At 39.8% G+C, this 111,873-nt stretch overlaps 6 protein-coding genes across 10 annotated transcripts; 3 read left to right on the top strand and 3 right to left on the bottom strand.

Annotated features, from left to right (window-relative positions):
* Positions 1-16,235: 16,235 nt before the first annotated feature.
* Positions 16,236-28,650, bottom strand: gnpat (glyceronephosphate O-acyltransferase). 3 transcript variants are annotated; one of them, XM_056405110.1, is made up of 17 exons: positions 28,464-28,649; positions 26,450-26,641; positions 25,812-25,988; positions 25,582-25,711; positions 25,260-25,387; positions 24,920-24,995; positions 24,476-24,627; positions 24,146-24,276; positions 23,784-24,034; positions 22,930-23,028; positions 22,142-22,321; positions 21,673-21,752; positions 21,390-21,530; positions 19,988-20,087; positions 19,766-19,859; positions 18,950-19,011; positions 16,236-18,868 (listed from the first exon to the last, which is right to left on the bottom strand). In XM_056405110.1, the coding sequence occupies exons 1-17, from the start codon at positions 28,485-28,487 to the stop codon at positions 18,825-18,827; spliced, it is 2,061 nt and encodes a 686-aa protein (XP_056261085.1). In that variant the 5' UTR covers positions 28,488-28,649; the 3' UTR covers positions 16,236-18,824. The 3 variants fall into 3 exon arrangements, with proteins under 3 accessions (XP_056261085.1, XP_056261083.1, XP_056261084.1); XM_056405108.1 differs by having other exon boundaries at positions 16,236-19,011; positions 28,464-28,650; XM_056405109.1 differs by having other exon boundaries at positions 16,236-19,011; positions 22,142-22,318; positions 28,464-28,650.
* A 46-nt stretch (positions 28,651-28,696) lies between these two features.
* Positions 28,697-35,691, top strand: c19h1orf131 (chromosome 19 C1orf131 homolog). Its single transcript, XM_056405111.1, has 9 exons — positions 28,697-28,880; positions 29,969-30,148; positions 30,242-30,342; positions 30,947-31,006; positions 31,247-31,342; positions 31,440-31,526; positions 31,842-31,876; positions 32,169-32,298; positions 32,514-35,691. The coding sequence occupies exons 1-8, from the start codon at positions 28,802-28,804 to the stop codon at positions 32,296-32,298; spliced, it is 768 nt and encodes a 255-aa protein (XP_056261086.1). The 5' UTR covers positions 28,697-28,801; the 3' UTR covers positions 32,514-35,691.
* Positions 35,692-37,510: 1,819 nt separating this feature from the next.
* On the bottom strand, positions 37,511-84,552 carry LOC130187465 (tripartite motif-containing protein 67). Of its 2 annotated transcripts, XM_056405106.1 has the most exons (12): positions 81,815-84,552; positions 61,543-61,638; positions 58,822-58,944; positions 53,165-53,275; positions 50,586-50,739; positions 48,127-48,207; positions 46,556-46,719; positions 46,051-46,189; positions 43,905-44,029; positions 43,541-43,719; positions 40,104-40,266; positions 37,511-38,790 (listed from the first exon to the last, which is right to left on the bottom strand). In XM_056405106.1, the coding sequence occupies exons 1-12, from the start codon at positions 82,664-82,666 to the stop codon at positions 38,743-38,745; spliced, it is 2,235 nt and encodes a 744-aa protein (XP_056261081.1). In that variant the 5' UTR covers positions 82,667-84,552; the 3' UTR covers positions 37,511-38,742. The 2 variants fall into 2 exon arrangements, with proteins under 2 accessions (XP_056261081.1, XP_056261082.1); XM_056405107.1 differs by lacking the exon at positions 48,127-48,207 and having other exon boundaries at positions 81,815-84,549.
* A 3,601-nt stretch (positions 84,553-88,153) lies between these two features.
* On the bottom strand, positions 88,154-92,615 carry exoc8 (exocyst complex component 8). 2 transcript variants are annotated; one of them, XM_056363404.1, is made up of 5 exons: positions 91,336-92,615; positions 89,915-90,168; positions 89,532-89,780; positions 88,799-89,227; positions 88,154-88,710 (listed from the first exon to the last, which is right to left on the bottom strand). In XM_056363404.1, exons 1-4 carry the CDS (start codon positions 92,483-92,485, stop codon positions 88,820-88,822), a joined length of 2,061 nt encoding a protein of 686 aa, XP_056219379.1. In that variant the 5' UTR covers positions 92,486-92,615; the 3' UTR covers positions 88,154-88,710; positions 88,799-88,819. The 2 variants fall into 2 exon arrangements, with proteins under 2 accessions (XP_056219379.1, XP_056219378.1); XM_056363403.1 differs by having other exon boundaries at positions 88,154-89,227; positions 91,336-92,614.
* Positions 92,616-93,329: 714 nt separating this feature from the next.
* Positions 93,330-98,171, top strand: sprtn (SprT-like N-terminal domain). The gene is made up of 5 exons (XM_056404527.1): positions 93,330-93,839; positions 94,019-94,118; positions 94,619-94,747; positions 94,856-95,150; positions 95,824-98,171. Exons 1-5 carry the CDS (start codon positions 93,505-93,507, stop codon positions 96,897-96,899), a joined length of 1,935 nt encoding a protein of 644 aa, XP_056260502.1. The 5' UTR covers positions 93,330-93,504; the 3' UTR covers positions 96,900-98,171.
* A 5,109-nt stretch (positions 98,172-103,280) lies between these two features.
* On the top strand, positions 103,281-111,542 carry fam89a (family with sequence similarity 89 member A). The gene is made up of 2 exons (XM_056405776.1): positions 103,281-103,695; positions 105,543-111,542. The coding sequence occupies exons 1-2, from the start codon at positions 103,447-103,449 to the stop codon at positions 105,834-105,836; spliced, it is 543 nt and encodes a 180-aa protein (XP_056261751.1). The 5' UTR covers positions 103,281-103,446; the 3' UTR covers positions 105,837-111,542.
* Positions 111,543-111,873: the final 331 nt, after the last annotated feature.

The raw sequence follows: 111,873 nt of genomic DNA, 5'->3' as shown, positions 1-111,873 counted from the left end.
CAACAAACTGCTGATGTTGGTTTTGTCACAAAAAAAAAACACAATAACAACTCAACTTTTACTTTTACTCTGAAAATCACAGTCTATGCTCACAAAACTTTTCACATTATTCAGTTCATCTTCCTGGATATTGTTTCAGGTGCAACTTGTCAAGATACTGTAGAAAACGCCTGTGAATATTTTATCGAGGACAAACAGCAGTGTTTTTTTGTTTTTTTTTAATGTAAACATTCACTGGAGAGGTGTGTTTGTTTTTGGATGACAGAAACTTAAAAAAAAATATTAAACCTGATTGAAGGCATGCTGAATTCATTTACATATTATGTTTAATTGTTGAGTTTTATCCAGGCTGGGCTGTTCCTCTCTGGTCTGCTCCAGCAGCGTTTTGTGTGAAGATGAGTTTGCATCGACAGCGTTATCTTTCTGTGTGACAGACTTGACTGGAGAGGCCTTGAGAAATGATTTAATTTACCCCCGCAGGCATTAAATCACACCCAGCAAGAACATCTACTTCACAAACACACAAACACACATGTGCGCTTAGATACACACACACACACACACACACACACACACACACACACACACACACACAGAATCAAGCATACCCACAGGCTAACATCCCACACAGGCAAAAAACACCTGACACACACACACACACACACACACACACTGACGAGACAGTACATCAGGCCGTGTGCTTGTCCTCACTGCTGTATCGCTGATTTGGAAAATTCACACCACTCTTTCTTTCACTCCATCTCTCTCTCTCATCAGATCTCTAACAGCTGCAATCGCCTTAAAAAGCAGTGACAGTGCCGAGCTGGATGTGCGTCACGCGCACGTCTGAACGACTGTGCTGCAGCCTGTGATTTCAAAGACAGCACGCTCCCTAATTTTGTTATGCACCCAGCAGATTGCAAAAGTCCTTAAGTTTCCTTTCGCCCGACTGGGTTGACTTTAAAATCATCAACAGTGAGCTGGGAGGAAATTTGTTTCGCTGCCAGTGACTGTAATAATCTTATGTTTAGGTCATACTGGAGTTAGCACAACTGCCAGTTTCCAATTTAATGTCCTACTACAACTGGGAAATTTGAATTTTTCTCAGAGCTCTAATATATCTGTCTTTGAACTGAATAATACAGAAGTGCCTGGAAGAGTATATAAATATGGGTGCCTCACGTCTATCTTTCAAGGTAATTGACCCCAAGTGTATTGGATATAGTGCCGTCTTGTCGATGCATCAATCCTCAGACAACCAACTCTTCAACCATTCGACCCAGTGAAGCGAACACTCACAGGCCCTAAACATGGGAATCTTTCCCATCTGTCCCACATGACGTGATGCATGTATTATTTAGCAAAAGTGTTGGGCAAAGTGGAATATGAATAAAATGGATGTGGCGGTGAATTAATGCCTTCCTTTTTTGTGCATATTCCTTTTAAACAGCTGGTGCAGTTTTTTTCCACTGATTATTCATGCATTTTGCATATATTTCACATTTCCACAAAGGGTAATTTTTTAAATCTTCTAATTGACAGATTGCTGATGATTTTCTAATTGCTAATCTCCTATGGTGTATCCTGGAAAGTAGCCATGTAATATATTATATGGCACTAATTATAGGTAAAATGCAGACGGTGTTCAAGTGAAACACCTTGAAGGAAAGCAGATAATTCATTGTATTTGAAGAATTAAGTTGCCAATAATCCATACGTGATGAATAAATATTAATTTGGGTTTAAATGAAGATTAAAAGAAAGTCCTCAATAAACAGCTGCTAAACTCAACATAACTAATTGAATTCTGTTACAGAATACTGTATTGAATTGAATGTGATAATATTGTTCCTGTTCTTACCAAGTAACAAATTACAAAGCACTCTCCAGGAAATAATGGGTCTTATCCACTAAATACATATTTCTATTCATGCACATGTCATTTAGAAAAAGGTTCATAGTGATGTTTCAGGATATATGTCTGAGCCAACTTCTCTGCTGTGAAAGAATGTGTCTTCTTTCTTCATCTTTGACACCACAGGCCTGATTTTGTTGACTTATTTTTAGCAGTGTGATGTTTTGTGCTTTTTCCCCTCTCACTTTGCTCTGGCATTTAGAGCCAGAATGTGATTAGCTTAATTAATTAATGTGAAAAGCTTGAAAGACCATAACTTCGACTACGCTGGTTGATAATTCTGGGTTGTTTTGGAGACCGTGAACACGCTGCTGGGGGCTGCTCATGCAGCTGCACAGGGGGTTTTAAGGGGTTCATTCACAGCTGACCAGCTGGTTGGGTTACTTTGACCCAGCTGCTTGTTAATACATTTTCCCATTTGGCCATTGTCGAACTGTCTGGATACATTTTGTGTTCAGATATACTATTTAAATGTTAATGCAGGACTGTGTGATATGCTCAAATTGCACATTCATTCACACCCACCACTCAGGAGTCCCGCTGGTCATTTATTGACACGCAGCCTGTAAAACTTTAGTCTTTCTACTTCAGTAGCGGTGGATGTTTGTACCGCTTGATATGCTTGATAACTATGAAGGTGAAACGAAACCCATAAATGATAACCTTAAGTGTAAAACCAAATGGTAATATTATATAATAAATACAGTACACAACAATAATAAATGTTAAATAATATACCATTATTATCATTATTATTATTGTTATTATTATTGTTATTTAGGGTATTAGTATTAGGGTAATGAGACAGGAAATAACCCAGCATATGGGTAATATGTAACCCAGCAACTAGGTTGGGTGAGATGGTAAATCCCAGTACTTGGGTCAAGCCAACCTAGCACGTGTTTTGTCCCATTGCTTAGCGGCGGGGTTAAGGTTGAGGTATTCTTTTAACCCAGCAGTTTTTTAACGTGATAGATTTTTGATTCATCTTGTGGAAGTTGTCGCGTGTAATAACTGACTGGCCTGAGTTGAGCCCGCTTCCTTTGTGCCTTTGTACAATTTCACTCGTTTGTTAGTGTCTACACCGATCAGCCGCAACATTAAAACCGGTCAATGTTGTGGCCGACCTGTGCATATATCCAAATTTTCTTTACAGTATCTGATTTATATTTGATGCTCCATTACTCCATTACTACATTTAGGATTATTAAAGTTTACCTGCATTGTGACTATGTTTATTTCTCCTTCCAGCACATAAGCAGACACATTTTCCACCTCCTCACAGATAAAGCCGAGGAGAAAGTCCAGTGCAGGAGAATAAAGTGCCAGCTAAAAATGTCTTGTGACGGGCGTTGGCTGTCCAAATGACATCAGTCCAACATCCCGCCAACTTTAAGCCCACCGTCCACACACCTCATGACAGATAGATTAAGATTTTGACAGCCTTAAGCCTTCAAAGCTCACACCTCGACACATTCTTCTTTGAACTTTTACTTTGCCGGTCTTTCTCCCTCTCCGTCTCCCTCAACCGACGCTCGCTCTCTCACTCACAATGACAGACCCGTATGTGGCAACAGAGTGACTGTCAGACAGACACTACACATCTTTCTCTGAACTAACCTGGCCTGCCTGTCTGCCTTTTCACACACACACACACACACACACGTCATAAAATGATTCAATTGCAAGACATCATCGTAATGAAATGATAAAGTGGACTTTTTTTGATGCCATGTTGGACTAGAATATTCCTTCAACTGGCAACCCACATTGAAGACCATTAGGAGCCTCTTTAAGTGTGCGATGTTGTTTCGAAGGTTGTGATACTTGTTTTCTTGTGGATGTGTAGGCGTGGTGCATGATGTGTGAGCTCTGATCCATTATGTCTTCTTCAGCCTTTCACAGGGTTTTAGCCTAACATGCTCATGCTTTCATATCTCTATAATAATTTGTCGGTATTTACATTTTACTAAAAAATGTCCGTCATATTTAAGTGCACTGGGTTAAAATATCCTGATGTGTGAGGAGAGCTATCATCAAGCTCACAAGTTCAGGCCCAAAATGAACACCCATGTATTATCTACTGCTATTTTGGCAAGTTTGATACGTGCAGTGTTTACAATAGTGTGTACGGCCTCCAGGAAATAGCCATATCCACACAACCTAAAGTCCAACACTGACCTTCTCTCACATACTCGGCTTTTATATGTCAAAGCCATATAAATGGAAGCATTACAACTCTCAAGAGCCTTACAAACTCACTTGAGTACTGCGTGACAAAGTTTAGCTCAGCTTACAGCATGGTGGTGTGACTGACTGACATGTTTTTCCCTTTGAGCTTACTATGTATGTGCTGCTGAGACAGTTATAATGAGCACACAATATCTCAAACTATGAAATGTAATGAATTAGTTTATTATAAAATAATGTAAATAATGTGCAGAGTTAAATCAAAGTCAATCCCAGATGGTTTACAGTTTTTTTCAATTTTATAGAGATATTATTGAGGGCTACAAGTGGGAATAATTTATTTTCTATTGGCGGGTATTTTAACTGACTGGCAGCCATATATAAGCATTTTGCTTCAGCCTGAGCCTGAGTCACTACTTAATATGTGGACTTTGTTTTTTGTTGTTTTTTTCTGTCTATATTGTTTATATTAACAGTATTATGTGTGATGACTGAATAAAAACTACTACTACTGTTCAGTACTACAAACATACTACAAATATACTTGACTCGACTACCAGCTCTTATACATATACTAGTCGCCCATACACCAAAGAATGCTGAAGAGATGGCGTTGGTGCTAACCAGGTTCATTCAGGACAGTAGACTCAGCGCTTGCTAGCTTGTTAGCTTGTTAGCTTGTTAGCTTGTTAGCTTGTTAGCCTGTTAGCCTGTGGATATTACTCCTGATTCCTGCTGCCTGCGGACTGTGGAGACAGTCGCTGCTGCAGTTTGGTTAAATTACTCAACTTTCAGCCGCAGGTTATTTCTTATATCTGCCACTGTTATAGTACAACATCTATACAGGTAATACACATGTAGCATCAACACAATTATCACAGTAAGTTCAATAAAAACGTCTTGATCTCATAAGTTATCAGCTCTATGTGGCTTACAGCTCAATATTTCGGGAGGATAGAAGCATATTGTGTTTCTTCCACTCGACACCAGCATGTCATGTTCGTGTGTTCTGCACACTTGTGGCCTGAAAGGTGCTCAACACTCAATACTCGAAACACTTGAACTTGCACCTGGTATATACCAGAAGAAAATAACACTCAAACATCCCATCACTAAAATACACTTTTATTGCAGAGATGATTACACTCCCCTGTCTGCTCTTCACTTCAGAGTTTCATGGAATAACAGACAGCTCTGACACATATCTGGAGTTTGGCTTCACTCACACCTGACACACACACACACACACACACACCTCCCCTAGTGCTCTGTCACCTTTGCCTATCATCAGCTTGTCTTGACTCCAGACGCAGTCACTCCACAACGGCGCACAGAAACCTTCAGCAGGGAGACCACAGTCACTGACTGCCTACGACTGCTAACACTTGACGCACACACACACACACACACACACATAATAGGTCAAAAACTACTCCTACACATGTACACTCTATCTCCATGTGCATAGTTAGGCCTGTGCTGATATTTATTCAAGGTGGCACTTGTGATAACACACTAGCTGAACCAGATGCTAAGATATTTAGTCATATTTCTCTTTTTTTCTTTCTTTGTTTTTTTCACCTTTTTCATTTACCTCAGTTTCTACAGATGCATTTACATGAGGAGTTATTTATGTCCATTGTCCTGATAGAAAAGCAACGTTCTTGTTCGGTATAGACGGTTGTAGACAGTTGCGGGTGACTGGCAGGTGGAGCACTTCCGAGGCTTGGAGAGACATGAGACTCTCGTAGCAGAATCCTCGGAATAAAAGATGAGCAACTGCATTATTAAGCCTTTATAAATATTTGTACAAACTGAAGAAGAAAAGTTTATTCAACTCCTGTGGAGCATTTTGAGAAACCTCTGATCACAGAGCTTAAAAGCTGTTGTCGCAGCGTTAGAGGAATTCAGACTCTGAACACTGTGCTGTGTTTTGTTCCTGTCGCCCTAAATTTTCTACAGCTCTGATTCACACCTCTGGCTGCCTTCTTTCCCATACAATAGCAACAGCTGCTGAAGCTGATATAGTGATATTATTATCAAAAGAAATAATTCCAATACTAATTTAGAGTGTGAAAAATATATCCACACCTTATTGTTCTGGCAAGGGAAACGAGTGTCATAATGCTTCCACCATCATATGTTTTTTTGTGTATGTGTGTGTTTCTCTTTGTGTTCTCTGAGGGTTTCAGGAATGTTAGGAAGCCTCTCCTCCTCCTCCTCCTCCTCCTCTCCTCCTCCTCCCCTCTCCTCTGCAGTAGGGAGGGCAGGCAGCTTTGTGATAACCTTGCCCTGTCATTGCGTTCTTAGAACAAATCTGCTCTTATCAGGATCTTGTAGCAGGCAGCAAATGCAATTTCCCCAGCCACCCCGGCGGGCGCCTGCCTCAAATCCTCCACGGGCAATCTGCCTGTGTGATCTGACGTCTTTAAGAGGGACTTGAACTGAGGTGGCATTAGCCCATCTGACAACTAGCTCTGCCTCTGACAAAGTGTCAGCCTCGCCCAGTGCGCTCCCTCACTCTTTTCTCTTTCATTGTCACACTGATTGCTTTCTATCTCTTTCATCCCTTCTGAGTGTTAGCATCTCTGCTTTTCTCTCTTACTGTTTTTCTTTTTTTCTCAGGCCACAGATCACAGTAATGTATTAGCGACTTCTCTTGTCCATCATGCCTCCTTCCCTCCTCTCTCCACGCCGCGTCGCAGGCCACTTCTCTCTCCTCACTAAGTCCCCCTCTCTTTCCCATTACAGCACATCTGTTCAGACAGGCTGCTGCTGAGGTGAGGGCGAGTGTGTGTGTGTGTGTGTGTGTGTGTGTGTGTGTGTGTGTGTGTGTGTGCGTTCGTGCCTGCGCTTGTGTGTGTGTGTGTGTGTGTGTACGCTTGTGCGTTTGTGTGTGAGTCATGTTTCATGGTGTGAGCCTTATACATCAAATAAACTACCTGTACGCTTCATGCCAGGGCGGTGAAGCAAAAATAGGCTTAGTCATCATTTCTGTTCTGGATTGTACCAATTTATTTTATGATTATTTTCACAACATGTCTGCCTCATTGACCTGCTGCCCCGAGGAGAGAGAGAGAGAGAGAGAGAGAGAGACAGAAAAGAAATATGAAAACAGATGAACGTAAGAGATCCATCAACCATTAACCTTAAAGCTAAGGCTGACCTAAAATCCCACTGTAGGGCTGCAACAAAGACGAGAATCTCACCAACATTAACAAATTTTCACTAGCTTTTTATTTCTAAGTTTCTATTCTAAGTGTAACTTGTCCAAAATGAAATTCTGGCAAAGGATGAGAAGAGAATAAAGCGTGAAAGCCTAAAGTACAGAAAAAATACAAAAAAAAAAAGTGTTTTCTGTCATCACATTGCAACATTTTTAGCAAACAATTTCCCACCACATGATGTTGCAGATGTGGAAAACTGCCTAGAGCAAGAAAAATAATTAGAAAGACCCTTATTGTCTATTTTGTTCACAACTTTAATCAAGATTTTTCTTTACATTTTACATATTGGTTATATTTTCTTTATATTACATGGTAGTTTAAATGCTGTTTCAAAACCTTCTACACACCAGGATATTATTCGGGTGGAGAATTACTTAATCTTTTAATTGTATTTATGTATTATACTATTTAGAAATTAAAGACAGCTCCACAATGGACACAACTATTTTAAATATTTTAGATTTAGTATTTATATGCAAAACATGCAAAGCTCTGTTTTCTTTTTTTTTTTTTTCTTTTTTTCTCTCCATGCATATATAATAATAACCGTGATGGAAAAAACACCTGATTAAGTCCACAGGAACAAAAGCAAACTAATCATCTCTCAACTCTCTGATCCTGGCAATAGCATCACTGCAGGAGCCTGACAGCAGCCAGATGAAAGCTTGTGTGACTGAGAGTCACACAAACCTCAGAGAGATCATGTGGTGCTATTGATGAGATGCCGCTCCATCACTTTACTCCCTCGGTGGTAACATGGTGTACTCTGATATGGAACCAAGAAGGGAAACTGGAAAATAAAAGTTTAAATTATATATAAGTGTGGCCAGTTTCCCCAAAATACCCCAAAGTACATACAGTGTGTGTGTGTGTGTGTGTGTGTGTGTGTAACTGGCTGTGCTGTACATTGTTTGAAGTAGCAAATCATAGTTTACCATTCTTATGTCTGTGCTAGACCAATAACAGCAATTAGCCTAGCTTAGCATAAAGACTGGAAGCAGGGGGAAACAGCTAGCCTGGAGTTCAAAAATATAGCTACTAACACTTCTAAGCATCAGTATGATTGTATCTTCTATTTCAAATTTTGTTTGCAACTAAAACAACTCATCACTGAATTTGTTTGCAGGTTAAACAAGCAGGACACAAAATACCAGGTCAGCTTTTTCCCACTTTTTCTATTGTTCATGCTCAGGCTAGGCTAGGCTAGGCTAATCACCTGGCTCTGGCTCCAGAGCCATAACCATAACCATACCGACTCTAAATAACCATATTTCCCAACTATTCCTTTAAGTTTACAAGTAAATAAGAAAGTATCAGTTTCATCCTACCAGAGTGAAATGTTGTATTTTTTGGATTTTATATGAAAAAATACAACTCTATATGAAAAAAATAGCCATTACCTTCTATTCTGCTCACAGAACAGTATCAAACTGTGTGTCTGTCAGCCCTCGGCAGACATCAGAAGGCAATCTGTCAATTACTGGCTCAATCAAACAACATGGAGTAATTGGAGAGGTCATTACTGGTTTAAATTAACTACTAATCTTCTTATCTGCGTACAGCTTTAGAGGAGCATGTGCTTGTACATATTGTGTAGAGCTGATTGAAAAAAAAAAAAAACGTGTGGAGGTAATTGGTACAGATATGTGCTGATTGGCTGAAATGATTAAAAGTGTCTGGTTTCACATCCTACTCCAGCTGCAGTCATGACAGAATGTGAACCTCCTGTTGTGAAACAAGCTGGTAATGGGGAAAAGGATGAAATTATTGAAATTACTGTTGAAAATCCAGGCAACATATGTTGACAGGTGCATAGTGCGATCGTTCATGTTGGGTTTAACACAACAAAGGGTAAGATTTCATGAGAAATGTGCAAATTAAACCATCTTCTCAAGTCATCGTGCATTCTTCTTCTTGTGTGCTGTAAGGTGTAACTGGAAACAGCCAGCAGCCACTCCTGTCTGTATTGTAATTTACAGAGATCTGTCATTTAGTTTTATTTGTAAAGACATGTAACTCTTTTGTCAGATTATTTAAAAAAAAAAGCTTTTGTCAACTGTTGGTTCTAAGTAGATCTCAACTTTGAAGCCAACGTGGACAAGAAGTCCTTAAATCTGCAATATCTGACTATTATTGGCTGAGACCAGGATGCAACATTGACATACTTACCACCTTTTAAGTTGATATGGGGAACTTGTCGGCAAACAGTTACTTATTTACACATCCAGCTGTTATGAACCAACATTATCATTCATTTGGAGCCGTGTTTCTGTCTACTAGATGAAACATTCACCCTCTTTTAGCTCTGTGTTTGGTCTTTACCTACTCCTGAGGGAAACTTCCATCTTTCTAGCTGCTAAATGCTCCACTGTGTTCACCAGTCTGTGTGTTTGGTCCTGAGTAGGTGGTGTATAGTTGTTTTTTTATGCCTGAAAACAGCTGCCTGCTGCAGGTGAAAACACAACGCTATGAGCGCTGTGAGAGAGAACCAAAACAGGAAAGTTGTGGATCAGACAGCTGAACAATGGGCTGAAACTCACTACACCGCTCTGTGAAACCATGAGGAGCTGCAGATTCAGGTGACAATGCTCTGCAGGTTTATCTCTACAAACAACACCTTTCTAATTGTCACAGTGTTTTGATGTTTTAGTTTCATACAGTGTTACTATAACATTTCAATGTTATTTACAAGTTTTTTTTTGTTTGTTTTTTTTTTTAAAAGCTGCGTCCTTACAGAAATATTCTCTTTTATTTTATAGTATGTTTTATGAGTTTGAGTGTGAGTTGGTTTAGTCAATGAGGTTCTTATGGTACTAGATGCAAAGTTAAGGGATCACCAAACTGAATTTATTCTGAGATGGACAGTTGCCAAGATATTTAGTCTGGACCAACCGACAGACATTGCCATCTGTAAAGCCATTCCATTAACACAATTAAAACACATTTTACCTCTCTACACTAACATATACTTACATTTTATGAAACCGTTGTGCAAAATCAAATATCCCAAAGTTGACGAATACAAAAGAAACAGCCAATTTCACCTGTGATGAGTCACCTGGTGGAGCTTTAAAGTCAGTTTTTCCTCAATTTCCTGCCATTTGTTTCATTGCATTGCTGTAGTAATAAACCCACTAAACAGTTCAATACATTCACAAGCTGTTCCACGCTGTCCTCCTCACAGCCTCTCCTGATGGAGGCAAAGTCAACGATCAATTCAGTCATAATTATGAAAGTTATTTTGGCCCTGGAGAGCACTCACAGCGGGAGGAGAGAGAGGAAGTTTACCCATCCTGTCATTTTAATTAGATCCAGATTTACCACTCACAATCTTAAAGGGCCCCATAGAGGACTGCAGAAGTTCACTTGGCTTTGGGTTTCTGTTTCTGAGCCTCCGCCACAGTTTACTAACAGACAGGATGTTGGCTGGAAACCACAGCTCAACAAGAGGGTTTAAACTAACTTTACCACCTTATGTCTGTAAGCTTCCAGGTTCTGTTGTAGATTTAAGTGTAATATCAACATTACTACTTATGTGACATCAGGATGTGTTCATATTATATATGCACTAGGCAGGGGTCGCTTGTATGACTTTTAACCTGCTGTCTAACCTAACTGCCTATATTGTTCTGTCAGTGTCACAGTATCAGTTTCTTTGCATGAGAATTATTTTTCTCTTGTATGATTTTAAAGACTCAGAAGATTCAAAGGGCAAGGCACTGCAGAATATCATTTAGCCTATATCTTTACTCGTCATAAATTTATAGAATAAGAGGCTGTTTTAACATGAATAGAAAACATTGCAGGCCAATAAAACAAATCATGAAGTCAGATAGTGAGATTCCATTAAAGAAAAGCTTATTGTAGCTGTCAGCAGAACCTGATTTACTAAGATCAAGAGAAGCAATTTCCTCTCTCTATAAAATATTGTCCAGTTGATGTTCTTTTTCCCAAATGACTCAACTGGAAATAGTCACGATTTGTACTTTCATGGTTATTTTAACCGTTTAAATTGGTGAAAGAGCGGAGGGTTGAAGAAGGAGGTTAAATGGTATGAGTCAACAAACTTTTTCAACTTAAGTAGGCTGTGAACTGTATGTGAAGGTCCAGATTATAGGAATTAATATGTCTTTTTTTTTTTTTTCATTTTCACAGATATATGAAAATGCTGTGGAGACTTTGAATTCCAACTGTGGCCACTACACCAACAATCACAGCACCGCAGGGTTGTTTAAGGACTGAGCTCAGTCTAACATTTTAATAGTTAGAGGAAATGTTTGTATATGTAGCTGACTGGGGCCAGGAGACAGTTAGTGTAGTTTATCTTAAAGGCTGGAAGCACACAAACAGCACACACATGAGTACAAAACAGAAATGTATATATGATTATAAAATGTATAATATGAAGCTAAAGCCAGCTAGTGTATCTTAGCATAAGGACTGGAAGAAGAGGCGCACAGCTAGCCTGACTTTTTTGGCAGTGATTTCCAGGCCTTATTCTAAACTAAGCTACATACTGCAACACAGCCAAAGTTAGTGTCAACAGATGTTCCCAGTCCTGCCAACAACGAAAGCTATTGTTGCATTTACAGGAGGTAATAATATGCCCTCTGAGCAGCACTACTTTTTCAGGGCAACCTGGACGCTACAGTACTATCATATGGAGCTAGCTGGTTAGCATGCTAACTTCAGTAGAAGAAGCGAAGTAATAGAAATAGAAGCAACATTGGCGCTGGAGAAATATTTGATGCTGAACTCATTCCATCTCTTCTAGACCGTCTGTTAATGCTAATGTTGGCTATGTAGCAATAGCATATTTTATAAATAGCCCCCTGAAACAAACACATAGGATCTTGAAAGCAAATAGGTGTACAGTATTTCCCAAAATGTCAAACTATTACTTCAACGAAATGAAACCTGCACAACAGTAACAAAGATGTGGAATATAGGGACGTTTGGATGTCTTTTCCGATCACTGTATAAAAAGCTAGTGTAAACACACGGGATGTCCAATGAAGAGCAAATTATTTAAAGAATATACAGTATACAAACAGGTTGAATAAACAAAGCTGTCAGCTGTGTTTGTTGAACCTGTTCTATTTTCTGTGAAGGAAAATCTTGAGTTCCAAAATCTTGATTTGAATTACAAACTTTGATCTACAAAGGAAGTTACACAGACACACACTATTTCGCTCACTGCCTTACACACGTGCGCACACACACACACACACACACACACACATTCATGCCACTTCAATTAGATTCTATTGGATTTTATTAAATCTTCCTTGAGCTTTCACTTCACGGCAGCATCCATCAGAGGTTTATTATTTATCTTGCTGTCAGGAACTGGCAGCTTGTGGAATCCCATAGAGACTGAGAGGAATAGTTGTATACGTGTGTGTGTGTGTGAGTGAGTGAGTGTGTGTATGATTATGTATATGTATATACTGTAGAAGTACTCCGGTCTGCAGATGTATACATATTGTGTTTGTCAGCATTTGCACAGACTCTTTTGTGTTAAAATTATAGCAAATTCATTGCTCTGAATGGGAAATCATATTGTGGCTAATTGCAGACATTAGCTCAGAATATTAGATCCGTGCATGTCTGCATTATGCAAATATAGTTAAAAATGCAAATGTTTTCATTCAGCACTAATCACTGATCTTAGAAGAGTTTATCTTTGATGCATTATAGAAGAGAAAAAATAGGAATACATTAACAGTAATTGGTGAAAACTAATGTAATTATATCACTTCTCATTTGTGACCAGAGCTTATACAGTTGATCTTATACAGACAGGCGAATGTTGAATAGATTAAATATGCAAATAACCACGTTACACCACAGATGCTGTTGTCAGGTATATTTTAATACTGCTAATAATTCTGAAGTTTGTTTATGTTGGTCACACCATTTCCCTAGAATTACAATATAAAACATCATCCTGTTCCAATGCACAGAATGGGCCAAACACACAGCAGCGTACAGCATTGGTGTGAGTGTCTGTGTGTGTGTGGGAAAATGGAAATACATTTGTTTACTTTTTAGAAAAATGTAATTTAAAAGCAACTGTGATGGAACTACTCAGATGCCTAAATTAATGAAAAGGAAAAAGTAAATCTGAGTGGTTATGAGGGTAAATGGCTCTTTGGTAACTCAGAGAAGTGAAACATGACAAGGGGCCACGAGCCAAAAAGATTTGGAGCCACAGGTTTCATTTTTAATCCATGCATTGTATTTTATAAAATAACCTTTATAAAGTTTTCTTATGTCGAATATTAATCTGAAAACTAATGACACCTCTCAAATAGATGTAGTGAAGAAAAAGTAGAGGAGTAGAAATGTAAAGTATCATAAAATGGCACAATGTTACTTTCCTCTCTCCTCCCTTCATGCCACAGCATAACATCACTCTTAACTTCTACAGTGAGAACAATGTGCAGTGATGAGAACTGCTGCTCTCGCCCTACAAAAATATCCATTACATGAAAAAACAGTCATCTTGTGAAACATTTTGCATTTTGCTGCTCTGAGACCGAGGATTGTCCCAGTGGTCCTACCATTACTCAGCATTATATAACAAGTGGTTACACTGGGGGATTAAGGATATGGGGATTTCGGTGACCAGTGGGGGAAGTAGCAGGAAAAAAACAAAAGTTGAGTGGTTTGAGTCACTTTTCCTTTCAAATATGTTCCTTTGGGACTTTTAAAAGGCATTTTTAAGCTGTAGAGTGTAATTTGCCTCAAACTGGTGAAAATCACCGCCTTATGGATGATATTTGATTCTAGTCTCAAGGCTTGAAAAGTTTTTTGCCTATGAAGATGGGCTCTCAGAGCACCTTTTTCTTCTCTAAGTCTGTCAATAAAGAATGAAAGCAGTGGTTTGAGGCGAGAATACTGAGATGAGCAGAGATGTTTTTCATGATATGAATCCTGAAACTCTGTAGCTCAGCTTTTAACAGTTGTGTATGTAGTCTGATTGAGAAAATCTTTACATGTAGGGATCTCCTGGACTCTCCTCGGGGATCCCTTGCAGTCCCCTTGAATTTCACATCGAGCACCGCTGCCCCCCCCTCTCACTGTGTGTAAATGTCCTCGCCTCCAGCGCGGCACTGATAAACAGAACCTGCCTGAGCAAATGAGCTGAATCCATCAACCCACCATTACCTAAGGTTAACTGCTAAAACATTATACACCAGGGTCCCTTTTTCTTTCAATTAATTCCCTACATATAGACCTCAACGAAGCCCTCTGGGCACAACACCAGGCCAGTGTACACTCAGTTACACCCACACATCCACAGAGATGCCAACACACACACAAGGAAAAAGTAAAGAAATAACACAGACCAAACAAAACTAAACATACTGCACTTCTGCTCATAAAACACTGGCCGTCGGCCGCTTTCGTTTCCCAGCGGCTGCCACAGGTCAGACAGCAGTTTATATGGGTGTTGCCCTCCTGTATGTGTGTGTGTATGTGTGTGCATGTGTGTGCATGTGCCCCCCTTCAATACAGCTTGTCATAATATAGCAGATAAAGTGCTGATACGGCTGTGGCTGACACTATTATACACCACCACCAGGGAGATGGATATGGATGGAGAGAAAGAGAAAGCAGGAGGAGGGAACGGGTGGGTGGATTGGATGGATGGATGGATGGATGGATGGATGGACTGGAGTGTGTATATAAGCAATTTGCTATGGCAACTTTAGATGAACCTATAATTTGTCAGAGACTGAGTGAATGTGAGAGAAAGGGCAAAATGGATGGAAAGTGGCGGATTTGCTGGCAGCAGTCTCTTACTCAGCAGCAGAGCCACAAAACATGATGAAAAATGCTGCTGTGTGTGTGTGTGTGTGTGTGTGTGTGTGTACACATCAACAACTTGCTGTGAATCGAGGGCTCACAGAGAGGCAAGTCTGACACCTAGAGGATGACTGTATGTAGTGATTTCTCCCTGCACTGCCGGACACCAGGAGCTGAGATTTATGAGAAGGTTTGACGCAACATAACGTCGTCCGCATCCCATCATTATTTCAGTTTGGGATCACAGTTTGCAGGCACATGATTATGAGTGCGTCCTAACCTAACCCCACCAAGGAGTCCCAGGAATAATTTGAGGAAATTAAAAAGCAAAAATCATAATTCAGATACACAAAATGTCTTATTTATCCTGCCATTTTTCATGTGAATTATAAGATACTTTCAACTCTTAGGGCTTCTGAAAATTACAAGCTAAGGAGCCATGAGCCTCAAGAAAGAGGAAAAACCAGTGATATAGAGAAAACCACCATTGACTCACACCCCATATTGCAACACCCCATACTGAGCATGGTTCTGATAGTTTGCTGGTCAAAAGACTAAATTTGACTCAGATGTACGTGCTCTGTGGCGGCTGTGGTTCTGGAGGTAGAGCGGGTCGTCCACTAATTAGAAGGTCGGTGGTTCGATCCCCGGCTCCTCCGGTCCGTGTGCTGAGGTGTCCTTGGGCAAGACACTGAACCCCGCCTTGCCCCTGATGGCTGTTCCACCAGAGTGTGATTGTGATGTATGAATGTGTGAGTGAATGGGTGAATGTGGCATGTATTGTAAAGCACTGGTGAGTGGTCACCACTCAGAAAAAGAATGAAGCTCTATAGATGTCAAGTTTAAAGTTTAGAAATATCTGCTTTTCTCTGTTAATTTGTGTAAACACATTGGCATGATTAAATACGATCACTTCATGTTTTAATCAATTTAGATCAAAGGGTTTCCCTCAGTTGTCTGAGTCACAAGAGCTTTGACTATCAAACATAGATTGGATGTGAAGAGGATGATGGAGTGAATTTTTATCAATCTGATCATCTCTGTCGTCGCTCCAGTTTATCTACAAACAGACACAATCAGAGCCATGATTTGTATTTCAAAACACTTTAATAACATGCTCTTTTATTTCATCAGCCTGTACAGTCAGTACTAAAAGGCCTCACCCAACATGAACACACACACACACACACGAATACACAAAGGAGTCAAATATTTAGACATTATATAAAAGCTTTAAAAAAAACAAAAAAATAAACAATTTAACCAGAAATACAGTCACACTGTAGACTTGCACTTTGGTTGACGTGTTGACATGCAGATTGGAGTTGTACAAAGATTTCTGAAATGCAGAGCGGCTTTGATGTTGACTGTGTTTCAAGTTTCACAACATACAAGTCGAGTTACTATCAAATTTGGCCATCAAAGAAGACGGAGGTAGCGATCTGAAAAATATGTGGCAAGTTTATGATTTAGGAGTGAAAGTTGAGTTTGGCAAAACAGAAGAGAATTTAAACCTTAAGATAAACAACTTGGCGTAGCTACTCTGTTTGTTGTAGTTGTTAAAGGGAACATCATGTTTCTACAGGAACATTCGGGATCAGTCAAAAAAAAAGTGTTGGTGTGACATGGTCTTTCAGAAAGCTTTCAGTCAGGCTTGTGAAATCTCTACACGCTGCTTTCAGTGCAGGTTTACCATGGATGTGAAGGGTTAACAGTTACTCCATGTGAACGGTGCCTTCCCAGTAGAGCTCCGCATCAAATCTCAATACTTTGAGTACCAACCCAACGTGTCGAGTACTGACTTTTTTTCCCCTTCGTCTTTTAAATTCTAGATGGTATTTTAATTTGTCAGATTAGTTATAGTTCTTGCATGACTGCTTGTGTTGGGACGGCATTCAAAATGACGCATTTGAGAAAATTAGGCTTATTTCATTAAACAGAAATATGAGTTTTTGTAGAGCAACATGTTTATATTCCTGAAAGAGAAGAATCAAAGAAATTTAATTTGTTAGAATCATATTGGCACCGGCGTCAAAAATGTCCCCACTTGAAAGGTAGGAATTATGGTCCAGGAACCAAAATTGGACCTCTGTTGTTGTTGTTGTTGTTGAGATGCAGTGCCAGAGAAACTGTGGCTGTTTGGTTTGACCATGTTAATTCAACCAATTGGACGTTTTCTGCGTCCTGAGCAGCTCTGCTTGTATCAGTAAAACTCAATCTGCCGCTGACACAGAGTTGGGATTTCAAGGCGACACGATTGCACTGCTGGTTAGCTTCCAAACGAATAGCTTCAATAGAAGGGGGTTTTTTAAACTACTCTAGTTTCAATATGGAAAATTTGATTAAAAAAAGACTACACTCTTATGAACAATGTGTTGGCTAAGGAGGTAATCCTGAGTCTTCAAAAAAAGAATCACCGGTTGGCCCATTTACTTCTCAAACTCCTTGTGCATAAAGTCTTATTCTACTGCTCCAGTGACATTTTATTAGCATTTGTTCCTCTGGAGTTTCGGCTCCCGTTTTCCTTGATTTTGCCTCGTCTTCCTTCCCTTGTAACAAAATTAAATGAGGTGTGTATCTGTTCTATGAATATAAATAAAGGATGACTATTAAACATCTTTTAAATATATCCTGACTTTAAAAAAACCTCTGTAACTATGAAGCAACTTCAGTAACTATTCTACACATGAGAGAACATGTAAATTATCCCCAACAGTGAACAAAGATTCAACAAAAACTTGCACCTTTGGTGTAGCTGGTAGTATTTCACTATAACAAAATGTTCAATATTTCATCTGGAGTTTGGCAACTGTGCGACACCTCCGTTAGACTTGAAGCATCGTCTCCACTGTGTAAACAAACACAAATGTACTGCTTGTCTGTGTGGTTGGCAAAAAGGCTTTTGGGTTGTGGCAAGTTCAACTCAAATATATAAACTTTTAGTTCATACATTGCAAAGAAATTTTTTTTTTTCCACCAGAATCTAATTTTCTTTTCAATTCATTTTAGCAACTTGTCAAAAGAAAGAGGAAAAAATGAGGAAAAGGGAGAAAAACAGTGTGCAGAAAGACAGTTAAGATACAGGTCCACACCACATTGCATGAATAAATTCATTAAAGTGCTCAAAGTAAAGAGAGACAAGAAAAGGAGAGACAGCTAATAACAAACACAGACAAACTGAAATGTAGATGAAAGAGCAGACTGAGAATCACACAAAGAAAAGCTGTGCTGAGTGTTAGAGGATTCATATTGAATGCATTAATAGAAAATGGCCACTATCCTGAGTGGAGCTGGCACATTCAGAAGCTTTCACAAGACTGCAAAAGGTTAGTTGTTCAGAATGAGCCAAAAGCAATATACCCTCAAAGGCCTTACTCATCATCTGGTTTTATGTATGTATAGAAAAAGGTTTTTAATAGAAGAGTCTTAGGAAGAAAAAGGAGTTTTGAAAAGAGACTTGAGTTGAGAAACGAAAGAAAAATAAAATAAAAAGCCGGGTTGAGTGGTCTCCAGATGGCTTTTGTTCCACCTCTTATGGAAAGCAGTTGGACGTCCTTTATGACTCGCATCGTAGAGAGGAGGTGAGACGTCGTCGCATTACATCGGTGGAGGTAAAAAAAAAAAAAAAAAAAGATTCGACCCCTCCTCAGTCTCCTTTGGCTAATGAGGTCGGTGGATTAGAGGCGAGCGACGACGGCTTTCTGAGTTGGGAGTTTTCCTCCTGGACAAACAGACAAATCAAAGATGTTTTAAACACCAGGTGAGATCCACAGCAGCTGTTTTATTCCTGCTTCTTTCTTACCTAGAGTGTCTTCCAGTGAGTTCACCATCACCTTGTTGACCTTTAAAGTTCCCTGCGCCGCTCTGAAGGGAAGACATTGAAGCGCACCGTCACTTTCATCACTAGTCAAGTCGCCGTCCACAGCTTATGAAGGGACGATTGCTTTATTAGAAAGTAGGTTTAATAGAGCTTTCAGGGGATTATCCAGAGTTACAGGGGACAACATTTCTTGAGATAGATGTTGCTGTTTAAGTTTTTGTTTTTTTTATGTAATTTTTCATTTTCTTTGAGAAACACAGTAGAAATTCCATTTACCTCCATTGTGGTGGAGGCAGAAATCACAGGGATGGAGATCTCAACAACAGACCAAATAAAAATGAATTCATTCATTTATTTAATTTAATGTTATTATTCAATTAGTTGATTTGGGTGAAGTGTAGTGTTATTATGTTTAGTACTGCTTTTTGGGTGATTTTTTTAACCAGATTATTTGTTTCAAAACAGTTTTGCAATCAAAACTCCTTTTTTTTCATTTTACATAAAATAATCTTGACTTGATACAAACCTAACAAACATTTTTTTGGTTTAATAAAAAAAAATATCAAAACTTAAAGTCATCCAGCAAAGGTCCAGTTTTATCCATCATCATATACTGAATATAACCACTATGATCAAAGGGGATAGTTAATATCTCAACTTACCTGCTTCACATCCCGTATGTGTGGTATTAAATTATTCAGGGATTGCTGTATATCTGTTATTGCATTGCTGCTTCTTTTTTCTTGCTTCAGTTAATCAAACCAAGCAGGGACACAAGGACGATCCAAACCAACATACCCCTTGATTTTCCGTACAGCTCCAAGTCTTAGCAAAGCCGCCAGAGTGTTCTTCTGGAGGTCAGACGACAACACCTCCGTGTACCTTAGTCTACCTGGATAACACACACAAACAGGTAATAGTTATTACTTTTAATTGAGAGCTAAGGTGAAAACAGACAGAGGCAATAAAAAAAAAAAGATATGAATTTTGAGAGAGCGAGAAAGAGAGAGAGAGAGAAACCTGCAAGAAGATGTTTGATGATGAACTTCCGGACGGCAGGAATAAACTGTTTTTCTGTCAGCACCTCGGGGGCCTCTTCACACAGGAACCTACACACCACCTGGGACCACACACACACACACACACACACACATACACACACACACACACACACAGCTATCAAGGTTAGTGCTGTGTTGACAGTGCCCTCTAAAGGACATCAGCTGTTAAGCACACACACACACACACACATGATGATGATGATGATGATACACATTTGTCCTGTATACACAGTGTGTGCGCATGCACAAATTTCTTGTTGAATTCTAACAAAAATTTAATTTAATAACGATTATGAATAAAATCAAATTAAGCCTTCAGGAAAATGATACTTTGAAATAAACTTTTTTTGTATCATAAATGCATGAGGTATATCTTTTTGGACTGATTCACATGCTGTGCAAAAAAAACATGGTTTTACATAGACAAAAAAACACATCAATGCTCTGCTAGATTTACAGATCTACATTTAAAGGTATACTATGTGGGATTTTCTTTTCTTTCAATCATCACTAATGACCCACTAGAGTTGTGCGGTAGTGTATTTATCTGCAGAGACTGTATATTCTTCTTATTTTGCTGTGTACAGGACATCTCCAGGCTGCAGCCACTGGGCGTGACTGTGTAGCCACCAGCTGCTAACAGCACACAGGGTGTGAGGAACTGTATAAAACTATCGCTATCGCTGACTCTGTCTCTCTCTCTGTTGTCTGTCTGTGTCATGTTGTATAAAGAGCTGCAGGTCTGTGTGTGACTGTTCGACTGAGGGAGGGGCTGAGCTACACACACACACACACACACACACACACACACACACACACACACACACACACACACACACACACACACACACACACACACACACACACACACACACACACACACAACACACACACACACACACACACACACACACACACACACACACACACACACACACACACAGTGCAGAGAGGCCACAGCGGACAAGAAGAAGTGTGCGCTTCGGCTGCATTCACACAAAATCTGATAATGCGGCACCTTCCCGCAGGGTTGTGCAGAGGTGTGGGTGTGTTTATATGTGCTTTAGAACGTAACCGCCATGACAGAATTAGAAAGTAATGTTTTATTTCTCTTATTTACTGCTTGGTTACTTGATGCAAATTAGAAACAGCAAATGGCCAAGAACAAAACATGACTCAAGTAATGTTATAAGACTGAACAAAACGTTGCAAAAACAAACTGTCACTGCTTTCCAAGTCTAATAAGGTTCGGAGGCTTATTAATAATGTGGCCGAAATACAGTATTGGAGGTGCACATTTCTGTATACGAAGCATGTCATAGTCAACATTTTCAAAACTAAACTGTGTGCGTCTTGTTCACCTGGTATCCCTGTAAGAAGGGATCTAACATACTGGTGAGGAACACCAGAGTCCTGTGTCCTCTCTCCGTCACCAGAACCTCCTGCTGGGTGACCTGCAGAGCTCCGGTCTTCACCAGGAGGAAACAGGCCTCCTCAAAGTCCTACAAGACACACAACATGAAAAATAAAAACCACACTGCATGTCTGTATGGCCATATAATCATTTATTTACTACAAGGCCATTCAGTTCCCCACACTTAAACATCTATTTCCTGTACATGAGCGTATAAAAATGTTCCTCACCTGCACAGTAGCTCCAGGACAGAGGATGAACTCATTAGAGAACATGTTTCTGAGGAAGCTGAAGCTGTTGAACACCTCCTCTGGAAAACACACAAAGATTAACATGCAGTCGAAGTAGCCAGCATGCATTCTAAATGTCTAATATTTATCCAGCTGTGTCATAGTTGGCTTTCTAATGTAAATCTTGGAACACAAAGAGGGATTCTCAGGTAACACTGAATTCCTTCAAAGGGCTGAAAAGGAATTTAATTTCCTTTATTTCCTGAGCTTTCACTTTCTGTCACAAACATAGTTTAAAATATATTTATTCAAGCAGAGTGGTCCTTCAAATAAATAAATTCCAGAAAATTACACCATTAAAACAATTTAGTTTGTGGTTTTCCATCTTTACTTGCTTCACGTCAATCGTAATGATTCAGTGAGCAGAGAGCAGCAGAGGTAAACGTGTAAACAGCTGCGTCAGTCTCACGTTTCTGGTTGGAGGCAGCAGTGTGGATGGCCGAGGCCAGCAGTGCCGGTCGGAGGAAGACGTGCAGTGCCTGGTTCCTGTAGGAGGCACAGGAGAGTACGATGACTGCCCGGCTCAAGAGCTCCTCTTCTGGGGTGGTAAGAGTGCTGCGAGGCTCCCCTGGCCCCGCCTGTCCCCCTGCTTCAAGACCAAGATGTACAGTCAGAAGATGGCAAAACTGTTTTTCATGCATTTCCTGCAATTGCTGTTGTTGTTTAACCTCTGCCTTTAATTTCTGTCTGTATTTGATATTTACAAATACACAGCGACTGATTACTTTATCTGTCTAAAGCAGAGTGGATTTCTAGGCTGCAAAAATAGCCTAAGAAATTTGACAGAGTTTGCGTTTGTTCATAAAAAAAAGTAATTGACATAGAATTGAAGAACATTTAGCAAAATCATCAATCACACTGCCTCAGTCATGTTTTTACAGACTTCAAAAGATCAAGATGTATTTAAATGAAAAGCTCACACTCTTATCTGTGTCTCAGTTGTTGGGGAACACTTTCTTATCACACTTTTTTCATGCACACTGTTCTGATATGATCAGTCGATTATCACAGAAGAATGTAGCTGGTACTGTTTGTACTGGACTGTAAGTCGCTCTTTCAGCTAGATGCCTAAAATGTACCATGGAACTTAACTTTGAAGGACTGTGCTGATATTAAAAGGAATTAAAAAAAAAAAAAAAAAACAAGGACATGAAAAAAGAAAAAAAAGGCAAGAACATCAAACAAATAAATACAAACCTTGTTCCAATGCCAGCTGCACTCTTCCCTCAGACATCTTCACTAGACCTCGATGCAGGGAAAGACTGGAGGAGATGACGTCTGGTGGAGGCACGTGGTCTGAATAAGAAAGGAAAGACAGAATAGACAGAAGTGGATGAGAAAAAGAAGAAGAAGAAGAAGAAGAAGAGGACACAGATGTTACAACCACAGAGGAATGATAGTTGTACGTAAAATAAAAAAGGCACATGTGCTGCAGAACTCTTGCATTAGTGACATGGAGGATCAGACTTAATCAATATGGAAATCTGTGTTATCAAAAAGGGCATAATCTAAATCTCATCTACTCCACAGAGCGGACCTGTGGTTTAATGTTAAAGCTCTCAATCTTTTTGGTACTTGAGTTAAAAAATAGATGCAACTCTGACTTCATACCCACAGCATGTGAAAGAAACTGTCAACATCTGTCTTAAGTTTTCATTTCTAGACGCTACATGAATGTGGCTTAGTCTCTTGACTGTGCCTTTAAGAAAAAATAATTAAATCTATTTGCTACAAGTGTTTTGTATTTTTGTTTTCAGTAATTATGAATATTTTCATTCCAGCAAACTTCTGCATTTGTGTTTAAAAAAGGTTTTATCACATATTTTTGTCTGAAATATCAAATCTCAATTATCAGCCTTATAAATTCAGTATTAGTAAGACTCTAGTTTAGTTTATACCAACATGGTTTGATGCCACCAATAAGCTCAAACACCACAATAGATTTTCAACAGGGGCCTTTTGTTAGTCAGAACCCTTGAGTACACAGAGTCTCCAGTATCACTGTGAAGACACTGAATCTGAAGGGGGGGGGGTCTCGGATCATACTGTACCAGGCCAGTGCAGGAAGGCCCCATACTGTCTAGAAAGATCTCGCAGCCACACAGCTTGTTCAGTCAGCTCGTCCAGTGCCACCCCCGGTTTCTGCCCTGACGCCTGGTTCTGGTGGTGGTTCTGGAGCAGCAGAGAGGCCAGGAGCACCCACGGCTTCAGGACCATGTTCTCCTCCTGGGCCCGGACCAGCCTGTAGGCCGAGTCATTCACAAAGCTCTGGATATCCTCACTAGGCCTGTTGGGGACGTGTCTGGAAAGGGAAAGCTTATATAATCAGTAACTACAGTATATGCACAAAACAAAAAATGATATTTTGAGTTTTGTTTTAGTTTCCAGATAATTTCCTGCCGGTGTATCGTACCTTGGTATCAGGTTGAATTGGCAGCGGTTAATTCTGCCCTCTGCTAAACTTCTGACGGACACAGGTTGACCGAAGTAGACATGAATACTGCCGTAGTCTTCACTGAGGACCTTCCTGGCTTTAAACAGACCCTGCAAAGGAGAGAGAACAAGGGAAGCAGTCCGTCACTTACAAATACAAATAGATGTTTTTCAGGCTGCAAAATAACAACTTTTCATTTCAACAATTTTACAGCTTTTCCTGCGCATGACCATGAATGTGTGGTATGTTATTTTCACATTGATTTTCCATTTATACAATATAAACAAGCCCAATGTTAAAGTGACTCACTGAAGTGGACTCCTTGGGTTTGGGTACACCAAGCATTTCTCTGGCGTAGAGCGCCTCCTCCAAGATCCTCTCATAGCTGATACTGACCGGGACCAAGCTCATGTCGAACACTTCCCCTTTAAAGTATGGATCCATCACTATATTCAACAGACCTGCAGGAAGTCAAACACATGACAGTCACAAATAACTTGACTTGACTTAAAAATTTGCTGATTAGAAACGATGCTGGCATTAAATAACTGTTTTTTTTTCCATTTTTCAGTCAGTTTTATTTATTTATATATTTCAGGGTTTTACATTCGGTGCAGCATATGCTTCTCCATCCTTAGACTGTCTATGTAATACTGTATGATTTAATAAGAAACTGTACCGGCAAGAGAAACTATACCAAAACAAAAGGCAGTATCTGATCTGCAGATGAGAGATAACTGTTACTTTCCTCACCTAACTTTGGAGTCAAAGATTTGCATGTTCGGCTTCTGGTCCCTTCTAGGAAAAATTCAACAGGTGCAAATCCATTCTGGAGTTTAAAAAAAAAAAACAATCAAAAAATGTTAGTGTTTATTCGCTTCCAGGCTTTACGTCTAAAAAATAGAGAAATGATCATTTATGTCACAGACATTTTATGGACTGTGTTCCCTCTTTTTCACTGGAGGCTTTGCAATAACTGTAGAACATGGCTTTCAAACACTAATGTGGCCACTAGTCACTGCTCCTGAACCTAAGGACAAACATTTCACTCCCTAATAACAAAGACTGTGGAAAAACAACCCTGTAACCTCACTTTAAGCATGGTCTTGACATATTCCGAGAAGACGGCCCAGTACAGCTTGTCTCCTCCGAAGGACCGCCGAATGAAGAACGCACCAGACATCCGCAGCATCTCCCCCACAAACTTCATCCCCATGAAGTCTGCAGGGAGACAGTCACTTTTATTCCATTTTAATGAGGTGTTGCTAATATTCTGTCCTCCTTGTGAATGTAAATTGGGGTGGATAAAACATCAAAAAACCCCTTTCAGTACCACTGCAGTCCATATGCTTGTACATGTGTACTTAATAAATTGGTAAGTCAGCATATACACTCATGTTCTTTCCCATGCTTACCCATGCCGGCAGCAATGACAGGTAGAGCCAGGTCGTAGGTGTACAGGATGTATGACATCAGCAGGAAGTCCATGTAACTACGGTGACTGGGCAGCAGGACAACCGGGTGCTCCTGAATGGCCTGTTGGAGCTAACAACAACAACAATGCAAACACAGGTTATGTGTGTGTTTTTAACTTTCCACGGACACTTGGGGTGTTGTTTTGTGTTTCGGCTGTGTGCACACTCACCCTCTGGATGCCCTCTTCATTGACACAGATGCTCCTGAACAAGGTTTTAAAGACTTTGCTGAGTGTAAAGGCGAAGAAGCGAACAGTGCTGAGTTGCAGGCAATGAGCCATCTCCTCCAGGATGGCTGATGCCTCCTCCTGGATGTCATCGACAGCCCTGCCCATCTCTTTGGAAACCTGTACAAGTCAAAAATCAAATACAAAATGACTGGACAATAGTAATAAGAAAAGATGTTATAGAAAGTTTTAATATATTTAACATGGCCCTAATTTTTTTAACCCTGTTTATAATAAATAACTTTCTGACACTCGGTGAGTAAAAATTTTATATTTTACTATTAAAAATTAATAAACACTTTTCTGTTAATTAATTACAAAATATGTACACTTCTGCACCCACTTTAATGTGGTTTGATTAAACCCAATAATACTGAATAAAATTGTGATAAATAAATCATGTCAAAGTTCATACAGCAGCTTGCACAAAGCTACAATCATGAAAAGTTTGGTAAAGACTACAAACTGTATAATTATAGAACTTATCTTAACTACCCTGACAAGTTGTTGCGTCAGATGTCTCTGTTATAACATCAGTCAGGTATAACAACATTCTGCTGTCAGAAAACCTTCTACTCTACCTGATTGATGACGTAGTGCAGCTGATCAGACTGAAGCACCATGTTCTTCAGCGTGTCTGCTTTGCAGGGAGACACTCCTTTGTAAAGAACGGGAGTGTAACATCTGAGAGCGTATCTCAGGTCGCTGGAGTTCCTCCTCTCCTCCAAAATGTCCTCAAAGTCATCTCTTTTCTTCAGCATAGGGTCTCTATGCTAGATGAAAAAATAACATCAGACTGTGTTAGAAAGGTGTATTCTGCTACGATAGAATACTTGAATATAGTGTTTTTTGTTCCCAAAGTTCAGCATGCCAGGCAGTTACTTAAGCCATAATTAGAAGGGATATGTTTTAGTAGAAATTTTACCTGAAATAAATGTATTAATTAAGTATATTAAACCTTTTAGGTTGACCAAATATTGACAAGTGAGGTGTTACTGTTATATGGACAAATCACAGGTATGAACATTTTTGACCCTTTCTGTGATATCTGTGGATAAGGTCACAAAAAAAGTAATAAAACAGTGGCAATACTACTATGTCAAAAAACTCTGTTACAAGTAAAGGTCCTGATTTGCAAATGTAAGTAAAAGTAAAAGCACAATAATATTATCATGTGGTACATCTTCAATGTGGAGCTAGTTTTTGGAGCTTAAACAACAGAAAAACTAATGTGCAACTAAACTAAAATCCATTAGTTGTTAATGTCTAGTATTTATAAAAACTGCCAAACATTTAATGGTCCCAGCTTCTCCACTGTGTGGATTTTCCACTTTTTCCAGTTTCACATTGTAGTGAAACATTGGGTTTATGACTATTGGTGAAATACTTCATCTTAAAACATCACACCACTCTCGGAAATTGTCAGTTTTTCCACAATTTTATGATGTTTTACAGACCAAACAATTTATAGATTAATCAAAAAAAAAAAAAAAAATCAGTAGATGAATCTGTTAGCTGAAGCCCTTATAGTTTTAGCTGCTTCATATCATGTTGGGTGGTTTAATCTTAACAATTCATAGCTTATATGTTCACCATTTTGTAAACAGTGATTAAAGCTCACAAATAACTACAGTGGGGTAAAAACCACAATATTTCCCTTAAGTGAAGTGAGGTATAAGTACACCAAGTTTGGAGTTTATTATCTACACCTAGCTAAAAATAATGCAGTCTAATACAACAGTATTAGAAGTTTTGTAATAAATTCTCCTTCATGAAGGTTATAATGTTGGGTTTTTTTTTTAATGTTTTACAGCGGCATTGTTTCAACTGTATGATCGTCTTGGAGGATGTAGTTTGTGGTGCGATCACACAGTTGAATCAACACCTCTCTGAAGCAGTTTCAACACAAATTGAATATCATAACCTTCATGAAGGAGGATTTAACGCTGCACTGTTGTATTCCACTGCATTAGTTTTAGCTGAGTGTATCTAATGAACTGGCAACTGAGTGTATAAAGCACCATAAAATAGAACAATTTCAAGTCAAGCAGAGGCTGTGTTTATTTCTCATTAAAGGTGCTATACAAACAAATGCACTTAGTAAATTTCCAATACAGTGACGGAGAATACAAAACTAGCAGAGAGGGTGATAGGACCAGTATTGTGAAACACTGAAGGTTTACATCTTTCTAAAAGGCAAGTAGTTATTGAAACATTGTGATGAACCACAAACGCAATAACACTGCACACTTGCAGAACAAAACTCTAAGAGTGGGATACCAATAGAAGAGATATAAAAGAGGAGAACCGGAGATGTAAGAAAACATGTAGTCGAAGTTGCATGTTCGTCAACAGGCAAAACGGAGATTGCAAAACTAACATGTCTTGTAGAGGAAACACTGCCGCTAAGCAACCCGTTAAACTAATTAAAGCAACTGCAGGACAAAACAGTATGTTTCGAAGCTTTGTTGTATCAGAAGTGTGAATTTGACAGTCACCTGTTTGAATGAAATGTCAAATGTCAAATAGTGGGCACCGAGCTACAGCAGAGAGCTAAGTTAGCTTAGCCCTGTGGCACAAGCAAAACATACATACCAAGTAAACCGCTTTGGAAGCCATAGTTTATCACAGTTCATAAGCACATAGACGCCGCATCCAGTGAGAATATACGTGCACGAGTATGTGTACGGTCCTGCCTTGTTATAATACTTTTGGTAGATAACAGCGGCTGCAGAACTTCACATGGGCGTGTTGATAGGTATTTCCGTGTCATATCCGTGCTATGGTGGCCCGGAAGGACCAACCCCAACCGTGTGTTCCATGTGCTTTACGGTTTGTTGTCATTCGTTTGAGCCGCTGCTAGCGTTTGGTGCAGCTATTAGCGGCTAGTTTTGCTATTTTTTCTGTGAACCTGTTTGTACCATCAGCTTAAAATGAACTCAAAGACAAACGGAAAAAAGAACGAAGATTTTCAGTTTCTTGAACAAGTTTTAGATAAGTTTTATGACTTTGGTAAGTGTAACGTTAGTTAGCTATGTGGCTAGCTTTACTAGCTACCGTTCCCTCTTTGATTTGTTTTACCATGGGACTGCTGGCTAGATATTACTGTTAAAATAGGAATAATGTATTCTTTGTGTTACTTATCTTGTGATTAGCTTAATCAGTATAACTGAACTGTTAGCTATGCCTTATGTTTCCCCATTTAACGTTAATTGGCAGCCATGGTAACCATCACTTACAGCACATAGGTATTCAGTCAAAGTCAGTCGTTTTATTTTTATCAATTTAAACCGTAAAAGGTGATTATTAATGAACGCAATGTCCTACCAAATGTACCCAGTGTTTCGTAGAGTAACCGATTTGAGGTACACTATGAAAGTAAAATCCATGTAACAAGTAAACACACATAAAAGTCTGCAAAGGTTTGTGCAACCTTCGACAAATTAAAATGTTTTGTGGATTTGTTTTAAGGTAAAATGAAACAAGTACAACCCCTGCAGCAAAGAGATATTACAAGTATCCTTTCTTCACACATAATTTAGCTGATTATTTTTTATTTCATACAATAAGGACCTGAAAAAAACAGTTATCATGGAATGTACAACAGATGGAGCCTGGTAAAAAGTCAGTATTTGGTTACAGATATCACAGCTTGCAAACACTTTTTGTAGCAGCTAAGAGTGTTTCTGTTTATATTTGATTAATTTTCAGCCACTGTTCCTGCAGATCACTTAAAGTTTTGAGATATTTTAGGCTGTCTTGCACACACAGCATGTTAATAATGTACCCGCATATTTTCTGTGAGGTCAAGCAACAGGTAGGGACAGGTAGGCTTTTGTCTTCTTAGACTACATTGGTTTTTATCTTGGTGTACCTAATAAACTGGAAACTCACTATATTAAATTGCTTAGATTGTGTGTAATAAATTATGTATAAACACAAAGACAATTGTTGACATCTGACAGTCGAGGGTCGTGTCCTGCTCATCACTAAAGAAATGATGTTAAGGACACAGCCAAGTTAATCATGTTTACCAAAAGTTACAGGGACTGAAATCTTACTGATTTACTTCATGCTGGTTTTGTTGACTAATGTTGCAGGTAATGGACCAGCATCAAAAAAGAAGCTCAAGTCTCAGGAGAAAAAAAAACGAAAACAATGTGAGGAAGAAGAGGAAGAGTTCACTACAGTCAAGGATGTTTGCAGTGACACTGACGACTATAGATCAGCATGTACTAGTGCTGACCACCAGCAGCAACAACCACAGACTGAGCCAACAGGTAGGCGCCATGGCAACAAGCGTAACAACACATGGTATAAACTTTTTAAATTGAACCTTTTTTCATTGGTTTAATGTATCATGTCTTACTTAGGTCCAACCTTCCAGCAGATGAAGCAGGTGGAGGTAGTGACATTTCAAGACCCCAGAAAGAAACTGAAGACCAAGCAGACACCAGCCACAGACAAAATACCTGTAAGTCAGTGCTACTTCAGCTTACTCTGTATACTCCACAATAAAAGGACAGATGATGCTAACAAAGTTAAACGTAGACTGATGATATGATGGGTAAATTAATGTTTGTTCTGAAAACAGTTAAGGGACAGTAACAAAAAGATGGAATTTTGTACAAAATTAGCCTGAAACTTTAGAAGAAAACAAACTTGATTTGTCTGACTTGGTTAGCTGAAGCCTCATTAATTTTAGATAAACTTTTGACTACACCTTTGCATAGGTTTGCATATGGATTTTACCCCCTATCACATTGGAAGGCAGTATGACAGGAGGAATGATTAAGGATGCAAGCAAATCTTGTTTCTATGTTCATACGGGCACCTGACTATTGTTTTAGGACAGACTAAAGTAATAAGATAACACCACATTTGCAAAGTAGGATGATTTGTAATAGCCCAGGTCAATTTCCGGACACTGACATTTTGAAACCAAACCCCCTCCATGCTACTGTGTGACCCCTGGTCAGCCTCCTCTGTTTATGTTTTTCTCGTCACCACACAGTCATTTCACGTGCCCTCTCCTCCTGTCTTTGTTGCCTTTGTCTCTGTGCTGTCATCACTTCAAGGCTCTTCAGATAACGGAGGATAAGCAAAGTGACCAGTTGGAAGAACTCAATTTTGAAAAGGTGACAATTTTAATACAATTTACTCCGTTTTTTTTCCTATATTCAGTGCTTTTATATTGATGATTTACTGAGTAATTAGAAAATTAGTTCGACTGTAAATTTTCAGTCTTGTTGTGTGTACATTGATTCTTCTCATGGCTTCATTTGATTCCTGTGTCATTTAGTAGAAATACTTATTTTGTATGTGACCATTTAATCTGTGTGATAAAGTCTCATTGTATTTGTGTACGTTCATGTCAGGCTCGTCTGGAGGTCCATCGGTTTGGAATCACAGGCTATAAGAAGGAGCAGCAGCGGGTTTTTGAGCAGGACCGAGCGGTCATGCTCGGAGCCAGAGTAAGTACAACTCAGGACTGTCCTCAGCATCACACCATTAAGTTCTTCAAATAGCTGAGTGAGCAATTAATTGACTCAATTATTGTCTCTTAATCAGCCTCCTAAGAAGGACTATGTCAACTACAAGGTGCTACAGCAGCAGGTCAAAGAAAAGAAGCAGAAAGCAAAGGAGGAGGTTCAGCCGGTAAGACCTGCACCTTCAGTCAGTCTCGGGTGTAAACCATGGCTGGTGATTCTGGAGGATGCAGTTTGTGATGCTGTAGCATAGAGGTTATTCTGTTATTTAGTCGACCCTTGTTGATGTTAATGGGGTGGACAAAGTAATAGAAACACCAGTTTAAAGAAAAACTAACTGGCAGCTGAGTGTCTGTTGTTAGCTGGTCAGTTAAAAGGTTATGGGAACTTTAATTTCATAAAAGTTTCACAGTATTATCACAATGGTAATTTAAGAATATATGCTGTTAAATTCTGATTCTAACCATGTTTACCTGCCCTGTAGGAGCTGAAGAAAAAGAAGAAGCAGAATAATCAGAGGTGGGTGAACTGTCAAAAGCTGTTGGCATATATTTTCTGTCAAGTGTCCTTGAATCTTGATATCCTTATAATATAGTACATAATTATTTTTATCTAAGTAGGTCTTAAATACAGAAAACATCCCTCTTAACAACATGTCATCATAATCTGTGAATAGAAAACATAGCACTAGTATTTTTTTCTAACATCCTCCAAGATTATAAAATTGCCAGTTAACAGATGTTTATACAGACTCTTTTGTTGCATCTCCGTGGTTGAATCCTCATTTTTCCTGTGCTGTCATTTCCATCAGGGACAAGAAGAAGGTGTCCTCTGGTTCTGGTTCAGCCCCTACAGGTCAGGTGGGGCGCTTCAAGAACGGCATGCTGTTCCTGAGCTCCAAGGAGATCCAGAAAATCAAAGGCAAAAAGGGAGGCAAATAGGTTTGTTCTTGTACTTCTACTAAACATCCTAAGAGAAACTGAAAGATGAGGAAATCCAAAGTCTGAACACTCTCTGGTCTTCATTTAAAACTAGTTTTAAGGTTAGTTTTACAACTGGAACAAGTAAAGGATTATATAAGGTTAGACATCTAATAATGATGGTTAATGAGAGTGAATGTGGTCACTGATTTAAATGTGTGTGCTTATATTTGCAGGTGAATGATTAAATCCTCCATGGTGGGAAAATATCAGTACACCAGAGGAACAACGGGCAACTCACTGCAGGACTGTTTGGAGCCAAGCATACGGTGAAGAGGAAATGAGCGAGAGCTGATTACGATGTGACCTGTGAGGCTGATTCCTTGACAGCACGTGACCGGCCTGCAGTGAAATACGGGACAGTGTTACAGGCGATCGACTGCTGAGTCAGAAATCCAATTTATCGATCTCCAAAATGGAACCTGAACGTCCACTGCGGCAGCACAATAATGCATGAAACTGGAGAGTCTGTTGAATCATATTCCATCACAATTAATTTATTTTGTTTTATAAATGACCAAAAAAAAAAAAGAAGACATTTGCGTTTCTGTTTTTTTTTTTTTACACTGTAAAGGTTTTAAAATTAAGCAGTTACAATGCGTTTCTCATATACAAACCATGTAGTCGTACAAAACATTTACATTGGCGGGAAGAGAGGGGATCATAACAGGACGTATGGCCGGGGTAAATATTAAAAAACCAATGTACACACAAGTAAAGTCCTGGCAGAAGTTTCCATGAAGAAACACACATATAAACACTTTGAATGGACCATGAGGAAGCAGAATGGTCTCGCCAGTGCCCTATTTCTCCCTTATTAAAACCTTATGTACAGGACTTCTCGAAAGCCTCAGGAAGCTGTGCTCTAGATGTAAACATTTAAGTCTTTACAGAAACCAGTTCGTTACATTTTGTTAAAGGGAAATCATAAATGTCGATGGATAATGGCGATGATGAAAAACGTGTGATCTGGCAGTGTGCGGCTGGGTGAGGTCACAACTTCTCACACCGTTTCCATGAAGTAGCTTCTTGTGTTATTTATATGTTTCAAAAGAGAAGAGGGTGAGGAAATAGGAAGCTTATCTGCAGCACATCACACGTTTCAAGCTGTAAGCAAAACCAGTTTAATAGATTTTTTAGCCAGCAAGCCTTTGTTTTTTCAACCTGCAAGCCTTGGCAATCAACCACAGACAATGTGTATAATCAGTAGCCATTCAACTGTTATACTGAACAAATTGAGGAGGGCATTATACAAAAGAAAATAAAAATGTAACTAATTATATTTACATACTTTATAGAGTAGATGTTTTTTTTTCCTCTGCTGTTTTTTTTTTAAGTTAAATAGCTGACTAACTTAAACAGCAGTGACATGCTTTTTTCCCAGCACCATATGTTGAAGTTAAATTAGTAAACTATGTCACATTCATGGGTGGGTAAGTGTGGGGTAAAGGGACATGCCATATAATACATCTGGACAGGAGTGACTACAAGTGAATTATTTTAAATATGTGGTTTTTGTCTGTATCTGTCAAATAAAGCATTGTTTTCATATGAATTTTAGAAAGGAAAAGAAAAGGTGGAACCCCATTTTACCTGATAAATACTCTGACTTCCTAAACCTCTGCAACTCTGAATCTAAGTGCCTTAGTATAAGCTTTTATTCCCTCCGGTCCAGATTTCCTGTGTGCCATTTTGACATTGACACAGCCTGCAGACATGTAACCCCAACTCATACAGACTTGCAGAAGGAGAAAAAAATTATTCCCCTGATGCCATGATAGACGTCTCACTTCGCTCGTGGGCCTAAAATCTATTTCTGGTTACAGCAAAATCAACCTCGGGGCAGGTTTCTCCTCTGGTGTGGGAGGTGGGAGGACGGTCAGAGGGGAACGCTGCGTATAGTTGAGCTGAGGAGCCAGAAAGCCTCACATTGATGCAAATGTAGCCCTGAGGTGGGAGCTGGCAGTCTGGCACATGTCAGAAAAAAATCCCCTTTGGCAGAGAGTTAGATGTGGTTTCTGGGTCGGGAGAAACTCACTCACTTTTACACTAATGCTGCGTTCATGTCATATGAAAAGATCGTAAATATAAGTTTGCTGTTAGGAGACAGAAAAACTCTTTGTCTTCAGTGATTCAACGTCTTGACCTGCAGTCAAGCACGGAGGGTGTTATTGTAGGTGGCAGACCATATGAGTGCATGCCACTTGAAATTCAAATATAATGATAATATGATAATGATTTTTTTTTTGGCTGGAGACAAAGCTGTAGAAACAACACTGTCATATTATCACCTTTTAAGTTTATTTGGTAATAATATTGCGTATTTACACATCAAGCAGACAAGTAGAAACATTAATATTTATTTGGAGTTGTGTTTTTGTCCACCAGGTTAATATTCACTCCCATTTTAGCTGCTTTTTTTGGTCTCCACGAAATCCTGAGGGAAATACTTGGCTCCTTAGCTGCTAAATGCTCCACTTTCATTAGCTAACTGTTGTTAACTGTCTCTCTAGTGTTCGGTGTTGGAGAAGTTGCTTTCACTGGGGTTTTTAGAGCTTTTTTGCTGAAAATGGCTGCCTGCCATCCAAAACAGTAAAGTTGCCAGTCTGAAAACCAAAACAATGAGCTAAAGGATGCTAAAACGCTCGGTAGAGCAGAGACGAACTGCAGAGTCGGATGATAAGTCTGTGAATTCTGCAGCAACTTCTGTTACATTACACCAAGTCATTTGAAAAATGAAATTGATTATGGCCACATTTCCCACTTAATTTGAACTTACTGCAGACAGACTTAAATGATAATGAATATACCTACAGTTTGCTATTCTAGGATGTAAGTGTCATCGATTTCACATTCTAGGTAACAGCTATGATTCATAAATAAATATATAATCCCATCCCCCATCTCCCGAAAAGGCTCAATCCTTATTCTTCAGTACTTCATTCATCAAATAGAAGAAACCACAAATGGTAAGAAAAACAACAACAAATGTACAGATATTTCCTTAGTTTACTACTCTAGAACTCTACTCATAACTAAATTATTTTAAAATAGTTGTTGTATTGAAAATAGACCTCAATAATTCCAGTAATAAATACCTTTTGTAGCTTACTGTTGTTCTGTATCATTGTTAAGTCATATGGTATATTCAAAGTTTTTTGTGAACTGTGAATTTTACAGAATAAAGGTGTGATAAGTAAGATATAATTATAATAATCAGAATAATTTATCAACATAAAAACTTTTAAACATGTAAATGACTGCTATTTTATGTCCCTGATTAAATGTTTGAATATTATGAGATAGTTGACACAAAATGTTTGCTGACATTAAAAAACATTAAAAAAAAAAAAAGAAAGAAAGAAAATAAAGTCAGCCATTAAAGGTATGAAAACACAGTTGGCTATTATTCTCCAACAGGATTAGACGGGAAATGCATTAATCCTGTCGTTGCCACCATTGAACAGCAGAGGGCGAGCTGTCACAGCAGTTGGCTTTAACATCACTCATTGCAAAGACAGTAATACAGTACACTATTTACAATACAGCTTCAGATATTTTGTAAACTTGTTTGATGCTTAATCCATGCTTAATATCACACATCGTAATCATAACTCACGTATCACTATGTACAGTTTGTGGATTCCCATACACACATGACCCTTTTATCTCAGGTCTGTCTATACTTCTAATGACTCCTCTTTCTCACACACACACTTTCATATTATTATAGGGAATAGAAATATTTCAATATTGTAATAAAATCCATGATTAAATAAATTAAATTTAAAAAGAAACTTCTCCACTCTCAGCTGCATTAAGATAAAAGATAGAATATACAGGGGCTTACAGGTATGTCAAAGCAGTATTATATCCTTAGTCACAGTGGTCTGGTTGAATTTTGATGCTTTGCAGGCTGCCGTATCCAATCCCTGATGAGAAACGTAGCAGCAAATGTAGCTTTACCTGATGTGACTTCAAGGTCATTTTCAGTTCGACAGATTAAAAAGGTGGCTGAAGCTCTACCGAGAGACTGAAAGATGAGCACAGAATAAAATTACCATGAGAGGACCACACTTTTCCCATCTACCTCTGATGTATTATAGTAGTTATTGGCCTTATAAAACAAAACAAAAAATAAGTTGAGGCTCATTTCCATTTCATTTCAGCATTTTCTGACATTCATCCCTCAAGGTGAAAACAATTCTTTGTGAGACTGTGTGTACAGAGCCCGGGAGAGGCTTCATTTTGAATAATTCAACAGGACATGGTACAAACTGTTTGTACACAATTATATTAACACATGGTCCCAAATTTTATTAAGTGCTTCAGGCATATTTTAATCTCTAACCTCACTTAAACACCGGTGAATCCGTCATTATAAACCTCAAACATGATTAACATAAATAATCCAATTTGAGTTTCTATAAATAGTTCAACTTTGGGAAGTACACTTACTCACTTTTTTGCCAAGAGTTAGAAGAGAAGATTGATAATGCTTTCATGTGTGTAGGATAAATATGAAGCCACGGTTTGTTAGCTTAGCATAAAGACTGGAAACGAGTGGAAACTGCTAGCCTAGCTCTGTCACAGCAAAATCCATTAACCTCCATTAACACCTCAAAAGATCACTAATTAATAAGATATATCTTCTTTGTTTAATCTGTACAATAATAAAAACCAATTCCCTCTGTCTTTATGCTAAGCTAAGAAGCAGTCGTGTGTAACCTTACATGTAATAGACACATATGAGAATTGTATTGATCTTCTCATCTAACTTTCAGCATGAAAGCAAATAAGTGTATTTTCATAAATGTTGCTGAATTACTTTACCTTAAAGGAGCTATTTGTAAGTTTTGCTATTGCTGCATAGCCAGCGTTAGCATTAACAGCTGTTTACGTACCAGTCTTGCCAAGAGCTTCAGCCTTTGTTGCGTTTACAATACAAGAGGTTATAACATGGCCACAGAGCAGCGCTACTTCGTCAGGCAGACTAGATGCTACAGTGACTTGGTATCGGAAAATGACGAGATGATGCGGTCGGGCCAGGGCTAGCTGGTTAGCATGCTAACTTCAGTAGAAGTGATAGAAATAGAAGCAAGAGGGCTGCTTTCCACCTTTGGAGACAGCTCTTGTTGAGTAAAGGAACAAAGTTTAATTCTGAGCTGTAAGTAAACAGCTGCTAATGCTAACGATAGCTATGTAGCAATAGCAGTACTTATGAATAGCTCCTTTAAATAGCAAATATGAAGGTTTGCTGAGCGACATCACACAGGCTCTTGTAGTTCTCTTCTTATTCCACAGTTTACCAGAAACTCTACGGCTATGTAAACCTATTTGTAAATAACCCAGCTTGCCCCAATTGGCATAGCTGTCGGCAGATTTTTATTGTCCCAAAAAGAAATGCACCAAAGTGAATTTAGAATAAAACATTTCATTTTAAATGACCACTCCCAGGCTCCGTAGATCCTTCAAATTGCTGAAAAATTAAATGGAATAAAGCCCAAACCTTCCCAGCTCGACCTGAGTGAGTAAACCTCACTGACAGCAGCACCAAATGAGAGAGAGTTCATCACGAGGAGAGCTTTTTTTTATGTCTGTCAGGCTCCTACCCACAGAAAAGAAATCATTTCTCCATTAAACTCAAACCCAAGGAGGAAACAAACGGGGAAAACAGAGAAGGCAGCGCTGTTGGAGCCACAACTGGGATAAAAGTGTACACTGAAGGTTTAGCTTTTCAATATTTCATGAGCGAAACAACCCGCAGTGCCACTACAACTCCTACAAAAGGCTCTCTTCATCTAGTTTGAGCTTGCAAGCTGTAAACACACCTGAGAGAGACGCAGAGCGAAATCATTTCTCCCTCGTTTTTCAGCCCCTGAAAGCACCATGTTACTGTAGATTTATTTTTTAAAACGATGGTGTAACATTTCTGATGGTATATCTTACAATCCCTTTTCATGATTTTTTAGCACGAAACTATTTGACTGCACAGTGTAGAAGTCTTTACCGTTGATTTGGTCGGAGCGGGGGGGGCGGTTGATAAGTTTGGTTTCAGGCCTCGAGAAGTTTCAGGCTGTATTTTCCTTCTTGATGGAATCAAGGAATGGATGGAATGATACAAGCTGGAATAATAATATTAGGATATGGAAAAAGTATGGCAATCCACAGTAACTCCAGTCATATCTGTAGCAACGTCCACGAGATTCAATCGTCTTATTTATGGCCAATAATAACTCAGATTTTATTCTTTCGTCCCAAATGATCAGACAGGGTTTCACACTGGGGGCACCTTGAGAAGGATGAGAAAGGAAAAGGTCCACGCGGGAGTAAACTGAGGCTGCGTATATATGACATCGTATGTTTGTATCCAGGGCACGCTCAGGGGGGAGGAGGAAGGAGCTCCTACTGTTTGATATTCTTTGGCACCTCCAGGCCGGTCAGTAAGGTCACCTGAAACAGACAAACACTCGGTGAGATCACAGCTGAGTGAGGATGTGAGAAGATCAGACAGGCTACATAAGAGTCCAGCTGGATGTCAGACACACACAGTTTAATTTGGAGAAGGCACATTCGACCACTTGAGTTTTCTGAAACGCACTTGACAAATACTCGAGATCACACACATGATAATGAGTTGGATTTAGGTAACAGTCACTTTGCAGCCAGCTGGATTAAACCACTCTCAATAATCGCCTGAATTTGGGGCAGATATTTCACAGCTATTTGCAGTTTTGGATTAGGAATGGATTTAGGGAACCCTCTGTTTGCTACTCTTTAAAATACTTATTGAGAATGTGCTCCACTTTAGGGATGCATCAGGTCTTCTGCTGAATTTTTAATGATGGAGTTTTGCAGCTAGGCTTTTTTTTTTAATAAATCTATGTCTCTGTGTTGTAATACTTCAACAGATACAGTACATCTGTTGCCTCTCTACGTGTGTCTGCCCTGGAAAAGGGAGCATTTATTTCTTATCGGAAGCAAGGACTAAAGATGAAGGGCGTTCTGTGTCATACTGGTTGTAAAGCTCCAAGACAAACCTAAATAATTATGTGATTTGACTGGACTTGTTATCAAGTTTCAAGGATAAGGATGATTTGAGCGAGCAGTGGCGCAACAACGCTGCCTGAGGTCACTCGAATATTCACTGTTCCTGATAAGAAAAACAAAGAAAAAAGATTATGTTTCACACCAGCTGATGTGCCTCTGGTTGGAAACATTTAAAGCGTGAGTTGAGAAAAAGCTCAGCAAGTGGTTTACTACCCTTAAGAGCTCCTCTTGAACTCCCACATCCCAGTACAGATGTTACAAACACAACTCGGTGCTTCATTCAAGAGCTTTAGGTCATTAATAGCAGCGAAACAGACTTCAGACCTGTGATTTTTGCAATTGTTTTGTCTATGAAAAATGCACGAGTTCCCAGAATCTAATGCTGTGATGTCTGTGATGACCAGAGACGAGGAGCAGTTAAGAGGCTGGAAGCAGCAAATCTTTGGCCTTTTGTTTGATTAATGATTTGAAGGAAGGTTCTGCCAACAGCCGAACGATCAATCAACTAATTGTTTCAGCTCTGATTTTAATGTTGGAGATTGTCATTCCTAAATGTATGACAGTGCAATACTGAACTCTTTGCATCAGTTGTACGCAAACTTCAGTTCACACTCACAATAAAGGGTCTGGTATCCACGAAAAGTTTATCACTCAGGTCATCAGAATACATAATCAACTACCATCCCACACACACACACACACACACACACACTGACCTGTACGTTTCTGTTGAGGCTGACAGCTGGCACAAAGACCCCTTCCAGGTTCTCGAAGGCAGTCGGTCCGTGCTGCTCCTTGTTGATGTAGAAGGTCAGAGTGTGTTTGCTCAGATCCAGCAGGATGCCCACAGTGGAGCCCTTAGTGATGCCTCCCTCTGCCCTACACACACACACACACACACACACACACACACAGATAAAGATTTGTGGTAAACAAAGTGAAAGTGGGACAGATGGTGTAACTGTACATTCGAATAGCAAGTGAAAGTAACAAAAGAGTTTCAAAATTTACTAAAAGTCTACTCTCCATAACATGGACAATACAAAAGCAAATGCATATGAAAACAGACTGACATCCCACTGACTTCATTCAAATATTATAGAAATCTTTTTTCTTATTGTTTTCCTACAGCTCTATTAAAAACACGATCAAACCGGATCTACGCCTGTTAGCATAAAGCCTTTTTCTGCGTCTGCTGTTAAATTGGCCACCACTGTTTCTTTGTTGTTGTTGCTGCTGTTGTTGTTGTTGTTGTTGTTGTTATTGATGTTTTGATTGATGTTACTGGCACATTTCATTTGCAAACAAAAACCTGCATATTGATATTCAAAACACAAAAGCAAGAGATCAAAATTAGTTGTATTGATAAAGTAACAGCTGGTGTGTTACTTTGATGTCATTTAGCATTTTGTTGGTAAGTAGTCATGGTATAAGCAGGATAACACCCATGATTGTAATGGATGATGTGAGGGCTAAGCCAGCTGACACAAAGCAAAGTGGCAAGTATTATCCCTTAAACAAACAAGTATTAGAAGATTGTTGTTTTATTCTACATATGACAATAAAGAGACGTGCTTCAAAGAAAAGTAAAATTAAAATCCTGTGCTCTGTGATTTAGATTTGTTTTTACAACCTCATCAAAACTTTAGCTTGGGAAACCAGTCTGTATCAATGCATATGCTCTGTGGGACAGGGAAACAATGAACCGTTAAACCGTTACATTAAAAATCTAAACACAACTCCCGAAGTTGTGTTTTTAATTGCAAAATGTGTGTTTCGAAGCTAAGGTGTGAAACCACCTCTGTCCATATAAAACCTGCAAACTGCCACATTTCTCCGAGCTGTGTGCACAAACACAAGATGCAGCACCAGCCTGAGGACTGGCCTGTGTGAGGCTCAGAGAGATGGAGGAATCAATATGAGGTAAATATGAAACACAGACATGAGATGATTAATGGCATGAAAGCAAAATGGCACAGTGAATAAATCGGTAGTCTGGATGGACCGAGGTAGAGAGAGAGGAGAGAGATTAAGTCAGAGGTTTTACACATTCCTGTGAAGAGTCACTTTTTCCTTGTGAAGAAAAGACATTTTGATGTAAATAAATGTTTAATGAGAGTTTGATAGCGTCCTCGTGACACAGAGAGAGATGGTGCACAGAGATGTTTTTCTGCTGCTCCCTGGTGTGTTAGTTAGTTGGTACTGTATGAGCCCTGGGGCTCCCTCTGTCATTCTGTGTATAGAGATATACATAACGATGAATGGAAGAGGAGAGCGCCATGTTACAAAGTCTCTGTCTCCTGCTGTTCTTGTTGACATACTAATGCTGCTGCAGCTCAGAATGAATATCATTCATTTTCTAATCAGGCACATGTTGACATGTCAAACTAACCGCCTAATTTATTGGTTAACATCAGTAATAACACATCAATGAAAACAACTTTTGAGTTGCCAGATAGTGAAAAAAAAACAAACTGAAGCTTGTGTACGTGCTTCAGCTGCAGAGGTGATGAACTCTTGACTTATCATTCATAAGTGCAGACTTGTTATAAAGTGAGAACCACATTAATAAAAGATTGTCAGTTTCTCACTTTAATAACCCGTCAGTTCTGCACTTATACTGGAAATGAGTTTCCAGTATACAAGTCTCTACTTATAAATTGATTTATATCAACTGAGTTTCTTTTACAACCTGGCAGCTCAAACATTGTTCTTATAAATAAATATTACTTAAGCGATATCACACGCCAGGTCGTGACGTTGTGCTGAATATCAGCTACGACCTTTGACTGAATCACAGCCGTGCTGATAGTTAAATAAGCAACAGCAGGTTATGATTTGTTTGTTTATTTCATTATTTATTTGGCTACACCACCACAAATAGTTCCGCAGATGGACTGATACTGGAATGTTGCTAAGCAACACATAAACATTTTCCTGACCTGCACAGTGCACACTAGCTTGCTACTTGTTTACACATCACCTCAGGTCTGAAGTATCCAGGCTTCTTCCCTTCATCCTCTTCTGACGACCAGACATCATTTAATTCAAATGTTACTTCTGGAAATATTTTCATCTTTGCAAAGTTTGTTAGAATCTAAGACAGACAACGACTGTCAATGTAACGCTAATTAACAGTTAATAGAACATCTGTGAAGCGGAGTGATACATGTAGTTAAAAGTCCCAGTGCTTTTATACTCTATATCAATCGTCCAATCAAATTACTTGGTCAGAACTAACTGTTGTATAATGATCTGTAAAAAATGTATTATGAAAGTTTATTCTTGACGCAGTTGGAAAAACACTCTTAGGATGCACTCAGACCTGGACCCAGTACACCATCCGTCTCAGGTGATAGTAGTAGTAGTAGTACAGGTGTGAACATACCCAAGACACATTGAGACACATTCTTTTAGCAGTGTGAACACGTATGTGTCCTGAGCCACACTGAAGGACCACCTACTCAACTGAAGTCCTCTGATTAGCCCCGACACAGTTTCATAATGAACCCTCCTTGTACGGTGTTGGAGGATGAATTTGCGGTGCGTTTGTTTATTGGAATAAACAAATGAGCAAAAATGTGTGGGGGGGTTTTGCAGTGCATGTGTTGTCAAATTCATGAAGATGTTTTCTGAATTTGCAGCACGTTATTTGCATGTGTTTTCTTAAATTGCAGTGTGCTGAGCTCTCTGGGCCACCGTATCCTTGACCCGCTCTCTCACTCTCTCTCTCTCTCTCTCTCTCTCTCTCTCTCTCACTGTAGATGATCTGAGAACTTCTCATCCATCTTGTGTTGAAACTTAAGAATAAAAAGGTGATTGAACTTTCAGAAGAGAAGTTCTTAAGTGCTAAAGGGGAAACAATGATAAATAAACATCTACATAGCTGAAGGCTCCAGAACAGCTACAAAGAGGAGAGTCTTAAAGCAACATTATAACAAAGTATTTGGTTTGAAGTTTTACATTTTTAGAGAATGACGCCAAACGATGTGAAAGAGTCTGAAGTTATTGTGTGTGCATGTAAATGTCCGTGTGTATTTAGAGGGACTGATATCTAATTTTCAGTTTAACATCAACTAGTCAGCTTACACTATGACGAACACAAAGACAGTAAAAACTGAAATAACAAACTCACAGTACAGTATACACCTACCTGTTGGTGTGGGAGTTGTTGTGCATGAACCAGGAGCGGTTGTTGTCCACATACATGGCCCAGGCCTTGTCGTCCTTCCCTAACATCATGTCTTTCATGGTGTTGATCCTCGCCACGCCAAACGCAGGGTCCGGGTGGTTGTCATAGCGATCGATGCAGACCTCCCAGTAGTGGGTGCCCTGAAATTCAAAGGGGGAAACGGGATAAATGTTATAAATCTTGTTAATGTGTCTGTGAATCTGTGTGAATCTCATCCACTTATAAAAAGGTCAATCGGCAGTGATAGAACCTTTAAAAACAATGAAATAGGGAATAATGTCAATATCAATATTCCCCTCAGAGACAAATGTGTGTGAACATTCACCTTAGAGAAAGCAGCGGTTCCCAGCACCACACGGTCATCGTAGCTGTTACAGGTGACTGTCTGGTTCTCATTGGACAGAACAATGTCCCGATGAGCCGAGGTGGGGTCAAAGGTGAACCAAGCCACTGTGATAGGAAAATAACAGTCAGTCATGATGCCTGCTTTTATTCATGTTTTGGACGGAGGGTTATTAAAAGACACAAAAAGATATATATCTATTTTCATAAGAAGAACATTTTCCTGTAACTAAATATTTCTTTATTAATAAGTTACTGTATGCTGTAACAAGAAAAACTGACACCCCTTAGAACAAAAACTGACATTTTACACAAATTATGCTCATGGAAATGGAAGGGAAATGACAAATGTGTCCTAATCTTTGTGAATGTCTAAATTGATTTGTTTTGATAAAGAAGAAATAGTTCAGCCTCAGACATTGTGGTTGTACAAGAACATTGTTGTACCGAACATGTAAAAGTCTCAACTGTGATTGAACAAACATTAGCTGGTATTTTAGATTAATCTTCATCTTCTGTCAGCATCAAATATTCCCTACATGACCTGGTAGTACAGAATGAACAGCCTTTTAAAAAGCTAATTGAAAGATCTAATCCACATTTCATTTATAACCTACTTAGCCAAATAATAAGATGATAATATTAAACATAACCAATGTACACACACATATATATATATGTATGTGTGTGTGTGTGTGTGTGTGTGTATGTATGTATGTATATATATTGGATAATAAAAGGATTAGCAATTGGTTCCTTCTTCCTTCCACACAGACTTGTGTATGGAAATCCATGTCTAACAATTTTATACAATGTAATGCCTCAGGACATGAATGTGTGAATGAGTTTAGCTTCAGGGTAAAAGTATACACACACACACACACACACACACACACACACACACACACACACACACACACACCACCAGACTTATACCAGAAATGTCCATTTGTAAAGTTGTACATCAAAGTTGGTTTTGTTTTCCAGCCTTTTGTCGGCTCGACAAGTACAATTTCCTCTCTGTGTGAAGCTGTGGGAAGCTACAACCCTCAAAGAAAGAGAGAGAGAACTGAGGAGGAATGGTGAGGAGAGAGGGAGAAAGAGGGAGAGAGAGTGAGAGAGAGAGAGAGAGAGAGAGAGGGACAGAGAGTGAGAGAGAGAGTAGGCAGGAAGAAAGATGACGGAGTGAAATAAAAAGAGGACGGATGGGATGAACGGTTATCAGTCAGAAAACAGACTCTAATGCCCATTGTTTTTGTGGTTGGCAAAGAGAGACTGTTACTGTGTGTGTGTGTGTGTGTGTGTGTGTGTGTGTGTGTGTGTGTGTGTGTGTGTGTGTGTGTGTGTGTGTGTGTGTTAACTCTCCACCCTCGCCCCACTGTGTTTATGGAAGATTACTCTTCCTTATTGTTCTTGTCCACTCCTCCTTTCTTTTCCTCTTCTCCCTTCCCTTCCTTCCCTCCTAGTTCCTTTCATTCTTTCCACATTTTGGCTTTTTCCTTTTTCCTTCCCTTCCTTTTCTTTCTTGTCCACTCCTTTACCTTTTTTCTTTCCTGTCCTCTCTTTTCTGTTCTTCCTCTTTACCAACTTCTCTTTTTTCCACTCCCCTCCTTTCCTTTCCTTTCTTTTCTGCCCTTTCCTTTGCCTTTTCATTCCCTTGCCCTTTATTTCTCATCTACTCCTCCACTTTCTTTTCTTTGTCTCTTTTTCCTCTCCCCTCTGTTCTTTTCCTTTTCTCTCGCTCCCTTTCCTGCTTTTTCCTTTATTTTTTTCTGTCCACTACTCCTTTCCTTTCCTTTCCTTTTCTTTCTTTTTCTTGCCTTTAGTTTCCTTTCATTTCCTTTTCTTGTCTTTACCTTACAGGAAAGTCTAGTCTCACAGAACAAGAACAAATGAAATTACATGATGACACCTGTTTTACAAAGATCAACACAAACACAACTGTTCTGTGCAGAAACAAGACAAACAACACAGACAAAGCAGGAGACACTGCCCTTTCATGGTGAAGCCACTCTGTGCCAATTTGGCAAGCAGGCAGCAAAGCTAGGACCCACACACATACACACACACACACACACACACACACACACACACACACACACACACACACACACACACTCAAAACCTACCATCAGAGGTCTTAAGTACAACCGTCTTGCTGTAGGGCCCCACACCGATGGCATTATAGGCTTTCACCCTGGCATTGTAGGCGCTGTTAAAATGGAGGCCGTCCACCGTACACACAGTCTCCTTCCCCACATAGACTTCCTGAGAGTAGACACACACACTTCAGTGTCATTACATATGCATGTCAAGTGCATGCACATGCGTATTCTATAAATCCGCTGCTCAAACTCATCAATTATGCATCTCATTATCTAAACGCATTGTCAAGTAATAGTAGTTACAATTGTAGAACAAGTACTCAGACATTTAAAATCCTTGTTTGCTGATGACATATATACTCAACTACACATCTTCCTCACACACACACACACACACACACAACCATCTGGCTGTTGTCAGAGTTGAGCAGCATATGGATTATTAATAATACAATTTAAAAGATAGGAAGCTGCATACTTTCACACAAAGTGCGTATTCTTCTGTACCAGTGTGTGTGTTTGTACCAACCCTATACTGTCCTCCGTTGCCATCGTCCAACTCTAGGATGTAGCCCTCGATGGAGCTGCCAGGGGATGCAGTTACTCTCCAGGCCAGGGTGGCGCTGTTGTTCCTGGTGCAGCACTTCTCCAGCTGCAGGAGAGGGGCCGCCGGCACCGAGGGCCCGATCTCCACTGTGAGGAGAGGTGTACGGATGGATGAGATTGTGATTGGGGGAGGATGGAGGATGGAGGCGTGGCAAATGAGAGATCAAGATGGTTAAAGAAGAAAGTATAGAAGGAGGGAGAGGTGGATGATGAGAGGAGGAAGACAAACAGAGGGATCTGACTGGTTGTAAATAAACTGAAGGGAGAGAAATAGGAGCTTTAATGTGAATCTAGTGGGATAAAAAAAAAAAGCCTTAAAGGTGAAAGAGCTCCGGGTTCATTTATAGGGCAACAGCTGTGGAGGCTTTAAGTAGGCCATGTGAGGACATTATGCCCACTATAGAAGTAGTAGTGCTAGTGGTGTGTAGTGTTGGACCGACATAAGCTGTGACGCTTTGAGATAAAAACTCCCAACTGAAGGAAATACTGAATAAACCGTTCAAAATGAATTAATCACTTATGGAAACAGGATTCTCGGCTGGTTAGGAAAGTCAAGAAAGGAAGGAACCAGCTTTGTATCAAAGAGATTTTTGATAAAAAAAAGCAATATATCTGTCTAACCCTTGAAGTGATAAAACTTTGTGCTAACAAACAAGACAAAACTGCATTCCAAAAGGAGCTGAAATAAACAGAATAAAAATAAAACCACTGAAGTAGAGATTTTGTTTAAGGCAGATCTAAGGGTAATGAAGTCTGCTTCATATCTTGACTTTATCCGTTGGCACTTTCAAGACAAAAAAAACAACAGTAGTGAAGACACAGGGGAAAGGCAGCAGTCAGGACATAAGGAACAGTGCTGTAGGATCTATGCAGTAACCATGTAGATATCAATATCAGTATTTAAATTCAATATATTTCACATTATTTGTAGCCAAAGTAGTTCTTTGATTCACACACAACCATCAGAAAATGTCAACTACTTTAAATTATATAATTTTCAATTATTCTCTTTGCGTCAGGATGCTATCCTTTCATATCCTTTAAATCCTTGTATTATTACTTATTACTATTCTGGAGGTCACATTAGATAGTGGTATACTGGTACACTGCATTATCTTGAAGACAAGATATGAAAATTAATTGTTCGGTGAGTTATGTTTAATATATAGTTCCTCTGCTTACAGAGGAGAAAATGCAACAGTGCAATGCAAGGAAGGCTGGTTTGGGAAAAAGAGAAGTACTTCAGACTACAAATAGAGTTTTTGGAAACTTTTTGCCCCAGTGAAGGCATCGCTATTCTGCAGAGGTGCTGGAAAACAAAAACCATGCAGAGGAAAGAAACCAGATAGACGCTGTCGGACATAGAGACCGATGAGTTTCCAACCAGAATGGCTGTGAGGGCTACTGGGACTGGGGGAGAAGGAAGGAGTGACAAAATAAATTCACGGAAGGAAGACAGAGGTTTACTTTGAGAAAGTAGATTCTCTGAAATACCTCCTGGGCTCTCTGTCTCCATCTCAGCCTCACCACTTCCTGCTGCCTGCATTTGTTTCAATAACGGACTCTCCTGCACATCTGGAAGTGTGACGTTGATTTGGGTGTTTTAATACAAGAGCACATGGACAGAAGATGGCATATTAAAGCAGCTGGAAGTGACAGCGAGATGAATGGAGAAATTTAGATCGATTGCAATGGAAACATGATGAAAGATCCATCTCCCTAATGGTGGTTAAAAAAAATGCAGCCTTATGATCTTTCATATGTAAATGATATGTAAATTTCATGATTTTCACTACTGACTTCTAGGTCAGGTGATTATCATTCACAGAAAATGTAGTTATTTTTGGAAGATGATATAAGCATTGCACAAAGTTTCATCATCATAAAACGTAGTATCGTCTGCATATTGGGACACAAATATCTTTTTTCACCCAAATATCTGACAGTGGATCAGAAAACGCTGCAACTACAGAGAGACTTTAAAGTACAAAGTTGAAGGTTTGGTCATGAATAGTATTTGTGTGTGTAGTGCTCTTTTCAAGGATGTGATGGTATCTCAGCTTGACTTACATATATATACATATATATATATATATATATATATATATATATACGTTTTAGCCATTGCAAGAGAAAAGAGACTGACCTCGCTGTTCAGTAAGACATAACTAGGTCAGTAACAGAATTTAAATTCAATAAACAAACAAACAAAACACTGAGAATTAGATATAGAAATACAATGGTCTCCAATAGTCAGCAGCAGAATTTTATTTTATTGTATTTAAATTTTAAGTCCATGTGATCCGGAACAACAGACTCTATTCAGCTGAAAAATGAAAACTCAATGACGATGAATTAAGTCAGGACGCGTTTGTGAACTACAATACCTCTTACACTGTGATCAGGATGTCTAAGACTAAAATTCAAAGAGATAAAAATCGAATGTTCTGTCTTTAAACTCTTAATGCTTTGTTCTGGATGATCAGTGGAATTTGAAGGTGGGGAAACGTTCAGATGAGCTCCATGTCACCGGCCTCAAAGAACAAAGGAGGGACGATCAAAGCCTTTCTGAGCCTTTTCAGATTAGATCAACCCGAGCTCAAATTAGAGAAAGTTTCCTTATAGTACAACACAACCAGGGCAATGACCTGTCGATCTGGCTCACATTCTTCATTTACGAGTTAGAGTTTTTGTATCTCAGATATCAAGGTTGCCACTTTAGAGGAATTTGGCTCCATTGACAAACCAAACGGCATTTTGTATTATAAACCCATTAAACACATAATAACTATAATAACACTATGAATATTAATCACACAGCACTAAACTTAATGTAATTTCATCATGCTTTTAATAAATTTGTAATAATTGCAATCACAATGTATTTTGAATAAATGCTGTATTGGATCAATATATTCATTATATGATAATATAATATATTGTATAATATTTAAGTGTTAAGGATCGATATGAGAGAATAATGGGAATTATTTGCTCTTTCATTTAAATGACCAAGTTGAATCCACATCAGCACAAGAAAACAGCTCATCTTTACTGCCTCACTGGAGCATTATGGAAATAAAATATGCATAGTGCTGATTACATATTTAATGTACATTAACAATACATCTGGGCAATCTCTTCTGCTGCAGCGGAATGAATATAAAGGATGCTATGTTTACTCATGCACGCCAACTGGTTGCTGGGTAGCAACAGCCAATGAATAGCTAATTAGTTGTGTGTACATTGCTGTACATCTTAAGGAAACCTCAAAAAGGGGAGAAATAACAGCGACTAAATGTTAATTGATTATCAAATATATCATGATGGGGTATTTTTTACCTCAGATCAGGGACGTTTGTTTGCACATGTCAAGTTGACTTATTCATAGAGCCTGTTTAAAGGTGCACTCCAGTTTTACACGACATTCAGTTTACTGATGATGCAGATAAAGACTCAGCCCGTGAAAACAGTTCTTCACAGTTTATTTGCCACCATAAAAACCTTATGTTATTTCTGACTTGTGAGAGTTCAAGCATTATTCCAAGATGGCTGCCTCCTCTGCTAATTACATCATTTAATTGGCCGAAATCAGCTAGTTTTGCGATGTCATATATTTGGAGCGGTGGGTAAACAGTGATACAAATAAACTGTATATACAGTAGATCCTTTAACACTGACTGAAATGATGAATGCATAATGACAATATTGATTTGCATTATGGGATATGTATGATCCAGTGTTTTTGGAGCTTGACCCAGGGACTAAAAGTCAGGTTATATTGGTTTAAAATACAAGAAGACAGGGTTAAAAAATAGAATATAGATTAGAATAAAAGGCATATTGCACATGAACACATAATAATCTATGCTTCAGTCATGACTCAAATATTGTTGAAAAATATGTTTAAAAAATGCCAATAAAAGGGAAAGTGTGTATTTTTATTTGTTCACCTTTGCCTTGGCAGAAGTCTAGCTGCAGGATGGTCTGGAGCAGTGAGTCGGTGTTGAGGGTGAGGTCAAACTCGGGGCCGACTTTTGGCTCCAGTGCGCCTTTTACCCACTGGTCCTGAGACGACGTCACCCGCTTGATCAGGGCATCAGATATCTACACACACACACACACACACACACACACACACACACACACACACACACACATTATATAGTGAAAATTACCACGGGAAAAGACATGTTCACACACATAAACACACAGGAAATGTGAGCACATGCGTTCAACATCTACATTTAAATATGTTTGCAAGGCTGTGATACCCTCGCTGCATACAGAGCAGCTTCTCTTCTGGGATCTGTTCCATCCGTAGCTTCATTACATTGTGTCCGACATGTGAAATGGGGCAAGCATTAGTGCAGTTCAAATATTTAAGGATACGAATTAGACCTCTCATCTCCTGGTAAGAGCTTCACTGCTCCAGAAAAAAAGCTAAGTGAATGCATTACATTAAACTACGCTCAACTGCAAATAACCTGATTGCTATTTTCTTTAAAGTCAAAACACGAGCAGAGGATTTGGAAATTCAGCCTCGAGCATTAAGAACATAGATGTCTTCATTTAACTTCATTTTCTCCACTTCAGATCAGTTGAAATTACAAATGTTCCTGCGCTTATATTTAGCATTAAAATCAAATCCACCCTTGATTTCTGAGAAGACTCTACTTTGTATTTAGGAACTGGCAACCATATAGAAAAACATAATCAATAGATTATTAAATATTCAGATGAAACAGAAGAGAGAGGATGTGCGTGTCCCTCGAGAGTGTCTTTGATCTCTATTTCATCTCTCCCTTTAACCTTAACTCTATTTCTCTTGTGCTATCACTGTACAGGAAGAGAAATCATTCATAACCAGAAGCGAAGACACAACAGAAGTGGAAATAGCCATATTGCAAATCTAGCTACGTGGCTGCAGAAGAAAAAGACTTTGTGTGGCATAGGAAGTATTTCTTCTCCTTTGTCATTTAACCATTGTTTTAATTCAATTGAGGCCCCACACACATTAACATTGTTCAGTTAAAAATAATAATTGTATAGAACTACTCGAGTGGTAAATGTTTCCAGATGCCGCAAAGGGTTCTTGCACATTTTTTTTATTATTATTATTATTATTATTATTATTATTTATTTATTTTATTTTTATTATTATTTTTATTATTATTATTATTATTGTCAATTCCTTTATTTTATCAGGAATCTCTTTTACAAGAAGGTGATGAAGGTGATAATATGGAACGACTCGTATATGTCTGTTCCTTTTGTTTTCAAATTGACAGACATGTATAGTATGTTATCACGTTACTTACTGTATGTTTGGGCCCAGAGAGGATTAAAATTCCAATAAGAGAAATCCAAACAGACTTATTTGGGATTTGGAAATGAAAGTGCCGACTCTGATCACAGATATAGATCATATACAAAAGATCCATTGTATTTGACCATGTTTTACAGTTGGGGTCATTCAGACAGCAATTTGTCGTGAATCAAGGTGATAAAATAATGTGAAGTGTGTTTCTGAGCTGTTAAAGAGGAACCAGCGTCTCCTAGACCCCAAACACCTTAGGGTTAAACCTTCACTTTAACATCTTTCGTCTACGCAGGTGCACGTTACATTTGACCTTTCTCTGTTTGGCCTAAACATACACAGATCAATAACTATCGGTCAGCTATGTTGAACATCTGAGCCTGCTGATAACTAAACATGTCGAGTCAATTAAAAATGATCAGCTGCAGTATTGAAGCAAATCAGTTGCATCCCGTGTTGCTCCGTGTTTGTGCATGAGCACAGGACGGCATGTAGTGTGTTGCTGTTGCTCTCACATCAGCGCTGTACAGTAGTTTAATCTGTGCTGGCGTCAGAAACATCAGAGGCTTCCTGCAAAGCAGATTTCACCTCACAAGCTCAGTGAAAATAAGTATCACATTTCCTCCTTCCTTTCAACTTTCACATTGACATTTTTTTGGGGTTGTAAATACTTCGAAAAAGATTTTTCTAATGTGAGACCCCATACTGTTTTTGCCTTGTGTATAATCTATTGCCCCTGTACCACAGAACCCCACTGATTTGTTTGGTTGTTTCATGTCCGGTTTTAATGGTTTGTGTACGAAAATGAATTTCTAAGGCACAGAGACAACATGGCAACTCCTGCTGAGTGGATAAATTAATTGCTGTTTTTAGTTTCTTCATGGATATTGTACTTATAAATAGTTAAAAGCAAGGCCAGTTTTTCATACTTTTCATAGCCGTCCTGTGAAAACCACATGTCTCCAAATGTAGTGATTTTGAAACTTTCAGATAAATTTAAGGATTACATGTTCCCTGTTGAGCTGTTGAAACAGTTTAAAAACCTGTTGGGCTAAAACTTAAAAATCTATCATCACAAAGCTGAAATAGGGCTGTTTTTTATGCTCATGAAATGTCGAACTTGCTGCTTTCCTACAAGTGGAGGGTAAAACTCACACAACTTATTTTCATCTGGATTTAATAACACACAGTCACACAATTGCACACACATACCTGGAGGAATCCACTGGGATCGTTCTCTTTGAGGACTTCCAGGCAGTACTCCATCATACCTGTGGTCTGACGTAGCTTCATGGTGCAGTGGGTGATCTGGTCACGCACCACCTGAGAAAGACACAGAGCAGAGAAATTGGTATCCGGTCTGGTAGCATGTGCTTGTTAGTGCATGAGAGTCCCCCCAGCTTAAACAGTGGTCCTCGCCACTTTTATAAAGATGCAGGGACCGCATACAAGCGATATGGCACACAGCATTCAGGTGAATTTCCTCCACTGAAGAAACTACATCTTCCAAGTAAAAAGGGCTCTGACAAAGAAAGAGATCAGACCAGAGGCACAGGAGGACTGGCCATGGGGACTACTGGTTCAAATCTCAGTCAGCCGGTGGACGGTCAAAACATCTATAAGTCTTTTACCACTCTGTCAGTGTCATTCCTACAGCCGGTCCCAGCAGATAAGTCCAAGGCTGAATTTCTTTCCCAGTCCAACCGTGGAGCTAATACTGGTCTGCCTGCGAGATGGAGAGACCTAAAAGCTCCTGAAGGACGACAGCTTGACTCAGAACTGACTTTTCTATTCCTCAATGTGTAAGTAACTTGATGGGTACATATGGTCACATGCATGTTTGCATTAGTGACCAGATACAGTAGACATGATAAAATAAGCTAACTTCCTGTTACCCATATTACAAATTTGTTTCGCAAATGTTGCTATCGCTAGCTGAATAACTGTCAGCATTGCTTTGGAGCCGTTAGCCCATGCTAGCGTGGGCTAACGGTTGTGTCTGGATTGTTTGTTGGCTCGTCATGGACACAGGGTAAATTTATTCAGTTAGTGCTTCTCGATGTGTTTAGTGGCCACTTTCACTGTGCTTTGTGACACTTTATGGCAGACAAAGCCACATCTAGTGCCACATCTAGTGGCAGTGACGATTGTTTACAGAACATCTAACAAGGATTCCCAGCCATGGCTACTATGTAAAAAAACAAACAAAACCCCAGCATGACCGAATCAAGTTCAGCTAGAGGAATCAGTGTCCAAAGGAGGTAATTCAGAAATAACACAAAGAGAAAATGAGGTGAGAGCAGCTGATATGTTAAATATGTGACATGAAGCGCACAGAAAGATTTGGTCTGGCAGCTACTGCTAGGAGTGTAATTAGGGAAGGGGAGAGCAGACGTGCAGACATGGGTGATTGAAGATGGCTGGAACGACAGGTGAGTTAGTGGCTGGCAGGAAACATAGACAGGAAAAAGGAGCAAAAATTAAAAACTGGCTCGGGACATGATTGGAACAGATCTCTCAAAATCGCATAGTATTCCTGGCACACTATCACACACAAACACAGACACACACACACACACATGTCACACGTCTATCTGCTGGCTGAACTCCCAGCAGAAGGGAAATGAGATTTGGACGAGTGTCACAACCAGTCGATGGAGGCTAATTGAAAGTCAGCGAACTGTCACCGCCTTATTAGCCTTTTGTTTACATTCAGTCACACCTGCACAACATTTCAACTGATCAGTGATTTTAAATTACCTGCTCAAAGTACAACTGATACATGTTTATAACATGTAACGTACACGTATGTGAACATGGAGAATACATCAACTTTTCAGAGAGATTATAAAGAAAGTGTTTTGTGGTGTTGGTGTATTTAAGATAATTAATTATACCGTTAAATGAATGAATGAATGAGAGAGATATTTAGATGAAGTCTTGGTAATTAGTCCCTCGTTTATTTGATAGTTAATGAGATCAAAGTTAATTATCCACCTGTCAAGTGCTGTCTAAACTGAAAAATGAAGACCATGAAAAGTCAACTGAAAGAGAGGATCAAACCAATGTACAGTGTGTGTGTGTGTGTGTGTGTGTGTGTGTGTGCGTGTGCGTGTGCGTGTGTGTGCACAAGCAGGTTCATGAGCAAGTTTTTATCTCACATTTTAATTTCATATATTCTTTTATTTTTTCGGTATTTTATGTCTTGCTTTTCTCCTTTACTATGAAGCATTTTGTGGCGCCTGATCTAGAAAGGTGCTTTATGATAAACTTAGTTAGTCACTATATCTTTAATAAATAATTAATTGATTCATACATTTATTAAATTTCCCACTACAGGTGTATTTTAAAGTGTACAAGGTTCAATCACAGTCATAAAATGTATAAACTTCATATTAAATTAATGAAGCTGGTCACGCAATTCATTTATTTTTATTTTAATGTAATAAATATAAATTATATTTAATGAATCAAAGGTCATTGGAAGGTCATTAAAGAGGAAAACAAAATTAAAGAAATGATATATTTGTAGCTGTATGTCACCGTAACACAAACATGCAGCTGGAATTCACATGCACCAAAATACACACACGGACACTCAAATTATTTACCGAGAGAAAATTTGTTTTTCAATTCAAAACCTCGCTCTTCGTATCTCCTATGTAAACAACATGAAGTATGGAGCGTGCAGCCTGAGTAAATCTCCGATTTATTTCAATTTTCCTTCCGTCCCACCGGGACAAGCTGCCTCCTCCCTGCCACAGGCTCCTGCAGACTGAAGGTCTGAGGGGCTTTTTCAATAAGCTCCACGTGCATCACATGCAAATATTGAAACATGTTAATGCAGGGCCAGATCTGAGATACCATGGGCTCACTCTGAATGTGGATCACTGGCTCCTCACCACACTCTGAACCACATTTCAGTTCAGGTTAGAGCAAAATTTTGTTTTTGGTTTGATATTGTCACTTTTGGTAAATACAGTTTTTACACTGGCATGACATAGTACAAAAAAAACCTGGTGCAGAGCTTTATATAAGGTATTGAATGGAAATTCAATGAAATTGAAAGGAATTTTGTACCCGCTGTATTCAGGAACACAAACGTTAACCAGACTTTCTTTTGTATCTAAGTTGTCACTTTTTAATGCAACATTTCTTTAAAGCTAAAATGAGTACTGGTACAAAACTGACAGGTTTGAGCCAAAGAAATGATTGTATAAGCGTCTGACGCGAGAAACCGAGACAGGATGAAGCATAATCTCATTCATAGAAAGACTCAGACACAGTCATCTGTACGAGTTAGAGAGAAGTGAATATTAATCCATCATCTGCTGGATTATAGCTAAAACTGAAGTATGTGTCTGTGTTTTTCAGTGTGTGTGCTCTTGAATGTCCTTTACGAGAATTCTTTGATAACCCTGGATAAAATTGGAATGCCCAGACATTTTTGGAAAAGTGGTGATATTTTTGGAGTGTAACGTCACTGGAAAGAGATATTTTGGGAAAGTGGGGGAATTATTTTAGAGTTATTTTTGGAGAATTATGACACTTTTTGAGAAGTGAGAATGTGAAACTAGGTAGAGAGAGTAGAAAAATAAGAGCAGCTTTCGTAATGTTATGATACAGAATGGGGTCAGGCCTCCAGGACAAGACGGTTAATCTGAGGGCAAACTGCCAGTCAAGGGCATAACATCGAGGGAGGCTCCGAGGTCAAGGTGGACTGGGTTAGGCGTTAGAGTGAAAAAGATCAGAGCAAACAGCTGGTCAGAGGGACGAGGGCATGACCCTTAGGGACTAGATAGTGTGTGTCGGTGAGGATCCTCAATATGTGTGTATCTGATACAGGTCAGTAACTGGCTCAGAAGAGATTAACCTACGAAACCCAGCTACCACACTGATCCTATGTTACATTACGCTGCCTTATATTAAACTGTTTCTAGTTTTTGTTTTAATGAGTTTTAATCTCAGTGACATTTTTTATCACATTTCATTATTGCAAATACTTATGTTGACAAACGTTACATTTCAGCATCATCAGTTTAAAGTGCTCTCATGGTGTCATCATTTAGTTCATTAAAAGAAAACTTTGTGAATGGAATAAAATCTTTCCATTTTGCTGCATTAGCCTCACTTTCTGAACAGTTCACACACAAACTGATGAACTGATGAAACCATCTGAACACTACGCTTTGTATATTACAGACTCAGACATATACAACAAGCGTTTCTAGCCATGCTTTGAAAGATGAAAATATGTTGCTTTTAAAGGATTAAGTTGTGGCTTTGGTGAATTTTAGAAACATCTGCGTTTCTTGGTGGAGACAGTCCGTCAGTTGTTTTGTGTCTGGTCCGAGCTGTGTCCACAAGAACAGATTAAAAGCCTTGTAAGTGCTTTTGACAAAACAAAATATGAAATAGATCATCTTTTACAACCTTCTACTGGCGCTTTTAAATGGAAAGAGTTGAACTGCGGTTATATAATTTGCACACTTGAAGTTGTCCAAAAGCAAACTCTAGCAATGTTCATTCGAAATGATGCATTTATGGAAACGCTGTGTAGTTGGTTTCCGAGGTGTGGGAGTAGTGTGAAAATCAGACTCCTGGTTAAATTTTGCACTGTGATGTTCACTTTTTCATTATTTTGAAAAGAAGTCTGGATGCTGTGAGAGTCTTAAACCACACACTCAACCCAGAGTAATGTAAAACTGTAAAAAGCATCTATGTGGAGCTTTCAGTCACAGATTTTGGTTCAAGCTGCAGCTCTTCTACTTTCCTTATGTCTGCACGAATGGAGCCTGCAGTTAACTCATCCAATCAGCTGCTGATACACACTGTGTGCAAATGAATGTTTATTCACGTAAAGATGCTGCTGAAGTTATCACTCATCGACCAGCAGCTATTCTTCTCCTGTCCCGGCTCCGACGCAGCCTTCCAGCTCTTTGCCCTCTGGCTAAATCTCAATCCCCAGCCTGCAGATAATCACAACAGCTGTCCTTGGGGCTTCCATCCAAACATCCCTCCCCCCGCCGCTTCCTCCCCGCCACCATCCAGACGGTCAGTCGGTCGGTGGGCACGTTGAGGCTGGGCAGGCGTCCATGTGATACGCTGAGACTTAGGAAAACCCCAGCGGTGGATTTACAGAGGAAAGTGGAAAAAAAAAAAAGAGCTGAATTTGTTCAGGTATTATAATTTCAGCAGCTTCTTACTATAAGCAATGAGCTCACTGTTATCGTTCAAAGTTAGAGCAGATCTGGTTATTTCACATCACAAATCTCTGTATTTGTGTTTTATCTTTGCTCTTCTCTGGAATTTCATTTGGCTGTGACGTGTCTGAGAGGTCTTGCTGGGTATTTTTGTTGGTGCACATAATAATAATAATAATAATAATAATACCATAACGTAAAGGCCACAAAGCTGCGCCAGTTAACACTTTCACTAGTCTCAATGAGTTACAGGTTATCTACTGGATCTACTGGAACACAATACATTCACCTTGGTAATTCCTATTACAGATTAACAGCCTTTTTGACCTGAAGTTTCAGTTTGCTGCAGGAATAGAAAAAGAAGAGAAACAGGTTGGTGGGAGCAGACGGACAGACAGAAAGACAAGCAGGCTGCCAGTTTTCAATACCATGTCTTGAAATCAAATAACCCAAAATAAACTGCTCCCCCTCAGGCGGAAAAGAAAAGAAAGGAGTTACAGGAGAACTGTCTGCAGTATCAGTTCAATGCAAATCCCAGAGAAGGGTCACAAGATGGTTATTAGGAAATCAGCACGTTAGATGAGATGACTTGGATCAGTTTGGTGATTCTTATTATTTCTTCACAATCCAGTCGGATGGAAACAGAGCTGATAGTTTATGTCTTACCTTTAGTTTGTACTCCTTCTCCTTGGTGACTTTGGTGAGCAGCTTGGCTTTCTGTCTGGTCAGCGCCTCGATCAGGGAGTCGCACTGAGCCACGAGGCAGGCCTCAAACTCAACACCGTTCTCCTGAAGCAGCACGCGCACACACACACACACACACACACACACAGACACACAGACACACACACACACCAATGTAAGCTTAAAAAGAAACATGCATACGGGTGATAATCGATTTCCCCCTGACTCTACGAAATCATATTATTAGGGACACTTGTGTCAAAATCTTGCTATTTTAAGATGCGCCATCGTCTTTCTCATTATGAGCTTCTGTCACAAATAATTCAATCACCACAGTGTCCGTAAATAGATCTGTTGGTGTGTTTTGCTCCATTTAGCAGCACAGAGCTGCCCTGTGTTTTTAGCTGATATGTTAATTCATCTCGTTCTATTTTTGTCTCAACATCACGTTTTCAACGGACAAAAACATACAGTATACACAACACATTTAGCGTCTGTGCAGCTGCCATGCTGTCACATGAAAATACAGTTTCTACACATATAACTGTACTGCTGCTTATAGTTGATTAACTTACCGGCTTTGATTATTGAATTTACAGTAATGTGACAGTAATCAAGTTAAGGTGGCTGAGCTTTATGATACATTTGCTTTTCTTTTATTTGTGTCTTTATTTCTTTATTTCTTCTGCTTGTAAAAATGACAACACAATTACCTTAAACCAGTCCAACTACAGGAGGACGGGTGAAGGAAGGAGGGAGGAAGAACAGGAAAACCTTCAAAAGATCAATGCACATGTAGACATGCATATACACAGACTGTTTTATCCTCCCTGTCATTTTTATCCTCAACTCAATAGTTTGACTCTTTTAATCTGGATTTAAAAACTTAAACAAGGATTAGCTTCAGCCAGACACTCGGTATATATCTGTTGCATTAATTATCTATTATTTATTTATTTATGTTAAGTTAATAAATAATAATTAATATGTATAAAAGTATATATATATATATATGTGATATAAATATATATAAAAAGAAAAGGCATTTATAACATATTAAATAATAAGTATAATTTATGTAGCACTTTTAAGTGCACTCAGATGCTTTACAGGATAAAAAGTGAGCACAAAACAATGTTAAAGGCAAAGATAAAATATGTTGAAAGATCATTTAACTGGGATTTTCAGGGCCTGGGAGTTAGGAGGGTCTGTCAGAATTTAAATCTATGTCAATGAAAGCTGATGAACAAAGAAATAGACTGTAGACACAACACTGCAGGTATGGGATTCCCTCAAAAAATTGTACTTTGTGCAGCAGCTGCAAGTTAAAGATCCACAGGGGCTTTTTATCTGAGCACACATGATGAGGAGATGAGGTCTTAGATATCAGTGATTTCCAATTAAGCTTCCTCCACTGGGGGACACAGTTCAGATCTGTAAGAGGATGAGAGCTGAAGATCTTTATTCCTCACTCCCACATTTTTATTTCTCTTTATCCATCCATCTCTCTCTGCTCTCTGGACAGAGCAAAGCAGTGCTAAGAGTTTTTTTTATGCAATCCTCTTCATTTTTCAATCAGACTCTTAATGCCTGCACGTAGCTGTGGCTGACAGGATATGACAGTGCATATACAGACAGTGTGTGTGCGTGCGTGCGTGCGTGCGTGTATGTGTGTGTGTGTGAGTGTGTGAAAGTGTGTGCATGACTGGCAGATGCTGAGGAAGAGATCAGCTGCACTGCAGTGTTGTCCACAGGGAAAATACACACACAAATAAATACACACACTTCACATTTGGCTGATATGGTTGTTTTAGTTCAGTGAGTCAGTGGATTTACCTCCCTGCTGCACAGTGTGAAGAGGCCAAATGTTTGTGTGACTGATTTATTTGGAGCTTATTGTCTATTACCAGTAGTTCCCCCCCAAAGCAAGATTTATTTTATCTAAGGAAAACATGTAATTTATGTAAAGACCTCTACATGTGGGGGGGAAATTGATCAACTATGGATATCGGTTATGTTAAAATCTTCTCAACTCTGCCTCATCATGCTCATGAAGATCCAGAGAAAATCCAAAGAAAAAAAAATCCTGAAGCAGCTGAGATACTGCAAGGTTGAAATTGTTTGGCTCCTGGTTAGTTTCTGTTCGAATACAAACAGCCTCTCGTACGAGTCCTCGTACCTTGACAGCGCGCCTGAAAATGGGTAGTGAGTATTTTCTTAAGCGCTGTCTCTATAGTTAAGGTTAAGTAGAGTTTAGGCAACTATGACAACTCAGTTAGAGAAGAGCAGCCCTCAAAATCCAAGTTCACGACCTAAAAATTAAAGGAACTTTGTACTTTGTAAGTTTTGCTATTGCTACATAGCTAACATTAGCATTATCAGCTGTTTATTTACCAGTCTTGCCCAGACCTACTGCCATCTTTGCCCATATGGATTTACTCAATTCAGACAATTAGGTTACCTTCACACTGCATGATCTTAATAAAACAGAGCTCTGGCAAAGCAAAGTAATCTGTAGTGTTATGAGAGACCACACCCCTCTCCCCTTTGTTTTGCAGTTGCATTGCATTCTGGGCTATTGAGGCCACTATTCGAGGAGAAATCTGTCCTTTCCTTTTTATGGTTATCAATGAGAATAACGAATGTGTAATACTGCAATGCTGCATTAACTGAGTTGGTTATTGTTTAGTGGTGTCACTGTACCTGGATCTGCTGGAGCATGTTCTTGAGTTGAACCAGGAACTCCTTGGCATCTTTAGCTTTGTCAGAGACGCCGTTCAGGGCCTGGGAGAGCTGGCACTGCAGGGACAAAGAAAATATATGATTATTTTAAGTTTATTACACTTAATTAAGAAAGAAATGAAGTAGAAAATGCATTTAAATATTTGATCCACAGACTCCAGTACAGTAGCCATGTTTCATAACAAAAGAAGAAGAAGGATCAGGTTAGCTTCCAAAAGCAAATTGCAACTTAAATCAGATTTCAAAATGTGTTTATAGGGGATTATTTAATTGCTAAAGACACTGACAGTCAATATCTTACACATCACATTAGTTCTGTATAAAGCTGAATCACTGCTCTTCTCATTCTAACTGTGCAACCAGTACAACCAGTGATACACTGAGGCTCCGAGGCTTTTCTACTAAGACGTCAGTTATGTAATCATTTAACCCAACAGACCGTTCTCCCTGGATGCTCAGATTACGCCTGATCCCAGCCTAAAGCAAATTAACTGGTACCTCCTCTCACAGGCCGAGACTCTGCATTGTTTTAATGACGGGGATTAAGTTTGTAATCTAAATTAGATTCTGATCTAGATTAGAGACTACAAAATCCACAATGACTTCAAGACTGAAACAAAAAAAAGGAAGAATTAAACAAATAAACTGGATAATTAAATAAATGATAAACAAATAATTTTGTACTCCAGCAAAGTCATCACATAAAGATCTAAAAATCCATTATTGTCACAATTCATTAAGTCATTCATTAATATTCTTCCTGTTTTTTTTTTTTTTTTTTGCATTGATTGATAACCTGTCTGGTGATTTCAGACCCTGCCCTTCCCACTTGCCCTACAGTAACCCCAGCCCTTCCTGTTTTCCCAGTCACCTGATTTCCCCACAGTCACCTGTTCATCATTCTTTCAGTAGCTGCCTGGTATATGTACCTGTCCACTTTCACTTGCTGGATTATCCGATAAGATCCCAGCTGTAGCATCTCAGCCTTTTTTGTGCTAGTTTTTGATCTATTATATGTTTTTGGATTTTGTGTTTTTGCTGACTTTGCTGACCCTCGACTAAGCCCTTACCTGCCCTTACCTGCCCTTGCCTGCACCACCTTTACATACAGGTGAACTGTTTGAACCTTTCATCTGTGTCTCTTAATCGTGCATTTGAGTCCTGTGTGTGTCTGAACAACAATTACAACATTTAAACCAATCCATGATTTATTAAAAGAAAAGAAAAATCATTAAATATTTGAAAAATACAAGCACTGCCATTTGCAAAGATTATAAACTATATTATCTGCAATATAAGCCAAACATTTTGTCAGCAAGTGCTCAGATCTGAGTACTGAGACTAATGGATTTGAGACTCTTTGAGCCTCAATAAATTGTCTCTATTTACTCCAAAATGGAGCACTTCCACGCAGTTTTCTGATTTTCATATGATATCTGCAGAGAGGCGTATATATATATATATATATAATGTAAAATATTATATCTTTACATCTTCTGTCTGCTGCTAATTTGATTCCGAGCTGAGTTTTATACCCAAGATTTAATTTGACTGACCGGATAATCTCATCTTGTCCGTGACCAGTTTGTTTTCATGAATTAAATATGAGCAGTGTGCAAAAATTTTTGCGCCCCTTAATAAACGCCGAGACCCAATGAAAAGCTCCAAATCAAATGTTTTGGATGGTCTTAAAAAATGAGGTTGGTTATTTTCTATATATGTGTTAAGCTGTTAAGTGAATTTGCTTGTGAGGATGAGGAGCAGCGCAGAGAGCGACACTGAAGAGGCAGCTCATGTCGTTTATCTTGGTCCCGCAGCTGCTGGCATGGATCAAATGCTGAGTTACAGCTGTGCAAACCATAAACATAGGTTAATTCACATGTTTAACCCCTGCACTCCTGCTCCTCCTCTGCATATCTGAAGGGCCTCATTTAAGTCTTTAAGGTCCATTAAACATAAACCAGTGGATAAAAGTGAAAAAGAAGTGATATGGAAAAAAAGCTTTGCGTACACTTCCATATTTAGTCAGCAGATCATTTCAGTAAAGGTTTTCACATTTTGAATTCATAAAGGTTTTTTACTATTATTTATCATTTTTTCAGGGTATATGTCTGGTACAGCTGCTTAGGGGGTGTATCTCTGTATTGGACGTTTAATGTATTATTTATTCATCTATAAATCTACATACAAATCTATAAAAGAGCTGTAAATCTAACCACACCATGACACATACGTATAATTCCACCTGTAAGCTGATTGAAGACACAGAATTCCCCCAATCATTATATGGTATTTCACATACTGAATATATACATCTGCAAAACAATGACATACAACAAAGTCTTTGCAATATCTTAAATATTATTGGACTGATACCAGCGTCAGTGATAAATAACAGCAAATTATAACAGCACTCAATTTGGATATTAAAAATGAAACTGACATCGTGTGCTGTGAGGAAATGACACAGACTGGACCTGAAGAGAAAGAAACACAGACACACTGTAGACTTCAGTCAGAGCAGAGAACATGAAGACAAGAGGAACATACTGACACTCACATCCACCAGGCACATTACATATTCCACCAAGTCAATACAGTTCAGGAAGGGGGTGTGTGTGTGTGTGTGTGTGTGTGTGTGTGTGTGTGTGTGTGTGTGTGTGTGTGTGTGTGTGTCTGTGTGCGCGCGGGTGTGTGTGTGCATCACTCGCCACTAAACAAGAAAAGACAGGACAAAGGAAACACACACTGTTACACACGTGCCAAGCTGTGATGAATCTGTTCTGCTTTCACCACACCCTGGCGGATGGTGGTCTCATGAACGCACACACACACCACACACACACACACACACACACACACACACACACACACATACACATACACACGAACACACATAGCCAGAAGGCGATATGAAGGGGGCAGACCTTCTTCCTTGTTACTAGAAAAAAGGAGCTGTGTCTGCTACACGGAGCAAAGGTCAGAATCATGGTGTGATCACATCAACTTAAATGCTGGTTTTGAATCTCCTAAATGTGATGTTTAAAATGATCAGCACAAGCCCGGCCACTGACATCACATCAGACAAAGCTTGTCAAGATGATCTATTTTTATCATCTATTGCATGTTTTATATCCTGAAAGTAGGATCACTGTCACTCTGTCTTTTTTCCTCCTTTCTTCCTCCTTTTATTCCCCCGTTGGAGACTTTTATTCAGGAGTTTTTCCTCATCCAAATCACGGGACAGGGGACAGTGGGTGTCTTTTGCTGTACAAATTGTAAATCTTCAAATCTGTGATTAGTAATTTTAGGCTACAGAAGTAAACCTGACTTGACTTTACTCATTCTCTGTCTTAAGACTCCAATAAAGAGTTGGAAAGAAGAGTAAAAAATGAGCAATAATAATTATATCATGGAATTGTTAGCAGTCAGTAAATGTCAGATATTCCTTTTATCGTTTAGTAGGAAACAACAAAACAAACAAATATTTGTTCATATTTCAAGGTACAGAATTTAAGAAATTAGGATTCTGTGATTTATTCATCAATATATACATAACATTAATAGGTTAGATGCTAAATTAAAATTAAATCATAATCAGTAAACCTCAAGTTATGTTCAATTCACCAGGCAGAAGTATGGATCACTCAAATTCTTCTATGGGAAATCAAATCTCCCACAGCAAACAGTCAATGTACTGTATAATCCCCCCCCCCCCCCCCCCCCCCCACACACACACACACACACACACACACACACACACACTCTCACACAGTGAACTTATCCCTGTCCATCCCTCTTTTGTGCACGTGCTGTCCGGAGTCAGGAGGAGGGATGTGTGTGGAGGTCATGGTTCACAAATCAACCCAACTCTTCTGTGGAGCTTCTCACTGCTCCTCACCAAGAGGCCATCTGGCCCAGCAAGCTGTTTTTGTGAGTGTGTGTGTGTGTGTGTGTGTGTGTGTGTGTGTTTGCATGCCAAATTGCTAACAAGAGGATGACGGATGTGTCATACACGGGCTGTCCTGGCACATCCCCTCCTCTCTCATTTGTACTGTGTGTGTGGTTCTTCATTTATTTAACTGCAGCGCTGCTCATCAGGTCAAAGTTCTGAACCACATCCACCCACCTGCTACCATAGCAGACCACTTTTTATTCATTCATTGATTTTCTTAGGCTACTAGTTGCTTTTTCAGAGTGTGTGGAGCTGGAGCATGTCCCAGCATGCATTGAGTGGAAGGCATAAAGACACAAAGAGCAGGTTGCCACCAATAAGGCTCTAGGAGCAGCAGTGACTGTAGCATCCACAGACAAAACTGCAGGTTCGTTCCTTTTTCTTTATCCTTTATTTCACCAGCTGAAGGGTCACTGACATTAAAAACTCTTTTCCAAGCAAGACCTGACCCAGAACACACAACAATAAATACAATACAAACAACAGAATCAGGCCACACACCACAGGAGAGCATAAAGACTATACTAAAAGCCTTATTTCACCAGCACCTAAGCCTCGACATATGGGAATAAAAGCAAACACTTTCCAAACAGTCTTTCCTAGAAGACATTCACTGTGCTGCACTCCTGTGCACACACTAAAAATGAGGGGAATAGTTGTGTAGCGGATGAAAGGAAAGCCTGAGGGTCAGCTCAGACCCTGTCATGCCAGCTGGGTGATTGACAGATTATCAGTTTTGGAAAATTACAAAAATTTGATTGACACGTCTCCTTGATTCTGGCGTTAGACAGGTGTGGGAGGAGGGAGTTTCAGATGTCGACTAGCGTTTCTGTCGGAGTAGCTACGCTGCGACCTCTGACCTGCAGGGCTGCACTACACTAAACACCGAGCCACCTTTACTCACTCACTCACTCACTGGGTTTCTCACTGTGCACACCTGTCATATACTCAGTACAGTAATCCACGTATTTTTTAACTGCAAATGTGAAACAGCCTAGTGAATCTGGCTGCTGCCTTCTGCCTCACACTCTACACCTGCTGCTACAGTGACAGAATTTCTCTATGAAGTTGATTTATAGCAGCTCGACTCCAGCACGTTGCGGCTTTATTAAATTTGCTTCACACTGAACGAACAGGGTGTGAGACCCTGTGGCACAGTATCAATAAGCCACCAATAAGCTATTATCTTTCCACTGGTTTCTCCTAGACCTGCTAGTGTAATTAATAAAATGTTGTTTTGGTCTTTCTGCTGTTTAAGTATCAATTTCATACATTTGCTTTCATTTAAAGAAAGCCGTGCTCAATAACTTGCTTCAAAACAAGAATAACATATAATAACCTTTTGTAAGAATAGAATAGAATAGAATAGAATAGAATAGAATAGAATAAAATAGAATAGAAAGCCTTTATTGTCAATATACAATGGAATTTGGAGAGCTACTGATCAGTGCAAGCAGTAAAAACAATCATTATTTAGAGGTTTTAAGATTAGGAGGTTTTAAGATACCAGATTCATACCAAGCCTGAACACACTGCCAGCACAAAATCCAGGTCTAAATTTGGCTACAGTCACAATGTGTCAGCCTACAGTGGGCCGCAGTAAAAGTGTGTATAACAGTGTTGAAATGTGACAAGTCTGCCCTGCAGGGAAAGGACCAGTAGTTAGCAAGCCAGCGAGGAGATCTGGAACAAAAGAGAGACATGAGAAAATCGTGTAGAGGCAAAAGGAAATTGAAAGTGAAAGAAATGATGAGAAATAGAATTCATCTCCGACGGGATCGACACACCTGCAGAGCACAACTCTACATTCACAAATCCAATTTCTTCTCTCCTTTGTTTCCTTTGTTCTCCTCCCCTTGACCTTCTTCATCCTTTATTACTCCTCCAAACGGGAGTGTAATTTTTCTTTTTCCCCACTGTCAGCACCCCTCAGCACTCCTCTCAGAGACAAGTGCTATTATCTCATTATCTTATTATAGGAGCAATGGAGGACCATTTATTCAGTCTGTGACATTCAGAGAGACCAGTGACATTCATGGGGCCACAGCTGTGCCGGTTCACTGATACGTTGCAGCTCGACAAACAGCAGGATGCTCGGGAGGAGGCAGGGGAAATTGATTCAGACGGTGGAGGTGCTCAAGGTGCTAAAACAGCCGCTGACTGAAAGATGTCTGCGTCCGAACATCAAAAGCCTTTCCAACGCTGGAGATATGCTCCAGTGCAACACACTCACAGTCACAATATGGATGTATTGCTAATGCTAAATATTAATAATGAACGTAGTTTCGGTGTTTAGTAATGATGATGATGATGATGATGAAGATGATGAGGTGCGATATGTGGAATGAATCAAATACTGAGAAGAAGACGAGGAACAGACTGCAAACAGTCTTTAAAAGTGATGCTGTGGATTTTAGTCTGTTATTGTAATATTGTACAAAACAAGGCAACGGCACCTTTAGTGAGATGATTTCCATTTCCAGACACAATGCGTCACAGTTTCTGTCAACTGGCAAATTCTGCAGGGCAAAGATTAACCTCTGAGTCTACTGGACATCACACCAAAACAAGAAAATAATGTACAGTCATATTACATTATTATCTCCTATTGAGTTTGTTCTTAGGTATTTAATATGGACTTTTTGTTTTAATATTTGACAGTTTTTCTTTTCTTTGTCCTTTCCAATTGGCTGCTGCAACACTGCAAACTTCCCCACTTATCTTATCTTATCTTATCTTATCTTATCTTATCTTATCTTAAACAAGCTGTTGAAATGATCACCCACATGCATTTCAGCTGAATTCAGTGAGTATCAGCAGACTGACTGCTGCTGGTGTCACCACACCTTTAGCAGTTTTCAAGTTGCAGTCCTGCGCCCCTGTGTTAATTGTTCAGGAAGATGTTTTAATACATTAAATGCATCTCAAATGATCTTTATGACACATCCTGACCTCAGGGGTGTAGTGATTTGGGGCAAATAGCTAACTCCACCCATCATAACATCAGACTTTACCACTTTATCAGAGCAACAACATAGCAGCAGTGTTGTGAGGATTTCATTAGGCAGAAACTTTATTCACATTTCCAAAGAATGTGATTGAGACCCGCAGTTTTCTACAGCCCCACAGTTACATATTCACCAACTTCGGTGTCTGACGACTGTTGAGCTCAATGAAAACTTGTTTATAATGAAGCACATAGAAACTACTACAGGTCATGCAGCCGCAGCAGCACTCATGAGTAAAAGTTTACCATCCATTATGTTTTTGAAGATCATTTTCACTAAACGTGGTCAGACTGATTCACCGCTGTTATTACAGAACTGACAGGCCCCAAAACCTCATCTATATGTGGGTCACTGTTGGAAAAACCTCAGGTTAAAGTTGTTGGATAAATACTGCAGATGTGCAGAAACAGCTGGTAACAGCAAAGAGTTGAGTGGTTGTGGTTTGACTCAGGTTAAGTTAAGAAGAATCAAGTCAGTTTTCAACCATCGGAACAGATAGAAAGTGAAATAAGTAAAAATATCCAAATATATATATATATATATATATATATATATATCTGCAGTATATTCACATTCTAAAACCTTCCACCACATGTTCCAAAAACAAATGTTTCAAATGTTAATGTTTAGTTACTTGTGGGAACTTCAGTCAGTGCTCTAGAGAAACAGTGTTATGACAGAGGGGACGTGGACAGGGGGAGGAGGGGTTACTGTGGACAACAGAGGAACAACAGGCGGCTCGTATGTGATTCACTAACCCGGGGAATGGTTGATGGTAGCATTGACCTTGTCAAAATGATACTCATGGGACATGGAGAGGAGCAGGAGGAGGGGCTGAACCCGCTCTTTTACCTCCCCGCCTCCCCTTTTATTTCTTCTCATTTGCATTTATAAGCCTTTATGTCCTCCTCCATCTCTGTTCATTTTGCCTTCACCCTAAATGCTCCCTCCCCTCTTGCTCTCTTTCTCAATAGGGTTTTTTTCACTTGGTTCACGTATATTTTTTTTTTTACATTTTAAAACCAAATTTGTGTAAATAGGGTTCTACTTTTGTGAATCAAAAGTGCGCAATTGAGTAAGCTGTAGTTGGAATAAGTGCTGACCAATCAAATCACCTCGTCTCCTCTCCTCTCTTTAAAAAAGCTCTGAAGCTTGGCACTCACAATTTTTGATGAAGAGAGCAGCCTAAAACAAATCGACTTCTCGCAAAAGAAAATTGACTTCCCTGTGCAGAATCACCCGGCGTAAATATAGAGTAAAGCACCTTAAATGAAACAGCACATAATGAAACCACATGAAGAGCCAAACGGCATTGGTGACAGACTGCAGGGTGAGTTTGGGCTACAACCAAGAGCCGGTTCCTGATATATTACAGGAGATGCAGCCGCCTCCACAGTCTCCACTCTGTGCGTCATCGTGCACACTCACAGTCCTGAGCTGGATGTCAATCCTTTTACACATCGATGTGTAAAACGCTCATGCATGCTGCCTTCCTCATGGGATCGTGGAACTGCACTGACATTAAGACAGTTATCACATAAAGACGTATACATAAGACCAAATTCACCAGACTTTTGTACGCTTTCAAAATTAAAACAGATACATACATGACTTTAAAACGTAGCTTTATACACAATATTACAGTATACTCAGTGCTACAGCAGAACAATTAGTCCCTCCTTCCCTCCCTCAGTCTAGTCAGCTAGCTGTGTTACAGTATTAGTGGTTCACATCTGGTGGAGGTCAAAACCAATCTCCTTTCCCCTTCCTCCTCTTCATCCTCTCACCCACCATCGCCTGGTCTCCCAATCCTCCGCTTCTCTGCTCCACGGCGATCGTAAGGCTAATACACAGCAGTGAACTGCTACAGTAGTTATAGTACCCGCACCTGCAGCAGTTCAAATGAATACCTGCCAATGCCACATTTAGCCCGACCAAAACAAAGCTTGACGGAGGTGGAAAAAAAAAAAAAAAAAAGAGGCTGGGATAAGGCTCATGTGTGGGAGTAACAGCAGGTTTGCGTGGTTAGCGTGACTACAAAAACAATCCTTATTATAGTGCTTTGCGAGAGTTGCTGACCTTAACCCAGAAAATCAATATGTGGAGCAGAAGTTAAACTCCATACAAAGCAGAAAGCCTCAATACTAAACTGCTGTCTGAAGCTTTTGAAGCACTATGTAAAGCATCAATATTTATGCCATAAGGTTCAGTGCTCAAACATGTATGATCCAAAGGGGAAGAGTTAATTTCCACTCCTGTTGGTGCGGATATTGATTTGCAAAGCCTATTTCATCTTAATGAATCAGCACGTATTACATATTCATAAACTTTTGAATTGAGTGTGCCTGTCCGTTATGAAGCATTAAATATTTAGGCACGGTAGGTTGAAGTAAAAGGTTAAGTTTTTACCAATTTATCAGAAAATCAGTAGCGGGATCTCAGAGGAAGAAAAAGCTACTTCAAATGCTTCCACTGTATACTTGTTATGATGAGACCTTTCACAGTTTGCCACCCAACCAGAGCAAAACACTGCCACATCATCCCCGGAGAAATAAATTCCTCCCCAGTCGTCCTAGATAAACCATAGTCGGGATCAGTGGTTACAGCCAGAACCGCCTGAATGAGAGGAAGCGTCGTTTTATCACCCTGACTTTTCCTCACAGGGGGTTATAGCTTCTGAGGAAAGAGCGGCGAGGCAGCAAAAGTGCCGCAGAGCAAAGAACAGTCCCTCTAATCAATAATTGATCAGGGCATCTTCCACATTAATGAAGGCAGAGGATAGGTAATATCGCCCAGGGCGTAATTGTCATAAAGTGAATGCAAATTTAAATTGTTGGGGATGATGAATCTGCTACGGATTATCATGGGATGCTGTGCTTTTTTTTTTTTTTTGTGTGTCAAGATTTCTTTATTGTTACACAACAGAAAATGTTACTGAAGCCAGCAAATGCATAGCTGCTGGCACAACACACATGTAAGACTCACAATCTGCTGTTTAATTTACTGGGCTTCCTGATGAATGAGCAGCCGCTTGTAACCATGGTAACGATGCTCATTGTTCCACTATAGGATGTCCACACTCTGGCATCGGCACTCGCTTTGTTACCAAAAATAGAAATCACAAATATTCTCTCTCACACACACACATACACACACACACACACATAATCTCAGACACTGTACTATATTGGGTTAACTACAGTTACACACACAGTCCTTTCTGCAGAGGATGTCTGCTGTGTTACTGCCAGAGGAGAGAAAGTGCAGTAAAGTGTGCATTAACCTACATTCAGTGCACAAGTCCAGCAGCACAGCCTTGAGTTACTCGTGCTGTGTATGTGTGTGTGTACTCATGACACTGAAGACAGAAATCCGCACACACAGTCACATTTAGGGGATTCGTCTCTCACGTGGGGACAAACATCTGGTCCGCAGAGGGTTAACCTTTTATGTTAGAGTTGAAACTTGAGGTTAGAATTAAGGTTTGGTTCCTCGTCCTAGATCTTCCTAAAAGAGCGCTCCACCATTTTAGCATTACACTTCTATAACGGTGTCAGACCCACAATGGACAGATAAAAAAAAAAAGTCAAAATCAATACAGCAGAACCAGAGATATTGTCTTTTTTTGTTCTACGCATCTTCTTGTCAGAACACGTTTAAGGCTACATGCATTCACTAATAAATGGAGTATAGCATTAGCCCAGGCAGAGCACTGTTTGCTTAGCTGAGTGGCATTAGCCTGGTCGTTCATGCTTCACAATCACTGGCTCATTCTGCAGCTGCTTAGCTACCCGCCGCCTAGTAATATCCAATCATATTCATGCTTTTACTTCATGTTAATGTACGTTTTTTTAAAGAGCAAGATTAAGGCGCCAGTATGCTTCATCAGAGGTGCTTGTCAGATGGTCAGATAGTTTCAGAAACCCTCCACCTTCGCACCTTTCTGACAGCAGATTATGCAGGACGGAAGTGTGACATTTTAACAACTGATTTCACACAGCGACTGCAGAGGTATGAGTGCAACACTAAAACAAATTTCTTCTGGGAGATATTATCTTAAAAATGTTTCTGAAAAATTGTCCCGGTATTTAAATTATATTGTTCCACCCTTCCCCTCTCCATGACAGCAAGTTTTTCCCTCCACCTCAAGTGTGGCACTCATGAACAGGTCTTTACTAGCACAGATCAACCCTTCCTTCTCTCAGCAAAATCCTTGTTTCTAAGTGAATAAATGTATGTCAAAGAGGAGAGCCTTTTCCACCAAATGTAACTCTATAGCCAATTGTTTCCTTAAATGTTTTATGTATTTATAATTGAAGAAGTTATAATATATATAAAGGCAGTTGGAACCTGAATTTAAAATAAACTACATGTTAAAATGTAAATATGTGTTCCCCTCATTGGCCCAGTTCTTCTTTAAAGGTTCTGAAGTGCCGGGTTGAGGCATGTAACAGCAGGCATGTGGAGTGTCCTTATAAGTACTGTGCTACAAATAAGTGTGTGTTTGTGTGTGTGTTTCAGGGCCTGAGGTAAGAGGCGAGTGAGGTTGACCTGTCATGGTCGGCGTGCTGCCATCTGGAATGAAGTTAGTCAGGCCCAGCCGGTCGGCACAGTTCTGCACAGTTCTGCACTTGCTCTAAATGATCTCAGTAGCAGCGTTCTTGACAGATGAAAGCACCTTATTTTTAGATGGAATTGTAGCACTTCCTCATAATACCGCCTAAGGCGCTGAATTCAAGTTCAAAGGACGTATTGGATATTAGATAGACGACACTAACTAACTGACTAATCAGCACAGTGTTTCTGTCCCATGGTCCTGACATGACATGAGGTTACCCAGTAATTCTACTATCTACAAGCGGAGACGAAAGAATCCTAAATAGAAGAGGCTGTAATGCCTGAACCGCCTTCCATTAAACCAATTATCTGCTTTATAACAGCTGAATGGGAAATGTATCAAACCAATCCTGCTTTGCAAGCGAAAGGTTGCGCATGCATAGAAGTATAACAAGTGGGGGAAAAAAAATTTGAACCTTATTTTGGGACAAAGTCACCAAACTTTTAAAGCGATAGTTATCAGATTTGACAGGTGATTCTAGACAACCTGGTCTTTCTAGCCAGAAATAACTGCCTTGGGGTGATGCAAAGATGGCTGCCAAGTGGCAAGCCATCATTAAAATGCAATGTCCTGTCAATCAACTCATCATTTAATTGACTAGTTGTTGCAGCTTTAATGCTAACCCCAAAAATGCTCAAATCTTCCACAGTGATGTATTAAAATGATGTGACTGATCTTATACTCAAATGCATTCAGTCGAGATGTATTAAAGCTCTGGCAAACAGTCAATACATCAGTGCAGTATGACTGTATGTGTTTGCAATCAGCATGAAAGCTTTATGAACAGAAATAAACCGCATTAGAGATCACAACAAACACGCGGCAGGCTGCTCCGATAGCAACGCGCTTGTCAAAATGTTTTGTCAGAGTCCCGGTGGATGAGACAAGGAAGACAAAGTGTTTACTGTCAATATGAAATGATCTAACGCGAGATGAACCGACTACTATGACAAAGCTGATGCTGCCAGTGAGTGTAAATGATTCATATTTAGAGATAATCCAAAAATATGACACACGTAAATGCCACTGCGGAAAGGGAACGGATTATGTGATCTTTGTCCTAATTATTCATTTTCTTTCCTCATGTTTGACGACAGAATCGAGTCGGTGAATGTGATGTCTGCCGTCACAAAGCAAATAACAACAACTAAACACAAAGGAAGATAAACTACAGGGCCTCTGGATGAGTAGTGATGTACTGCGTGTGTTTCCCAAGATAAACAATAGTTGGTACGAACCAGACTTCTTCATGGCAGTCGTGACTAGTGTTACTATAGCAGAATGAATCATCTTCAGTCTTGATGTCAGCCATACACCCACTAACCATCTGGTTTCCTCCACTTCCTCACTACCACACACTTAGTAATGCTTCATTAAAATTTTAGGTTGATTAAGATCTTTAGTGCAGATTTGCCACCTACATGTTATTTGTTCCGCAACCAAATTTCCTAGAAATTCCGTGTCTGCTCTTTTGTAGGGAACATAATTGCTGGCTGGATTATGCTCAGAAGCAAAATATTTTTTGAATGAATGAAGTGTTATAGTTACGAATGGCTGCGGAGTCGCCAGGAGGTGGGTGTTCTGGATGGTGGGCGTAAAAAGCGCACAACCGTCTCACCAGAGACTGAGGTTTGCATCCACAGTTATGTTTGTGGTTAAGTTTGGGCAACAAAAGCACCTTGTAGGGACCATCATCTTTTCTCTAACCTTAACCAAATGCTGTGAGAGTCTAAACATAACTGTAAAATAAGCTGTGGTCCAATGGATATTGTACTGAACGATCGGATAAAACAAGCAGTTTAACTGTATACGTGTGATTTTGAGGGGAGACGCTTGTATTCCTCCATCTCCGCAGGTAAGAGCCAGCGCACATCTGTGTTCAGCCGACATTTCTCTGAACTTGCCGACAAATCTTACTAGCATGGTTTATTCATCATCTTACTGCACGCGTAAGTAATGGTGCATGAACCGGTGTGAAATCACAGTATATTCTGCAATAATGATATACTATCCTGGTAGATGCCAAAAAAACATCTTGTGAGTTAAGTCTGGAAATCATCCCAATGATTAAATAAACCCAGCAGCTGGAGGCAATCAGTAATATATGGGCAGTGGTTTAGATCCCCTCCCCCAGGATGTGAATGAATTGTGATCAAAGTGATAAAAGAGAAAAACATACTTATTATTTATCTTACACAAAATTATGTTATTTTATTTTTGACTTTCTCCTCATTTCTCGTGAAATATTCAACACTTTCATCTTTCTGTGAGTCAAAAGAAGGAAAAAAAATCACTATTTGGTGTTGACACTGAGATGCGAAGGTGTTAACTGGTGGCAAGTGAACATTTCAAATAGTGGTTTAGATGACGGCAGTGCTGTGAGGTCATTGGTGACTTACCACCTTTAAACTCCTAAAGCTCAAGGTCAGTTTAAAACTAGGCATCAACCCATCCATCCATCCGTTTTCTGACGGTTATCCAGGGTTGGGTCATGGTGGCAGCAGGTCAAGCAAGGTATAACCCAAACTCTCCTCCAGTTCCTCCTGGAGGATCGTGAGGCGATCCCAGGCCAGATGAGATATATAATCTCACCAGCCTGTTCTGGGTCTCCCCCGGGGTCTCCTACTATTATATGGCATTAAGCTATATAACTAAAAATTAAGCATGTTTCACCAACATGGTAAACATGGTATTTACATGAAAAATGGAATTTGACAACGTGTCCAGAACAAACTCTGTGTTTTATTGAATTCAAAACTCAAAATCCAGAATTTCAATCCAATCAGCAGAAAAAGTTTACCTTGATGTTTCAGCAAAAACCGTTGCAACAATCCTCAAACAGTGACTCCAAATATGAAGGATGAATAACTGCACCCAAAAGACCTTTATGTCACGTTGTGAATCAGAAACGTAAGCGGGTGACTGAGGTGCAGAAACAGTTCAAACGTGCAGATGAACATTTGCGAAGCTGAATGTCATATTTTGAAAATAACAGAACCGACTACGACAGCAACAGCAGCTTTGTTTCACCATCTAAAAACAGCAGACGACAACAACAACAGTTGACTGCAAAGGTTTAGAAACTTGAGAGAAAATCCCGGCAGAACAACAAGGAGATAAATAAATCAGGTGACAGAAGGAAGTGTAAGGGGAGACATGACAGACTTTCTAAGCAGCCTCCTGTTCAGCACAGCTCAGAATACCAAGAGACAAATTACAATTTTGGTGCCGTATGAGGATCCCACATCATTCCTCACTCAGTAATGGACCAATTTTAGACGTACCACACAGACATTTTAAAAAGCCACCTGGGAGTACTGGAGAAGATGTTGGGAAAGTGATTTATTTATCCGCTAACGAACAGAAAGACACAAGCCTACACCAAGAAAATACACTTACAGGAGAGGAAGACATGTTAAGTCACACTTTGTTTAAGCAGCCAAGTTAAAAGTGTTTTGGAACGAAACGGGTACACACATATAAACATCTGTACCCAACGCTGCGTTCAAGTCAGATAATAAGGATGCAAAATGATCTAAAGCTAAAATGTAAATGCGCCAATTTACAACCATGTTTCCTGAAAATTACAGAGTTTCCCTGACACATACCTGGGCTGAACTAAATATCTTGTCCCGCTGTAGCTTGCAGGATAACTGAAAATAGTAAACCGTTTACTTATTTATGTTTTGGTAGTCACATGCCCAAATCTCGGAGCTCACAGGACTTTGAGGGGTTTGCCAAGAAAGTAATTGTTTGACCATATAAACTACAGGCTCTGTATTAACATAGTAATCACCAGTACTCCTCATACATTGACAACAAACACTTACAGAGATCTATAAAGACATCCAGACCCAACAACCTATTTTTTCCTGAAGGTATAAATAAAACAAATTCTAAATGACTGCTTTGCATTTCCTTTAACAACAGGGAATAATACTATTGTTTTAGCTGTATATTTGATCCAGATTTTGCCTGATACAATTCAATTCAAATATTGTTTTCTCACATGGTAATGGTACGAAAAAGGTCATAATTTAAAAGCTAAAATCATCTTAACATGACACTGCAAACACTGAAACACACACAGCAGCAGAACCAACCACTCTGCATTTGTGCTTTTTAATATTTAACTCAGAGCAGTGCCACAGCTAACTCTTTACTGGATGGAGCTGGGTCACACACACACACACACACACATACACACACTCACACTCGCATGCATGTGTGGACACACGTTTGTGTTTATGTGCGTGTGCTTTAAGTAGACAGTGTGTTTTCTGCTTGACTGATTAAAGGAAACTGGATCAGTGTGTCTTCCTCTGCCTCCCCTCAGTGAAAGTTCATCCGCTTCACTTGCATGCATATTTATGACTTCCGAATGTATGTCGGTGTGTGTGTGAGAGTGTGTGTGTGAGTGTGTGAGCCTGCATACTTATAATCTGTGGACAAGCCTTCATGGGCAGTGGCATTGTGGGAGCACAGTGCAGGGCCAACACAGGCCCAAGCATGTAGCAATTAGCACATTGTTATAACTCTTGTTGCATTAAATTATCAACAACGTGTTAACACGGTTTCTGTATCTGTGAAGGTCAGGAGAAGGCCACAGCCCCCCCCCCACCCCACCGGTGTCGGTTTAGATACTCTGGGAACAGACAACGGGCACGATTCAAGCCAGACACCAACAAACGCAACACGCCACCAAGTCCGCTTCTCTCTGAACGCTTCTCAGTCTTCACTTTGGATTTTTTTCTTCGAAATGAACTGAGCCTCATAATGATCAAACTCACACCTTCCATCTTCCAATCAGAAAAACTGATCCAAAAAAGAAGGATTAGTAAATGATTAGTTTTGGTTATCTGAAGGTGACATGCTGAATTGTCTTTTTGATGAGGTTTCTGTATTGGAAAGATTTAGCAAAGACAGGGAACACCAAATCCTCAGTAGCAGGACACTGATGTTATGTAAATTGTTTCTTTTGATGTTGTGTGGAACATTTGAATCAGTCAATCAGTCAGTCTACGGCTGCAACTAACCATTTCATTTTCGGATTAATGTGCAGGTTTATTCTCTTGAGTAATCCATAAATTATTGTGTCTATAAAATGTCAGAAAATTGTGAAAAAAGCACGTTATCATTGTCCACAGCCCAAAAGTTGACCACTTCAGATCCAGTCTGAAATCCAAAGGTATTACGTTTACAAAGAAAAGCATCAAATCCTCACGTTAAGAAGCTGGAACTAGCAAATGTCTGCCTTTCTCTTAAAAATGACTCAAATACTTATTCAGTTATCAAAGTAGTTGCTGATTAATTTTCTGCTGAAATCTGAGAAAAATCACTGTGATGCCCAGAAGAAGACGCATCTTGTTTTAGGAGAAGGAAAAGGAGGTCGCAGGATGAAGCTACATCCACTAAAACAGAACAGACAAGAAAAACTAAAAAGAAAAACTGCAGTAATGACCTCACTGAGTGACACTTCAAAAACTCAACATCCATCTCAGCTCTGCAATAAAGTCGGCGTGTGATGTTTGTTGCCTGTTCGAGCACAGGCCCAGTCATTCATCTCCCTCAACAAGAAGGACACCATATTAACTAAGTGGCGGCCATCTCTTATTCATACACTGCTCGTTACTTATCAACGCCCTCTCACTCCTCTACTCTGATGGGATTTTCACGGTCCATTTATGGGACAAGGGGGGAGTGACAGAGGAAAAGATGGAGGAAGGGCAGGAGGAAGAAGGGGGGTAGATGAGGGGGAGGAGAGAGTGTAAATAAGAGGCAGCGATACAGAGGTATAGAAGAAAAAGGTGAATGATGACCAAAGGCTGGGGAAGACAGAGATGCTGAGATGGATGTGTGAAGGATAAATGATGAATGGGATGACTGGAGGCTTCCAATCACACAAAAACCAAGAGAGACAGACACAGAGATTAGTCCCAATGACCCACTTAGCAGGAGACAGACAAAAATGGCTTTTAATTTACACTTATGAAGTCTGGGTGTGAGGATGATCCTGATGATGGCCTTATGAAATGCTTTATTAAACACAGGAAGCCGTTTGATTAAAGACGTGGCTGATGCAAAAACAGACACCGGACCTACAGCCTCTTAAACGCTACTAGTATTCATTTTCCTTTAAACCCTTCTGCTTCCTGCCCCTCCAGCCGTTTTTTATTGTAATTATACCAAATTCTTATAATTAATATGTTAATAAAGGTACTGCATTAGGTACATTTTTATACATATCAACCCTGTGCAATCAAATCTGGGGTTTCTACAGAAGAAAAATGGAAAAGAAGAAAAAAAAACAAGCAAAATCCTCAAGAAATGTTAAGAAAGCTTGATCTTTTAAATTTTAACAGCAAAGCAGGTTACACTGGAACCTGAGAGGAGTGAACCTGGATTGACCCCAACCCTGGAGCGGACTCATTTTTTAAATTAATGAAAGAGTCATTAAAAAAAATGAATTAAATCATAAATCACTTTAATCATCCTTTAATGAAATAGGCGGGTGATTTTTTGGCAGGCAGGGGGAGCGTCAGGGAGGCATGAATTTGGATGGCAAAATACCAGGCTTTAGCCAAATTTGGTTCCAGTAGACTGTGGAATGGATTATCATTATTATTATGATTGTTATTATTGTTATTTTTGTGTCATGAATACAACTATGCACCAAATTAAGATAAGACAGATCCAGAGAGCTGCACATTGATTTTCAAACAATGCTACAATGAGCCCCAAAAAATAAAAGGAACCAATTTAAATGCTATTCATAGTCAGATTTCCAGACCTTCATGTCAGCCTAAATTCATAAATCACTGACACAGCACTGTATAATTATTATACTGGAGAAATATGAATAATTGCAATTGAAATGGTCCATCTTGCCTTCTTTTCAAGGCCGGTGAGGCAAAGTTGGGAAACTTAGATACACTAAGATTAAAAGAACCATTTCCATTTTTCATTACCTGAATATTTGAAGGTTTTGTGAAGCCATTTCATAAGAAAATGAACTCTCCTAAATCACTGCAGTATTCACAGTGCATGCTCAGGTAATCTGTTTTCCTCCAGAATATTTTTAATCTACAAACCCTCAGCAACTAGACGAGACAAGACGATACCAGCTCTCAAACTGTGCATAAAATAAATGTTTGGCATCGATACAAGCGAGATACAGAATGTATAAGTCAGGGTGGAAGTGTTGTTCAGTATGCAGTGGAGGGATATGTATGAACATGTCGATTATAAAATGTTCCATTACAAGGAAAAGCAAAGTAAAAGTAGATAAGTATTAACAGCAAAATGTACTGAAAAGAGTACTTTAGTAAACATACGTATCTGCTTTCCACCACTATTAATGTTCACATATATATAATCCTTTAAACAAGGGCTTTTCAGTATTAAACATAAAGCTCAGTTTTAATCGTGTTAACATTTGGAGATTAAACAAACTTAAGATATCATTCTTATTCCTGTCCTGATCCTGCCTGAGGAACAACACTGACCTCGTCTTCCTATACACTCTTCACACACTCACACACACACACACACACACACACACACACACACACACACACACACACACACACACACACACACACACGGTGTACAGATGTTGGCCAGTAATATTGGAAATAGCCAGACGGCGCTGACCCACTCAAGTGATGACTCATATTGCATCCGCACAAACACAGACACACACAGACACACACGCAGGAGGGTTTTGTGCCTACACTAATTATCTCATTATGTGTGAATTCTCATTAATCACAGAGTTCTCTAATTTACCATTCATTCCACATACAGTAAACTCAGCATAGGACAGAAATGGTGTTCTCCCCTTTTCTGTGACTGTGTAACATTTTGACTTCACACCTCTGCATCCTCTCACTTTAAATTCACTATAAACAGCCCTGGCAGTGACAGCATGTGCAATCACCGGCTCGCACCTGACAACAGAAACCATGGAGAGGTTGAAGGATTTGGTTTGAGGACATGTAGGGGGATAGCTGAGAACTAATAGGCCTGGAAACGGTTTAAAATGGGGATCATGATTGATTCAAGCTATTCAAATCCACTGAGGGCACATCAGGCAGTGTGGTAGCCTCTGTGTTTGGATGTGTGGGTGAGAATTTCCGCTTACAAAACACACACAAATGCTTAAACGGCTTTGAGCCTTTTGGGGGTGGGACGGTGGAGGTTGTGAGTCTCTGCTAGTGTGTGTATGTGTGTGTATGTGTGCGAGCTTGTATAACTATATTCATGGTGTCTGAAAACCCGGATCCCACTATACTTGAGGACCAAAATGCTGAAGCCCACAAGTTTAAATGGCTGTTTGAGGATGATTAGGGATTGGTTTTAAGGTCAGGGTAAGGGCGCAAGGGGTCCCCCAGTGTACTAAGACAAGGGTGTGTGTGTGTGTGTGTGTGTGTGTGTGTTTGTGTGTTTGTGTGTGTGCGTGTGTGTATGTGTGTGTGCGTGTATGTGTATGTGTTTGTGTGTGTTAGGTCTGTGTTACATGTGGGTTACGTGTGTGTTACGTGTGTGAGAGAGAGAGAGAGAGAGAGAGAGAGAGAGCAAGCTATTCAAGCTCATTAGGATTCAACAGTTATCTAATTGATGTTATTAATGCAGAGAGTCTATTAGACTCACCTTGTGTTGTTTCCACATCACCGCCAGCGGTTTGACGTCGTGCTTGGCGTGTTTCCCCTCCTCCAGACACTTCATACACACCGGAGCCTTGCAGCTGCAGCAGTACATGTTGAAGTTTTCCGCTTCATGGTCCACGCAGGTCGCCGGTTTCCGCGCGGTAGCGGGCGGCTGCTGACCGCCGCTGCCTGCCCCAGCTCCGCCACCGCTGCCACCGCCGCCGCTCCCTCCTCCGCCTGCCGCACCTCCTCCTGCCGCTTGGTTCGGCGGCGGCACCAGGCGGTGTTTGGCGAGCGGACCGCGGGACGGGTGGCACCGCTGCTGGCAGGCGTTACAGTAGAAGACGTCGCATTGCTCGCACATCACCGCCGCGTCCACTGGGTTGCGGTCGCACAGCTGGCACTTCACCGCTGTAGAGGAGGAAGAGGAGGAAGCGGAGGCGGCGCGGTTCTGTTGGTACCGCGCCACGATGGCCTCCAGCAGCCGGTTCCGAGGGAAACCCCGGAGTCCCCGCTCGTCCAGGGAGACGCTCCGGTGGCAGAGCGGGCAGGTGAGGGAGCAGTGTCGGTGATGGATGGCCGGCGGAAACACACGCACCCCGTTTGGAGACTTGAGCTGGCACGGCGTGTAGGAGCCGTATCCGCTGTCCGTCTCGCTGTACAGACTCATCTTGTCCATGTCCAGGTAGTCGTAGTCAGAGCTGCCCGACGCTCGGCTCTGCACCGGGGTCTCTCCCTCCGGGGTCTGCACGGTGATGTTCCGAGCACAGGCCAGGCACACATTGTGGGAGCACGGCAGCAGGATGGGGTCCTTGAAGAGAGAACCGCAAACGGGGCATTTTAACTCTTCCTCCATCGCTCCCGTGTTGTCGGTGGACCGGAGGGGGAAGCTGCTTCAGTGAAAACACTCCAGCACCCACTGACACGGACAGCTCCCTGCGCCGCTCTGCGCAGCCGCGGCGAGGGGCGGGGCCTGTGGGGTTTGTGGTTGAGTTGAGTGATCGGGTTAATTTACAGGCTGTGAGACACCACAGATATCCCAGGCTGTCATGACTTGTAACAGGGTCTCTTCTTCTTCTTTAGTTTTTTTAATTAGGACTTCACTTCACTGTTACTTGTAATTACTTTGTGTAATGTTTTAAAACCTGTACACAATACGTTTTATTTAGCCTTAAGCCTTTATTTATTTATCATTTTGTTGATATAAAAGTAGTTGTATTTAGACTTTCTGGGTCTAAACATACTAGTATCAGCGTATAAAATGCCAACAACACTGACATCTAAAACCTTTTTGACAATATAGCCTAAACCACCCCGACGATTCTAAAACCCCAAATTACACAATATATAAATAATTAATGAATAAAATATCCTTAGTGTCCTCAATGGTAGCCCTGTTTATAAAAATTAATTGTGTCGCAAAGCACAGGCTATAAAGAATGAAAATAGTGGATAAAGATAATTAAGTGCAAAGTTAAAAAAAAAATCAAGAATAATTTAAATTTCCTTTACATCATAAAGGCTATCAATCACATCAAAGTGACACAAAAAGCGTTCAGTGATGGAAGAAGTACTCAGGTCCTTTCCCATGTTTCCATGTAACTGTTATGTATTCCGTAAAAGTACTTATTATCAATTAGATATGTATAAAGGCTACTTACTGTATCAAAAGTAATGTAATGAGTAAATTACTCATTATACAGAACATATTTTTATATAATTAGCTTATCATTTTTTAACATGTAATGAATATTTAATGTGGAGCTAATTATTTATGATTGGGTGATTTAATCTGTAGAATTATCATTTTTTTCACTTTCTCACAAAAATCTAGCTGTCAGGTAAATGTAATGGAGTAAAAAGTGCAATATTTACCTCTTAACTGTAGCATGCAGAAACTTAAAGTAACTGAAATCTAGGTGTAGATACTTAGCTAAAGTACTTTAGTAAATGTACTTTTCCATCATATAAACGTTAGCCCTAGCCCAAGCCTTATCCCTCTTATGTTGGTCAAGGAAACAGAAAGGTGATTGTCAACACATCAACAGTAATGGTGATCATCATGATAATCTGTATTTGTTCTGTCTGTCAGTTTGAGACACAATCACCGTGGCAACACACCAAAGAAGGAATAAATAAAGTTAAAACATGAAACTTTGTGAGACTGAAAACATGTTTCAGATTACAGGGATCGCAGCAGAGACAACATATGCATAAAACATATGAGAGACCCTCTGAAGTCAGTTTCGATCCACTAACCTTTGAGATGTTTGACATTAGCCCTCTGTGTTAGCTAAACATTTAATTGACCAGACGGCAGCCATGACTGAAGCCCCTCAGGGTGTAGCATTAATGCCACCCACTGGGACAGCTCTCCATTTATTAGTCCTGTTAGCATCCCATTACCAGGAATTTAGCTCTGTGGTGAAATGACAGTGATTATCTGCGCACCCACTTCAACACAAGTAACTACACAATCTTGCTTTGCACAAACACGGGAAAAACGTACAGTTGTTCCTCTTCCAATTACTTTCATTGCCTAACTTAACCTTTAACTGTAATCTAAGCAGTTTAAGTGAGAACTGAGGTTCCTCTTGTTTCAGTCTTTGTGAGGACATGTACTTATAAAACATTTAGTAACGACTGGAAATCACTGTAAGACAGCACAGTATGATAGGCAGAGATGGAAGCTCAGGTTAAATTGTCACTTTGACAGTGATACAGAAGCCTAAATGGTTTTTGAAAGTGATGCTTCTGAAATAAAAACCTTTTAAAATCAGTTATTTTGGGGTTTTTTTATGTACATTGTGCTGAAAATCAGTCTACATGTTCTGTTCTCTCTTTCATGTTCATGTCAGGAGTGTAGTAAGCCATCCAAAGGAGAGAGCAAGCACACAGCAGGATCAACATTATCAGCGGTGAGTAAAAGTTGCTGGACACATAGATTTCAATGTATAAAAAATTCATCTGTAAATTGCTGATAGTATATAGTGGCTTTAAAGTAGTGTTGATTGATGTTTTTTCTTTTGGTCACTTAAGTTCAGCAGGACAAGCTGTAAACACAGTATTTACACATTATCACCTTAAAAAATTATTGCAGTGACCAGAGCAAGATTAGCATTCATTCATGTTCACGCACCTTGAAGCCAAAACAGTGAGCTCAAAGACACTAAAGTGTTACGATTTGGTATTAAATTCTGTTTGGACCCCAGATTCAGACAAAGACATGACAGGATGGATGTAATAAAAGTTCTTTATTGGCGTAATCCAAAGTCAGAAAATGCAATGGGACAATTTTAGTGGAGAGTACAGGGAGGAAAGGGATCCAGGTGGAGACTGGTGGTGTCCGGGGGGTGGAAAGCCAGTGCATGCGGGTGAGTATTTGGTGTGGAGACGGCAGGTGAGTTTAGTGGCAGGTAATGGCAGCGGATCTTCAGCAGAAGGTTTCTTTCCCTAGAGTAAAAGGTGGCCTGAGAGCAGAACAATCTGGCGACGAGTGAGTGAAGAGCCGGGGGTTCTTATACAGGGCTTGACAAGTGATGAGTCACAGGTGTGCCAAGTAGTCAATGCTGCGCCATGCCCATGTTGAGAAACACACACACACACACACTCACACAGGGAGGAGGAGACACAGGGAAAGACAGACAGGGAAAACACACACAGGAAACACTGGGGACATCTAGCAGTCACAGAGGGGCTGTGACAGTAAAGCACTAGTTGTATAGAGCTAAGGGGAGCTGCAGGGTCAAGGAATAATTCTCTATAGGTTCGTCGCGATCAGTGATCCATTTCACATTACATGTATTTATTTGACCCATTGTTAAAATATATTTATTAGTGCAGCTTTAAAGTTAGTTAGTTTTTGATGTTAGAAAGAAAAAAGTCATTTATGATCATATAAATGAATAATTCTCAAATACCACACATAGAGTTAATGAGTGAAAAACAGGAGGTGGAAGACATACTCAGATCTTTTACTTAATGCTATAACCTACATTTATATTTTTTTACTTAAGGTACAAAAGTATTAACATCAAGATTACAATCAATATTTAAAGTACCAATGGTAAAATATGCAGAAGGGTCCATTTTCCTGAATCTTGTTTTACTGGATTATAATTATTGATGCATTAATGCATCACTTTAATGTTGCAGCTGGTGAAGGTGGAGCTAAGTTTTAATTGCTATATATACTGCTGAGTATGAGTAAAGTATTATTATATCTTATCTTAACCAAAAATAATACATGATAATTTATTTGTTGCTTATATTTTTTATGATTAATATGAATCTGCAAACTCACTTACTGAATAAGAAATAAATGAGGTGGAATAAAGGTAAAATATTTATTTCTGAAAAGTAGAAGGTATAGTTTCAAATATGGTTGGTAGTCAGTGATGAATTCATTTAAGCTTTTATTTCACCAGAGTGCAAAGAAGACATGTATCACTTCATGTATTGAGGAGAATTTACCTCTAACAGCTGATATCAGCCTCCTCCCAACTGTGGAACTGTACTGATGTGAACTAAGGTGAGGTTGGTAACAATTATCTCAACATGTATCAAGTTTTTTTTTCTGTGGTTAAACAGGCTCTGTCTCAGTCTCCCCTTAGATGAAGATGCTGAGCCATAACCTTTGGTGACTGAGAACCAAAACTGCCGTCTATTCATGGCGTGAAATACTGTATTTACTGTATGTTCCTGCAGAGTGTTGAGTGAGTGAATTCCTCTCGAATAATCCCCCCCAGCCTGATGCTCCTTCTCTGAGGATAAAGCTGATAACTTCGCCCAAGGCTTCCCTCCAGCCCTCGATCACATCAGAGATTATAATGAGATGAGCCGTGAAGCAGAGAGAACAGTCATGTGTTGAATCATGAACGGGGTCTAAAAATATCTGCATCTTCAGGCCTGTCACTGCTGGGCAATGTTTTACACAAAGAGAGGAGAGGAGCAGTTGTTTCAGCGTTTCCACGACACAATCCAACTGATTTTTTTACCACAGGAACAACTGCAAGGCATGCTGGGTCACATGACTGAAGTCAGGATTAGATCTTGCCATTTTCTAGTAAAGCAGGCTGTTGAGTCCATAGATTTTTCCTAATACAGTTCATTAAGGGGGAAATAAATATAACCAGGAAATACACTTTAACACTGGACCTGATGAAAGGTATTTATAATTCAGTGAACACCACAATTAATGTAAAACTCAGCCTCTGCTAATGTTATTATTACTTACTTTTCATATAAAAAAAGATTATGAAGGTTTCCTTAACATCTGCAGAATCTATATCAATCATCATATTTAATATTCTCTGATTCTGAGCTGCCACAAGAGGGCAGTATAGCCTTGAAACAAAGATCAGGAAGTATTTAGGTATTATCTGATGTCATATTCTAAGAAGAATTGTCAGTACATAAATTAATTATAGACCTTTTGTTTTGTACAGACATGCTTTTTTGCTATGTGCCGTACGGTGGAAGTACAGGCAGTGCTTCAGTGCTCCTCTCTATACTAACATATGTACTGTAGATGATTTTAGTTCAAGACAATCAAAAGAATATAATTCTATATAATAATATATGTAATAATTCTATATCATTTATCAGTTTTGACCTCCATTAACTGCATCAAATAAGCACGTGAGGTTGAGTTTATCCAGAAAAATGATGATTGTCCTGCCAAATACCAGACAGAGGATTAGATTTATCAAATCATCTGCAAGCTTGAGTTTATTAATCACAACACACGCCTGTTAAAACTGTGTAATTTTGTTTGGCTGATTTGTTTTACACAGGCTTTTTCTATTACAATGCATACTAGGTTGCAAACTAAGGCTGAAACAGGCATGTCACACAGGTGTAATTAATAACAGTAATTGCAGGGAGGGGAGCCGTCGTTAATTTCATTAGTTCCACCTGTGATTTCCTGCTATGACAAGTCAAATAGCTGCTGTGAAAAAAGTCTATAATCTGAATCATCTGGTAATGATTAAGAATAATTAATGCTTCAATGCATGGGGGGAAAGAAAAGTGATGCTCATCATTCAAACATGTAATTACAATACAAAATATGTAAATTATGTCTTTGTCTTGACTTCAGTGTCAATAGGCTTTTTCACTGCAGATCTTTCTGATAAAGGGAAAACAAAGGTGCAGTTACAGACAGTAACAGAGGCTGTCAGCTCCAGGCTCTTGTTATCATGCACGCTGACTCACTGGGAGCTGAGCCGTTGTTAATGTAATGAATTACACCTGTGATTTCTGTGCTTTAACAAGGCAAAATGTCTGCTGTGAAAATATAGTATAGCTGGGCAGTGTGTTGTTTATATAAATAAAACAAAGATTGCATTTGTGCAAGGTGATCTTTATTCAATTTCATGTGTTACTGTCAAACACAAACTTATACATTTTGACTATTATAATAATGAACATTTACCAGTGCATCTTCTTCTCAGTCATCCCTTTTATCCAGTACTAGTATGCTAGCACACTATTTAGTGTCTAATAACAGTCCAGCAGAAAAATCAGTGATAAGTGACTTTGGATCAAACATCACAATAGATTACCTCCAAACTTTGAAACAACATAAACATTGGCTTTTCTCAGTGAGTACACAGATATGCCATAAGGATTTTTTGCCAATTTCTGTAATCAACTGTGTTATCAAGAGAAAACACACATGAGCCCAAAACTGCACATAACATTACAGGTCTAATCAGAATATAAGCATACAGATCATTTTTCATCCGTATTAGCCAAAATCAAAATGGGTATTTTTATGAGACACAGTACAAATTCAGGTGCAAAGTAGCTTTTTACACATACCTATCTTGAGGTATCTTTCTTCTGTTGTTAATGCAACTTTATCCGTGATGCATCTGTCATTTCCTGCCCTGCAGTCTGAAAACAAACAAGATCTAGCAGTTATTTCTAAAATGGGAGTTGAAATTGCCAGGACATTGCAGATTCACATCTATTTTCAAATGACCTAAAGAAGTTGATATCAGTCTCAGACCACAGATGTGGTGCTCTCCGGGTTGATTCGAACCGGCCTCGTGCTCTTCCTCAGGTCCTGCAGCTGTTTTGCCGGCTTGCCCACGCCCTCCTCGAACCTGCGCTCCACCACGGGCAGCACGGTGTCGTGGAGGAAGGAGGCGTTCTGCATGATGAAGGCCTTCTTCTCAGGGTCCTGCTCGCACCGGAGGCTGTAGTCCACGTGCTGCACGGCCACCAGGATGATCTCCCTCAGGCTCTCCAGCAGCACCATGTGCAGCTCGGGGAAATAGAGTTTCAGGCCTTCCTCCAGGAAGCTCATCATTTGCTTTGTGAAGGCCACGATGGTGTAGCTCAGGTTCACCCAGCAGTCATCACCGGTGTACTGCTCGAAGCTGCCCATGCCACAGCTGCGCATCTCGTCCTGCAGAGAAAAACACACATACGCTGAGGTTAAAACACCATAAACAGTGATTCGTAACAGCAATACACGACAGCATTTGTTGTTAATAAAACTCAGTACCTATGTGTTCACTGACCAACAGTCAGCCCCCCCCCCCAAAAAAAAGAAATTCAGTTTAAACTGACATAAAACAAACAAAGCAGCAAATCCTCACTGTTTTACTTGACAAATTACTTACAAACAACTGGATTATCAAAAATGTTGCTTACTAAAATAAAATAAGAGAAGACAAAACATGAAAAACAAACGCAGAAGCCAAACGCACCTTGAGTTTAGCCAGCGCCTCGGGGGTCATGAGGTTCATCCTCCTCCACATCTCCTCAGAGTTTCGGTGCTTTGTGGCTTCGATGATGATGTCCTTGTAGCTCTGCAGGGCCGCCTTGATGTCTTTGACCAGCAGAGACTGCAGGGTGAAGGTCAGGTCCAGCCCAATCTCTGTCAGCTGTTGACAATGCTCTTTAGCCACTTTAACACACTCTGCCGCTGTGGACAGGCTCTCCTTACTGTCAAACACCTGGTTCAGAAAGAAAAGGGACATTTTTTTTGCATATTCAGAAGACATATTGCAGTCTCTGTTTGCCATATGCCACAATAAATCATCTTTTCTAGCCTTCAAGAGCCTCCGACTTGATATTTTCCTCGTCCTACCTGTTTGCTGAAGGCGTCCACAAACATCCTCATGGCTGATTTGGACCAGACCACGAAGGCAGAGTAGCAGCCCGTGTTTCCTGCAAAATCCATCTCAAACTCCTTGGCCGTCTCCAGCAAGCTGGTGAAGAAGATGTTGCAGAGTTTGTGGATGTAGAGCAGCGTGGCTCCCTCGATGCGAAGCTGCCGTATGGCCGTCTGGACTGCAGCAGCTCGGTTTTTCAGAAACAGCTCACAGGCCTTCGTGGACTGGCCTGCAACACAGGAGAAAAGTAGAAAACTATTTAAATTGAGTGCAAATGTATGACTTTATATAGTGATGTAGTCCAGATTTTTGATGTAATTCTAGATTTGGACATTTTAATCTGTCGTCAGGGTTATAGATATGATTGATGATACAAAATTCATGTCCTGGGAAATATTTCTGGCAGTTTCATGACATGAAGAGGTGTTTACAGTCTCTAATTACATACAGACTGCAACAAGTTTTTACAAAAGGCTGATTCTAATGTTTTTGGTGAAGGATCTTCATATTTGACTATTTAAAAAAAAAAAAAACCTGAATGGAACTTAATATTCTCTACCATCATACAACAAACATGGCAGTGTGAGGAAGGTTTTGAGAAGATATTAGAACAAAATATACATAAATGTGCCCTTTTTAATACTCAGGAAATGTTGCAGAGTTTGGTTGGTGGTAAATCAAAAACTAATTACTTTCTGGGGCAATCTGGACTCACAACTTCAGTATTTCTAAGATCCATCTCTTGTGTATCTCTTATCATTTGTATTTTCCATCCTCTTCCTTCCCTCCTTCCTTCCTCTGTCAGTATGTTCCCAAGCTGTGATTTTGCTCATCCTTGATATACACTTTACTTGTATGTTCTAACACTAGAACTGTGTGTTGAGTTTGGTCCAAATAATTTAATGAATGTCCCACACTGTTGTGGAGACACTGTACAAAAATGATCCAATCTAAGATGTCTTGTCTGCTGTATATTCTGCACTAAATCCTAATGTCAAATATCATATTTATTACATTTGCCATTAAAAAACACGATTAGATAACTACGATAGATACTTGAGAAACTATTCTGACAGTCTAAAAAAGTTTATAAAAGAAAGTTTGTGTTGTCAGTGCTCCGCAAACAAGAATCTTAATATGCAATTATCCTGCAACTGAGATGTTTAAACCCTGAGCGACAGAAAAAGATCTAAGGAGAGATACTCTTTACTCAAGTTAAAATGATTAGTTGATTAATCAGTTAGTGGATCGACACAAAATAAACCTAAAATTAGTTTGATATCTGACTGTTTTGTCATTTTTTAACCAAAAACTGTGCAAATGTGAAACAAATGTGAGTGTATTTAGCTGACTTTTTGTTGATGTGTGCTGTTACTGATGAAAAAAAAAGAAGGACCTAATCTGATCAGCTGGGACACAGCCCGTCGGGTGGCTTTGGGTCCTCCACGAAGGGACCGATCTGGGGACAACTCGAAAACCAGGACTTCAGTCAGCTGCCGCACACGCTCATCCACCTTGGATCTGAGCTCTTTGACCTTCTGGGTGACCGGCTGGTCTTTGAGATACTCGTTGAGCTTGTCCAGCAGGTCCACAGCGCCCTCAAAGTCTCTCTGGGCGATGCAGACGTCCAGATCCTCTGGCAGCTCCTGGATCCACTCAAGGCTTAGGTCCACATTTTCTTCAGCATCAGGCGGCTGGTCATCTTCCTCATCGAAAGGATTGGTGGACACCTCAGGTCTTACAGGAGAAGTAGGGACCTCCTCCTCTTTCTTGTGCTTGTCCTTGGTGACTTTGTTCTTCTTGGTCTCGTCCAGGATCTCCAGCCACTCCTTCTTGATTTTGCTGTTTTCTGCCTGGAAGATGCGGCTGTCTGGGAACATGAGGATCTTGAACATGTCCTTCATGGGAGGATTGTCCTTTACGTTGACCACAGCGAAGCTCTCCAAGTCGTACAAGGCGTTGTATTTATACTTGACAGTGCCTCTACGGTTTGGCAGCCAGGTGGCGATTAACAGGCAGTCATTCATGAGGAAAGCGTGCACCTTCTGGATGGGGGACATGTTGTCTACATCAAACTCAACAAGGTCACCATTGTAGACAAGGTGCCTCCCTGGGGTGTCCATGATGTTTTTACCCCCTTCCACTTTCTCCAGCAGTGAGGTGAGCGTCCTCTGCTTCAGCTCCTCTGTTTCTTTGGGGAAAGCAGCTTGCATCTCTTTCGACGTCTCATCCTTGTCAGTGGACAACAAGGCCTGAGTGATGCTCTCCATGATGCTCTTCTGCTCTGTCAGGATGTGGCTCAGCTGGTACATTTCACTCTCCAGATAGGAAATCTCTTTGGCCGTCTCGATAAACTGTCTGTAGTTCTTGTAGACATTTTTCTTTAGGTTTTGAGCCGTTTCGTCGGCCAAGTTTTGGATTTTTTGACGGTGCTCCTGCAAATCTCTGTCGCCATCGGACTGCTGTGACAGCTGCTTCACGTAATTTTGCGGGTCGAAATTAGGCGATTCGAGCAGTTTCCGTAGTCGGTTTCCCGTTTCCGACATCTTCCGTCGCGCGGGTGTTCACTTACTAAAACAAAATGCTGACAAAATGGGTATAATTTAGTCAAGAGAAGAGTTTACAGAGGCTCCTCGGTTCATATCCGCTTTGCAACCCAAACAGGAAGCTGTAAATTGGTTGACACCCAAACGTCACGGCATTCAGGAAAAAAAGATGGTCAACAAATTTCATCAAAACAAGAATTTTTAAATGATACGTTTTCGTTCGTACTGGTTCGCACAAGCTAATATCGTTATTGATCACAGCACTTAAATTATAAACTATATATGTCGGACTTGTTACTAATTTTCATGAATTTAACCACTAAACGACAATAAAAAACCACGGTTGGATTTTATATTGGCCAACGACTTGAAATTAAAGAAGACTACGCATCCCAGCATGCACTCCTTCGATTTCGTCAGGTTCGTGAGAAAAAACTAGAGCGTAAACTATGCAGTGGTATAAAGTGTAAATATTCAAGTAGTAAGTAGTAAGTACCAGTACCTCACAACTATACTGAAGTACAGTACTTGAGTTAATGTACTCAGTTATGTTCCACCACTGCACAGTCTTTTCCGTTAAATCCTTAGCGGAAATTGGTTGTGTTATGATCAACTAAAAAGAAGAGTTTTCAAAAGATTAATGAATTTTAAATATATTTTTTTATTTGTATTTGATTCAACTTTTATTAATTGTATTATGGTTAAATAGTTTATTGCTTTGATTATATTTTTTTGGTTGGTATAAATATAATATAATATTAGTTCACACTCCAGATCAGTGGGTGGCGGTAATGCACCCGGAAAATGTTTGCCAACGGCCACTATAACCAGAAGAAGAAAAGGAACTGTTGGCGACTGTTAGCAAACATCTTCGGTCGTCAAGAAGATATGATGCATTTTACGGTGAAATCATGACTAAAGGCAAAAGATTTTAACAGAAAGTATATTTTTAACAGAGGGTACCTCGGGGTAGCTAACTTGGGTTACTTCCATCGCCATTTTCCTTTCTTTCTGCCATAATGGATGAGGATTTTCTGCTCGCTATTCAGCTACAGGAGCAGTTTGACAGTGAATATGAGACCTCATTATTTCCATCAGACTGTTTTGAGGATAACGGCTTCGGACAAAGCAGTAAGAAACGAAAAGTGGATGCAGCCCCTGGAGGTGGCAGTGATGTTGTCCCCTACTTTAAGCCCGCTGCCCAGCCTGAGAGGCCGCTGTCCATCGTGGACGAGTCCTGGGAGATACTGGACCCCAGCCCCGATGTCAGAGCCATGTTTCTGGAGTTCAATGACATGTTCTTCTGGGGAAAACTCAGCGGTGTGGAGGTTAAGTGGAGCCCCAGAATGACACTGTAAGTCACTTGTTATGGTATAGCTTCTTGTGTTGATATTGCTGTAAGGCTAAGATCACCCTGATATCTAAATGCGGTAAAGTGGTGTGGGAGTAAGAGTGCGGGATGTTTTTTTCCCCACTGGGCTTCACGAAAGGCCTGTGTGTGTTGTATTTAATGTCTCTTTCATTTTGTCTTAGGTGTGCTGGTGTGTGTTCTTACGAGGGCCGAGGTGGATTGTGTTCGATCAGACTCAGTGAGCCTCTGCTGAAGCTGAGACCTAGAAAAGACCTGGTTCAGGTGAGGTGGATAGTTACATTGATCTAGCATTTTATCAAATCTAATCTCCTCTAATTCCTTTCTAACAATTTCTGTTGAAATATTTCAATTCGCAGATTATAATTTGTGCCAAAACGTTAATTAAGGGGGAATAATGACCACAACAACACTGAAAACATACACACAAGGCTGTATCTTTACAAAAGTAAAACAGTTTATTTTGAAGATTGAAATGTATATAATTAGTTTACTAATACTGGAATTAGAGGTTAAATAACATAACAGCCATAATGCATGAAGAGCTAAAGAAACATTGTTGGTTACATACTATAAAATACATCCAAAATAATTCTTACACACAAGAGAAACTCTTTCTCTGAAAGTCAGGACATATTTTCCTTCAGATTCCAAATTCCAACTGTTTGTTAGTGTATGTGATTGTATCTGGGATGTTTGTGTGTGCTGAAACATCCCATGTGCTCAGACAGATATTTACAGATGTTTTTTTTTTGTTTCCCCAGACACTCCTCCATGAAATGATTCACGCCCTCCTGTTTGTGACCCAGAACAACAGAGACAGAGATGGTCACGGACCCGAGTTCTGCAAACATATGAACCGAATCAACAAGGCCACTGGAACAAATATTACTGTAGGTATATTTTATTTTATTCATTTTAAGCAGTTAGCCAATATTTTACGTTATTATACGTTAAACAATAAAATAACCATCTGAAATTTCTCTCTGTCGTCTCATCAGATCTACCATAGCTTCCATGATGAGGTTGATGTGTACCGACAGCACTGGTGGCGATGCAACGGGCCCTGTCAAAACCGCAAGCCCTACTTTGGCTACGTGAAGAGGGCCATGAACCGGGCTCCGTCTTCTTTGGACCCTTGGTGGGAGGACCACCGGAGGACGTGTGGCGGGGCGTACACCAAGATCAAGGAGCCTGAAGGATATGGCAAGAAAGGCAAGAAGGACGGGAAGACCTCAGATAAGAAGGCCTCAGGAAATGGCAAGGCTTCAAGTACAACTACAACTACAACTACAGGTGATGCACCAACCTGTTCTATGTATTCAGCTGAAATAGATTATGTATTTTCCAAATGATGTCAACTGTGCACTGAAGACAGAACAAGTTGGTTGCCACTTCTGAAGAATGATCTCACAATAAAAGCCACTCTGTTTTGCACCAGTGAACTACTTTTCATATGAAGCAGCAGCCATAGGAAATATTGAGTCTGCATTAGCAGCAACTTATTACAGCTGTGATACTGCTGCAGAAGAGTGAACAGTACCGAGCGGTGCTGTTATCAGTGAGACAAAATCACTCGCTGTAATGCTGGATTACATACGTGCATCACTTCCTCTGAGCCGCTCGTGTATTCAGGTGGAATGGTGGACGCCACAACTAACATTAAAAACTATATAGTAAAGTAATTGTAGCATTGTATTCTTTATTGTATGTATATTGTCAGCCTTGCTACAAAGGTAATTCCCTTTGATCTGATCTAAATTACTGAATGTAAATACACTGAGTGGATATTGAAGAAGAAGTGCTGATCACAAGTACTATCAAAAATGAAGTCTGATTTAATGTAAAATTGTAAGGACTGAGTTTCTATTTCAATTCTATTTCAGCGTATTAGAATGATTCATCTGCACAGACGTCTCAAAGAAAAATTTGTTGCTTGACTCATAATTTGCTTCCTTTCTTCCGTCAGGTTCTGGATCACAGGACATAAGGAATATTATCCCATTTAGTGGCAAAGGCTTCGTACTCGGAGTGAAGTCACAGTCCTCTACGTCTTCCTCCCCTTCTCACAAACCACCGGTGCCTGCTGTGAAATCCCCTACATCCAGCCCCGTCTCCCCTCCCAAGAAACTCCCCACCCCTTCATCCCCAGCTAAAAGTCTCACATCTCCTGTTCGCTCCGGCCCTGATAAAACAGGGATCTCCGCTGCCTTTCGTTCCATCAGACCAGCAGCCTCCACGGGGCAGAAGCCACCTGTAAAGAGGTCTGTCAGTAATACGAGGGTTTTTGTCAACATCGGTGGCTCACCAGTCAGAATCCCTAAACCCCACAGCGGCAGCAGTAGCCTGGGAGCAGAGAAAATAAAGCAAAGGTCCATTGAAGACCTTTTCAACAGCATAGGTGTCAGGAAATCAGTTGGGCATTCCCCCTCAAATACAGAAACTAAAAGAGATTCATGGACATCACCAAAGAGTACCACGAGTGCTGCCTCTGCCTCTTCCTCCTTTCCTAAACAACAAAGTTCTTCCTCTGCCAGCACATCTAAACCTAGTCCAAGCAAATCTAGTCAAGGCAGCCCTGCTAAACCACTACAGTCAAAATATTTCAATCATTCCAACAGTGACAGTACGCTAGGAGCTGCCGGTGGGGGTCAGACATCAAGGAAGAGGCCGTGGGACGACCGCAACAGCTCAGCCAGCATCTTTGACTTCTTCCAGAAAACCTTAGGCAGCGATTCAGCAGCAGCATCATCGAGGGAGTCAACGAAGACAAAAACACCTGCAATGCAGCACAGAACTGCCACCACCACCACCACCTCCTCCTCCTCCTCATCTTCCACTACATCTTCTCTTCCTTCCTCTGCAGCATTGCACAGCGTTACCTCCACCTCCACCTCCACCTCCACCTCCACCTCCACCTCCTCCTCCTCCTCCTCCTCCTCCTCCTCCTCCTCCTCCTCCGCGCTGATGGTCAGCTGTCCTGTGTGCCAAGCAAAGGTGCAGGAGTCAAAGATCAACCAGCATCTTGATTCCTGCCTCTCGTGAACAGGGAGGTGCAGATTGATAAGGAGGACAATGCAGAAGAGATGTTGCAATAAAACCAACTTCAGGAAAGTCAATAGAAGTTTCAGGGATTTTGCTGTTTTGATATTGGATATTCAGTGTTATTACAATTACACTTTTGGTTTTAAAGCATTGGTTGGATGGTTTTACTACGAGATTGGATTGTTTTTCTTTGTGGTTGTCAATATTAATGATAATCCTGCCATCACGAGTGCCTGTCTGACAGCTCGTGCCTTAGGAAACCGAGAGAACAGGAGGGTTTAACAGATAATGTACGTTAAATTAGTTTTTATTCACATCAGGTAAAACAAAACGAAGAGAACACAAGTAAATTCTGGTAAAAGTTTCACCCGAATCCTTAACACTGTTGTTTTAACTTTAGAATAATTCATGGATGGTGATTCATACTCATGTTATTTTATATCACACTGATCAGTTCTGTGTTAATCTTATGAATTATTTCACTGCAGAGCTTCCTACATTGGGCTGGAATACATTAAAAAGCTATGACATTTGTAATGCAGTGAAGCAATTGATGAGATTGATCAGTATGATGATACCGGTTAAGGTCTAAATTCACAAGCTGCAGTGTCGTGTGTGTGTGTGTGTGTGTGTGTGTGTGTGTGTGTGTGTGTTCGTGTGTGTGTGTGTTCATGTGTGTGTGTGTGTGTGTGTGTGTAGAGAGAGGTTATTTTTGCCTCCTCTGCGGGTGGATGCTTGTGGACTGGTTCCTGTAGTCTGAAGTGTTCTCCACCTCAGTTCTGCATCTGCTGCCCTTCAGGCAGCACGAGACGCCGACTGACCTCTGCTGATCTGCGGGAATCAGATTTCACACTCGCTAGCTATTTATTTCAACACCGCGCCCATCTTGCACTTCATCAGTCAGGTCGACAGTGGAAAATTTGAGGACGGCTTAAAATGTTTTTGCTAGCTTTTATTATTTTTAGGGAAATGTTTAAATTACTAAATGCAGATTTTTGACTGCGAAAACATTAGGATTTTCTATGTGTGTTGTTTTATGTGTTGTTGTTGTTTGTTTTAAAGGAAATTGCTAAAAGTTTTGTTGCCAAATAAAAACTTTTAATTAAAATAATTTTTATTTACAAAATTTTTACTGTTCCATTTACCTGAATGTTTTGTGTGGAGTTGAAATTATGCCAGGACCTAACAAATAATCATCACTCCTGATGCTAAAAAGTGTTAAGTGTAATAATAAATGAACACTTAATGCACTCATGCATGATCAAATATTCACAGCATTAGTTGTTGCTTTGTTTTCTTGTGAAACGTTGGATTCTTTCACCTCTTCAGGCCTTTAAACCTTAAAATCCTTCGAAAGAGACAATGTGTTTGATTGAACTTGTCACAGCTCATGTTGCAACTAGACACTGATTTGTTTTGTCGGTCATAAAGGTTTGTTAATCTCGGCTTTAGGCAAAGCCAAACTATCTTAATTACTTTACATAACCTTAAGTGATTTAAAATGCAACAATGAAGTGGTAGTGGTCATTTTTAGCACTATATTTCAGGTGAACAGCCATTATTGAGAATAGTAACATTAGTTGTTTATACTTGTGTCAGTGTTGCCTTAAGCAGCTTTAACCATCTGTTTTCATTGCGCAGATTCTTGGAAAGTGCATCAAAAAAAAAGCCCAGACAGCTGTGCGCACCCTAAACTGTTCATAATGACAGGGGGCTTCCAGGAGACAGGGAGAGCAAGGCAGACCTATAAGTGGGCGTTAGCAGAGCTGGTGGGTGAACAGAAAGAGGGGGAGGAGGGTGAGGCCAGAGGTCAGACAGCGTGAGGCCAGCTGCTGATCAGGACTACGCCTTCCTGTCCCTGCAGGCAAGACTGGAGCAAAGCCAGGGGCAGTGACAAAGCATGTCGAGTACACCCATCCCATTTCAATTAACCACAGTCTGCTGATGCTGCTGCTGCTGCTGCTGCTGCTGCTGCTGCTGATGCTGCTGCTGCTGCTGCTGCTGCTGCTGCTGCTGCTGCTGCTGCTGCTGCCGCCGCCGCACACATCTTTCATTACCATCTGGTTGCACATGCATCACCCTCTGAAGTGATAAATACATCAGGGACAGAAAGTGTAGGTTTTCTCTGACGCTCGAGATACTGAGATGTCATGAAGAATAAGAAAAGAAAAAAAAAACATTTCTTACAGGTCGTGTTTTGTTCTGCACTCGGAAGTAACAGCTTACAAGGAGCATTTAAAAGCAACACAAAAGCAGAACATGACTTCTTGCCCTCTGAAATGTAATGGTGTGGAAGTTTAAGGTAACATGGAATGGGAATCCTCAAGTAAAGTAAAATTACCTCAAAATTGTACACTACATGTATTTTGTTACTTTACACCATTGACTTCCAAGCTCGGAAGTAGAGGTTTACAAGGAGCCACTGAAGGCAGCATGCTGACTATTGCACAAATTAGTCACATAGCAGTGACAAGTTACTGATCGTTTCCTGCCAACAGCACAAGGAGGAAGTTGTTTTATTCATCCAGTGTTTCTGCAGCAGGAGGATGTAAGGTCACTTTGGGTCACCATTGGACTTCAATGTACCAGTCCTGTGTTGTTGTATTTTTATTGTACACATGGCTTCCTTTTTTTTTGTGATTTCATACTCTAAAACATATCAGTATACACCCACTGCAGCACTATAATTTCTATAACTCACACTGATCCCATTCCTGTTGACTCAGGGAGGAAGCTGTCATCATCATCCTCTCCCCTGGAGCAGCTGTTCTTACCGGCCACTCCTCTTTCCTGACCTGCTGTACGCTGACGCATTATAGGAAGATGACCTATTCCAAATGTAGACATACACACAACCTCCTTCCCTCCTTCCTGTCAAACCTATTGTCTGTCTTTGACAGTGATACATCCCAGACAAGCTCCAAGTTCAATGCAATTAAATTCTATTGTTTGTTGCAGCGGTGAGGCAGCACTGAAGCAAACTTTTGGGTAATTATGACAGGTGTCTGTTATTTATTTTCAATCAATCAATCAATCATTGACTCCATAAAATGACAGGAAGTAAAAATGCCCATCACAATTTCCCACAGCCAAGGATAAGGCCATTACATTGTTTGTTTTGTCCCAACAACCGCCTAAAACCCAAAGATATTAAACCAACTGTGATATAAAACAAAGGAAAAGCAGCTGATCGTCATGTTTTAAAAAGCTGGAGTCAGCTGATGGCATGTTGGTGTGGCATTTTGCTTGATAAATAACTAAATGATTAATTGATGATCAAAAGTGTTCAGTATCAAGTATGTCGATCAACTAAAACACACAATAAAAATAAAAAATACAATAAGGATAATTGAAAATAAAATGAAGACACAAAATAAAAGACAAGCAATGAGAGAATGTGTGATGGGAGAAGTGGTGTATATATATATATTACATATATACTGTAATTTTTTGGCCTTTAGGCAAGCTATTGCATTTCCAGGAGGGACATAAGCGGATATCTTTGGACCATTATTAGCCAGCCTATGCAAAGTGATGCAAACTCATTGTGCTTTTTAGCAAGGCAGATTAACACCGCCCTGCTATGGTTACATGTATCCCCAGGGGGTGCCATCATACGCCTAATCCTTTGATCGCAGGCAGCAGTGATGATGATGATGATAATAATGGTGGCAGTGGTGGTGAAAGCTTATAGAGGGGTCCTTCTGCTCATAAAATCCCCAGACAAAACAGATTGACCTTGATCAGTCTCTTTAAACTGTGCAGATGTGGACTGTCAGCTGATGGCTAATTGTTTGGAGAGCATGGAATAAGCCGCACAGCGGGGGTGTGGTGTTTTCCAAGGGCAAATATAACATATGATACTTTGTTGATTGAATATGAGACACATAAAATGACCTTGTTAGTTGGTTATCCATCCCAGAAAACACCTATTTAGCAGTATATAGAGGAGTTTTACTTTGAAAGTCAACACGGAGCATTCACTACTTAATTTATGCAGGTGGATTTAAATACAAATATGAACCTGTGATAACTATGAATTCTTGTCATTGACTAAATGTAGTAAAAGGTGTAAGAAAAAGTGTGTTCAGCATCAGTGGATAAAACAATAGGATTGTGGCTAGCTAACTTGACTGAAAACACCAACACAGAACACAGTCTTTCAGCTAGCTAGTTGATGCTAAATTTCTCAATAAAACACCACAATGATCCATATACTATTACACATACTGCTGTAGCATCACTGTATAAACTCTGAGCAGTAGCTAAAGCATTTTATCCAGCACGCTAATGCTAACAAAGACAATGCAATGGTATCTTAGAAGCTGGATCAAGAGAATGTGTAGATTTTCACTTTTTTTTTTAAGCTTAAAAAGTGACTAAAACAATTATTTGATTATCTGAAAATTGCCAATAATTTTCGATTATCCAATTATGTCGATCAACCAATCAATTAATCATGATAGATCTAAAATAGAGCTAAAATGAAAAACATTTTCTTTAAAGAATTCATGGGTTAATCCAGGATTAAAAACACTTTCAAATCTTAAAACACAGTTGAATAGTTCCTCCCTGTGTTACAGTATATGACACTTCTACATTGTTTTCAACCAATACTTTGATCTATGAAAGAAAAATATCATCAAATCATTATTCTGGCAAGAATTATTAATGTTTTTGTCTAAGCTGTTCGAGTGAAATGAGTCTTATATTATTCATTTAAGCAGAGTGATTAGGAGAACCAGGCTTCAGGCTTCATCCATCTGCCTGACTGTCTGTGTGTGTGTGTGTGTGTGTGTGTTTGTGTGTGGTATAGCACATGCTCCTCTCTCTCTAAAGAGCGTGTGATGCTTTTGTGTGTTGGTTTCAAGGTTATTGTTGTGTTATTGTTGTGTCGGGGCTACAGGCTGGGGGGGCGGGAAGTGAAGCCCACCATCTGTCCTTTGTACTCAAACTATTGTTCCGCACACACACTCCTGTCATGACTGCAAACACTCTGTCTACACTCTGGTGTCATGTGGGGGAAATCTTTAAATTTGTTTTGTAATATTTATATATCAAATGAACACAATCTTCCATTAAACCAATAGGCAGACAGTTAGTTTACTCATTCTACTCATTGTTTATTAATGATTCAGTTTGTCTTTATATAGCCTAGTGTTTCATTTAGGGTTTACAATGAAGTGTAAAGAACTCATTTTTATTTGGACTTATATTAACTTTTTCTATTGATTATTAATTTAATTCAAAACTAAGTGTTTATCAATTATCAATCAGCAAGCCCAATATTTAAAATTGATGATATATCTTTCTATATCTTTCAACTGTTCTGGTTTTCAAATCACTTTGAGTAATGATAAAATATATGTAATACTAAATGATGAATCAATAAACATGATTGCTGAAACAAATTAATAAAAAAGCAAGAAAAAGGAGATTGTTTTCCTGCCTCAAAGTGTTGGGAGACGCCCAGCAGCCAGGAAGCGGATTTTACTGCTCAGCCACAATCCAGAAGCGTCAAACGTACAACAATCAATCATAACAGAGCAGAAGTTAAGTTTCAAAATAAAGGCCCAAGAAAACCTCCTTTCCAAGCTGTACAGTACACAGCAATGACGTTACAGATCAGTTAGGTTTGATCTGGTCTTGAAAGGCCAAACAATTTAGATGATAGATTTATTGTTTCAGCCAATTTTCAAGTAAAAATGTCAGACATTTTCTGGTTTAACTTCTCAAATTTGATAATTTGCTTTCTTTCTTTGGCATTATGCAATATGTTTTAGATTTGGACTGACAATCAAGTCAAGCAATTTCAAGATGTCAATTTTGGGCTGTGAGAAGTTTGGATGGGTGTTTCTCACCACATATTGACATTTCATAGACTACACAAATAATTAATCATTTGAGAAAGTAACAGAGAGATTAATTGATAAGCAAAAAATTATTAGTTGTTCATAAAATGTGTTTTAATGGTTTGGAATATATTTTACGATGAAAGGTGTGAATATCTTGATTTCTTTTTTTTTTTTATTGAATTTTCCAAGTTATATACAAAAGAAGCATCCCAACATAGCCTACAATCAATTGAATTAGCCAAATCATATCATCGGTGGAGACAGTCATTGTTAGGAACAAACCAATGCTGGGGGGTCAAATAGCACACTGGCAGACCAACTGGCTTTATGTCTACCCTACCAACCCCTGAATCAACATCAAAATTTCAGCTTCATATTATGATATGGTCGTTGTGTTCATTTTTGCAGAACCCACAAATTACATGTCAAATAAACCATTATTTCACGTGGTACAAAACACACACCACTTTCACCAGCTTTTATTGTGTTATCGTACCGGGAATCTAATGACATCATTACGCCCAGCTTGACGTGGCGTCGCTGGCTGCCCAGAGCAGAGAAAACCACGGCTGTTGCTTGGATGTTTAATACGAGAGACGGTCGGACGTCCCCGCTGTTTGTAGTATTTACAGACTAAACAATTAAATTCAGTGTGAAAACTTACCTTACTTCGTTCACTAACACACAAGACGATGAATGGTAAGTCAACAAACGGTAATGTGGGGGGAATGGCCTGTATCGAGGGTCTGCCCCCGCTGCCGAAGAGCCTGAGCGGCTTGCTGAACTCAAGCGGCGGCTCCTGGAGAGAAATGGAGAGGATGTATGTGAAGAAAACCATGATCCAGGACGACTTGAGCCGAGGCAGGAACAACGCGGACAACTTGCTGGCGAACAAGCCGGCCAACCTCGACGCTGCCCTGGCTCTTCTGCGGAAAGAGATGGTAATATTTCAGGGAGTTTTCATTTTACTGGTCGACGGTAAAGTGCTCTGTTTTTCACCCCTAGTTTCGTCGAGAGCCGTTTAATCCCGACGCGCTCTGTACATTCGTATTCAGCCAGATTCCCTGGAGAAATTCTGGTAGTTTGAAGTTGTCTGGCTTTTGGTCTAACTTCACCGCCTCTTAATGCACAACTTAAGGCTTTTTACACATTGTTAGAACCCTCTGGTAAATTCGGCATATAAACCATTTACCATGCACCACATTATGTAAATAAAATATCGACTTTCAAATATGGATTTCGTTTTTTTTTTTGCAACAGCCGACTTAGAGTTTTTAATGGAGGAGGATATTACAATCAAACAAACCCAAAATGATGAGCATTTTTAATACATTGTTGTTGGTTCTGTTTAAAGAATTGTTTATTTTCTAAAGTTAAGAAAAGGTTATCATACTGAATTGCGTTATGTTCTACACAGTCGTTTGTAAGCATGGGAAGATAAAACGCGATGTTTAAAAATGGAGTCTGGCATGAAGAATACCCTTTACAAGAGAAAGCAGGATCAGGGACAGCTTTGCATTAGATGAGGCAAATTAAGCCATTAGGCTTGTGCAGATTTTCATTCGTAAGCTCAATTTAATACCTTTTAGCTTGAGCCCAAGTTTCTTTTTCCATGACACAGGAGCCAGCATAAAATCCTGTAGTGAACTAATACATGATATTACATTTAGTGAGGTGCAAACAGAGTGAGACACTTATAACATGCTCTTTTACACACCCTTGTCAGCAGACCAGACTTCATTATCATGGTGGCTCTTAGTCAAACCACAACAATAGCCATTTTCCTCATATCCAGTAATTTAGAATTAAGATCGGTGAAACTGTTGCTGAAACTCAACCCTGTTGCCTTTTGTGACAGGCTTTGCTAAATCCTGTTTCTGCTTCATGTGCTTTACTCTCCCTACACCAAGTCCTCAACTCAAGGCTTATTGCTTTGTTGCTGTTAATGTATTACCCAGAGTTTGTAGTTCACGCTGTTTAATAAATTGTCAGTGTTCTATATTTTAGCAACTATAAGCCGCTCCCCAGATTATACAGCACAGTGCTCAGCTGTTTGAACTGACTCTGACTTGCATATCTGTCCACCGTAATTTCTTTGGAAGACAGTGCAGTGACCCCTCATTTCATACTGCATTGTCAGCAGAGTGGTATGCAGCAGAAATGCCCTTTTCAACCCTGCTTACAATCACGTTTCATCTTTGTGATGTTATGCATGTCATGATATCAGATAGGGCAATAACTAAAGATTATTTTATTAATTTGTTTGTTCAATCAACCCAGAGATATTCAGTTTACAAAGTTGTTTTTTTTTTTTTTTTTTTTTTTTAAAAAGGAGAAATGATGTGAATTTTCAAATTTGAGCAACTTAAACATGATGGAATTATTTTGGCTTGTTTGATGAATCAGTTTTTTATCTGCATCAAATTAATTAACCATTATTTTGATAGTTCATCTGTCATTATGGTATTTGTCAAGCCAAAAATTCCAGTCCCGTAATTGTGAGGGTTTCCTACTTTTCTTTGTCTTTTGTGATACTGAATAAAATGTCTGTGGGGTTTAAACTGTGGAAAGGACAAAAGACACAATATAAGGAAGTCACTTTGAGAAATTGTGATGGACATTTTTGCTTTTCCGACAATTTATAGACCAAACAATTAATCAGTTAATGTACAAGTTTAAAAGTAGCAGCAAAGAACAACAAAGAAACAGCTTTAAAATGCTGAATGACTCCATCAGAAATGTATTTTGTATCATATATTAATCAGGATCTTGCTTCTGCCCCCTCCAGGTGGGTTTGCGTCAGCAGGACATGTCCCTGCTGTGCCAGCTGTGGTCTCTCCACGAGTCAATCCAGGAGTACAAGGGCAGCTGCCAGGACCTGAGCGCCGCGTCCAGCCTCAGCATGATGGAGAACGGCTACTTCGACGAGGATGACGAGTATTACCCGGAGCCTGGCGCCACTCCCACCGGGGAGCAGCCGGACGGGGAGGTTGGAGACGGGACAGCAACAATGGCAGCAGCCAAGAATGGGAGCAGCAGTGGCAAAGATGACAGCTGGGACTCCTTTCACGTTACCATCTGAGGCTTCATTCTCAGCATTTATCTGCAGATGGAAAGACATTTTTTGGGGGGTAACGGACTGAAGTAAGCTGGAGAAAAAGTTGAGTGGCTCTGAGAACCTTTTGCCCCTGGAGAAGGGAGTGGTTGGTTAGAGATAGCAGCTCATGGTGTCTCTTTACCATAATAAACTATAAATGTTAAGCTCCAGCTTAACTTGTGCTCCTCCTCGGGTGAAACATATACCTGCTTGTGCTGCAGAATGTTTTTTTTGCAGCGTGACCAGGAGCTTCATCACACTGCGGAGCTGAGCGGCCGGGTGTCCTGCTTTCTAACATCCTCTGAAACACTCAGGAGTTGAGATGGATTGTATTCAAAGACTCAATATACTCAAAATTAGGCAATATATACAATGCATTTCTTTTTATAATCAGCTCTGCTGCTGCTTCCGTATCAAGTGGTTTTGCTAACCAGTCACCCTTTTATGGTAGAACGTTTTTTACATATTCAAAATATATGAACAAAGTTTTTATTATTTATTATATAATATAAATAACAAGATATTTGCTTTCCTGTTACTTTCAATGAACGTTTTGTGCTGCAGCTCTACCCAGGCACAAGGGTACAGTATTTACAGGCTGGAAAAGTGAACACACAAGATGGGATTTCTGAACGCCGCGAGCGATGTTGGTGCAAAAAGATGATCGACTTTGTGGACATGTTGATGGGGATGGTGTGTGTGTTACTTTTAAATGGTGAAATAATTCATTTACATAAATCCAGAAGGTCTGGCCAGAAGTTGTCAGACCAGAGAAAGAGGTGGAGACCTTACACCTGTTCACAGTGTGAAAATGCTTGAAAGCACAGTGATGTTTTTGTACAGGGGTGAGGTTGACACTTCTTTGCCTCTCAGCTGGAGCAGGTATTTGCTCAGAAAATGTGAAATGTTCAAAATGCTGGAAACAGTTTTTTAAACTGTTTGCATGGGTGAAAAACCTGGAAGCCCAGTGTACCAGGCTGCAGATACAGTAGAGTGTTTCCCTGATTTCAAAGCTGTCACTGCTTGAATACATTTAGGGTAACTGTGATGTGGAAGGCCCCGGTTTCATCAATGTAATAGTATGAAACAGTATGGCTTGGATCTTGCGAATTCTAACTCGTTCATTACAGCTTCGGGCTTTTTTTTATTTCTATCAATGATAACATTGTACTCACAAGGTAATTGCTGATTGCGGCAAAAAAAGTCGATGAAATCTCAGTAATTACTTTGTTGGGTGCAATATTATTATCATCAATAGAAATGAAAGCCAAAACTATGACAACAAAACCCAAGTTGTAATAAATGATAATCATCCCTCTACGTAGCTAACTGGCAAGTGCTAACAAATTTGCAGTAATTGAAAATAATCAGGAAAAAACTGGATAAAATTAAATGTTGAGCCATTTTCCACATAGCCACCTTTGTGACATTTATTCTTAATATATTCTATCAAATAAATGTTGCCAAGAGTTGAGAAGCTGTGACTGGCAATGATCAACTTCTCACATCATTTGCACTTGCTAGTTTGACCGTATTTTCCTTAACAGCCGTGACATTGATGGTGAATCAGAGGTGTGTAAATCTGATTGGCCCCTTGCTGGTCAATGAGTTAGAATAGTTCTGTTTTGGTCAAAGTGCGTGTGTGTGGGGGGGGGTTGTGTTGACCAGGCGGGTTTCTGTTGTCACTGTGGCCTTCAAATATTGCTCACAGTGCAAACACAAAGCTGTAGCTCTAAACCTGGTAGCAAATATCAGTTGAATACAGGGTACTTTATAATACTTTGTATCCGAGGTAAAGATCTTAACCAGTCTCATCCTAACAACACATGCTCTGCTGCAGCTGGCAGATGCCTGCAGCTACTCTGTACAGCCTCATGGTCAGGCTGGACATTATTTAAGACATGTCAGAGAGATGCAAACCACCAAGTTTCTATTTAACTATCTGAGCCTCATCTTGAAACTGAAGTAGTGAGCCTTCCATTACTACTCAATACTGGTCACTAATAAGATTGTAACAGCAAGTATTTTTTTGTCTATTATGCTCAATGTTTGCATGTGGACAAAATAGATAAAAAGCCTCCAGTACACTGACAGACTGCTCTCCTGACGGATCTCTGCTCACAGTCTGAAGAGCGATTGACATTTCTAACAGAAATACTCCTCAAACACAGCCTTACTTCAAACTCTAGGTTTCTTCTCTTGCTGTCGTCCTGCGCCATGTATCCTACAACAGGCAAAGACATTTGGATGTGTGAATATTCTTAATCTACTACTCATATGTATGGTCTGTGTGGTCTTCCTTAACTTCTAAACTCTACTGTAAAGGTCTCAGCTGCTCAGTACACAGCAGCTGATCTGTCACTAAAACTGCAATACTGTCAGTACCCACCATCACTTTGAGAAAGGTGTAGAAAGTTAATATTTTGTGTGTTGATGTTGTGTTTAAATAGATCATATGACGTCATCCGTTTGTCAACTGGTCCGCTATCTGTGTGCTAACGGAACACAAACCAAAGAAAGTAATAGCGCTCAAAATGAAATGTATTTGGTTTAAGGTGCTGAAGAAAACTTAATTATCACGAATGGTTAAATTTTACTTAAAAAGGTACAGTACATAATGATATCTAATGTCTTGAAGAATGTCTTTACAAGTCATGATGAAATGAGTAGGACACTTAACTCTGCCTTGAACCCACCTTTAGGAACACTAATGTTTTCAGTCAGATAACACACAATGCTTGATTTCTAATTACACGCTTATTGTGAAGTTGATGTCAGCGACTGACGTTTAGACTGAGTCTAAACGATTCGTTTATTGTTGAACGCTGTCGCATCTACACACATTATTTAAAGAGTCAAAGGTGTGGTAACAGAAAACTGTACAGAACATACAGTAGTTATTGCAGCGGTGTAATGTTAAAGGAATAGTTTGACATTTTGGGAAATGTGCTTATTTGCTTATTTTGCATAGAATTAGAGAAGAAGATCGAAACCACTGTCGCGTCTACAGTAAATATGAAGCCACTGCTAGCAGCTGGTTAGCCTAGCTTAGTTTAGCACAATAACTGGAAAGAGGAGGAAACAGCTAGCCTAGGTCTGTTTGGCAATAACGAAATCCACCTACCAGCAGCTCTAAGATTAAGTTTTAAAAACAATATTGTTTTACTGGGCGTTATACGTGGAACTAAGAAGAAGGAAAGATGACAAGAAAGCAAATTTGCATTTTTCACAAAATGCCAAATTCTTCCTTCATCAGTTTGATCATTTGTATCTCCTTTTCCTTTGATCTGAGTGTGAGTTAACTCCACGAGGTATTTACCTACTCAGTCTTAAATCTGAGAAGTTTCCATGATGCATCTGTAAGTTTCTAAAAGAAACCACAAAACTAGTAGAGGCCTCCGTAGAAAACAATGGTTTTATTGTCTAATATCTAATAAGTTGGATTGAATGTCCCTCTGTTATTTGTTATGGATCTTTCAAGTCTGTGAAGGACCACAGTTTTATGAAACTGAACATTTTGTCTGTACAGCAAACCTGGATCTGGATCAGTCAAACTACCCCATTCAGGGTCAGTTAAAAACACCTGTTTTATCGCTGCAATCTGTTTCTAATCTGAAGCTCAAAGCACATTTGATCAAACAATCTTAACTGATGCCGTTTAAAGCATTTCAAAAAAATCCTGACCCAGGCCTGTTATTGGATGTCTACACAATTAGTGCCTTTAAAACTGTTCATTGATCCACTTGCTTGACATGCACTTGGATTTTAAAGCTGCTACGTGTAGTGTTTCAGATTTGAAGAATTAAGCAGCTCCCAGAATCCTCAGTGGTGGTGTTTTATGTCACTGTCACAGAGGATGACTCAATGTCTGGGTAACCAAATGTTACCAATGTGTGTATTCTGCTCCAACTACAAATCCAGTAAATCCCCCAAAGAGCTGATTAAAAGGTGTGTGCAGAGATTTGGATCAATGTGTTTACTCAGTGGAAAGACTGAGGTTCACTCTGGTGTTTTTCAGGCTTTTTTAAATCTCCTATCAGAGGCTCCTTTTCCATTTTATTGATGAGGATGCAGCTGCTGGGAATTGTGTATTTTTGAGGCTTCTTCCCTCTGAAATCTGAGTTGGCAACATTCACTCTGTCAACATCAATGTTAATCTTCTACATGCTGCAGCTTTAACCTCCAAAAACTTGTAACAGCCTTAAAATCAGTCATGTCATTTTCAAATTGAACCACGTCGTGCAGCCTCACTTCAAGTGTTCAGCTATGGCTTTGAACTTGTTTGTTTGTGGCTGTTATGTGTACAATCCCCCCCCCCCCCCACCCCCCCCACCCCCCCCACCTCCCCCCACCCAAAACTACCACCACCTGATCCTCTTGGAGTCGGCCTTTATTACACAGGCACACACTGCTCCTTTAACATGATCGCTACTGTAAATCCAGCAAAAAAGAGTTTGAAAGGAGCTTTAAACACCAGCAAATTATTCCCAATATCGTACCATTAGCAATTGAATAGTGTGTGTTTTCTACTTTTACAACAACCCCTCTTTTCATGAGATTATTGGATGTGTAACATGGTGACGCCTTCTCAGGGTAAACTTGTCGCAAAATGTTGTTTGTGTTGTTGGCTCCTGTAAAAGAAATAATTATGTCTTCACCTTTTTAAGGGACAAAAAAAATCTTGAAACACAATTGTAAAGTGACACTTTGTTATTTGGTTGTGTTTTTGTGCATTCACATGAGTAACTGGCCTCCCCAACACTGGATTTCTTTCCATGGAAATTATAAATGTCATATTTTTGGTGTGAGTTTCTCTTAAGTGAAAAAGCGAGGGCTCCTTTCTAGAGACGTCATTTTGCACCAAATTTGATCAATTTTTTCTACTTAAAGTGGCCTCAATAGACCAGAATGCAATGCAACCACAAAAACATGGTGACTAAAGTGGAGGGTATTGCTATAGTGTTCAGGCACCTGCTTTAGTGGTTGTTAGGAAGCATTCTGGGAAATACAGGAGGGATGTACAAGTGGGTGCACCAAAAATAGCAAATTGAGACACTTGAAATGCAAAATAACTTGATCAAAGATGATGATGATAAGTGGGTGTCAGAGGGGTGATTTATTCCTACAGTATCTTGATCTATACTCACGGGCCATGTTTCAGCCACATGAAAACTTTTGCGCCTCCCTGAAAAAGCCTCATGTATAAAAAAATGTTTTGAAAAAAAGGTTCATTGAAACAAAAGCTTCTTCCACAGCTGACTGAAATGCACCTGTGTTGAGACATCGGTTTAATTTTAGCTCATATCTCAGAAAAAGAAAAACACAGGACAACGTAGCAGATCATTTTTGCAGCAAATTATTAGCATTGACGTATTCCACCTTTTCTATGTACTGGCTGTAGCCATTGAATTGGTAACTTAATGAGACCAGGAACAAGAAGATTTCTACTTTATATCATAATCATTCATTAAATCGCTGTAGTGAAAAAAAGGTTTTGATGTATTTTGTGTTGCATAGATGAAAGTAATTCGTAATGTGTGAAGGCTGTGTTGTTATCATCCATCATTACTCATTACTGTTCTTTAATCCATGAATGACCATACTACTGTTTCTTTGGACAATAGTCTCAGTGCTTTCCTCTCATAGTTACTATACTGATATTAATTTAATAAATTGATCCCATACTTTTCAGCCCGGCGTCTGCTTTTTTATTTCCTCTACATGAAACACTATATGGGGAATAGAAACTAAACCAGTGTATTCCTTGGTAGAAATAAGTTAGATGTGTGTTTGCAGCTCAGAGTTTGTCCTTTACAAGAGGAACTGTTTATATGCTATAGGACGATCGTCGTCTTTGCACATTTTTCCCGCCATTGAACAGCTGTTATCTTGTCTTTAAGCACCTGGAGCCAGTTGCACAAAACACCTTAAGTTTTCTATTTAAATATAAGACTTAAGATTTATTTTCTCCTTAGCTGAGGGAGTTACTTAAGGGTGTTGCACAGAATCTCTTAAAAGGTTT

The sequence above is a fragment of the Seriola aureovittata genome, chromosome 19 (assembly GCF_021018895.1).
Source record: "Seriola aureovittata isolate HTS-2021-v1 ecotype China chromosome 19, ASM2101889v1, whole genome shotgun sequence".
Classification (NCBI taxonomy): domain Eukaryota; kingdom Metazoa; phylum Chordata; class Actinopteri; order Carangiformes; family Carangidae; genus Seriola; species Seriola aureovittata.
This window is presented reverse-complemented; position numbering and strand designations above follow the sequence as displayed.

Coding starts and splice junctions, on each gene's coding strand:
- gnpat (XM_056405108.1), bottom strand. CDS start 28,487: ATGGCTTCCAAAGCGGTTTACTTG. Junction 24,996..25,259: donor ATGTCAAGACCATGCTTAAA/GTGAGGTTACAG, acceptor TTTAAACTCCAG/AATGGATTTGCACCTGTTGA. Junction 20,088..21,389: donor CCTTCTTACAGGGATACCAG/GTGAACAAGACG, acceptor GTGTGGTCCCAG/GTGGTGTGTAGGTTCCTGTG.
- c19h1orf131 (XM_056405111.1), top strand. CDS start 28,802: ATGAACTCAAAGACAAACGGAAAAAAGAACGAAGATTTTCAGTTTCTT. Junction 28,881..29,968: donor AGATAAGTTTTATGACTTTG/GTAAGTGTAACG, acceptor CTAATGTTGCAG/GTAATGGACCAGCATCAAAA. Junction 31,343..31,439: donor CGGTCATGCTCGGAGCCAGA/GTAAGTACAACT, acceptor TCTCTTAATCAG/CCTCCTAAGAAGGACTATGT.
- LOC130187465 (XM_056405106.1), bottom strand. CDS start 82,666: ATGGAGGAAGAGTTAAAATGCCCCGTTTGCGGTTCTCTCTTCAAGGAC. Junction 46,720..48,126: donor GGAGACAGAGAGCCCAGGAG/GTATTTCAGAGA, acceptor CTCTCCTCACAG/TGGAGATCGGGCCCTCGGTG. Junction 40,267..43,540: donor AACAACTCCCACACCAACAG/GTAGGTGTATAC, acceptor GTGTGTGTGTAG/GGCAGAGGGAGGCATCACTA.
- exoc8 (XM_056363404.1), bottom strand. CDS start 92,485: ATGTCGGAAACGGGAAACCGACTACGGAAACTGCTCGAATCGCCTAAT. Junction 89,781..89,914: donor TGGACGCCTTCAGCAAACAG/GTAGGACGAGGA, acceptor TTTCTGAACCAG/GTGTTTGACAGTAAGGAGAG. Junction 89,228..89,531: donor AGGCGCTGGCTAAACTCAAG/GTGCGTTTGGCT, acceptor TTTTCTCTGCAG/GACGAGATGCGCAGCTGTGG.
- sprtn (XM_056404527.1), top strand. CDS start 93,505: ATGGATGAGGATTTTCTGCTCGCTATTCAGCTACAGGAGCAGTTTGAC. Junction 93,840..94,018: donor TGGAGCCCCAGAATGACACT/GTAAGTCACTTG, acceptor ATTTTGTCTTAG/GTGTGCTGGTGTGTGTTCTT. Junction 94,748..94,855: donor CCACTGGAACAAATATTACT/GTAGGTATATTT, acceptor TCGTCTCATCAG/ATCTACCATAGCTTCCATGA.
- fam89a (XM_056405776.1), top strand. CDS start 103,447: ATGAATGGTAAGTCAACAAACGGTAATGTGGGGGGAATGGCCTGTATC. Junction 103,696..105,542: donor CTCTTCTGCGGAAAGAGATG/GTAATATTTCAG, acceptor TGCCCCCTCCAG/GTGGGTTTGCGTCAGCAGGA.